This window comes from Mobula birostris, chromosome 25, assembly GCF_030028105.1.
Source record: "Mobula birostris isolate sMobBir1 chromosome 25, sMobBir1.hap1, whole genome shotgun sequence".
Classification (NCBI taxonomy): domain Eukaryota; kingdom Metazoa; phylum Chordata; class Chondrichthyes; order Myliobatiformes; family Myliobatidae; genus Mobula; species Mobula birostris.
Genome location: NC_092394.1, coordinates 48558357 through 48702535, shown reverse-complemented (window position 1 = coordinate 48702535; position 144179 = coordinate 48558357). Strand labels below are relative to the sequence as shown.

Sequence of the window (144179 nt, the reverse complement as noted above, 5' to 3'; positions counted from 1 at the left end):
TTTCTGCTATTCCCCTGGAAACAGGAATAATATTGGTACGTTGGTACATTGTGCTCACTTCCAATTGGCTGACTGTTGCTGTGAGTGAAATGTGACTTGCATTCCTGATGAGAATAAAAAGAGAAAGACAGAGACTCAAACGGGTCCATTTTCCTCGGCTCGCAACGCTCTACAGCCCATAAACAAACCAATTTACATTTATTTGCGTGAAATAAACTTGAATAATGTGCTGCCTTTGTTTTATTCTAGAAATGGCTGTGCCTTATTTATGATGTACATGGCTGGATGGTGTTGCTTGAGGATGCAGTTTAGGCACATTTAAAGCACCTATCACAAATTTAGCGGTGCCCTGAAAAGGTTTGATGTGTGAGGCTTTCAGAGACTCTAATTCAGGACAAAGTTTGAACATTCTTTAGTTTAGTATCCACCAAATTAAAATAACAGACCTCTTGTAAGTTAACAAAAGCAGCGGGATGTTACAAAAAGAAACAACTAACTTGCATTTCTTAAACATAAGAAAACCTGCAGATGTAAGAAGTCCAAAGCGACACACACAAAATGATGAAGGGCTGAAGGAACTCAGCAGGCCAGGCAGCATCTATAGGAAAGTGCAAACAATTGACATTTCAGGCAGAGGCCCGGAACATTGACTGTTTACTCTTTCCATAGATGCTGCCTGGACTGCTGACTCACATTTTTTTACCATCTTTAATGTGGATCCTGCACAACACACTGTTGATTGTCCAGCCTACTGGCACTCACCACACTTGTTGCTCCTGAGGACTTTGCCCAACCTGACCACATTGATCGATCCACTCCGCGTAATCTTTATATTTGACAAGTTAGCATCCTCAGTTTGGTTGATGAGGAGAATTTGATCAATGGGAGTGAGCCAATCAGGAGCAGAGTATTGTAGTGTAAACACGTGACCTGCAGTCACCACAGGGTCCTTGTAGCTAAATAATTATTTTTGGTTGGACCTTTCAAATAGGAAGTCTGTCTCTTTACCTAAGAGGTAGAAAATTCAAGAGATGAGGATGTTGTTGCAAGGAGAGAGGGGAGGCCAGCAAAGGAGCAGGTATTGTATTGTTTTAATAATTATAGTTCACTTTAATTATTAAAGCAGTGATTTCTTTAAAATTAAAATATATTTTGTCACGTGACCAGCAACAATGAATATCTAATTGAGTCAGGTTTTATAAACGAACAAACATTTATTAAACTCTGTACAACAATAGCGAAAAGTATTCAAACGACTAACTTAACCGGAAGTTAGCGGCTATACGGCAAATCTGGAATAGTTCTTTAAGTGGTAAATTCGAACACAGTCTTAAAATGGTAAATTCGAAAGTCCAAGTGACTTACACAGTCAATAAGGAGAGACTTCTCTGGAAACGGATTTCTTCGAAGACGTCACATTTTCTGCTGATTCTGTCGAAAGGATTCATGATGAAGGAAATAAAACAGCTTAAAGGAACTGACCTTTTCAAAGTGAATGAACACTGCAAAAACCTTCCTGATATTACAGGGGTTACCTCAGATGCAGGTCACTATTTCTGAATGAAGATTCAATAAGGTCGATCCTTTATGAAAACGCTGAATGACACCAACTTTACTCAATCCTTCAGGCTCCCGTACTTTAGTAAGATCTTCACTCTCCAATACTAGACTTACAATAGAAAGTAAAACTCCACTTTAAAACTAAACTGCGTCATGAGACGAATATGCAGCAGAACGGACTAACTGACGAATTAAACAACGAACTAAACTGCGTAACAACAGGGGCTTCCAGTTATATACCTGTTGAGAACATGTTATTACCTGACCTCACACTGGCGGGAAAATTACATTACCGCACCATCACAAGACCACTACATCATGCTCATAAGACAGTCACAAGCCACCCACGAGGTATGTAACATTTAATAAACTTAACTCTTAAGTATCTTATATTTGGTATGTCACCAAAGACTCCTGCAAATTTTTACTGAGGTATGATGTGGTTACATCACAGCCTGGCATGGAGGTTCCAATGCATAGGATTGTAAAAGGTTGCAAAGGGTGGTATGGGGTGTCAGGGAGGGGTAGCACCTCTGGTGGGGGAACATGTCGCATCCTTTTCAGGGCGGTTAGTCCACCTTTGGTCCCCACCTGGCACTCAGCTCTCACCTGTGGCTCCTCATAGCTGTTTGCATGCGACAGTCGCCATACCCCGGGCAACGGTTTCGACAAGCCGACTAAACCAGGTGAGAGTAGCCGACAGGTCTCAAACCCTCGGTGAGATAGGGAGTTGTCTATCCCAGCACGTGAAGGCAGACTCTGGCGGACTGAGCAGACAAGATCAATGGAAGGTCCAACGGTCAAGAAGGCAGTCTCTACAAGCGTTGTAGAATGTGTAGAGCACGACAAGACACAGAAGACGTCCTGGTCATCCACTGCACCTAGTCCCATCTCCAGCCGTCTTGACTCTGTCTTGCCACTGGATCCAGATGGGAATTGGGAAGAGAGAGAGAGACTGACACTGCACAACTCTCCCTCACTTAAATCCAAATCATGTGCTACTCTTGACACCATCATCATCATAATGGTGTCGAGGTCTTCATCGACGACGCTGATGGACAAACAACAACAAAGGGTGGTAGGTCCAGCCAACTTCATCACGGGCACAGCCTTCCCAACCTTTGAGACACGCTGCTTCCAGAAGGCAGCATCCATCAGTACGGAGCCTCACCATCTGGGACGTGCCCTCTTCTCGTTACTGCCATCAAGGAGTGGGTGCAGGAATCTGAAGACCCACACTGAAAAATTCAGATCCTACTTTTTTCCACTCTGACATCAGGTTTCGGAATGGTCCATTAACACTACCCCATTACTTTTGCACTATTATCCATTTTGTGATTTATAATAATTTTGTCCTTGTACTGTACTGCTGCTACAAGACAACAAATTTCGCATCATTAGACAGTAAGGTTAAGCCAGATTTATGTTGTGCTCTTCATCTCAATATTTATTGTTTATTTATTATTATTATTATTATTTTATTTTCTCAGCTCAAGCTTGCAAAATCTGAGGTATGGACTTAACCAAGGGCACTCGTTTCTCAATTGCTAGGAACTTCTGGACTATTCTAATGGTGTTTAGTATTGTGGCTTTCTGGAGATTTACATAGATATAACTGTGCAGCCCTATTTGTTTAATATTATTTAGGTAGTGACTTTGGGATGGCATCAGTTGCAGATATTACTATCGGGATAATGCATACCCAGTTTATGATTCTTAGTCTCTCAATCTCCTCTTCTAATTCAGCACATTTCTGGTGTTTTTCACTTATTGAATTCTGTATGTTATGTGTGTTTGGAATAGCTATATCCATTATGTAAGTTGTTTTTGCTTGTTTATTTTGTATTATTATATCCAGACAGTTGTTATGGATTGTCCTATGTGTAATAATAGATCAGTTGTACTATAATTCGTAGGACTTATTTGTTCTCATTTCATTATGCAGTTTTGGATTTCTTTTAATGAGTATCTCTGTTTTGGAGCCATTGCACCATACTGCTGTTAACGCTGCTCAGTATGTTACTTTGTGTAGTTCTTCAAGTGTTGCAACTTTTCATAAATACTGCGATAATATAATATTGTTGAGAGTATTAATGATTTTTTGCAAAATTTGATGTGTTTTGTTTTGGTATGTAGGGTCTTTTTGTTAGGTCAGTGCCCATGTCTTCCGTTTGTATGATGTTAAATGTTAGGAGAATTTTGCCTGTAAGCTCAACTTCGTCAACAGCATTCTGCGGAGGCTCTACATTTATGTTGTTGCTATTACCATCAGATCCTGGAGCATTTTCATCAGTGCTTCGGTGGGTTGCATCTTCATTGTTGTCTTCTATAGCAGGGGTAGGCAACCTACGGCCCACAAGCAAATATTGAGATGCTATGCTTATCCGGCCCGCGAGCGATTTTATCTTATTCTGAGTGTTTCATGCGCACTGATGGACATACATGGTGTCTTGTTACACTGGCTCCAGGTTCGTTTTGTTCCAAACCAAACACTGGTATTAGACTCTAGAACAGGGGTAGGCAACCTATGGCCCACGAGCAAATATTGAGATACTATGCTTATCCGGCCAGAGAGCGACTTTTCCTTATTCTGAGTGTTTCACGCGACCACACTGATGGACATGCATGACGTCTTGTTACACTGCCCCCAGGTTCCGTTTTGTTCCAAACCAAACACTGGTATATACAAATGACGGGAAGGCAGACTACCTTGTTAATATGTATTAGATACTCTCCGTGCACACACAGGTTTTCAGATGGGATCGTTCAAATTTGTGAACAGAAACAGTGTCACTGTGTTTTAACAAGGAATCCACGCTAAATATCCAGATATTTACATGTGCTACGATACTTGTTGAATAACTCATGTTTCGAAATAAAATCAAAGAAAATAATTCCAATGGCAATGAATGCAAAACGCAGGAAGGTAGACGCTGAGTGCCAAAAAAGCAGTGAAAATGAAGGAAATACTCATGCCAGCTACGAAGCCTCAAAACGTACTGCAGAAAAGATGAAGCCTTTTACAAATGGAGAGTTTGTCAAAGACTGTTTACTGGCAGTGGTGGATATTGTTTGTCCTGAAAAGAAATCTTTATTTGCATCTATCAGTCTGTCAGCAAGAATGATCACATGGCAAGTTGAAGAAATGTCAGCTGATGTTAAAAGTTGTTTAAGGGATGCCTGTGAAGAATTGCATTTTTTTTTTCAATTGTGCTTCATGAGAGTACAGACTTGAGAGACACCGCTCAACTTGCAGTGTTTGTGCGAGGAGTGACCTCAACTTCTCAAATTTTTGAAGAGTTTATTCAATTAATTCCTATGAAGGACACGATTACTGGGGCAGACATTTTTGAAGCTTTGCTGAAAATGATGTCAGAAATGAAACTTAATGTGTCGAAGCTAATTGGCATCACAACTGATGGGGCACCAGCAATGGTGGGACAGAAAAACTAAACTGAGTTCTTTGATTACTAATTGGCATCCTTGGTTAAGCACAAATGATTTTCTAGCATGTGTTATTCATTAATTTGAGGCAAAATATAACTAGATGTATTTAAATGGATAATTCCCCTATTTCAAGTTTTTGGCATTATCTGGCCCACCGCCCACACATTAATACGTGATCTAGCCCACAGAGGCAAAAAGGTTGCCAACCCCTGTTCTATAGCGTCGTTGTGGCCTTTAGGTTGGTTTCTTTCTAGTTCCTGTGCAACTTCATGTTTTATTTGGTTTAACATGTCTATAGGGATTAAGTGATTTTATTTTACTATCACTATGTTGATCTGCCATTTGTTGTGCATTTACTTGCATGGAGGGATATTGTGCTATAAATTGTTGATGCATTTCATCCCTGTATGCTGTCTTGTCAGTCTCAAGTTCCGCTACTCTATAATATATACGCATTAAGGATGTGTTTACATCTAATGACCACTTCATTTGTGTCTGTCTTTTCTTAACTGCTTGAGAGGTCCCAGTTGTAAGTGGGCTGCTCCCCTGGGAAACACCTGCAGCGGTTGCAGTCCGTGGTGCTGGTGGGCTACTTTAAAGGCCGGCTCTATATTTCTCTTGTTTTCCCGGCGCCTGCCCCTCCTGTTCAGTTAGTGCGCCGGTAGCAATTCACTTACGTCACGCCCAGCGCTAGCTCCAGGCATACGCTGACGTTCCTCAAGCAGAGGCTATTTTACTCTCTTCCGTAGACATCTCTCTATTTCTAAAGTGAAAGAGTATTGCTTTTCTTACCTACCGCCAGGTTTAGTTTCATCTGCCCCTAACATGGAGAACAGTTGCTGACCAGAGCACCACCCAGTCTGGGACCAACGTGCCTGCATTTGCTTCTGTTTTGGTCCCTGGGTGGTATTTTATTTCCCACCTGCCCTGCATACCTGCAGAACTTTCCCCAATCTGCAACCTGCCGATGGATTATTATTTCGTTTGTTTCTTTCCCCTCAAACTGGTAAAACCCGAGCTACTGGCATAGCCAACTACTCATTTCTCAATTGTTAGGAACTTTCAGACTATTTTAGTGGTGAAAAAGGATCTAATGCTTTCCCTGCAAATATGACGAATAAGCTCTTCTCAGGCATCCAGCCGGGTACAGGTATCCATTATAACCCATGCTTCAGTGACAAACTCTGTCATCTTATCAAACTCATCCCTGATGAAGATGGCAGAGTTTGTCATCGAAACATCAGTTATAATCAACACCTGGAGCCAGCTGGAAGCCCAAGAAGAGTTCATTACTCTAGAGGTGTTTAGTCTTGTGGCTTTCTGAAGATTTATATAAATATTGCTCTGTAGACCTGATTGTTTAACTTTATTGTGTAGCGACTTTGTGATGATACCATTTGTAGGTATTACTATTCCCTGTTCATGTTCCATAGTCTTTAAGTTTCCTCTTTTAATTCAGCATATCCTGTAATATTATATCTGGACAGTTATTATGGATTGGTTGTAATATAACTTGCAGGACACGAAAACTGGATCAGGCTTGTAGTTATAGCAAGGTATGGAATTTTTTATAGAAAATAAAAACAAGAACGTGGAGGTAATACTGAGCCCTGTGGAGGCCTCACTTGGAGTATTATGAGCAGTTTGGGCCCTTTATCTAAAAATGTGCTGACATTGGGGAGGGTTCAAAGGAGGTTCATGAAAATGATTCCAGGAATGAAAGGCTTGTCACATGAGGAGAATTTAATAGCTTTGGGCCTGTACTGGCTAGAATTTAGGAGAATGAGGGCGGATCTCATTGAAACCTATCGGATGTTGAAAGGCCTAGATAGAGTAGGCGTGGAGAGGATGTTTCCTGAGTGGGGGAGTCTAGGACCAGGGGGTGCAACCTCAGGATGGAAGGACATCCATTTAGAATGGAGATGAGGAGGAATTTCTTTCTGCAGAGGGTGGTGAATCTGTGGAATTCATTGCCACAGGTGGCTGTGGAGGCCAGGTCACTGGATGTATTTAAGGCAGAGGATGATAGATTCTTGATAAGTCAGGGCGTGAAAGGTTACGGAGAGAAGGCAGGAGGATGGGGTTGAGAAGGAAATGAATCAGCCATGATCAAATGTTGGAGCAGATATCAGCAGGTCGGGCAGCATCCATGGAAACGATGTCAACGTTTCGGGCCAGAACCCTTCATCAGGACTGTAAGGGGAAGGGGCAGACCTGTAAAGAAGGTGGGGAAGGACCCTCCCCCCACCTTCTTTATAGGGCCTCTGCCCCTTCCCCCGACAGTCCTGACGAAGGGTTCTGGTCCGAAACGTCGAATGATCGTTTCCATGGATGCTGCCCGACCTGCTGAGTTCCTCCAGCGTGTTGCTTTGACCCCAGCATCTGCAGATTATTTTGTTTTTTGGAGCAGATATGATGGGCCAAATGGCCAAATTCTATGTCATATGGTCTCATGATCTTACAAGTTTGTATTTTAAAGCAATAGTTTGATGAATGATGTTTGCCACTTAACTGTGCCTGTGTAAGTAATCAGATTGAGTTCAACTGCTGCAGGGTCCTGTAACGTGTTCAATTGCATCTGGTTTCTCTTGGCATTTTCTGCATTTATCATCTTGAATTTGTTGGTCTTTTATTATATATTTTGATTTATTTTTGTTATTACCACCTGGTCCTATATTGCCAAAAGGAACCCCTCTGCTTCTGGGAAGAGGTCTCCATTTCTGGGTCAGGCATTCAACATTTCCTTGTTGACGTCTTGTCTGCTCCAATTGGGGGGATGTTTTCCATAGAGAATCATGCTCTTCCATTGCTTAACTTTTTCTTCATTTTTCTCAGTTGTGCTTTCACTTAAGTTTAGTGGTGTGTACTTCTTATCAGAATTGCATATGCTCGCATGGAATGCTGGAATCCTGTTTTTGTTACTGAAAGTATATTCTTAGAAGTTTTATCTGACTGCTGTGCAAATATTTTATGTTGGTTGTTCCTCTTCCTCCTTCTGTCCTAGGTAGTGTTAATCTAAGTGTGTGTGAGTGTACATAGTGTTTTCTGAAATTTGTCATTTCAGTTCTTATTTTCCTTTGTAAATTTTCCAGATCAGTTTTGGACCAAGATATCATGCCTAAAGAATATGTAAATATGGGTTTAGCAAAACTGTTGATTACTTTTGTTATATTTTTACCATTGAGCTCTGTTTGACAGTTATTCATAAGGAGTTAGTTCCTCTTCGCACCTTGTGGAGCAGCTGGCAGCCCCTTGTCGTTTCTTTTGCACTTGTCTGTTTTTTTACGAGGCTGAGTTGTTAGCTTGATACTCAGACCTGCACGAATGGAAAACATGCAAGGAGCCGACGGGATTCGAACCCAGGACCACTCGCTAATGCCACTACACCACTGGCTAGCTTAGATTTTTGTAAGCCTTGAAGTAAATTCTGTTGAAATTTTTCCCTTTATCGCACTATAATCTATCTTCATTGCTTGCTGATATCTCAGATACTTGTACAGAAACATAGAAACATAGAAAACCTACAGCACAACATAGGCCCCTCGGCCCACAAAGCTGTGCCGAACATGTCCTTACCTTAGAAATTACCTAGGGTTACCCATAGCCCACTACTTTTCAGAGCTCCATGTACCTGTCCAGGACTCTCTTAAAAGACCCTAACATATCCACCTCCACCACTGTCGCCGGCAGCCCATTCCACACACTCACCACTCTCTGCATAAAAAACTTACCCCTGACATCTCCACTGTACCTATTTCCAAGCACCTTAAAACTATGCCCTCTCATGCTAGCCATTTCAGCCCTTGGAAAAAGCCTCTGACTATACACATGATCAATGCCTCTCATCATTTTATACACCTCTGTCAGGTCAACTCTCATCCTCCATCACTCCAAGGAAAAAAGGCCGAGTTCACTCAACCTATTCTCATAAGGCATGCTCCCCAATCCAGGCAACACCCTTGTAAATCTCCTTTGAACCCTTTCTATAGTGAGGCGACCAGAACTGAGCACAGTACTCCAAGTGAGGTCTGACCAGGGTCCTACATAGCTGCAACATTACCTCTTGGCTCTTAAACTCAATCCCATGACTGATGAAGGCCAATGCACCACATGCTTTCTTAACCACAGAGTCAACCTGCGCGGCAGTTTTGAGTGTCCTATGGACACGGATCCCAAGATCCCTCTGATCCTCCACACTGCCAAGAGTCTTACCATTAATACTACAAAGTATATTCAGCCATCATATTTGAACTGCCAAAATGAACCACCTCACACGTATCTAAGTTAAACTCCATCTGCTACCTCTCAGCCCAGTTTTGCATCCTATCAATGTCCCACTGTAACCTCTGACAGCCCTCCACACTATCCACAACACCTCCAACCTTTGTGTCATCAGAATATTTACTAACCCATCCCTCCACTTCCTCATCAGGTCATTTAACTGTTTCAGATTCATCCATTCTATCTTGCTCTTCTGTTTTATATTCTACTAGCTCCATTGCATCTTTCTTTCTGTTTAATGTTCTGACCTTATCTAGTCCAAAGTATAGGTTTATATCTTTAGAGAAAATAGATCTACTATTTGAATTAATTGCTTTAGATTTACTGATGAAGAAGCGTATAATTTCATATTGTCTATATATAGAAGAGGTGCCAAGGTATAACTCATTTGATTGTCTCTGATTTGATACCCTATTTTCATCCGATTCAGTAAGTTAGAGAGCATATTCAGAGCTAGACAGAACCATGGTATGTTTAGATTTGCCCTGGAAAATGCCTTGGTTTATTTTAATAATGGTGGTTATTCTTTTTTGGTTCTTAATAGATAGGTTGATTATAGTATACATTGAATTGAATTGACATTATTACCTACATCCTTCACACACATGAGTAAAAATCTTTACGTTATGTCTCCGTCTAAGTGTGCAATGCGTAATTTATATTAATTTGTAATAAATAGTATAACATAGAATTAAGTTGCGTCAGCATGAATTAATCAATCTGATGGCCTGGTGAAAGAAGCTGTCCCAGAGCCTGTTGGTCCTGGATTTTATGCTGCGGTACCGTTTCTCAGATGGTAGCAGCTGGAACAGTTTATAGTTGGGGTGACTCAGGTCCCCAGTGATCCTTTTCACACACATCTTTGCAAAAGCTTCATCAGATGATGTAGGATTTCACAAGTATTCAGTGTAGTTTATATATATTAAGATTTACTATGAACCATCAGTTCTTCTTGTTACGTACCCCGTAACTGGGTTGCCAAACCAGCAGAAGTGGATCACTCAGTTGGAGTCTGGATTACTAGAACTAAGAAAGTTTTATTAAAGAAACAAGCAACACAGTACTCTAATCAAAAGGACAATAAATGCAACAGTTCAGCAATGATAAACACACATGTACACAGAATTAAGATTACAGGATCAATCAAGCTCTATCGTTGTCTAGGGGTAAATGACCAATTTCAAAGTGACACAAAGTCCAGTTCAATTTAGTTCAGTTCGCAGTAATCGTTGCCATGGCGTTGGACAACGTAGGGGGAGGGAGAGAGAGAACGAGAACGACTGATCATTCAGAACGGCTTCCACTCACAGACCTGCGATATTGCTCACAAGCAGCTTTCGGGCGAGTCCTTTGTGATGTTACCTGGGGTCACCGACTGTGACCCCTCCTCCAGATGCGGTCGATCCTCTGCAGTGAACCCGGCACCCAAGCAAGGGCGGACACACACCGGGTTCCCGCTGATCGTACCTTTCCACCCTGTGCGTTTAAGGCTGATCCCCCGATCAGCCATCCAAGAGCTTCCCACCGACTCGTGAGAGGCGCACCGCTTCCAGGGTCTCGTTACCTCGGGTGTCGTGTGTGTCCTGCCTTAGCGAACCTGTCCCTTTTTATCCCCCTGCTGGGGTATCGCCTGTCCATCACTTCAAACAGTTCAGGGTTCAAAGGGGGAGCCGATCTTGACAATACCCAGACCGATGGCTCCTTCATTAACATCTCCAAATGCTGCTTCATTGTTCCTTATCTCTCCCTCCCCTGAGGACAGGTGGCAGACCAACTGCTGATGCCACTGGTGCTAGCCCAGGCCAGGCACACATGTCTTTGCAAAAGCTTCATCAGATGATGTAGGATTTCACAAGTATTCAATGTAGTTTATATATATTAAGAATTACTATGAACCATCAGTTCTTCTATACATCCTTTCATACCCTTATGGCAGTGGTCCCCAACCACCGGGCCGCGAATCAGTACTAGGCCGCAAAGCATGTGCTACCAGGCCGCGAGGAAACGAGATGATTTGGCGATATGAAACGATACGAGTCAGCTGCAACTTTCCTCATTCCCTGTCACACACTGCTGAACTTGAACACCTCCACCCCACCCGTCGGCCGGTCCACAAGAATAATGTCAATATTAAACTGGTCCGCAGTGCAAAAAAGGTTGGGGACCCCTGCCTTACGGCATCCTTTCTGCTCTACTGTAAGTACACTGTGGTTATATAAGTGAGTGGTATTAGTTGCAAAAGGCATGGCATTACAATTCTATATATAGTTTGTAAAAAACTAATTGGGTAATATTTTGATGAGACATTTGTGATTTTCCCTTTAGGTAAGAGATATACTTTCTGTCAAAATTCCAGGTACTTTTTCAGAATTTTTAAGAAAATTGTTGATATGTCTTAACAGATGCAGATGACAGCAAGTAAAGTTTTATACCTATAATTATGAGTATTATCACTGCTAGTACTTTTCTAGCTATGAGCATTTTTTATCACTGCATATCTATTGTAACTTTGGGTATATACATGTCTTTAACTGTGTCAATACATTCTCTTTCCTCTCTAACCCAGCTTCCTTCTTAATTGTGCGTTGTTCTGTTTGACCAGATAATAGACCAAAAATTCATAGATGTTCTCTGTATTTGTTAGTAATTCTTTGTTATGGTCAGTGACATTTTGGAGCATCAAATTTAATTTCAATGTCCTGTATAACCCTTTTTCATTGCTCCTAAACTGATAATTTTGTTTTCTTCATCTTGCACATTTCATGTATCTATTTAGTCTGGCTTTGTGTGCACCAAACTTTTGTTTTAGTGTATCTATAATGCTTTTGTTAGGTTGTTGTATCATGTGGGGGCCTTATATTTCATTACTATATCCTTAGCTTTTCTCTTAACTTTCTTGCTTGAGTTATCCATTTTATACTCCATTCAGTGGGCTATTTCTGCTCATAAGATTTCTGTTTTGTTTCTTAATCTTTTCTGCCTCTTTGATGTTCTTATTTCATTACTCAGTTTTGGGTTTCTATTAATAAGTATCTCTACTTTGGAACCGTTGCAATGCACTGCACGCTGCACAGTACGTTATTGTGTGTAGTTCTTCAAGTGCTTCAAGTTTTCCTAAATATTGTGGTAATATAATATTGCTGAGAGTATTAACAATTTGTGAAAAAAATTGATGTATTTTGCTTTGGTATATGGGATGTTTTTGTTGGGTAAGTGCCCATATATTCTGTTAGCGTGGTGTTAAATGTTAGGATAATTTTGTCTGTAAACTCAGCTTCATCGCAGCTTTCTATGGATGTTCTACATCTGTGTTGTTGCTGTTACTGTCAGGTTGTGGAGCAATTGTTGAAGTAATTCAGCCCTTTAGGGGTGGCATCTTCATTATTTTCTTGTATAGCATTATTGTGATTTTAGGTTAGATTATTATTATTATTTCTTATTTTTTCTTTTTTGTATTTGCACAGTTCGTTGTCCTTTGCACATTGGTTGTTTGTCTAACCTGTTGTGAGTGTCTTTCATTGACTCCATTGTGTTTCTTGTATTAAGTGTGAATGCCCATGAGAAAATACATCTCAGAGTTGTATATGTGAATATGTATGCATGTTGATAATAAATTTACTTTGAACTTTGAATGTGAATTATAATGGAAATAAAATGATACCTAAGAATCTTTTCCTCGGGACTGATTGGTTTTCTACCCACAATTTTAAAGAAGTACCTGTGATAAAGAAATGGTTTGGGAACATTGGTTCAAAGTTTACATACTGTTAAAAAAAGGGTGGGGCTAGGGGGAAATGATAGGAGTTATAGCCATCCTGTTGAATGCCAGTGAAGACAATTAGAAACAACAAGCCTCCTCTTATTCCTATTCTCTAGTCATGCTGAACCTGGAGCATAATGTTCTGTATTTTGCTGTCTTGTAGTCAACTGCAGATTTCAGGGTCTGGACTATTTTTTGCGTGGTCATATTTTATTGATTCTTATGGGGGCTTGCTGTCTTGTATGTGCTATATGTGCTTTGTGCTGTGTGTGACGGTTGGTTCTGTGTTTTGTACCTTGACCCCGAAGTAATGCTGTCAAGGCTGATTGAATGACAATTAAACTTGAATTGAATTGAAATTCTGATCATTGAGAAATCATTAAGAACTATGCAAGGAAGTTAAGTAACAGAGACAATGGCATCCATGATTGATTTAAAATGTGTCTTTAATGGATAATGTAATAAACACAAGGAGGGGGAGCCATTAACTATGATATAGAAAACTGTTAATATAAAATTTTCATTAAAGGCTAAGAATCTCTACATAAGGAAGTTTAGCTCAAGGGAAGTGCATTTTGACTAAATACCTAGAACTGTTTATGTGATTAGAATGACAACGGATTCAGAAATCGACAAATAATAAGCCCTGTACCTGTGCCCATGATGAAGGCAGGCAAAATGCAGTATGTTGGACCTCAGATAGTCTGAAGAATGGAAGTGGAAAATGAAAGCCACGTGTTGTGTCTGATTGAGCAGATTATTACTATCAAGCATCACATCAGTGAATTTGCTCCCATGTAATCCCCCAAGAGTCTCTTTAATTTGGGTAAACTATCAGAGGAGGAAGGAGGGTAAATGCTGAAGATGGACTGTTGGAAGGCAATTCTTTTGGACAAGATTTTAAACCAAGATTCTGTTTGCCTTCCCTGTGACAGAAGTTCAGTGATAGCCCAAGTGCAGTGGGAGAGAAGAGACACAGACAGGAAATGAACAATTTACTGAGTTTTAATGAGAACTGTACAGAACAAAGGAAAATAATAAATGTTAGGCCACCAGAGCCGCTAATTAAAAACTCTGAAATTAGCCAAAAAATTAACACTGTTATCGCAGCTTGAAAGCAGTAATGATGAACTCAATGAATACTGCTTCTGTAATGGCTTGTATCAAAATCACTAATGCTCCTTCCCACAACGTGGACTAAGGCATGCAGGGAGCATTACCATCATTATGCATCAATCTCAACTTGATGAGACGGAAACCAAAGGAAGAGAGTTAAATACAATTACAAAGAAACCCTAATTTGCTGGAATGTGTGCATTATCACGTGTGCGATTGCCATCTTCTTTCAGATGCCCATCTGTGAGAGCACGCAGACTCCATGGCACTATCTGTTGTTGTGACAGGGCCCCCTTCGCTAGGTGCATCTCTTGAGGTGCCAGAGGCCTGTGCCTTCCAGAAAGATCAAAGTTCAAAGTGAATTTATTATCAAAATACATATATGTCACCATATACAGCCCTAAGATTCATTTTCTTGTAGGCAATCAAAGTAAGTACAAGAAGCACAGTAGAATTATTGAAAGACCACATCCAATGTGACGGACAACAACCAGTGTGCAACAAATGATCAAAGAAATTTGCAAAAACAAAAAGAAAGAGAAAAAAATATATAATAGTAATATTAATAATAACTGAAGGACAGGCATTCATAACTATTGGTATAAAAAAATTACTTGCCTTCATCTGTACCCATTACTGTAATGCATATCAATAATTTTCTTAAAAATTCTGAAAAAGTGCCTGAGTTTTTGACACAAGGTGAAACACATCTCTTACCTAAAGGGGAAATCACAAAAGATCTATCAAAATATTGTGTTATTACTTGTTTACAAACTATATACAAAATTGTAACATCATGTATCTCACACCCAATCACTGCTCACTTAGATAACCACATTCTAAGTCTCAGCCTGGAAAGGGTGCCGACTATGTGGAAAACATCATTTGAGGTCCCAGTATCCAAGGAGGGCCAACTGGAAATCTGGAATGACTACCATCCTCACACATCATGAAGAGCCTACGGAGGCTGGTCCTGGCTCACCTCCAACCCCTGGTCAGATTAGCCCTCGACCCCCTGCAGTTTGCCTATCGAGAGTCGACAAAGCTGCCATCTACCTTCTGAAACAGAGCCTACTCCCATTTGGATAAGCAGGGCAGCACTGTGACGATCATGTTTATGGATTTCTCAAGTGCCTTTAGTAGCATACAGCTCTCATTGTTGGGGAAAAAGCTCCACTCAATGCAAGTTGGTATTTCCATTGTATCCTGGATAATGGACTACCTGACTGGCAGACCACAGTTTGTGTGGCTTCAGAGCTGTGTGTCAGACATGGCTATAAGCAGCACTCTGGCCCCAGAAGGGACTGACTGTATTAGCTCCCTTCCTGTTTACCCTGTATATCTCAGACTTTAGATACAACACTGAGTCATGTCATCTGCAGAAATTCTCTGATGATTCAGCAATAGTTGGGTGTATAAAGTGAGATCAGGAGGATGAAAACAGGGCCCTCATGGAGGACTTTGCAAGCTGGTGCAAGCTGAATCATCTGCAGCTCAATATCAGTAAGACAAAGGAGATGGTGATAGACTTTAGGAAGACTAAGCCTACAATGCTCCCTGTTACTATTGATGCTGAGGATGTGGATGTGGTGAGTACCTATAACTACCTGGGGGTGCACCTGGATGACAGACTTGAGTAGAGAACCAGCATAGAAACTGTATACAAGAAGGGCCAGAGTCACCTCTACTCCCTGAGGAGACTGAGGTCCTTTGGAGTATCCAGGCCTCTCCTTCACATGTTCTACCAGTCTGTTGTCACCAGTACAATCTTCTACGTGGTGGTGTGCTGGGGTAATGGCATCAACATGGGCGATATCAACAGGCTCAATAATCTGATTAGAAAGACTGGCTCTGTTATAGGAGTCAAACGGGACACACTGGAGGTTGTAGTAGAACAAAGGACACTTCAGAAAATCCTGGCAATTCTAGTCAATGTTTCACACCCTCTGCATGCCACTTTGGCTGAGCGGAGGAGCACTTTTAGTAACAGACTAAGTCAACTGCACTGCTCCAAAGAGCGCTATGTGAGGTCATTCTTACCCTCGGCCATTGGGCTTTATAATGAGTCAGCCTATAGCCAAGAAAGTGATGACCCCTTCTGTTACACTGTTTGAGGTAACCAATGTTTTATTTTTCTTACTTCTCTTCTGATATATGTGTATTTGTATATCTGTGCACTTGTAATGCAAATTTGGCACTCTAAATTCCTTTGGGATCAATAAATTACCTATCTATATATTTAAAGAGCAGAAAGAATGCTGCAAGGGCATGAAAGGATGCAAAAAACTACTGAAAATAGATTCTGTAATTCTAAATCAAATCCAGTAGAAAAGTAGAAATCTTGCATGTTGCTACATTGTCTACCAAAAAGCATTTGACTCTGTCCCACCCTCATGGTTAATAGAAATTCTTAATATTTATAAACTACACTATATACTTGCGAAATTCCTTCAACATCTGATGAAGCATTAGCGTACTATAATCACCCTATCTATCAACTATCAAAAAAGAACAACTACCATCATCAAAATAAACTGAGGCGTTTTCCAAGGCCACTATGGTTCTTTCCAGCTTTAAAACTGACTCTTTAATTTATTGAATAGGATGAAAGTTGGGTATCAAATCAGAAAGAACAAACTGAATTATACTTTGACACACCTTCTATACATGGATGATTCGATATTATACGCTCCTTCATCGTAAAGCTAAAGCAATTAATTTAAATAATAGAACTATTTTCTAAAGATATAAACCTGAACTGAATAAATGCAGAACAATAAACATAAAGAAAGGTGCAATCGAGCTAATAGAATACAAAACAGAGCAGCAGGGTACAATATAAATGATGAATGAATATGAAATGTAAGTATCTGGGAAATCAACAAGCAAAGAAAATAGATCAGTGTGAAAACTTTCAACAGAATTTACTTCAAGGCTTAAGAAAATCTGTCAAACACAACTCAACAGTAAAAATGTAACAAAGGCAATATACAGTACACTAATGCTATACTTATATTTAGGTATTCTTTTGGCATAATATCTCGGTCTGAAACTGATCTGGAAAATTTACAAAGAAAAATAAGAACTGAAATGATGAATTTTAGAAAACACTATGTACACTCAAATGGACTTAGATGAACACTACCTAGGACAGAAGGGGGAAGAGGAATAACAGACATTAAAGATCTATACAACAGTCAGGTAAAGCTTCTAAGGATATATTTTTATCAACAAAAACAGGATTCGTCACTCCACATGAGCGTATGCAATTCTGATAAATACATGCCACTAAACGTCAATGAGAGCACAACCCAGAAAAATGAAGAAATTATCACTATTGAAGAAAAGTTAACCAGTGGAAGAGCATGACCCTCCATGGAAGACATCCCTGTGATCGGAGCAGACTAGATGTTGACAAGGAAGCGTTGAATGCCTGGCTCGGAGTTGGGGACCTCTTCCCTGGAACAGAAAGGTTCTTTGTGGCAATGCAGGACCAGGTGGTTAACGCAAAAAATGATCAAAAATACATAATAAAACAAATTCAAGATGATAAATGTAGAAAATGCTAAGAGAATCTAGAAACAATCCAACACATTAGATTATGAGAACATGCAGTCCTTGTTTATTGTCATTTAGTAATGCATGCATTAAGAAATGATACAATGTTCCTCCGGTATGATATCACAGAAACACAAGACAGACCAAGAGTAAAAATACTGACAAAAACCACATACTTATAATATATAGTTACAACAGTGCAAAGCAATACCATAATTTGATAAAGAACAGACCATGGGCACGGTAAAAAAAAGTCTCAATGTCTCAAAAGTCCCATCATCTCACGCAGACGGTAGAAGGAAGAAAACTCTCCCTGCCATGAACCTCCAGCACTGCAAACTTGCCGATGCAGCACCCTGGAAGCACCCGACCACAGCCGACTCCTGAATCTGTCCAAAAACTTCGAGCCTCCGACCAACCCTCCGACACCGAGCACCGAGCACCGAGCACCATCTCTGCCAAATGCTCTGACCCTGGCCCTGGCCACCAAGAAGCAGGCAAAGCCGAGGATTCGGGGCCTTCCTCTCTGGGGATTCTTGATCACGCAGTAGCAGCGGCAGCGAAGCGGGCATTTCAGCAGTTTCTCCACATTACAGGATCTTGCAGCAGTTTAACTCTGTCTGATCATGGGCACAATCAACTGGCAAACATCATTCACCAATATCTTGCTTTAAAATACAAACTCATAAAAGAAACCATACCTTACTATAAATACAAGCCTGATCCAGTTTTAGAGTCAGAATCCCACAAATTATATTACAGTCGATCTGTTATTACAGATAGGACAATCTATAATAACAGTTTGGATATAATAATACAGTATAAACAAGCAAGAGCAACTTACTTAATAGATATATGTGCACTTGTAATTAATAAAATAAATGATAATTATAATAAATAAATAAATAAATAAATACATAATAAATATCAAGAACATGAGATGAAGAATCATTAAAAGAGAATCAAGTGATTGTGGGAACAGTGATGAGGTGAGTGAAGTTTTCCCTCTGGTTCAAGAGCCTGATGGTTGAGGGGTAATAAATATTCCAGAAGCTGGTGTTGTGTTCTGAGGCTCCTGTACCTTCTTCCTGATGGCAGCAGCAAGAAGAGAGCATGGCCTTGATGGTGGGGATCCTTGATGATGGACACTGCTTTCCTGTGGCAAAGCTCTGCGTAAATGTGCTCAATGATGGGGAGGGCTTTTCCCACTCATATCCATTAATTTTTGTAGGCTTTTCCATTCAAGGGCACTGGTGTTTCCATACCAGTCTGTGATGTAGCCAGTCAATGTACTCTCCATCACACGTCTATAGAAGTTTATCAAAGTCTTAGATGGCATGCCAAACCTTTGCAAACTTCTACAGAAGTAGAGACACTGCCATGCTTTCTTTGTAATAGAAGTTACATGCTGGACTCGGGACAGATCCTCTAAAAGAATAACATCTTGGAATAGAAAGTTGCTGACCCTTTCCACCCCTCATCCCCAGATGAGGACTGGCTGGTGAACTTCTGGTTTCTTCCTCCTGAAGACATTAATCAGCTCCTTGGTTTTGCTGATATTGAGTAAGAGGCTGTTGTTGTGGCACAACTCAGCCAGATTTTCAGTCTTCCCCCTATATATGCTGATTTGTCACCACCTTCGATTCGGCCAACAACAGTGGTGTCGTCAGCAAACTTAAATATGGCTTTGGAGATGTGCTGAGCCTCACAGTCTTAAGTATAGAACCAATAGAGCAGGGGGTTAAACACACAGCCTTGTGGTGCATCTGTGCTGGAGATTGAGGAGGACTAGCTGTTGCCAATCCGAACCAGCTAGGGTCTGCAAGTGAGGAAATCGAGGAACCAGTTACACAAGGAGGCATTGAGGCCTAGGAGTTGAAGCTTATTAACTAGTTTTGAGGGGATGATAATATTGAATGTTGAGCTGTAGACAATGCAGATCATTCTGATGTATGCATTTTCACTGTCCAGATGTTCCAGAGCTGAGTGAAGAGCCAATGAAACAGCAGTATGACTAGATGATAGAAATTGAGGCAAGTTACCGTTTCCTTAGGCACCAGTATAATTGAAGCCTCCTTAAAGCAGGGAGTACCTTAGACTGCCAAAGTACGAGGTTAATGATATTGATAAGCACTCCAGCTGGTTGATCAGCACAGGAGTTTAGTTCTCACCAGGTAACCTCTCTGGGCTGGATATCATCTGTGGGTTCACCCTCCTGAAGGATGCTAAGGATGCTTTCATATCGGCCTCAGAGACTGAAATCACAGGGTCATCAGGGGCTTTGGAAATTTGTGAAGGTGCCTCCATGTTTTGAAGGTCAAAGCTAGCATAGAAGGCATTGAGCTCATCCAGGTGCGAAGCCTTATTGTCCCCTATGTCCCACAGCCTCGTCTACTGTAAAGATGAAGCCACACTCAGGTTCCATTCTGACATGTCTATCCACGGCCTCCTCTACTGTAAAGATGAAGACACACTTAGGTTGGAGGAACAACACCTTATATTCCATCTGGGTAGCCTCCAACCTGATGGCATGAACATCGACTTCTCTAACTTCCGCTAATGCCCCACCTCCCCCTCGTACCCCATCTGTTACTTATTTTTATACACACATTCTTTCTCTCGCTCTCCTTTTTCTCCCTCTGTCCCTCTGAATATACCCCTTGCCCATCCTCTGGGTCCCCCCCCCTTGTCTTTCTTCCCGGACCTCCTGTCCCATGATCCTCTCGTATCCCTTTTGCCAATCACCTGTCCAGCTCTTGGCTCCATCCCTCCCCCTCCTGTCTTCTCCTATCATTTTGGATCTCCCCCTCCCCCTCCCCCTCCAACTTTCAAATCCCTTACTCACTCTTCCTTCAGTTAGTCCTGACGAAGGGTCTCGGCCTGAAACGTCGACTGCACCTCTTCCTAGAGATGCTGCCTGGCCTGCTGCGTCCACCAGCAACTTTTGTGTGTGTTGCTTGAATTTCCAGCATCTGCAGAATTCCTGTTGTTTGTCCCCTATGTTGCTTAGTTTCACTTTGTAGGAATCAATGGCATTCAAGTTCCATGACAGTTGAGAATCCTTCAGTGATTCAAATTTAGGCCAGAATTGCCACTTCGCACTTGAGATGGCTTTTCAGAGATCACACCTGGACTCCTTGTATCTTACTTGGTCACTGGACCAGAATACCACTGATCTGGCCCTCAACAGTTTGCAGATCTCATGGTTCATCCACAGCTTTTGGTTGGGGAAGACTCAGAATGATTTTATGGGAACAGAATCATTTATGATTATTTTCATACAGTCCATGATAACTGTGGTATATTCATTCAGATGCTTTAATGAATCCTTGAGCAGGGCCCAGTCTACCAACTGGAGGCAATCCCATAGCTGTTCCTCAGCCTTCTGCGACCACTTGTTTGTTTTCCTTATCTCTGGAGTTTTGCTCTTTAGCCTCCACCTGTATGCAGGTAGGAGGAGAACTAAGGGATCAGATTTCCCAAAATTCAGTCTCGGCCTGGAACGTTAGGCATTCCTAATTGTAGTGTAACAGTGGTCCAGTGTGTTGGGACTCCTGCTGATGTAGGTGATACATTGATGATAATTGGGCAGATTTCTTCAAACAAGTTTGATTGAAGTTCTTGACTATGATTTGATCAGAGTAGGCTGATTCTTGTTTGCTAATTTTGGCATTCAATACTTCAAGTGCTTGTTTAATATCTGCTTTTGGCAGTATATCAACTACAGTCAGGATCATAGGGAAGGTCTCTCTTGGTAAGTAGAACGGTTGGCAGATGTACCAGCTCAGGGGAGCAAGAGTAGAACAAGGCCACTGCATCTGAGCACCACAAAGAATTTATAATGAAACACAAACCTCCTCCTGTTGCCTTCTCCGAATCAACAGTCCGGTCCATCCAGAGGTCCTTGTGCCTTACCAATGTATATAGCACATCCAGAGTGAGCCATGTCTCTGTAAAACACAAAACACAGTAATTCCTCATTTCCTACTGATAGAGCAATCTTGCACTCAGGTCCTCAATCTTGTTCTCCAGCTAACAAGATGATGGGTGGAGGAAGTCCCATTCCTGGTGTTTCAATCTAGTTTCAATCTCCTCCCTCTCTTCCAGCCGTGGCAATGTACCTTCATCCACCTAAAGGTGCTGTATCTGCATAAGTCTGCCGAGTCCTTCAGAAGATTGTGAAATTGCTAGTTTGTTAAGATGGTTTAAAAGTACATTGCTCAAAGGGAAATTACAGACAGCATACAGCTGCGGGAGTAATTTAGAAGAAGTATATTTGGATGTTTTGTAAACAGTCTGCAGCACATGATCATGGTTCACCAGTACTATCTTGGGAAAACCTGAATGAGAGATTTGTCCAGGATGTGTTGAGCTAGAACCCAAGAATGTTCCAGGTGCTGGACACCACCCCTCACCCAGCGAGATGCCAGGATGCACAGAACAGAATAGACCAGGGAGCTATCCACAATGCAGCGAGGAGGAAGGGGTGGTGACTGGAGCGAGGGGGGAAAGGAAGACACCAGTGTGAGCTGGGAAACTTAGCACACTCGGTGAATCTTCACGGATGATAGTATGCACACACTATAGGAGGCTCTGTTGATATCCTTCTCCACTACTAATGGTCTCACATAGTGTGGGGCCAACTTGAGGCTCTCTACTCTCAATGGAAGATCTATGGGCTCCAGCCAGACATTTTTCCCTGGTTTGAGAGGCCTTAGAAGTCAGCAGAGCTGATTAGACTGCTTGCCAGTCTCTATGTGCGTTTGTAGCATTGAACCAACTGTTCAGCAGCAGCACTATTCAACTGCTTGACGCATATCAACCTCTTGGTCAAGAAAGAGTGGTGGCTGGATTTCCTTTTGGGATTCAAAGGGGGACATTCCAGTGGAGGACAACTGAAAGCTATTGTGGGCAATCTCTGCCCAAACCAGCTGGGAGCTTTAGATTATGGGGCTGCTAGAGCCAAGGCAATGCAGGGTTGTCTCCAGCTCCTGATCCACTCTCCATCTGGCTGTTAGATTGGGGGTGGAAACCTGATGAGAGGCTGGCAACAGAGAACAGAAAGAAAACTGTGGTCCTCGACCAGACACCTGAGGGAAGGCTAAACACCTGCTGAGATATGAGGGTGGCAGTCTCACGAGCTGCCAGGAGCTTAGGGAGAGCAATGAAGTGGGCCACTTTAGAGAACCAGTCCACAACTACCAGAATGATAGTGTTCCCAACTGATGGAGGCAGACCTGTGATGAAATCCACCGAGAAGTGGGAACAGGGGCAGTGAGGAACAGACAGCAGGTGGAGCAGATCAGCAGGGTGCTGATGTGATATCTTGCTCTGGGCACAAGTGGGACAGGCAGAGACAAAGTCATGGACTTCCAGGGACATAGACAGCTACCAAAATCGTCTCTTTATAAAGTGCAGGGTCCACGTTGGAGTGGGGAAAACATCCGGATGGGAGGTTCCCAGCTGGGTCTGAATCTGTCTGTTGGACAGCATCACCTGTTTCAATTCCCCAAGACACAGGAGGAGCCATGTGTGTACGGGGAGGGATGGGCTCTGAAGTGGCGTTGTCCTCAGAGATGTCAGACTGGCAGGAGAGGGCATCAGCCTTGGTATTCTTTGCAGCCAGGATGGTAGGTGAGTGTGAAATTAAACCAAGTGAAGAAGAGAGCCCAACAGGCTTGATAGCAGTTGAGTCTCTTGGGGTCAAGAACATAGGAGAGGTTCTTGTGCTCTGTCTATACCAGAAAGGGGTGCTCTGCTCCCTTCAACCACTGTCGCCATGCCTCCAGGGTCTCCTTGACATCCAGAAGTTCTTGTTTCTGAATATCATAGTTACACTCTGCAGGAGTCAAGTGACAAGAAAAGCACAGATGTGCAGCCAACTATCTACAGAAGAACGCTGGGAAAGTACAACTCCAAAGCTGACATGTGATGCATCAACCTCGACGATGAATGGACACTAGATGTTGCAGCACTAGGGCAATGGTGTAGCATCACTTTAGCTCTGAGAATGCTTGGTGAGCTTCACTTGTCTATTGGAACCCTGCAGAGGTCCGCTTGGTGAGTGCATTTATGGGAGGCAGGATGGAATTGAAGTTTCTGATGAAACAATGACAAAAGTTTGCAAACCCCATGAAGCTTGTCACTTGTTTAACCAGAGATGGGTTGGGCCATTCTGTGACTGTCTAAATTTTACGTGGGTCCATTTGAACGCTGGAAGAGGTGAGGACATAGCATATGAACGACATCTGCTGTTTGTGGAACTCACACTTCTCTGGCTTGGCATTAGGGTTGTCTTGAGGAGCTGTCTGAGAACCTTACGGACAACTGGATGAATTCCTGGCAAGAGCAGGAATCGATAAGAATGTCATCCGAATACACAAAAATAAACTGATTCAACATGTCCCAGAGCACATCAATGACCAGGGCCTGAAAAATGCAGGGGCAATTGCCAGACCAGATTTCATTACAAGGTACTCATAGTGGCCAGTGGAGTTGTTGAATGCTGTCTTCCACTCGTCCCCTTTTTGGATGCGAACCAGGTTGTAAGCATTGTGCAGACTTATCTTAGAGAATATGGTTGCCCCCTGGAGATGTTCAAATGCAGAGGCATGTAAGGGAAGAGGGTAGCAGTTCTTCACCATGATGTTATTGAGGGGCCAATGCAGGGACAGAGCTTGGTATCCTTCTTGTTCACAAAAAGACTGCTCGCTTAGGATAAATCCTAAATTCAATGCCTCCATTCTTTCATGGCTACTGTTCCAGGATGAGAGAAGGAAAGGAACCAGCCCTGAGGAGGCAGAGAGGTGGCCTTCTTTTTACTGAAGACCTCAAGAAGTTCAGCATATTCAGTTGGAATAACATGTATGTCCACACGTCCACACTAGCAATTGGCTCAGGGGGTGATACGTTGACTGGGGCTTGAAAATAGGGGGCACCTCAGGGAGAGAGAGAACCTGTGGATTGCCAAATGCCAGATGAATTGTGATAGTTTTTGGGGTAACTGCAAGGTCTATGTCTTTGCTATCACTTAACTCACCCTTGTGTTTGGTAGCTGGTGTGCTTTTAGTTTTGCCGGTTGGGGGGGGAAGGGGGATTGTTGCTCGCCGCCACTTATGCGCGGGAGGGGGGAACTAGGGGGAGATCTTTGGGGTTCGACATTTAACTATCGTTCATTCTTTGGGGCACTTCTCTGTTTTCGTGGATGTTTTGCGAAGAAAAAGCATTTCAGGATATATATTGTATACATTTCTCTGACATTGAACCTTTGAACTGGATCCAGACAGGTAGACAGGCATGGTGGTCCCCACTCTTAAAGCGCTTTATGGGGCCATGGGTTGTGTCGGAAGAGCCAGGGAGGGCCAATCACCAGCAGCAGTTCAGATGAATTGAAGATAGAAAGAGAGCTGTCCCCTATGATTGCCTTTTAGCACACATTGAGGGGTACTGTGGGAGAGGTGGATCTTACCAGTACCCAGAGGTCAACCATCCAGTGCCTTGATATCAATATTTTTTCTCAATTGTTGAGTAGGAATTCCCCATCTTTGAGCCAAAGAGATATCCCTGGGGTTCTGGACTGCCATGGAGTCAATAAACACCAGAAGCTCATGGGTCTGAGAACCCCACGACAAGGAAGCAGTGAGCATTACTTGATTAAGGGAAGATGCTTACAAGGAGAATTGACCTGTCAGAATTCCACTTCTCACTGACAGGTCTCCTCTTTTGCTGTGCACTTGGAAGATGATGCTTTGAAGTATCCTGGATAGCCACAGAAGAGGCAACAATCTGTTCTTTGGCACCAATCTCATTCCTCCTGGGAGAGGTGTAGGCACCCAACTGCATGGGCTCCTCCGCCATGGACTGTGCACTAGGTGATGAGAGAGAGGGGTGAAGACGGGCGATGTTCTAATGAGTAGAAGGCTGAGGGGATTCTTCCTCTATGCCACTCAGCTGCCCAGTTGTCTATTTCAATGGCCAAATTTATCATATCATCCAAGCTGTCCTGTTCATCACACACTGTGATCTCATGTTGGACCTCTGTGTTCAGCCCATGTTGGAAAGCAGCTATGGAAGATGTTTTGTTCCACCCAGTCTCAACCACAAGAATACAGAACTTTAATGCATGGTCTGTCACTGACCCTCTCCTTTGGGACAAGTCCAGGAGTTGCTGGGCAGCCTCCACTGACTTGAACTTCACCTCTACCTGACCAACAAAATTCAGCTTGTACTGGGCTTGCCATTCTAAGAATAATAGTCACATTGCGAAAGCCATTTCTGTCATCCCAGCCTCCACTGACTTTAACTTCTCATCTACCTGACCAATGAAATTCAGGGCCACTTTCAGCTGTTCCCTCTCTCTCTCTCTCTCTCTCTCTCTCTCTCTCTCTCTCTCTCTGAGTCCATTCTGATGGTCAAGTCTTACTGATAGAAGTTCAGTGATGGCCCATGTGCAGAGAAAAAGACACAGACCAGAATGAACAATTCACTGCTTTAATAAGAACTGTACAGAACAGAGGGAAATAATATATGCTAGCCCAAAAGGACCGCTAACTAAAAACTCTAAGACTAACTAAAATTTAATGCCATCATTGCAGCTGGAAAGCAGTACACTGGAACTAAGTTAATACCATTTCTTTAATAGCATATAAATAAATCACTAGTCTTCTTTCCCAGAAAGTGAACTCAGGTACGCAGAGAACATTGTTATTGCTGTGCTTTAATCAAGACTTGACAAGACTGAAACTAAAGGAAGAGAGTTAAATAAAAATACAGAGAAACCCTAATTAGCAGAATCTGTGCATTCTCGTGTTCTTGATAGCCTCCTTCTTTCAGCTGGGGTGAGAGTCCAAACTTGTGGCACTCTGATTAATTGTTTCCATGGATCCACTTTGAATTAAGTAAGGGAAGTTCTTCCCAGTGAAATAACTAATAGCAGCTACATTGTTGAAACAAATAATTTGATACATTACATCACTGATCTTGGTATCTTGCTGTGTACGAGTTGACTGTTACAATATTGAGAATGACTGCAAGTATAAATAAATTCAGTGACTATAAAGTGTTTTAAAAGCAATATTGAAATAAAACAAATAATCTTCGTAAATAGACCTGGAGGATATAAAAAATTGAACTACAATGGATTAACAGACGTAAGGATAATAAAAATCAGATATATTATGAAATTCTTCATGGAGGGAATTACTGACACCTGAATTAAATTATGAAATAATGCGATGGAACCAGCAAATCTGGAATCATTTAAATTCAAAGCACTAGGGGTAATGTGGGGATTTTCTGGATGCATACACACAAAATGCAAATTTGACAATATTTTCTGTTAAATCTGCCCTTCAGTTTACAAAGGCTTGAATATTATGTCTAACTGAACCCCTTTCCAACAGCCACAAACGTAAATCCCCAGGAGTGACGGACAAACAGAGAAAAGTATTCAGGGCCAACGATGGAAAAATGATCAAGTAAAAGCTCCTGAAGCCCTTTCATTTGAGTGAAATTAGCTCAGGAGACTAGATGGAGTTAGTGTTGAATGTGATGGTTTGCTAAGTCATCATCTGCATTATTATCTAATGGTACTAAACTTTGCTGGAGGATGAAACTCAGACAAAAATAGGCCAAAATACAGAAAATGAAAAGAACAATTGCAACTGGGTCAAGTCAAGTTATTTTATTTTTTAATCTGAATTCATAAAAGTTATCGGGAGTGTGCCACCCTTCTACTAAAGTTGTGGTGTGACAACTTTGACATCACACCACTTCCAAAGAACTTTGACTGCAACCTCTAATTATCTTTAGTTAACATTCAACCTTCTGAACCAACCTAATGCCTTTTCCTTGCTCATAATGCCAAGTATGTTGGCCTGACTGCTTGTGTATTAAAACATTCCTACATATGAGTAAAGAACTATTTGAAGCAACTGCTAAATATTGTAGGATAATGAATGTCAGACTTGCTGACGTATTTCACAGGTGTTAGGAGTTATTACAGTTGTTGCATGTGAATCATAGGCCAAGAAATTCAGAGTGCATCCTTATATTGCCTTCAAGACCATCTTGGGGTCGAAGTCTTGGAGGGAATATATAATTCTGCAGCCAAAACATGTATCTTAGGTAATTAATGGTTAGGGCAAGGAGAATGTAGAATGGACTCTACTGAAGTCCTCAGGGGAAGAGCTAGAATAGAGTAGTAGTAATTGGTGGCTAGAGATGGAGTTAATGGCTGATGGCCATGTTGGGGAGGAAGACAACTGTGACTTCTGTCAAGAAATAGTGTGGAAGGATGTGTGTGATAAATGTCAAGAGTGTGGGGAGGTCATTGTTGGACCAGAGAATGAATATAAAAGTTAATGGAGGTGACTGATGTTTATGTTCAGTGACTGGGATGGGAGGTGTGACCAGTGGTAGTTAGCCTTTATGTGTGATTTGTGGCCTGGGGAAAGTGGATCAGTGGCAAGGGGTGATGTCGATTAGTGGCAAGGGGTATAGTTAGTGAGATTTTCTATCTGGGTAGGCAGGGAGGGGAAATTTGGTGGGGGTGTCAATGGCTAGTGGTATATGGCATGTGATTGGTAGCTGGAGTGCCAGTAGTGGAGGAAGATGATGGTGGTTGGAGATGTGATTGGTACCAAGAGGATTGAGAGATTGGTGGACTGGTGACCAGAGGACTGAGAGATTGGTGGACTGGTGACCAGAGGAGTATGGGATTGGGGGATTGGTAACCAGAGGAGTGACAGATCAGAATCAAAATCAGAATCAGGTTTATTATCACCAGCATGTGACGTGAAATTTGTTAACTTAGCAGCAGCAGTTCAATGCAATACATAATCTAGCAGAGAGAGAGAAAAATAATAATAATAAATAAAATAAAACATAATAATAAATAAACAAGTAGATCAATTACATATATTGAATAGATTTTTTAAAATGTGCAAAAACAGAAATACTGTATATTAAAAAAGTGAGGTAGTGTCCAAAGCTTCAATGTCCATTTAGGAATCAGATGGCAGAGGGGAAGAAGCTGTTCCTGATTGGGGATTATTGAACGGAGGAGTGAGAGATTGGGGAATTGGTGACTAGAGGAGTGAGAGACTGGGGAATTAGTGACTAGAGGAGTGAGAGATTGGTGGACTGGTGACCAGAGAAGTATGGGATTGGTGGATTGGTGACCGGAGGAGTGAGAGACTGGGGAATTGGTGACGAGAGGAGTGAGAGATTGGTGGACTGGTGACCAGAGGGGTATGGGATTGGTGGATTGGTGACCGGAGGATTGAGAGATTGGGGGATTGGTGACTAAAGGAGTGAGAGATTGGGGAATTGGTAACTAGAGGAGTGAGAGATTGGTGGATTGGTGACTGGAGGAATGAGAGATTGGTAGATTGGTGACTAGAGGAGTAAGAGATTGTGGAATTGCTGACCAGACAAGTGTGGAATTCCTGTTTTGGTGACTAGCAGAGTGTGAGATTGGGGGATTGGTGACTGGAGAAGTGTGAGATTGGGGGATTGTTAACCAGAGAAGTGTGAGATTGGGGGATTGTTAACCAGAGAAGTGTGAGATTGGGGGTTCGGTAAACAGACAAGTGTGGAATTGCTGTTTTGGTGACTAGCAGAGTGTGATATTGGGGTATTGGTGACTGGAGGAGTGTGGAATTGCTGATTTGGTGACTAGCAGAGTGTGAGATTGGGGAATTGGTGACTGGAGGAGTGTGAGATTGGGGGATTGTTAACCAGAGAAGTGTGAGATTGGGGGATTGGTAACCAGAGAAGTGTAGAATTGCTGTTTTGGTGACTAGCGGAGTGTGTGATTGGGGGATTGGTGTCCGGAAGAGTGTGGGATTGCTGGTTTGGTGACCGGAGTAGTGAGAGATTGGGGGATTGATGACCAGAGGAGTGGGAGATTGGTGGATTAGCAGCTAGGGAAAGGTGAGATTAGTTGATTGATGATCTTTGCTGTTGTCATTTAATGGCAGCAGTCAGTAAGGAAGAGACAATTGCCCAAGATTCTACCACCAGTTTGCCACACACAAAATAGTGGTAGTATATTTCATTCTCAAAAGTCATTTTCCTAGAAATCCTCATGATACTCACATGAGTTATTGGATCAATTTTTTTTCATTGATAAGATGCACAACTAATAGGAAAATAATCACTGTTTTAATTTAATTAATGTGTCGGGTTGCAAATGGTGAATTAATACTGCTTGCAGCAGCTTTGGTCAAGGGAAGTGAATCAGACTCTAGCCTTCACCCTGACCACTACTTAGCATATGTGGACATTGTACAACTATAATATTTTGGTAGCGATGATGATGTGCTCTTCCTGACCACAAGTAATAATCTCTTTCCACTTGATTGAGGTTTTCTGACCAGGCAGCACCTGCAGAAAGACGGGATTAATTCTCTTTCCCTAGCGTCTCACTGCTTGTTGCCCAAATCATATTCCAAACAAACCCGCTAAATCCTCTTCTCAGTCCTACTTCCACTCTGACCTTCGCTCGAGGTATGTTGTAGCCTTCCAAACTTAATATCAAATTCAGCTATTTCAGGTAACCCAGTTTCTCTGTATCAGAATGAACCAGCCCTGCTGTAGATTATCCATTGCCTGAGAGCTCAGTTTTCTCTCTACAGTTACCTTGCCTCATTTACTGTGCTCTTGTTAAACCCCTGACCTGCATTTCACCGTTCTCATATGTTCCTTTGCTTTTTCCTTCTATTTTTCAAATGCTTTACTTAACCTATCAGCTCAGTGGCTTCATCTGCAGCTTTTTACTCACAGCAACCTTGACATCGCCCGACAAGAGATATTCCCTGTCCTCCTCCACCCAAAAACCAACTTGTTTTCCCACTTTCTCATTTCTGGCAAAGGTTATCGAAGCTGAAATGTTAGTGATTTCTCGTTCCACAGACGCTGCCTTACCTGCTGAATGCTTTCTGCATGTTTTATTTTTATTTCAGGTTTCCAACATCTTTTTGAATCTCAGCCCAACTTGTTCGGCTGGGCGGACATTCCTTTATCTTCTCTATTGAACAGGCAGGAAATGGAAGGCCAAGGACGCAGAGAAGATGGCTGAGTCACGTCTGGTAGTGACAATGGCATCTGGTCAGACGGGGCTGGGCAGATTCCTTTCAGCCTGCTTTGACAGGGTCCAGGGCAAGGACAGATGTTCCAGCACATCCTTAGGTGTATCTCAGCATTAGAACCAAAACTAGTGAATCAGTTGCAATGCCATCTCTTCCTACTCTTGACATTGTTACAAATAAAATCTCCTGAGAACGTATCCTTGTTCCCTATCTATTATTTTCCATTAACATGCTCTCCTCTGATTGTAAATTTCAGCATTCAGTCAACTTTTTGGAATTTTTTTTTCTGCATCTTCCAAACCACTTGGGGTGCCATAGTAGTGTAGCAGTCTGTATGACACTATTACAGCTCGGAGTGTCAAAGTTCGGGGTTCAATTCTGACATCCTCTCTAAGAAGTTTGTACGTCCTTCCCTTGAGCATGTAGGTTTCCTCCGAGCGCTCCAGTTTCTTTCCACAGTCCAAAGGCGTACCAGTTAGTAGGTTAATTAGTCATTGTAAATTGTCCTGTGATTAGGCCAGGGCAGATGGGTCTCGTCAGCCATGGTTGGCATCTGATCTAGGAAAAGATCTCAAACCTCTGCTGCCTTGCTGCTATACCCACCTATGGGGAAGGCTTCAGGAATAAACCCTGAGGGAAAAATCCAGAGCTGGAGTCCCCAAGGCAGTCCTACGGTGAGTTCAACACTGACTGGAAACTTCTGCGATGCTGCTGGTGCCAAACTGTATCGGTCTCTGCTGTTCCGTTGGGTTCATCAGATGCGTGGAGAGGGGGAGATTGCTACATAGGCAACAGCTTGCTGTCCATAACGTACCACTCTGGCTTGTTTATCTAGACAGCTAGGACACAACATCCATGGTTAAGCCTGGCCGATGGAGACCTCATTCAGCTGAACTCAGGTTAAATAGGTGGGTTGCTGGGTGGTGTGGCTCGTTGGGCCAGAGCAACCTATTCCGCACTGTATCTGTAAATATATGTTTGCAGATTTTGATTCTAAAACTCCTAACTTTATTGATCTTGCATTTCTTCTTCATTGCCTATTGTCCAGTGCCCATCACTGTCCATTGGATAGGGCTATGGATACAAGGTGAGGATATGGAGTTAGGTCACAGATTAGCCACAATTTTATTTAATGGTGAAATGACCTCAAGGCTACTCTTTTCTCTTTGTATTTAGGTTCTTAATTCCCTTGTTCCTAATTCTAGTTTTACAGCACTTATATCTGTTCCACTCTCAGGACACAAGAAATAAAAGCTGAATTAGAGAGTCTGAGCTCTTGTGTCTGTTCCACAATTCAATGATCATAGCTGAACTTTTATGTGGGCACTATTTTCCAGCACTAACTCAATTTCCATTTGTCTACATTATAATCCATTGATCACTATTTTGTGCATTTCACTTTTATTTGTTGAGAAGAAAGCAGGAGTGGAAGTAGCAAAACTTCATAAGTGTAAATACATTGTTGTTTCCATTCAATCTTCACTGAGATAACCAATAGATCCTAGAACACTATCTTTTTTGCACAGTAAAGTATGCAGAAATAGGACATTTGCCCCCATCTTCATGAGCTATCTGTGAATATTATTCATCAGCTGCACTCCTGTTCACAAGATTTAGGGCCTAACCTGTTCTGAGTTGACTGCTCATTGGATCATTGTTGCCAATGGCAATCTCCTTGGTAACAGTAAGTGATACAACCACCATGGTGACAATGCAGCTGCTGAGATGGGTGATTTGAATTGAGGAAGGGTCAGCATTTCTACCTTCTAAAGGCAGACGTAAAGGCAGGGTTGTTTCCTGAGCTGCAGACTACAAATTCATTGTAGTACTGAATAACTACAGTATATTGGATACAGTGGCAAACTGGGATTAGAAACAGCCATTAAAATGAGATATGAATCATTTTTATATATTTACTTGTATAAAATGCTTAGGCTGTCCTTGAATTTTGCAATCTGTGTGGTAAAAGAATTCCAATAGTATCGTTAGGTAGATTAGGACATTGGAGAAGAGAAGAAAAGTAATGCATTTCTAAGTTAAGATGACGTATGACTTGGAGGGGTGTTTACCTGTTAGCTAAGCCTCTCTAGGTGAGGACATTAGGATAATAACTAAACTCACATGCCAAGAGCACATTTCACAATTTACACTCAGTGGAACACTGTCTGAATTCTAATCACTATTGTAAAGTAGGATTTGCAATGACCAATTTGCATCCTGTAAGCTCACAAAAACAGCATTGTGATATGAACAAATGGTCTGTTTCTGTGATGACATTGAGGGAAAATAATAGCCAGCACTCTAGGCATAACCCTCCTTCCTTTCTTTAAAATAGTTCCATTGTATGTCTTAAGTCCGTCAGAGAAATAAGACAGGGCCTCAATTTAACTTCATCTGAAAGACAACACTTCCAACATGGTAGCACTTTCTTAATACAGCAATGAGGTCTAAGTTTGTTCTTGAACACAAACCTCTGTCAGTGGTATCAGCTGAACATCAACTGACATTTCATTCAATATGTTCGGATTAAAAAATTTAACTTGTTTCATCCATTACTCGTGAAATACATTCTCTTCTGAACAACCGCCTCCCTACTACACCAAGTTCAATTTAAAGTTTATTGTCATCTGACTGTACATATATACAAGGAAATGAAACAACATTCTTCCTGACCACAGTGCACCCCCACAATATATATTTCACACAGGCACATAAACCAAAATTTTATACTATAAATTTATAAAATATAATTCAAAATGCATGTAGCAAAGTGCAGCACAGACAAATAGTAAATGGTACTTAACAATAAGTATTCCTGCTTGAGTACTGTTGGGGGCGGGACGGCCTACCAGGGGGAAGCAACAGTGGCCGTGCCTCTGGAGCAGAGTCTGGCCCTGTGGCTCAGAAGGGTAGGGAAAGGAAGAGGATGGCAGCAGTGATAGGGACTCTATAGATAGGGGGTCAGATAGGCAATTCTGTGGACGCAGGAAAGAAACGCGAATGGTAGTTTGCCTCCCAGGTGTCAGGGTCCGTGATGTTTCTGATCACGTCCATGATATCTTGAAGTGGGAAGGGAAACAGCCAGAGGTTGTGGTACATATTGGTACCAACGACATAGGCAGGAAAAGGGAGGAGTTCCTGAAAACAGACTACAGGGAGTTAGGAAAGAAGTTGAGAAACAGGACCTCAAAGTTAGTAATCTCGGGATTACTGCCTGTGCCACATGATGGTGAGTATAGGAATAGAATGAGGTGGAGGATAAATGCGTGGCTGAGGGATTGGTGCAGGGAACAGGGATTCAGATTTCTGGATTATTGGGACCTCTTCTGGGGCAGGTGTAACCTGTACAAAAAGGACGGGTTGCACTTAAATCCGAGGGGGCCCAATATTCTGGCGGGAAGGTTTGCTAGGGCTATTGGAAAGAGTTTAAACTAGAATTGCTGGGGGGTGGGAACCGAAATAAAGTGACGGAGGAAAGGAAGGTTTGCTCACAAATAGAGAAAGCTTGAAGACGGTGCGAAAGGGAGGATAGGCAGGTGATAGAGAAGGGACGCACTCAGACCAATGGTTTGAGATGTGTCTATTTTAATGCGAGGCGTATGTTGAATAAAGCGGATGAGCTTAGAGCATGGATTAGTACTTAGAGCTATGATGTGGTGGCCATTACAGAGACTTGGATGGTGCAGGGGCAGGAATGGTTACTTCAAGTGTCAGGCTTTAGATGTTTCAGAAAGGACAGGGAGGGAGGCAGAAGAGATGGGAGCCTGTCTTCTCCTATCATTTTGGATCTCCCCTCCCCCTCCAACTTTCAAATCTCTTACTCACTCTTCCTTCAGTTAGTCCTGACGAATGGTCTCGGCCTGAAACGTCGACTGTACCTCTTCCTAGAGATGCTGCCTGGCCTGCTGCATTCACCAGCAACTTTGATGTGTATTGTTTGAATTTCCAGCATCTGCAGAATTCCTGTCGTTTGCGTTTTTAAATTCACTACTGAGAAGCCTCTTCCGGTGCTGCCTACACCGAAGAAGTTTAGATCCTCTCTTCGACGGGAGTTCTGTGAAACCATCTCTCACTGCTCCCCATCTGTAATTTCTTCGGCTCTTCAACTTTTCGAACACATTTTGCCAGCTCTTGGCTCCATCCCTCCCACTCCTGTCTTCTCCTATCATTTTGGATCTCCCCCTCCCCCTCCAACTTTCAAATCTCTTACTCACTCTTCCTTCAGTTAGTCCTGACGAAGGGTCTCGGCCTGAAACATCGACTGCACCTCTTCCTAGAGATGCTGCCTGGCCTGCTGCATTCACCAGCAACTTTGATGTGTGTTGCTTGAATTTCCAGCATCTGCAGAATTCCTGTTGTTTGCGTGGCACTGCTGATCAGAGATAGTGACATGTCTGTAGAAAAGGAGGAAGTCATAGAGGGGTTGTCTACGGAGTCTCTGTGGGTAGAAGTTAGGAATAGGAGGGGTCAATAACTCTACTGAGTGTTTTTTATAGACCATCCAATAGTAACAGGGACATCGAGGAGCAGATAGGGAGACAGATTCTGGAGAGGAGTAATAATAACAGGGTTGTTGTGGTGGGAGATTTTAATTTCCCAAATATTGATCGACATCTCCCTAGAGTGAGGGGTTTAGATGGGGTGTAGTTTGTTAGGTGTGTTCAGGAAGGTTTCTTGACACAATATGTAGATAAGCCTACAAGAGGAGCAGCTGTACTTGATCTAGTATTGGGAAATGAACCTGGTCAGGTATCAGGTCTCTCAGTGGGAGAGCATTTTGGAGATAGTGATCACAATTCTATCTCCTTTACCATAGCATTGGAGAGGGATCGGAACAGACAAGTTAGGGAAACGTTTAATTGGAGTAAGGGGAAATATGAGGCTGTCAGGCAGGAACTTGGAAGCATAAATTGGAAACAGATGTTCTCAGGGAAACATACGGAAGAAATGTGGCAAATGTTCAGGGAATATTTGCGTGGGGTTTTGAGTTGGTACGTTCCAATAAGACATGAAAAGGATGGTAGGGTACAAGATCCATGGTGCACAAAGGCTGTTGTAAATCTAGTCAAGAAGAAAAGAAGAACTCACGAGAGGTTCAAAAAGCTAGGTAATGATAGGAATCTAGAAGATTATAAGGCTAACAGGAAGGAGCTTAAGAATGAAATTCAGAGTGACAGAAGGGGCCATGAGAAGGCCTTGGTGGACAGAACTAAGGAAAACCCCAAGGTATTCTACAGGTATGTGAACAGCAAGAGGATGAGATGTGAGAGAATAGGACCAATCAAGTCTGACAGTGGAAAAGTGTGTATGGAACCAGAGGAAATAGCGGAGGTGCTTAATGAATACTTTGCTTCAGTATTCACTATGGAAAAGGATCCTGGTGATTGTAGGGCTGACTTGCAGTGGACTGAAAAGCTTGAGCATGTAGATATTAAGGAAGAGGATGTGCTGAAGCTTTTGGAAAGTATCAAGTTGGATAAATCACCGGGGACTGGAGGGATATACCCCAGGCTAATGTGGGAAGCGAGGGAGGAGATTGCTGAGCCTCTGGCAATGATCTTTACATCACCAGTGAGGACAGGAGAGGTTCTGGAGGATTGGAGGGTTGCAGATATTGTTCCCTTATTCAAGAAATGGAATAGGAATAGCCCAGGAAATTATAGCGCAGTGAGTCTTACTTCAGTGGTAGGTAAGCTGATGGAGAAGATCCTGAGAGGCAGGATTTATGAACATTTGGAGAGGCATAATATGATTAGGAATAGTCAGCATGGCTTTGTCAAAGGCAGGTCATGACGTACGAGTCTGATTGAATTTTTTGAGGATGTGACTAAACACATTGATGAAGGTAGAGCGGCAGATGGATTTCAGCAAGACATTTGATAAGGTACCCCATGCAAGGCTTATTGAGAAAGTAAAGAGACATGGGATCCAAGGGGACCTTGCTTTGTGGATCCAGAACTGGCTTGCTCACAGAAAGCAAAGAGTGGTTGTAGACGGGTCATATTCTGTATGGAGGTCGGTGACCAGTGATGTGCCTCAGGGATCTGTTCTGGGACCCCTACTTTTTGTGATTTTTATAAATGACCTGGATGAGGAAGTGGAGGGAAGGGTTAGTAAATTTGCTGATGACACAAAGGTTAGGGGTGTTGTGGATAGTGTGGAGGGCTGTCAAAGGTTACAGTGGGACATTGATAGGATGCAAAACTGGGCTGAGAAGTGGCAGATGGAGTTCAACCCAGATAAGAGTGAGGTGGTTCATTTTGGTAGGTCAAATATGATGGCAGAATATAGCATTAATGATAAGACTCTTGGCAGTGTGGAGGATCAGAGGGATCTTGGGGTCCGAGTCCATAGGACACTCAAAGCTGCTATGCAGGTCGACACTGTGGTTAAGAAGGCATACGGTGCATTGGCCTTAATCAATCATGGGGTTGAGGTTAAGAGCTGAGAGGTAATGTTGTAGCTATATAGGACCCTAGTCAGACCCCACTTGGAGTACTGTGCTCAGTTCTGGTCACCTCACTACAGGAAGGATATGGAAACCATAGAAAGGGTGCAGAGGAGATTTACAAGGATGTTGCCTGGATCGGGGAGCATGCCTTATGAGAATAGGTTGAGTGAGCTTGTCCTTTTCTCCTTGGAGCGACGGAGGATGAGAGGTGACCTGATAGAGGTGTACAAAATAATGAGAGGCATAGATCATGTGGATAGTCAGAGGCTTTTCCTCAGAGCTGAAATGGCTGCACAACAGGGCATAGTTTTTAAGGTGCTTAGAAGTAGGTACAGAGGAGATGTCCGGGGTAAGTTTTTTACGCAGAGGGTGGTGAGGACATGGAATGGGCTGCCGGCGACGGTGGTGGAAGTGGAAACGTTAGGGTCTTTTAAGAGACTCCTGGATAGGTACATGGAGCTTCAAATAATAGAGGGCTATGGGTAAAGCCTAAGGAGTTCTAAGGTAGGGAAATTTTAGGGACAACTTTGTGGGCCAAAGGACCTGTATTGTGCTGTAGGTTTTCTATGTTTCTATGTTTCTGTGGTAAATAGTAAACAGCTCACTGTCCTAGTGACAAGTCCTTGGTGAGGGCAGAAATTTCATTCGTCTTACAGCCTGAGGGAAGAAGCCGTTACCCGGTCTGGCCGTCCTAGTCCTGATGCTCCTGCACCTCTTTCCTGGTGGTAGTGGGTTTGCCAGATTGTGGGACGAATGGTAGGGATCCCCAGCAATGCTTTGTGCCCCTCGTCTGCAATGCTCCCAGTAAGTTTCACAAATAGTGGGGAGGGAGACCGCAGTGATTCTGTTGGCAGTTCTTACTGTCCTGTTGAGGATCGTGAGAAAAGATGCCTTGCAGCTTCCATGTCGAATACTGATACAACCAGACAAAGCCCTCACAATGGTGCTCCTGCAGAAAGTTGTTAGAATGACAGTGGGGAGCTTTGCACACCTCAGTCTCCTCGGAAAGTGTAGATGCTGTTGTGCCTTCTTGACTAGTGAGCAGGTGTTGTGGGTCCAGAGTAGATCGTCCAATAAGTTTACACCAAGGAACTTTGTGCTCTTCACTCTCTCCAGGGCAGAGTCACTGATGTGCAATGCAAAGTGGTCAACCTGTGACTTCCTGAAGTCCACAATCATCTATTTTGTCTTGTCCATGTTGAGACTCAATTTGTTGTTCTTGTTTTGATTGACAAGTCTCCATACCTCCTCTCTGTATGCCAACTCGTCTTTGTTACTGATGAGGCCAGCCACTGTAAGCGAACTGGATGATGCGGTGTGAGCTGAATCCGGCAGTGCAGTTGTTCACCCAACTGGACAATGAATGTTGAATCTGTTCAGTTGCATGCTGTTATGCTCTTCAACAAAACAAATATCGTAGACAAAGGAAGTCTAAATCTCTCCTAATATTGACACTTCCCATTTATCAGCAGGGGCCCTCATTGAATTGCAAAAAAAAGACATTAGCTTGCCGGTGATGTAATGGCATCTGCACCAGACTTTGGGGTGAGTGGTCCTGGGTTTGAATCCGGCCGGCTCCTTGCATGCGTTCTATCCATACTGGGTTGAGCCTTGAGCTAGCAACTCGGCCTCAAGAAAGAATGGGCAAAATGGTAAAGGAAAGGCAGGTTTGCTGCCCAAGGCACAGAAAGGAACAACAACAATTCTGGCTGATTAACCAGCACCTTTCATTGCACCACAATATCTCAAAGCATTTTCAATACTGTTGAATTGTACTCGCATGTCTAATGTAGAAAGCATGGCATAACATCACTCAAATGAACAGTAGAATTCAACCAGTAGGGTAACAAACTGCTTGTGGGACGCAGCAGGTCAGGCAGCATCTGTGGAGGGAAATGACGTTTCAGGTTGAGTACCTTCATCTAGACTCAGTTCCTTTCCCATTCCGCTTCCCCCTCCCCTCCCAAGCTCCTCCAACAACTCACCTTTTGCTCCAGTTTCCAGATACTGGAAGAACTGGTAGACATAAGGGATCTGCAGTCTCTTGTGTTTCTTCCAGACCCTTGGTCAACATTCATTTCTCTCACAACACCACAAATAGATTATTCAGTTATTTAATACATTGCTCTTTGTGGGATCATGGAGTCACTAAACTGATGCTTGTGTTTCTTACATTACACAGGTACTACTGTTCTAAAAAAATTCTCTTTAGCTGTCTGAAATTGCTTTGGAACATCCTGAGATGACAAAAGAAAACACTGAATGAATATGTCTTTGCTTATTGCGCATATGTAACTATTCTGGCTTGTATGCTGTGTCTGTTTTACTTTGCTCCTGAGTCTCTGATCCCCATTGTGGGGCCACACATTATTTCAGTGTCTGAATGAGACTACTGAGGAGGCTGTCATCATCACCGTTCAAAACTGAAATTGATTATTGTTAGGCCAGGGTTATGAAACCAATGTGGATAATTACAGATCAGTCACAACTTAATTGAATGGCTACACTTGTTCCTCTGAGTTGAACTTCATTGTGGAAGATTACTTGGGTTTGAGAGTGGGTGGGAACTTAAAATCAGAGAAAATTAGGAAGCCAAAAGCAGCTTGAATATTTCTGCATTTAACTGCTGCATCTGAGCCTGTATGGCTACAGCATCTCAGGAGGGGTGGGATGCCAGTTTCAAAGAGTTAACAAAAGTTCAAAGTTCGAAGTACATTTATTATTTAAGCGTGTATACATTATACAACCTTGAGGTTCATCTCCTAATCAGCAGCTACGAAACAAAGAAACCTAAAGGAACCCATATGAAAAGTACTGTCAAGCACCCAAAGTGCAGTAAGAAAAAAACATATCACGCAAACAATAAACACAAGCAAATAGTATTCTGAACTGAAGTCCACAGAGAGTCCTCCCCAGACTCTTAGTTCAATGGAAAGCCAAGCAGCGAACAGAATCCGTACCACATCTCGGGCGCCAACCACCTGACCTTTTTAATCTGGCCTGGCACCTAAATCATCGTCCAAACATCGGGTACAGTTGCTTCAGTACATCCTGGCTTTGGCGGCCTGAATTCCGCTGCTTTGATTTGGCCTCTACCCGACCTTTCTTAAATCACCATCCAAGCATCGGTTTCAGTTGCTTCAGTATGCTCTGGGGCCTGGACCCGCTCCCTCGATTTGGCCAGTACCCAACCTTTCCAACTCGACCTGGCGCCTAAATTGATTGAACCTCAGACCTTCCTCACTCTCGGTAATGGGCCGCTGCCTCATCTCGCCTCCGTTCTGCCATATTGAATTGCAAGGGGGGCATTAACATGTTATTGTTTGCAATGATCATTTCCCAGGAAAAGAGTGATTAACAAAGTATTTAGTTGTCTTCCTTGTTTCATCAGCCCACCAGCCAGAAGTCACTGAGATTCACCAGCATCATCTTAAACCGGAAGCCCATCTTAAACCAGTTTATTATAGTGATGCTAAACTGGGTTTGAGCTTTAATTTTGGATCCAACGATTTTCTAGTGTTTCTGAAATGTTGGTGCTTCCAATTAGATTGAGTACCTAATGAACCACTCCAGTCAATAACTTTGCCTAACAATACCTTATTAATCTCAATTAGTAAAAATAAATCAAAGGTTCATTATATAATTCCAAACAGAATGTTATTTCTGTTTACACAACTCTTACATAGTTTTAAACCAAATTCATGATTTCAGTTATACAGCTATTATAGTTTTACACAAAACTCATGAAATTTTAATTATACAACTATTATATTGTTTTGTCTAAAAAGCATTAACTCTTTAGCTACATGATTCTTTTTGTAACACAATTCGTCACATCTTTCAAAACTCACAATTTATATTCAGATATTATGTGCTGTCGGTATGCCTAGCTGGGGTCAAATTTTGATGAATTCTTTGTCAAGTAACTGACTCAGGATCTCCCTCTGTGATTTTTATTCCCTGAATTCGTTGCTCCTGAACATTCTGTGTGGCGCCTTCTTTATATACCTCCTAGACATTGTTTTGATTTTATAACCAATTGAATGGCTATAAGTTCATTACCTTCCTTATAAGTACTTGTTTCTTTAATTTATTCAAATTCCTCCTGGCTTTCATAACCCAGTCTTGTATTATCAGGATGTCTGTCTACAGTTCTGCATATGATGCCTGTTCCCAGACATCCTTATCTGTTAGCTTTGTTCTCAGAGATAGGAGGATAGTTCACAAGGCTTCTTGTTAAACTGTCAGTAGCTACATTCTCCCACTGAGACTAGCCAGGTCTTCAGATGTCAACCTGAGAGCTAACTCAGGTCCCAGCAGCTATGTCTGCACATTTAAACTGACCAGAGTTTCTAACCACCAGTGTGACCCCTTCAGTTTCCCACTTCATCTTTCATTGTTCTCTCCCTCTCACTCCCACATGCACACACTTCCCTCACCACATTGGAATTCAAAATAAGAACAGAGGGAAAAAAAACAAAAACAGGGACGTCTAAAGCAGTGATGATGAAAATAGTTAACAAAACGAAGCACTCGGATTCATTGAGGAACATGGTTTATTTATTTTCATGTCTGTTTATGCAAATAGTTTTTTCTCAGCACTTCTGATGAGAGATTGCACTGCTTGGTGGTGTGAATGGCACCTTGGGCGTTCAATGGTCTACCATGGATTTCTGATTAATCATATCAGCAGAGCTGAAAATTACACTGTCCCACTCTGTGCCTTGGATGAGGATCAAAATAATCACAGCAGACACTGGAGTTGCAGCATGAGCATTAACCGCAGGACCCGCACCTACTGTATAACACTCTGGGGCTCAGAAGCGATCAGATCTGGAGTCACACATGGACACCATGCATCAGGAAGACAAATTTCCATCCCTGAGCAATGTCTGTAAATGGTGGGCCTTTACAACAAACTGCGAGCTTAACGATTGCTGTTCCTGATTACTAATCAGTTGTGTTAATTATTGATCTAGCTCATGGTAATCCAATAATTTAACTATAATGCTGCTATGCCAACCAAAAAGAGGATCAGTAGTGCAGAACAGCTCGTAAGACACCTTGGAGACACCAGAGGCTGCAGGTGCAGGAATCTGGAGCAACAGGTAATCAGTGGGTCAAGCAGGATCAGTGGGAGGAAAGGAATTGTCAACTTTTTAGGTTAGTCCTGATGCGGGGTTTCGACTTGAAACATTGACAATTTCATTCCTCCCACAGGTGCTGCACAACTTGTTGTGTTCCTCCAGCAGTCTTGTGTATTGCTCACAAGAGGATATGCCAGTGTTGGGCAGAAAGAACTACAGATAACAAATCAGTGAATTCGAATGTATCAAGGACAGTGGAAGCAGACATTCTTAGTCATAGCCATACTTTATTGATCCCGGGGGAAATTGGTTTTCGTTACAGTTGCACCATAAATAATAAATAGTAATAGAACCATAAATAGTTAAATAGTAATATGTAAATTACGCCAGTAAATTATGAAATAAGTCCAGCACCAGCCTATTGGCTCAGGGTGTCTGACCCTCCAAGGGAGGAGTTGTATAGTTTGATGGCCACAGGCAGGAATGACTTTCTATGACGCTCTGTGCTGCATCTCGGTGGAATGAGTCTCTGGCTGAATGTACTCCTGTGCCCAGCCAGTCCATTATGTAGTGGATGGGAGATATTGTCCAAGATGGCATGCAACTTAGCATCCTCTTTTCAGACACCACCATGAGAGAGTCCAGTTCCATCCCCACAACATCACTGGCCTTCCGAATGAGTTTGTTGATTCTGTTGGTGTCTGCCACCCTCAACCTGCTGCCCCAGCACACAACAGCAAACATGATAGCACTGACCACCACAGACTCGTAGAACATCCTCAGCATCGTCCGGCAGATGTTAAAGGACCTCAGTCTCCTCAGGAAATAGAGACGGCTCTGGCCCTTCTTGTGGACAGCCTCAGTGTTCTTTGACCAGTCCAGTTTATTGTCAAGTCGTATCCCCAGGTATTTGTAATCCTCCACCATGTTCACACTGACCCCCTGGATGGAAACAGGGGTCACCGGTACCTTAGCTCTCCTCAGGTCTACCACCAGCTCCTTAGTCTTTTTCACATTAAGCTGCAGATAATTCTGCTCACACCATGTGACAAAGTTTCTTACCATAGCCCTGTACTCAGCCTCATCTCCCTTGCTGATGCATCCAACTATGGCAGAGTCATCTTGCCAGCTTACATCTCTCGCCATGAAGTCGAAGGAATAGAGGCTGCCATTTTGTGATGCTGCTCAGCAACCTCCATTTTGTGAACAGGAGTTGCTTGGCTAGATAAATGCTTTAAAGTAGACACAATATGCCCCAGATAATCTGATGAATGAGAGATCATTTCCAAATAAGAAGTTATTTGTGAGGTGTTCTTTGGTTAAATATAACATGCAGGTTTGTGAATGGTGAGGTCTGTGTCTGCCTTGCGTGATTTGAGCTGGTTACTGGTTTGGTAACTGGTTTAGAAAAATGAGCCATAAAATTACCAGTTGTCACTTGTGGAAGAAGGGCAACAAATGGATGCTGGCCTGAATCAGAGTCAATAAGGAGGTGTTACAGGTCAGTCTGATGACCCGTAGCTAATGACACCGAAATGCCACACTTGAACAGATCAGGAATGAATATAAATGCAGAGGCTTTCGAAGGCACCGGCGATGGCGGTTGTGCTGGCTCCGGCCTGATTTCAGGTGCCAGCACGTTAGGCGTCGGTAATCCCTCGTGCGTGTGCGTCGCGCCCGGTATGGGAGTGTCGTGTGGTGTCTGTATAGGGTTTGGGGTGCACGGTGTCTCGTAGGTACATACATTGGTGGGTACGGGGTCAATAGTCACCACGGAGTGTTCAGGGTAGGGGCCCAGAGCTCCTGCGGGCGCCAGGTCGCGGATGGAGACCGTGTCCTCCCACCCATCAGGTAAAACCACGTAGGCATACTGGGGGTTCGCATGAAGTAAGTGAACCCTCTCGACTATCGTGGAGTATTTATTGCTCCTCATGTTTCCGGAGCAGCACTGGCCCCGGGGACGTCAGCCAAGATGGTAGGGTGGTCCCAGTGGTCGACTTTCTGGGAAAAGAAAAGAGCCGCTCATGAGGGGTGGCATTGGTGACCGTGCATAACAGGGAGCGGATGGAGTGGAGTGCCTCGGGAAGGACCTCCTGCCAGCGGGAGACCGGCGGTCCCTTTGACCTGAGGACTAAGAGTGTGGCTTTCCACACTGTGCCATTCTCCTTCTCTACCTGTCCATTCCCCCGGGGATTATAGCTCGTGGTCCTACTGGTTGCAATTCCCCTAGCCAGTAGATATTGGCGCAGCTCGTCACTCATAAACGAGAACCCTCTGTCACTGTGGATATAGCATGCGTATCCGAACAGAGTGAAGAGCTTGCGCAGGGCTTTTATAACGGACGTGGTAGTGGTGTCGGGGCAGGGGATGGCGAAGGGGAACCGCGAGTACTCGTCAATTACATTAAGAAAGTACACATTGTGGTTGATGGAGGGAAGGGGGCCCTTAAAGTCAACACTCAGTCGCTCAAAGGGGCGGGTGGCCTTGATGAGTGGTGCCTTTTCGGGTCGGTAGAAGTGCGGTTTGCACTCTGCGCAGACTTGGCAGTCCCTGGTCATCATCCTGATCTCCTCAAGGGAGTAAGGCAGGTTCCGGGCTTTCGCGAAGTGGAAAAGCCGGGTGACTCCCGGGTGGCAAAGGTCTACATGTAGGGCGTATAGCCGGTCGACCTGCGCGCTGGCGCATGTTCCCCGGGATAGGGCATCGGAGGGCTCGTTGAGTTTCCCAGGCCTGTACATGATGTCATAGTTGTAGGTGGAGAGTTCGATTCTCCACCTCAGAATTTTATCATTTTTGATTTTTATTAAACATGAATGCGACTGAGCGCTGGTCAGTTAGCAGGGTGAACCTTTTGCCGGCAAGATAGTGCCTCCGTGCCTTATAGCTTCCACTATGGCCTGGGCCTCTTTCTCTACCGCAGAGTGCCAAATTTCAGGGCCTTGAAGGGTACGGGAGAAGAACGCCACTGGTCTTCCTGCCTGGTTGAGGGTAGCAGCCAGCGCAAAGTCGGAGGCGTCACTCTCTACTTGGAAGGGAATGGCCTCATCCACCGCCTGCATTGCTGCTTTGGCAATGTCCCCTTTTATGCGGTTGAAGGCCGTGTGGGCCTTGGCAGAGAGGGGGAATGTGGTGGACTTGACCAGGGGGCGGGCCTTGTCTGCATAGTTAGAGACCAATTGGGCGTAATATGAAAAGAAGCCCAGGCACCTTTTGAGGGCTCTGAGGGTATTGGAAAGAGGGAGTTCCAACAAGGGGCGCATACGGTTGGGGTCAGGGCCAATGACTCCATTCTCCATGACACACCCAAGGATAGCAGGTCGGGTGGTCCCAAATACACACTCGTCCTTGTTATAGGTGAGGTTGAAAGATTTGGCCGCTTGGAGAAATTTTCGAAGGTTGTTGTCGTGATCCTGCCAGTCGTGACCATAGATGGTGATGTTATCCAGATATGGGAACGTGGCCTTCAGTTGACACTGGTCCACCATCCGGTCCATTGCCCTCTGGAAGACAGATACACCATTCGTGACACCAAAGAGGATGCGCAGGGATTGATAAAGCCTGCCGTCCGCCTCAAAGGCAGTGTAAGGGCGGTCCTCCCGGCGGATGGGGAGCTGATGGTAAGCGGATTTTAGGTTTAGTACATCTATGGTTGAGTACACCTTGTACTGTGCTATCTGATTGACCATATCCGCAATGCGGGGTAGAGGGTACGCGTCGAGCTGCGTGAACCTATTGATGGTCTGGCTATAGTCCACGACCATCCTATTCTTCTCCCCGTTCCAAACACCACCACCTGCGCCCTCCAAGGACTTGTGCTTGCCTCAATGACCCCCTCCCTGAGCAGCCGCTGCACCTCCGACTTAATGAAAGCTCTGTCCCCCGCGCTGTACCTCCTGCTTTTAGTTGCCACAGGTTTACAGTCGGGGGTCAGGTTGGCAAACAGCGGTGGGGGAGGGATCCTGAGGGTGGAAAGGCCGCAAGTGGTGTCGGTAGTGTGGCAGTTGGCATGATGTTGGGTGGGATGCGCGGGTCGGTGTGTGTGTGTGGTCAGTAGCGGGGTACGTGACATATCTCTACAAAACAGGGGATTTATGACAGTAATTGGTGGGAGGGGCCCATCATACTTCATTGTCACACTTTTCAGGTGGCTCTGGAAGTCCAACCCCAATAGCACAGGGGCACACAGTTGAGGCAAGACCAGTAACGTAAAGTCCCGATATTCTGTGCCCTGCACCACTAGTGTCGCTACACAACCCCACCGGATGTCTGTTGTATGCGACCTGGAGGCCATGGTGACCCTCTGACTTACCGGCCGTATCATGAGCCCACAATGCTGCACCGTGGCCGGGTGGATAAAACTCTCCGTGCTGCCTGTGTCAAACAGGCAGCTTGTCCTGTGCCCCTCCACCAGGATGTCCATCATTGACCTTGCGAGCTGGTGGGGAGCGCTTTGGTCAAGGGTCACGGAAGCCAGGGTGGGGTCGCTGTCTTGGTCCGGCGTGGTGGGGTGCCCCGTGAGTACCCGTTGGTCGTAGGCGGTGGGAGGTGGCGCCGACCAAGATGGCCGCCCCCATGTCTCGCACGTGGTGGTGGCGTGCAGGGAAGATGGCGGCAGGCAAGATGGCGACCCCCACGTCTCGCACGCAGCACTGCTCGATCCCGCTCGCGGTTTTGACTTACAGACCTTGGCGAAGTGGCCCTTCTTTCCGCAGCTGGAGCAGGTAGCTTGTCGGGCCACGCAGCGTTTCCGGGGGTGCTTCTCCAGTCTGCAGAAGTAGTACTTCGCGGACTCACAACTGGCGGCAGCCGAGGTCGATTCGCCGGCAGGTTGCGGGGTCTGCGGCACCCACGAGGCCATCGGGGGATCGCGTGCCTGGAGAGCCTCGGAGTTATGCAGAGCGGCCTCCAACGTATCAGCCAGCTCCATCGCCGAACTTAGGGTAAGATCGGCTTTTTCCAGCAGCCGCTGGTGCACGTACACTGACCTGGTCCCCGTGACGAAGGCGTCTCTCACTAGGAGCTCTGCATGCTGCGCCGCCGTCAGCTCCTGGCAATTGCAGACCCGCACGAGTGTCTGTAGGGCCTGGACAAACTCAGCACTCGATTCCCCGGACCGTTGTTGCCGTGTCGCTAAACGGTGCTGAGCATAGACGCTGTTTATCGGCCGCAGGTATTGTCTTTTGAGTGCGTTCATTGCGCCGTCGTAGCTCGGCTGGTCTCTGATCAGCGAATAAACCCGTGGACTGACCCTGGAGAGTAGAACTCTGCACTTCGCTACGGGGTCGGTCGCTTTAATCTCCTCTAGATACGCTTCGAAGCAGGCCAGCCAGAGTTCGAAAGCGTTTCCAGCATCAGGTGTTTGCGGGTTGAGGTCTAATTTTTCTGGTCTCAGGGACTGTTCCATGTTTTAAAACGTACAGCGAATAAAATTGAAGCACCTTCAATTACTCCAAAAGACTGAGGTTTGGTAAAATACTGAAAGGCTTTTATTCGCTGTACAATACGACCTCCACAGTGAGTGTCTGCCCCCGGACTGAGGGGGAGGGGCATGGCGAACACCTTTATACAGGACTCTGTGGGAGGAGCCACAGGGGCAGTCAGCAGAGGGGTGTGTCCAGACAGGTAACCGAGTTACAACATATATACATGGTTTACCACAGATAGTGACAGCTCCGGAGAATAACCATCGCAGATACAAGTGTGAGCGCTCCTACGTGGGACACGTGGAGAACGGATCGGGACTATGAGGAATGACTGGCCAATGTAGATTCCTTTATCTTTTCTATTCTTCGACTATTAAGGAGAGCCAGGGAAATCTAGTACATCTGCATACAGGTACTTAGTGTATGTTAGTTTAGACAATAAAGACACGTCGGTAATCACAGATTCTCTCTGTGCCTCTCTGATCATTAGTACTAATGGGTGATTCTTGTAGCACCAGATTTTGGGGTCCAAAAGCAAAAGTAAGCTTCTTTGACACAAGAGATTCTGCAGATGCTGGAAATCTTGAACAACACGCACAAAATGCTGGAGGAACTCAACGGGTCAGGCAGCATCAATGGAGGGAAATAAATAAACAGTTGATGTTTCAGGCCAAGGCTTTTCATCAGGAATGTCTCTTTGATGCATCAGAGCACCAGTATCTCAGGAGAATCAGGGCATCTCACTGTGACCAACATTTCCATCCTTCTGACACAAGACCTACTGAACCTAATGACAGAGCATTATAAATCATTCAGGATTCAGAAAAGTTTAATGTCATATCCGGTGCACAGTGTAAAGGAGAACAAAGTAATGACTACTCCGGATACTATGCAGTACAAAAAAAACACAATGAGATAAAGCACACAATAATAAAAAAAATAAATGAAAATATGTAAGATAGTTTAATATACATCGATTGGTTGTATGTTCATAAAGAGATGCTAGGCACAGGAGTGTGTGTGCGTAAGGCAATTGTGAGAGGAAATGATAAAGTAGAGGTAAGAGTCGTGGTTAGGTGGATTAGTGGGTGGAGGTGTTGATCAGACTTACTGCTTTAGAAAAGTAAATGGATTTCAAAGGACATAAGTTCAGACATTTTCCCATTGTGTTCTAGCAGAGCTCCCTCAGAGACGTAAGCTGGATCTCGCGGTCAGCTGTGCACATGAGAAATGGGTTTTCTCTCCCTTCACAAGCAGCTGACAACAGTCACTGTTGGCTGCAAACTCCAATCGGCACTCATGTGGCTTCGGCGAGGGGTTCTTATGCAAGGCTGTGGTGAAGATGGGACAACGTTTGCCTGGAAGAGAGCACTCCTGCAATTTTCCCCACAAATACAGAGAATGCCCTGGAGGTTCTGCTCAACTGCCAGACATGTGCCTTGAAAGTTATGAATGCTTTCAAAATTGTTCAGTCGAGAACTCAGTATTTCAGTTAGGAACTACTCTGGAATGTGACCCCCCCCCCCCCATACAGCCAAGGCTCCAGAAATAATGCAATGTCTTCCCCAGATATTTTGATGCAAATAGTGTAGCTTTTCTTTGCAAGTTCACATTATGTTAAGCACAGTGGTGTGGGCAGGCCCATTCATCAAAAATTACCATAGAAATTCTGTATGGCTCAGTTAGGGTCAGAGGTTTCATCGTGTTGAATAGTGGGACTCTGGCGATGTTTCATTAGTTCACCTTTGACCTTCAGAGATCATTCTGTGCCCAGTCAATATATTTGTTCTGAACTAATACTGGCCATTGCTTTGAGACAACCAATCAATTCACTTTGGTCAATAGGAAAAATAAAGAGTTGGTCTGAAGATTCAAAGCATTCTATTTATCTTCTAATCATGTGCCGTAGTGCAAAAGCAATTAAATCATTGCTGACTTGCAGCTTTGAGAGCCGACAATTAACAAAAGGGAAGTTATTTGTCCTGTGACATTTGGAAGATATCAGCCCTTCTCAAAAGCATCCTGACATCGATGATTTAATCTGATGACAAATTAACTTTCCCTGCCCGTGGATTTGTGTCAGCCTAAGCATGTGGGTAAATGGTGATGATGGGTACAATCTGTCAAATGTCTCAAGTGAACTGGCTGGAATTTTCTGGAATGTAAAAAGAACCTCTGGACCCAAATGTGTGGGATGGGTCAGACTTCCATGTTGAATCTATTGAATTTTCCAGAGCTAGCTTAATTACATTGATGATGCCGAGCTTCAGTATTCCTACCACCATCTGGGGGGTTGCCATGACAACATATGCAGCAAAATTTAAACTCACAGCAGCTTACAAGTTGAGGAGTAGGATTACTAAACACTTGTTGTTCCTGTCACAGAAATTTCATTTTCTCTTTTCCCTTGTTCTCCCAGTTGTATTCAGAATATTAACCTTTCTTTTTCGAGACAATTGAGAATCCTAGAGGGTTGACCATGCCAGGTAACGTGTTAGATTTAATTTCAAGCATTCGAACATCATCAGAAAGGCCAACATTTGTTACCCATCACTAATTTCTCATGGGAGGATGATGAGTTGTCTTCTTGAGCTGCTTCTGCTCTTACAGTAAAGAAATCCCAACAATGATATTAAGGAAGTAACTCCAGGACTTGAGTCAGTGACAATGAAGGAATGGTGATATTGGACAGCGCTGCCAGAAATAGTGGTTTAGCAGATACATTAGCAGCACTTAAGAGGTAAGTACATTGATAAGAGAGGTTTATAGGACTATGGGCCAAACATGGGCAAATGAGACTATCTCGCTGGGCAACACCTTCAGCATGGACTGATTGGACCTGTTTCTATGCTGTATGACTCTATGACTCTCCAAATCAGGTTTGTACGTGACTGACAAACACCAGAGAATCTAGACACTCGAAAATGGAGCAACAAATAATCTGCTGGAGGAATTCAGCAGGTCAGGCAGCATCTGTGAAAGGAAAGGAACTGTTGACAGCTTAGGCTGTGATGCAGGGTTTCAACCTGAAATGCTGGCATTTCCTTTCCTTCCACAGATATTGCTTGACTGTGAGTTCCACCAACGGATTGCCTTTTGCTTGTTATATGATTAAAGTAGCAGGGTCAAGTGATAATTTTCCACTTGAGGGAGAATTAACTGAAGGGATAATTTTCCACTGTCCACATAATTACACCCTGGCCCTCACACCCGAACAAACCCTTGCCTACACATCCCCATGCTTGAGCACTCATATCTTGCAATCCAACATTAAACACACCCAACACCAACCATAAGTAGTAGCCCCACCACCTTAGCATATTCATAACCCTAAACCTTAAAAAAAAAGACCGGCTGGTGGTATAGTGGCATCAGCATCAGACTTTGAGGTGAATAGTCCCAAGTGCAAATCTGGCCGGCTCCTTGCACGCTTTCTATTCATGCTGGGTTGAGCATTGAGCTAGCAACACGGCCTAGTTAAAAAAAAGTCAAATGCTGCAGAAACCGCTAAAATGCTGCCCAATTTGCTAGAAGGCACAAAAAGGAACAACAACAATCCTTAAAATGGATGTAACAAGGAGGAAGTTCCTATTAAAGGCAAGTGTTGGAGCAGGTTAATAAAGGTGTGGCCAGGTCAAAGTGGCAGATGCTTACTGCCCTGACCTCCATGGTGTAGAGATGATGCATTTAGGATGTGCTGTCAAGTAACCTCATGAAGTAAATGCAGCAGATGGACATTCCATAAAGCAGGGATTCCAGTGATTGAAGAAATGAATGCTCAGGGCAATGATTGGGGTACCGGTCAAGAACGTTGCTTTATCTTGGATACTGCTGCAATTCTTGAGTGTTGCAAATCTCAGCCAGGAAAATGGAGAATATTTTATAATACTCCTTCTTTTTGCCTTATAAAGTCTTTGGTGTGTCAGAAGAGGAGTAGCTCCCTACAGAATGCCTAGCCTCGGACTTGGACTCTTAGTTATGGTATTTAAGTGTCCTGTCATTTGAGCTGTCAGTGGTGACTGTAAGACATTGGTCGTGGGACACTTGGCAATCACTAATGTCATTGAACATCAAAGTCGGGGGTGGGGGGCATTACACGCTCCCTTAATTGAGAACAGCATAGATTGACACTGTGATTCGAACATTTTATGCCCCATATCAATCTAAATGTAGCAGGCATTGACGGCTTAACTGGCTGAGAAGCTGTGAATGGAACTGATTACTGTCCAATTCTGACCTATGATAGAAAAGAATTTGTTGCTGAAGCAATGAAATATCAGCTATGAGGAACACCAGCAGTTATGTACTAACACTTCAAATACAGTTTTATTGGCTGGATACTTGAGGCCATTATCAGCTCATGAAAGGATCAATATCAATTCAAATTATTTCCTTGATATTTACTGTCTAGTCTCAGTAGAATAAAATTCTAGATCAAGGTGACACTCTGAATACCCTTGGGAGTCAAAGCTACTATTGTTAGCATGAGGCTCATTTCACCACCAGGATCAATACAGAGAACCTGAAAGCAAATTTATTTTCTAAGAGATGCTTTGCAATGTAACCTGGCCAGATTCTAACAAAATAGTGATGTGTCATTTCTAATTCTGTCAACATACTGACCTCTACACAACATCATGAGTAAAAAATAAATCGTTAACCACATCGGTTAGGCAAAGGAAGAAAAGGCAGACAGCCTAATGCAACTGTGCACTCCTCCATTCTCATACAGTGCTGAAGCATTCAAATAGCTTGCTCTAAGATATTATCAGATGCAGCATCACTCCTGTTACTGTCCATTCCCAATACTGCTCGTTGGAGCCTTCCTCATCCACCATGCAGGTTGTCCAACATTACTGAGATGATACTCTTAGTAACCAAGACACTGCCATCCTATTTAAACAACCTATCCTTATTTGGTTGGATAAATAGAAACATCACTTCAAAGTGAATGTTAAAATGGGCAGGATTGTTGGAATGTTTTTGCTTGTAGGGTTGGCATGGCAGTGCGGCGGTTCGTGTTGCTGTTGCTGCTCAGTGAATCCAGGTTCACTCCTGACCTTGGTTGCTGTCTGTGTGGAACTTGTTTCTTCTCCCTGTGACTGTGTTGGTTTGCTCTGGATGCTACAAAGACCCTAGAAAAGTACAGCACAGTACAGGCCCTTTGGCCCATGATGTTGTGCAAACCTTAAGCTTACTCCAAGATCAATCTAACTCTTCCCTACTACTTAGCCCTACATTTTTCTTTCTTTAATTAAGAGTCCCTTAAATGTCCCTGCCTCTACTAACACACCTGGCAGTGTGTTTCATGTATTTAGAAACATAGAAACATAGAAAATAGGTGCAGGAGTAGGCCATTCGGCCCTTCGAGCCTGCACCGCCATTCAGTATGATCATGGCTGATCATCCAACTCAGAACCCTGTACCAGCCTTCTCTCTGTACCCCCTGATCCCTTTAGCCACAAGGGCCATATCTAACTCCCTCTTAAATATAGCCAATGAACTGGCCTCAACTGTTTCCTGTGGCAGAGAATTCCACAGATTCACCACTCTCTGTGTGAAGAAGTTTTTCCTAATCTCGGTCCTAAAAGGCTTCCCCTTTATCCTCAAACTGTGACCCCTCATTCTGGACTTCCCCAACATCGGGAACAATCTTCCTGCATCTAGCCTGTCCAATCCCTTTAGGATTTTATACATTTCAATAAGATCCCTCCTCAATCTTCTAAATTCCAACGAGTATAAGCCTAGTCGATCCAGTCTTTCATCATATGAAAGTCCTGCCATCCCAGGAATCAATCTGGTGAACCTTCTTTGTACTCCCTCTATGGCAAGAATGTCTTTCCTCAGATTAAGGGACCAAAACTGCACACAGTACTCCAGGTGTGGTCTCACCAAGGCCTTGTACAACTGCAGTAGTACCTCCCTGCTACTGTACTCGAATCCTCTTGCTATGAATGCGAGCATACCATTCGCCTTTTTCACCGTCTGCTGTATCTGCATGTCCACTTTCAATGACTGGTGTATAATGACACCCAGATCTCGTTGCACCTCCCCTTTTCCTAATCGGCCACTATTCAAATAATCATCTGTTTTCCTGTTTTTGCCACCAAAGTGGATAACCTCACATTTATCCATATTAAATTGCATCTGCCATGAATTTGCCCACTCACCTAACCTATCCAAGTCACCCTGCATCCTCTTAGCAACCTCCTCACAGCTAAAACTGCCGCCGAGCTTCGTGTCATCTGCAAACTTGGAGATGCTGCATTTAATTCCCTCGTCTAAGTCATTAATATATATTGTAAACAACTGGGGTCCCAGCACTGAGCCTTGCGGTACCCCACTAGTCACTGCCTGCCATTCTGAAATGGTCCCATTTATTCCCACTCTTTGCTTCCTGTCTGCCAACCAATTCTCTATCCACATCAATACCTTACCCCCAATACCGTGTGCTTTAAGTTTGCACACTAATCTCCTGTGTGGGACCTTGTCAAAAGCCTTTTGAAAATCCAAATATACCACATCCACTGGTTCTCCCCTATCCACTCTACTAGCTACGTCCTCAAAAAATTCTATGAGATTTGTCAGACATGATTTTCCTTTCACAAATCAGGGGGAGGAGCAGTTTTCCCTCTCTCACTTATATTCTTGCCTGCCCATCACCTCCCTCTAATGCACTTCCCCTTTTCTTTCTTCTATGGCCTTCTGTTCCCTCCTATCAGACTCCCCCTTCTCCAGCTCTGTATCTCTTTCACCAATCAACTTCCCAACTCTTCACCTCATCCCTCCCGCTCCCGGTTTCACCCATCACCTTGTGTTTCTCTCTCCACCCCCCCCATCACCTTTTAAATCTACTCCTCATCGTTTTTTTTTTCCAGTCATGCTGGAGGGTCTCGGCCTGAAACATCAACTGTACTTTTTTCCATAAATGCTGCCTGGCCTGCTGAGGTCCTTCAGCATTTTGTGTGTGGTGCTTGGATTTCCAGCATCCGCAGATTTTCTCTTGTTTGGGGTAAGTAGTTGGAATTATTTTTCCAGAGGAAATGTTGATGGTGGATGCTTTTACAATATTTAAAATGTATTTTGTTATGTACTTGGATAGGAAAGAAACGGAGAGATACACTTTTAATGCAAGAAAATAAGAATAGCACAGATGGGCATCACTGCCAAGGAGGGCTATAGGGTCCCATTTTTGTGATGATTCAATGAATCTATGAGAACTAGTTCTCTCAAGTTTTCTTGAAAGATTTATTTTTGAGTCCCAAGGTAAACCACACCCAGTACTCAGCTTTGAACATTGAGAGGATGGTATTTCCTTATAAGGAAAAAAAAATCCAAAGATGACTTCCTGCCTTTTCATTCAGTTAAAATCATGAGACTCGAATTTCCTGCTGCTCAAAAGCTTATGGGTAAAAACTTGATTGTGATCAATTGCGCCAAATGCTTGGAAAAATAACTTCCACCAGTTGTATTTCCTGCCCATTCTTTAGTTTCAATTTAAAGAACTGTATTAATTTTATTGAAACAGAGAGGTCTGCCATAGCTTTAACAATATTCCAGTTCTGTGTCAGGAGACTGATGGTTATGGATTCTCTCAATGATAGGTTAATTTTAACCTTACCTACCAGGAAACCCACACTTTGCCAGCAGTGTCCTTTAGTTATATATTATGTTGAATTCCAGTGACAGATGTGACACTATACTGAGATTTTAATATGTTAGATTCTTACTCTAGATTTATTGCATTTTCCATAAATTCTTCAAAATTTTTTATGGGCATCAGGTATGATTTTTTAAAACAATAGTAAAAGGCACACCAACGAAGGAGTAAGGTAAAAGGTATCAGGTGAGATGAAGGGTATTGACCTGAAGCTGGCTTCCCATTTCCCTCCATAGATGCTACATGATGTGCTGAGTTCCTCCATTTGTGTGTGTATGTGTGTTGCTCTAGATTCCAGCATCTGTACTGCCCTTAGGTGTTTTTTTTCTGTTTTGATGGTTCTTAATCAAGCCTCACAATTCCAAAATCCAAATACAAACGTAGTTTTGTGTCAATTTATGGGTGATGCAACATGATACATGAATTTATTGATGGTTCCTCCTACAACCTGGGGTGAGATTATCACATGGATGTTTAATGAGTTATCCTTGAATCTTCTAGCACAAGTTACATATCTATGAAGGTTTAAGAAATATTGGCCATGGCTACTCTTTTGTTCCTTGAGAAGCCTAGAATAACTGGCCTTTGCTGGTGCTCAGCCAAATGGTTGCCTAATCTACATTTGGTCTTGCCGATGGAGCACTAACATCCACCATCACCATGTCCTCTGGAAAATCATTCCAAATAATAACCACAAACAAGAGAAAATCTGCAACACACACAAAGTGCTGGAGGAGCTCAGCAGGCCAGGCAGCATCTACGGGAAAAGGTACGGTCAATGTTTTGGGCTGAAACCCCTTGGAAGGACTAAATGCAGCAGGCGAGATTGGAGAACGTGCATGCAAACTGTTGTCCCCAGTTTGAGCCAATCTGAGCTCTCAGATGTATGTCATTCCAATTACTCCTCCCAATCTCGCACTGGTCTGTCTGCACTCTACCCTTTCCACTGCTAGAGTGAGGCCAAACACAAGCAGAAAAACTACATTTCATGTTCCATGTGGGTACTCTGCAATCCTATAAGGTGAACAGTGAATTTACCAATTTCAGACAGTCCCTGTGAATGGTGTTCCTTTTTCTTTCCTTCTGATCCACCCAGGTGTTTCACGTGCTTTTTCCAACTCCTAGCCTCCCATCACCCAGTTTTGTTCCTACTCCCCCTCCTCCCCCCCCCCACTTTGCTGCTTCTGCCCATCACTCTCATCCTCACCTCATTGCCTGCCAGCCGCAACCTCACTATCGCTCTCACCTCCTTTTGCTGGCCATCTCACCTCTGTACCCTCAACCTTGACCCAAAATATCGACTATCCCTCTATGGCCTGAAGTGTTAAGCAGTTTGTTTTTTTTAAAACAGTCACTTTTTTATGTGCCCATGACACAACTTTGAAGAAGCAACACGCAGAAATGCTGGAGGAACTCAGCAGGTCAGTCAGAGTCTAGGGAAAAGAGGTGTGTGTCGCTTTGGATTTCCAGTATCTGCAGATTTTCTTGCGTCTATCTTTAAAGAAGCTGGCCATTTGAAAGCACTTTCTTCACGTTCCCACACATCTTACGTTTTGAAGCATATATCAAATTAATTTCATATAGTTAGTACTTAATTTATTGCCCCTTCAGGCATTGCAATCGGATTAAAACAGTGATGCATATTATTTCCCCATTATTACTTTTGCCAAGTCTTAATGATCTGTTTCTGGTTTATGGCACATCTGCTTGTGGGAACAGTTTCCTGTCACTAACTCCATGAAACAATCTCACAATTTGTCCCTTAGAACAATCTTGTTCTAAGAAAAGTTACAACTTCTTTAGCTTTTCCATCTTACTGCAGTCCACTGCTGCGGTAACAGTCTAACACAATGTCATTCTCATTTCTGCCATTAGGTTTAATATAAAGCAATTAAACACAGCACTGCTCATTTGGATGACTATGGTGCTTGAGTGCATTGACTTTAGTGATTCAGTATATGAAAAGTGACTCACAATTATGTAACTTGCGCCACTGACATGGGTTTGGACTATGTGCAGAACAGGAAGGTAAAGAGAAACTGTAGACACACAGTAGCTCAGACGACATGTGGAAGGAAAAGCTGGGTTAGTGAAATAAACCTGCTTCAGTTCTGCTCAGCAAAGCCTGGCAAATGAGGAAGGCTGCTGTCGTCATCTAGTTCTGTAAACATTGCCTTACTAACCAGGAATCCATTCGGGACCACAACAGCAATTGTAACCACTGGACCATCAGTGATCGCAGCCCCACCAGAAACTCAAAGCTTTTTTTAATGCCATTTGTCTTGTGCTTTTTCAAGCTTCTGATCTACTGAAACAAAAATGAATTATTAAATAACTTACTTTTATTCAAGTGATTTGAAAATGGGAGAATGTCTAGATGAAGGCTTTTTGTAGTATAGTATTATTTTTGTCTCTTTGTTAATTTATGTTTTTGTTTGAACTATAATCCATTAAAATATATAGGATTGTAGTACATTTATGGATAACATGTAAATCATGAGTATATAAGTAATAGACATGTTGTAATATATTACAAGCACCGCAGTTTCATTCCTTATAGATAATTGTCTCTTATTTCCCGTGTTTAGCCAAGCCTGCCTGAGTGATGGAAAACATATCAAGAATCTCAGATTACTGTGCCCTCCCCCACCCCAGAATTCCCCATGAAAGTTTACTAAGGTTAAGTAAACATTACAACCGATATAAAATAAAGCAGGGCAGATAACCTATCATTAAACCGAAACTACAAAAGAATTACAAGATATAAAATACTACAGCAAACTACCATAGGCTTATATGGCTTTTGTACTCTAATGAATTTACAAATCTTTAACTTTTTATCTGTCAGTGTAATTTCACCTCACCTAGATCTCCAACTCTGACTCTGAATTAACAATCATCCTTTTATGCAGATGTGATCATCACTATTGGCAGTAACTTACGAATTGTTAAAAGTTTGCTCCAAACGCTCATATAACAAAATTAATTACACCCATAATACCTGATTGTATCTTGTTCGTCCATCTATTCCTCATGTGTCTATGCATTTTTCAACTGATGACAAGAACTAACTATGCATATTTTCAAAGAAAAGTTGTTTTGATGAAAAACAAATCTAAAGTTATCAAAACCTTGTAAAGTTTCTACAATAATGAACTCTTATTTGTAGGCACGAAAATTCCGTGAACAGTTTTGGGCCCCTTATCTCAGAAGAGATGTGCTGGCATCAGAGAGGGTCCAGGCGAAGTTCTTGAGAATGATCCCAGGAATGAAAAGGTTAATGTATGAGGAGCCTTTGATTGCTCTGGGCTTGTACTCTCTGGAGTTTAGAATCATGACGGGGAAATCTCAGAGAAACCTATCAAATTATGAAGGGCCTAGACAGAGCAGATGTGGTGAGGAGGTTTCCTATAGTGGAGGAGTCTAAGACCAGAGGGCACAGATTCACAACAGAGGGACATCCATTTAGAACAGAGATGAGGAGGAATTTCTTTAGCCAGAAGGTGATGAATCAGAGGAATTTCATTGTCATTGACAGCTGTGGAGGCCAAGTCATTGGGCATATTTAAAGCAGAAATTGATAGGTTATTGACTAGTAAGGGGCATCAAAGGTTACGGCGAGAAGGCAGGAGAATGGGGTTGAAGGGGAAAACATAATGGAATGGTGGGGTAGACTCGATGGGGTGAATGGCCTAATTCTGCTACTAGGTCTTATGAGGCTCTGGAAATTTTTTTTTATATAGTCTCGTGAGACCACGGATTTGCACCTTGGAAGGTTTCCAGGGCGCAGGCCTGGGCAGGGTTGTATGGAAGACCAGCAGTTGCCCATGCTACAAGTCTCCCCTCCCCACGCCACCGATGTTATCCAAGGGAACGGCATTAGGACCCATACAGCTTGGCGCCCGTGTCGTCACAGAGCAATATGTGGTGAAGTGCCTTGCTCAAGGACACAACACGCTGCCTCAGCCAAGGCTCGAACTGGCGACCTTCAGATCACTAGATGAACGTCTAAACCATTTGGCCACGCGCCAACACTCTGGAAAATATAGGTTAGTAATTTAGTTGTCATCAGCTTTCATAGACAATTTGTTTAAAATTGCCCCCATTACAAACCCTACCACTTGCATTCTGTTTTTAAAATGTTCTTAAAAATATTCAATTTAAGCTACTGAAGCCCCCTCCAAAGCAACTGGACTGCCAGAAACTACAGTGAACAGACTTCAGTGCACTTAACAGCAGAAATATTAATGCATTGGAGTCCTTCGTAGTCATAGCAATTGCTGGGTCCTCATGGTGTGGTTAGAGAGAATTATTGGTCATTTCTGAGTAGTGTGTGTTTCATGAGTTCTTGATATAGATCTAGTAGAACTGTTGCTACTGCTTGTCCAGATTAGAGTGCACAGCTATGATTCTGGACCCATTAGCATCCAATTGTCACATGCAAATAGTGCATAAAATACCTTCAAAGCACAATTTCAAGAGTTGGTGCCAAAAATTGATACAATAAGCACTTATCATGAAATTGACCAAGTGATTTCATGTGCAATTCACCCTTGCACCGAAAACAATTTCTGGTTGTCATTTGTGTGAGTAATGATAACATCACATCAACTGATCTTCTTTTCAGAGTTTAACATCAAAAATCACACTCAGAGTTACAAGAGATTCTGCAGATGCTGGAAATTTTGTATAGCACACACACACACACATGCACACACACACAAAATGCTGGAGGAACTCAGCACGTCAGGCAGCACCTATGGGGAGGGAAAACAGTTGATATTTCAGTCCAAGATATTTAGAAGCAATAAAAATGTGGTTTCTTAGGAGAATGCTGAAAATATCATATAGAGATAGGGTAAATAACGAGACAGTACTCCAATGTGCCCATACAAAAAGATCTTTAATGAGAACATTAAATGAGAGGAAACTTAAATTCCTGGGCCATGTCATCAGAAAGGGAGAAATAGAATGCTTTACATTACAAGGCTGTACGCGGTAGAGGAAGGCAAAGAAGAAAATATATGGACACTGCGAAAGAACTGACAGTGTGCGAGATATCATTGATACTGCGAAGGATCGTTCGATGTGGAGAGCCGTGATCGCTCAAGCGTGTAACGCGCAAGGCACATGAAGTAGTAAGTATTTCAAGCCAAATCCCTTTGTCAGAATTAAAAAGCAAGGGGAGGCAGCCAGAATAAGTTGGTGGGAGAAGGAAAGGAGTACAAGCTGACAAATGATAGATGAGATCAGGTTAGGGAGAAGGTGAGTATGTGGGGGAGGGGTGTGAGAAGCTGGAAAGTGATAGGTGGAAGAAATAAAGGGTTGAAGCATCAGGCCTGCACATGCTGGCTTTTCTCAGTCTCCACCCTGCTGCCACTTGTTCCCAACTCATCACCTGTTTAAACCCAGCTCTCATCCATTAATCTTTGCTTTGCTGAACATCTACGCTCTGTCCGCCAGAGAAAGCAGGATCTCCCAGTGGCCACACATTTTAATTCCAGGTCCCATTCCCATTCTGACATGTCTATCCACGGCCTCCTCTACTGTAAAGATGAAGCCACACTCAGGTTGGAGGAACAACACCTTATATTCCGTCTGGGTAGCCACCAACCTGATGGCATGAACATCGACTTCTCTAACTTCCGCTAATGCCCCACCTCCCCCTCGTACCCCATCTGTTACTATTTTTATGCACACATTCTTTCTCTCACTCTCCTTTTTCTCCCTCTGTCCCTCTGACTATACCCCTTGCCCATCCTCTGGGTTCCCCCCCCCGCTTTTCTTTCTCCCTGGACCTCCTGTCCCATGATCCTCTCATATCCCCTTTGCCAATCACCTGTCCAGCTCTTGGCTCCATCCCTCCCCCTCCTGTCTTCTCCTATCATTTTGGATCTCCCCCTCCCCCTCTCACTTTCAAATCTCTTACTAGCTTTTCTTTCAGTTAGTCCTGACGAAGGATCTCGGCCCAAAACGTCGACTGTACCTCTTCCTAGAGATGCTGCCTGGCCTGCTGCGTCCACCAGCAGCTTTGAAGTGTGTTGCTTGAACTTCCAGCACCTGCAGAATTCCTGTTGTCTCATCCATTATCCATGTACACTCTTACAAACCAACCAGACTCAATCATTTCAAAGTTCAAAGTACGTGTATTAACAAAGTATGTATAAATTATATAACCTTGAGATTTGTGGCTGCCTGTAAGGAGACAAAACAAGAAACCCAAAAGAACCCACTAAAATAAACCAATAGACACCCAATGAGCAGAGAGAGAAAAAACACAAACCATGCAAACAATAAAAGCAAGCAACAACATTCCGAACGGAGGGAAGTGCATAGGCCCAAAGCCCAGAGCAGCCGGAGTAGGCCCACAACCTACAGTAGAGCAAAATGTCACAGAGCTCACAGACACAAAGCCCAGTGCAGCCAAAGCAGGGCCACAGCTCCGGCCTTGGTGCAGCAAAGAATGGAGCAAACATCCAGGAGTAGCAAGCAGAATCAGCCCAGCCCTCGCCTCCGGTTCCAACACCCTGCCTTTTCAATCCAGCCACCCCGGTGTTTAAATCGCCCAAGGTGGACGGGCAATGAAGTACCCTGACTCCGTCTCAACCATTTCTTGACATCGCTCCAACCACTCCTCCTCGAACATGCCTCGACCTTGCTCTAACTTTGCATTGCACCAGCATGCCTCAACCCACAAGTTAGCCTCGCCTTCACTTGCCTCTTCATTATTTGCGGTGATCATTTTCCATTTTTACAGAAAAAGTGTTATTAATAAAGTATTTAGTTGTATTTCTTGCTTTGGGAACATTTGCTTCTAGCCTTCAGTTACCATGTTACCTTATCATGTTAAGTATCTGATCTCTTTTGTTTTAAAGCCCCTTGTGGCTTGTTATTTTGCAGTTTATTATTAAAGTAATCACTGCCCTGCATTTGGATCAATCCTCCCGTATGCTTTCTGACAGGATGAGTGAACCAGCAATTGATCCAGAAGAGTCCTCTTGCCTAAAGTAAGCAGGCCATCACCATGAGCACACAATCCAGAAACAGCAGGAAGCCATTCACCATTTGCGTGCCAGTCTTAACCAACTCTCTGTCCTGATAAAGCAACCTTGTGCTAGTCAACCTCCTCCTACAGAGCCCTGGATACCTTTGCCCAAACGCTTCGATGAACCCCCAACCAGATGCTGCAGCTTCCCATCCCCGTGCATCTTATATTTTGAGCTCCAGCCATCTTTCTCTTCATCATCATCATTGTCTTCATCATCTCTCTCTTGACCAGGCAAGCTCTGATCTGGGCCACCGCTAGCTGGGACAATAAAACCCCCATTTGCAACCAATATGAAGATCTTACTGCTGAGACGTATTGGGTTTTGACCATTGGGAAGTGGAAGGGGAGGGGCAGTGGATCAGATACTTCACCTGTGTCAAAGCTCATGCTCAAACTGGATTACATCACAGGCCATCTGTTCTCCATCTCCCCTCCTGAGGCCCAAGCCATGAATAACTACATTGCCAAAGCGCTACAGCATGGCTTCATCTGACCATCCCAGTACCCAGACAGTACAGGATTCATCTTTGTCAAGAAGAAAGTTGGGAGTCTTCGATCCTGCATTGACTACTAGGAACTCAACAAAATCACCTGTAGGAACTGCTACCCACTCCCCTTGATGGATAGGACATTCTAAACAGTCCATAGAGCCCAGATCTTCAACAAACTGGATCTACGGAATGTGTACAACCTGATCCATATCTGCCAGCCGGATGAATGGAAGATGGCATTCATAACACCCACTCATTCATAACACTACGATTGCTTGGTGATGCCTTTCAGACTTTCCAACAGTCTAGCAGTTTTCCAAGCCTTCATCAATGAGATCCTCCAAGACATGCTACAAAGGTATTTGTTCGTCCATCACGAAGACATTCTCATCTTCATTCACAATACTGTGTCTGTCATGTCCAATCAGTCCTTCAGCATCTCCTCAAAAACCAATTGTACTGCAAGATTAGAAAAATTCCAGGTCCATACCCAGTCATTTTCTTCCTGGGTTTCATCCTTTCACTCCAAGGCATAACCATGATCCCAGAGAAAGTGCACACTCTCGTTGAATGACTCTGAGTGCACTCCCTTAAACAGTTACAGCGCTTCTTCAACTTCTTCTCTTATTACCACCGTTTCATCAAAAATGACAGCCACATCACTGCTCCTCTCACCTCTCTCACTAAGTCACCTAGTTCAGGGATAACCTGATCTGCTGTTGCAGACCACGCTTCTGAGGAGCTCAAGAGACACACCTCTGCTCCTGTTCTCCATCATTGGAACTCATCTGGACCTTTTGTGGTAGAGGAGGACAATCTGAAATGGGCACTAGGGCTCTCTTCTCCCAGTGACGACCAGATGGGAAGACACACCCTTGTGCCTTCTTCTCACTCATGATCAACTCTACACAGCACTGTTTTGGAATAGGAGATGAGGACTACTTGCTATCAACTGGGCTTTGGAGGAAGGAGACATTGGCTGATGGGAAACTTCAACCGCTTTCTTCTCTGAACTGACTACTAGAACCTCATATCCATTCAACAGACCCCATCAACTCAACCCACATCAGCCTCACTGGGTTCTCTCTTTGATAGTTTAACTTCACCATCTCTTACTGACCCAGCTCCGAGAACACCAAGGCATTTGCCCTGTCACGACAGTTTGACCCAACTGAAATGGATATCAAACCTCAGCCTATCATTTCATCCTCCCCGATCTAGCCCCGATCATCTGGCACCTTGAGAATCAGATCCACTGGGTCCTACAGTACGAGGCTGCTCCAACCAAGACACCTGACAAACACTTGTATGTCCTTTCTGAGGCACTGCAGTGGGCACACTCTTCACTCCTCTCCGGCCATCCACGTGCACAGCAGACTCCGGATTTTCTGTGATGCCGGTCCTGGTGGCCCATCATGATCATAGATCTATGTCAGTTTGTCACTGCCTGCCTTCAATATGCCTAGTCTAATTCCTCCAACCAGTGGCTCTGGGCTCCTGCAGTCCCCTGATGCCCATGGTCCCACATGGATATCACCAGACGTTTGCTACCTTCTGATGGGACCACTGTGAACATGATAATGGAGGACCACTTCTTCGAGGCGGCCCACTTCAATGCTCTCTGCAAATTTCCATCGGCCGCTGGACGGAGGACCTTTCTCTCCAACATGTAGTTCATCTCCATGGCTTCCTCCAGGACATCGTGTTGAACCAGAGCCCACAATTTATCTCCTGTTTCTGGCAAGCCTCCGCACCTCAGTGGGCTTGTCCTCTGGCTATCATCTGCTGACCAATGGACAGTCGGAAAGAGCCATCAGCAAGCGGAGAGGTTTCTGCGATATTTTGCTGCCTCTGGATTGAGCTGTCCCACAATCCACACCCCTCCTCTGCCACGGGCATTTCACCCTTTGAAGTGCTTCAAGGCTACCAACCCTCACTGTTTCCCATGAAAGAGACAACTACCAGCAGCGCCCAACCAGACTACTCTGGCCCAGACCGTGTCTGACTGTCCACACATGATCTACCTGTGCTCACTGACTCCTTCATGTTCTTGCCCTGTCATTGATCCCTTCAACATTACCCAATACATCAATCCAGTCACTTACCATCCCCAGCTGCTACTGTCCCTAGGATCACACCTACCATGGTGGCGTAGTGGTTAGCACAACGCTTTACAATGCAGGTGACCCAGGTTCAATTCCCACTGCTGCCTGTAAGGAGTTTGTACATTCTCCCTGTGACCGTGTGGGTTTCCTCTGGGTGCTCTGGTTTCCTCCCACATCCCAAAAACGTATTGGTTGATAGGTTAATTGATCATTGTAAATTGTCGTTGTAAATCCACAGGATTAAATCGGGGAACTGAAGGGTGGTATGATGCATAGGACAAGAATGGCCTGCTCCACGTTATATCTCAATAAATAAACAAACACCTTCCACATGTCCTGCCTCAAACCTGTTGACCAAGGACCACTCAACCCACTTGAGCCTGCATTTCTGGAACCAAAGATGGTGGAAGGCGTTCCAGTTAATGGATTCATGTTGTCATGGATGGGGTGTGCAGTACCTAGTGAATGGCTTGGAGGAGAGATCTTGGGTGCTGTCCAGTTGTTTCTTGGATCCATCACTCATCAGGATCATTGTGGGCCATCAGGAGCTTGCCTTGGTTGGGTGGGGGGGTGGAGGTGGTGGGTCCTGTCTGGACTTTACTTGCAGGCTTCTCCCAGTCTCCACCCAGCTATATGGAGTCAGTTGCCACTTGATTCCAACTCATTATCTGCACCATATTTAAATGTAACCTGTTGCACCAGAGGTCCCAACACTATTACACTATGATAAGAAATGCCTTATCGTTCCTTCCTGAGACCGCATTTTGGGAAGTCGGATCATTTGGCTGTACTCCTACTGCCTGCATACAGACAGAGCCCAAAGAGCAAGCCTCGAGAGATCAGGACAATCAAAAGGGTGGCGCAGGCCGCTGAGGAACACTTACAGGATTGCCTTGAGTCAGTGGATTGGGCTGTGTTCGAGAACTCGTCTGAGGACCTGAATGATTACGCCAGGGTCATTACAGACTTTATTAAAACAGGAGTGTGTCCGCACAAAATCATTCAGGGTTTTCCCCAATGAGAAGCTCCAGATGAACAATGAAATCCAGAACCTGCTGAGAGCCAGATCAGAGGCATTCAAGTCTGGAGATCAAGAGGTGCAGACATGATATTCAGAAAACCATCTCTCGGGTGAAGTGGAGATCATGGACTAGACTGGAATCATCGAGGCATGCTCAACATCTGTGGCAGGGTTTGAATGCCATAACCTCCTACAAAGCTAAATAGGGGACAGCAGAGTTTTGCTTCCAGATGAGCTCAATGCCTTTTGTGCACCCCGTGTCTCCCGATGATCCTTTGGTCTCAGTGTCTGAAGATGACGTGTGGGTTGCCTTCTGGAGAATGAATCCAAGGAAAGCATCCGGATCAGACGGAGTAACCTGGCCGAGTACTGAAGACCTGTGCTGACCAACTGGCTGGAGCATTCACAGATATCTTCAGTCTCTCGCTCGGGCAGTGTGTGGTACTCACCTGCTTCAAACAGGCTTCAATCGTATCAGTGCCCAAGATGATCGTGGTAACCTGTCTAAATGACTATCGCCCAGGGTCACTTACATCCACAGTGATGAAGTGTATTGAGAGGCTGGTGTTGAAGCACATCAGCTCCTGACTGAATGGCAGCTTGGATCCACTCCAATTCGCCGACCAAAACAACAGGTTTGCAGCAGATGCTATCGCTTTGGCTCTTCACACAACCCTGGAATATCTGGATAGCAAAGATGCATGCATCAGGATGCTTTTTATTGATTACAACAATTTAATACCATCATCCCCTCAAAACTAATCAGTAAGCTCCAAGACCTGGGCCTCAATACCCCCTTGTGAAATTGGATCCTGGATTTCCTCACTTGTAGACCCCGTCAGTTCCGATTGGCAAAAACATCTCCTCCACAATCTCTATCAGCACAGGAGCACAGCAGGGATGTGTGCTTAGCCCCCTGCTCTACTCGCTTTACACCTATACTGTGTGGCTAAATACAGCTTCAACACCATATACAAGTTTGCTGATGAAACCACTCTTGTAGGCTGTATCAAAGGGGGTGATAAAACAGCATAGAGGAGGGAGATTGAAAACTTGGCTGCACGGTGTAATAGCAACAACCTCTCATTCAATGTCAATAAGACCAAGGAACTGATTGTAGACTTCAGGAGAGGGAAGCTGAAGGTACATGAGCCAGTGATCATCAGAGTATCAGAAGTGGAGAGGGTCATTAATTTTAAATTCCTGGACGTCACTATCCCAGAGGCCTGTCCTGGACCCATCATATAAATATTATTGCAAAGAAATCACAACAGCACCTCTACTTCCTCAGGAGTCTGCGAAGGTTCGACATATCATCAAAAACCTTGGCAAACTTCAATAAATGTGTGGTGGAAAGTGTGCTAACTGGCTGCTTCACTGCCTGGTATGAGAACCCCAATGCCTTTGAGCAGAAAATCCTACAAAAGATGGTGGATTTAGCCCAGTACATCACAGGTAAAGCCCTCCCAACTACTGAGGACATCTACTTGAAACATTGCTGTAGAAAAGCAGCATTCATCATCAAAGATCCTCACTACCCAGGCCATGCTCTTTTCTCACTGCTGCCATCAGGTAGAAGGTACAGGTGTCTCAGGACTCACACCACCAGGTTCAAGAACAGTTACTACCCTCAACCATCAGGCTCTTGAACAAAAGTGGATAGCTACATTCATTTAAGGATTCTTTTATCTTGTTGTTTCATGCTCGTTATTTATTGCCATTTATTTATATTTGCATTTGCACTGTTTGTTTATAGTTAACAGTTCCTGATGTTTATAGTTACTGTTCTGTAGATTTGCCAAGTATGCCTGCAGAAAAAGAATCTCAGGGTTGTACGTGGTGACATGTATATACTCTAATAATAAATTTTACTTTGAACTTTGAACCCAGCTATTATCCACAATCCTTGTTCACTCATACAAACCAGCCAGCCTCAGCTAGTTTCTTCTAGCCTTTAATTACCTTGTTCCCTTGTCACGTTATCTATCTGTTCTCTGGTTTTGCGGCCTCTCGTGGTTTGTTCCTTTGCAGTTTATTATTAAAGTGATCACTCTCTGCTAAATCATCTCTGCTGTTCTGTGTTTGGGTCGAGCCTCCTCTACATTTCCTGACATGAAGAGGAGAGCGGGCCATGGAACAAAGTGAAGGAGGTAGAGACTAGAGGGGGGTGATGGGCAGGTCATGAGGGTGGGGAGGAGAAGAGATGGGGTGAGAGGGGTGGGAGGTGAGAATGGGGAAAAACAAAAAGGAGGAGACAGAAGCGAGCAGTGACTGGAAATTATATTAGATTGGATAATTTGGGCTTCACTTACCACTTTTGAGATTCATTCCCTAAGATAAATTGCTCTATTCTGCAGTTTTGTTTCTGATTTAAAGGAGAACAGCTGCCAACATCTGAACTTTTAACTGGACATGCTTGGAGTGAAGAGGTGAGGACATGCTGAGGAAGAAAAATTCTGACATTAAAATCTGTAACATCTTCCAGCGGTGGAAAAGAGTGTTGGCACCACTGTGAGGGTGAAAAGGGCACGAGGGAGAGAGAGAGAGAGAGAGAGAGAGACACGCACTGATAATTCTCATTTCACTTGTGTTGACAGAGTTCCAGAGCAGGTGACCCACCACACAAAACGTTGTACTTCAACATCAAGCCAACAAATAAGATAATGCGAATGATCACTTCCTACAGTGTCTCCACAGGTACACATGCGGGAGAATGAGCTGAATGTTTTCCCAACAGTGGAGCCTCTCACGCAGCTGAGCAAGGTGAATGCAGACCAAAATGCTCCAACAGCTGAAGGTCATGTGCAGATCAACAGTGTACAAGTAATCTGACTGGTGTTCAAAGGTGCTAAGGTTTAATATTTCCAGCCTCTTGGGTTGTATCTTAAATCAGTGAGGATGACCTCACAAGATTTCCTGGGAGGTCCACCTAAATCCAATGCACAATTGATTCATACCACAGGGATAGAAGTGTCTGCAGCTGAATGTAATGGTTAGAAGTGCTTTGCTTCCCCAAGTTCACCATACTGCATCTCTTACCTGAACAAATGATCAATACTGTAGCTCTCACATAAAGATCATTTAATTCATTGCAGAGCCCACAGCAGAAAGGGCTTATTGGAGAGGAGCTGACATCTCTGCCTATTTTATTACCCTTGTGAAAAATCTCTCCATTGGAAGTGTAAGACATCAGGAGGGAAACATCTTGGCACAGGGGGTTCAGATGTAAGCACTGGAAGACCAGCATGCGACCGGTGAGAAAAGTATACAATCACTGTAAAAGGAGCAGCTGCCAGTCAGCCATTCCCAGCCGGTGGGAAGGCATCATTTCGATTGAATGAGGAATACCCTGGAGCCCCTGCCCATGGCACGTGTTCATTTAACAAACTGCCTGGATGAGGCACTGTATTCTGTGCAGATGCGCCAGCAGATGCCGCAAAATAAAACTAAAGCCAATTTTCATATGTGATTATTTAAATAGAAATTTATAACAAAACCCCATGAATTTAAACAAGCAAATTGTAGAAACCATGCATCTGTTCTTGATCTGCACTGTATTCCCTATTGCACATTTATTATGGTAAATAGTCATATGAGTGGGGTCGTGATAAAATTGAAGGGTTTAGTTGCATATTTGTGCTTTGCTCTGGGCATTTTTACAGCTGGGGACCGCCGAATGTCATATCTCTTGCTGACCTCTTAATTACACTTGAAATTATTTAACTCTACTTAACTTTGCAAAGAACATTTAATATCGCCAGCTTTAGTTTCATATGTTTCATTCATTCAAGACTGTATGTTTTGCTAGTTGCTAGTAAAGGATTGAATACATTTCTTTGACTTTTTGAACATTATGATTGGATTGATCAGAGGGCACGTCGTACAGAATAACCCCCCGTATTTGGTCTCGAGCAAAAGCATTGGGTTGTTCAAGTAGTCACCACACAAATTCACAATCTGTCTTTATAAACATCCTCATGGCCATTACATTTTACAACCTTTACCTGGGTTGACATTCTCTAGCTTTGCGTTGTGTTGACCCCTGTGTGACTTCAGTCTACCTACTGGAAGGATGGTCCCCATTTGTTGGAGTTTGATGGATTTGAAGACTAACGTAAAGTTCTAGCCCTTGAGGGGCTGGTTTCAAAGTGCAGCTCGCAGCCAATCAAACGAATGGTCTGGGGTGGCTGGCAGTCTGGGTGAATGTTTCCTACTGGAGGGGCAGCATGGCTGTGCTGAAACTGGACACCAGGCCATGTACCAGGGGCTTGGCCAGGCAGTGTTGCATTGACCAAATGGTAACTGTACAATGCCAGTATGGTGCCAACCTCCAGGGTCCTGGCTGAGCTATAGTCCAGACCCATAGGTCTCTGATCCCTGCTGCCTTTATCCTTCTTCTTGGAGACAGTTCTCTGAACAGTGAGAGCAAGGACACTGCTCCTGTGAAAGAGTGTGCATGGAGGGTGGGTGTTTCAGTTGTTCATCAGGGAAGATCTCATTGCAGACCATCTCTGTCTTCCTGGGGGAGAGCAGCCTTGGTTTGCCCATAAGCTGCTTCTGTCTGCCCAGTGACTTTTTCAGGACAAGCACCTCAGTGAGCTATGAGGATAGTGCAGTCTATTGATAGGAACTCTCTGCAGCACAACGATGTCGAGCTGATGGCAAGTTGCTGTTCTGTCAGAGCCGCAGGCTGCACCCAGGTGGCAGGGATCAGGGTCCCAGCTGGATCAGGGCAGGACCATCTGGGTGCTTTCAGAGTCCCTGCAGTTTCCACCTGGGCCTCTGCTGCAGTTGTTGCTCGCTCCGTTAGGTGCTGTGCGAGGGTGTCATTGTGGGCTTCTTGCACAGAGGTGTTCACGGCCTCTCCAGAGTCTCCACAACAGCTTTGGCGAGAATGAGGAGACAATTGCTCCATGCTCCTTGGCATCTACGTTTGGTTCAGCAGTGCTGACAATACAATTCAACACCTCCACACACATCAGCCTTGGAAAGGAGGCATCTCATCCTGGATACCTGATCAGTCCAGGCAGTAAGAGATGCACAAACTCCTTTGGAGCAGCTCTGTATCGGACTCCCCTGCCTCCTGTTAGCATACAGTCCCAATGGTATCTTTGAAACATGCCTCTACACCAACAGCGTGACCCCTCATGGTGCTGAGCTTTGAGCTGGTGTCTGGTATCAGGCCAAGTTTCATTATCTTCCTCTACTTCCACTCCAATTGCTCCTTTTCCATTCATTCTTCCTCTACCGAGGAGGGGGCACCTCAGATCTCTGCCTAAGTTCTGAAAAGATAGAACTGTAAACGATAGAACTGTTATGATCCAGCATTCAGTGCTTCATGTTGTTGGAGCACCAATGATCTCTGTGAAGTTGTATAGGGCTGAGGAACTCAGTAGGAATTTTGTCATCAGCATAATGCCTGCTTGCTCTCCCAGTTCTCTGCAGCTCTGTAGTTTCCATGCCAATCAGTCCTAATGAAATATTGACCAGTGTGTGCGTGATTGATAAAGGGAAAGATAAACTGTCAATATGATGACCTCAAAAAGTTCAAAGTAAATTTATCAAAGTACATACACGTCATCAAATACAACCCTGAGATTCATTTTCTTGCAGGCATGCTCAATAAATCCAATAACCACAATAGAGTCATTGAAAGACTGCACCCAACAGGCAGAGAACCAATGTGCAAAAGGCAAAAACCTGCAAGTACCAATAATAAAAAATAAATAAGCAATAGATATTGAGAACATAAGATGAAGAGTCCATGGGTTATGGGGACAGTTCAGTGATGGTGTGAGTGAAGTTGGGTGAAGTTTCACCCTCTGGTTCAAGAGCCTGATGGTTGAGAGGTTGTACCTGTTCCTGAACCTGGTGCTGTGAGTCCTGAGGCTCTTGTGTTTCTTCCTGAAGGCAGCAGTGAGAAGAGAGCATATCCTGGGTGGTGGGGTCCCTGATGATGGTAGCTGCTTTCCTGTGACAATGCTTCACATAGATGTGCTCAGTGGCGCGGAGGGCTTTACCTGTGACAGACTGGACCATATCCGCGACTCTTTGTAGAATTTTTTGTCCAACGGCATTGATGTTTCCATACCAGGCTGTGAGGCAGCCAGTCAATACACTCTCCACTAAACATCTATAGAGGTTTGTCAAAGTTTTAGATGTCACGTTGAATCTTTGCCACCTCCTAAGGAAGTAGAGGCAGTGCTGTGCTTTCCTCATAAATTATGTGCTGGGTGCGTATTCAGAAATAATAACACTTAGTAATTTGAAATTGCTAACCCTCTCAAACTCTTATCCTCCAATGAGAACTGGCTCTTGGACCTCTGGTTTCCTTCTCCTGAAGTCTATAATCAGCTCCTTGGTTTTGCTGCATTGAGTAAGAGGCGGTTGTTGTGGCACCAACCAGCAAGGTTTTTAATCTCCCTCCTATATGCTGATTCGTCACCACCTTTGATTAGTCTCTGACAGTGTTGTTATCAGAAGCACCGCCATAGTGTAAAGCGAGTAGAGCAAAGGGCTAAGCACAGAGCCTTGTGGTGCACCCGTGCTGAAGGAGATTGTAGAGATGTTGCTAATCTGAACAGACTGGAACCTACAAGTGAGGAAATAGAGGGTCTAATTGCACAAGGAAGCATTGAGGCCAAGGTCTTGAAGCTTATTGGCTAGTTTTGAAGGGGTGATGGTATTGAATGCTGTGTTGTATCAATAAAGAGCAGCCTGATGTATACATCTTTGCTGTCCAGATGTTCCAGGATTGAGTGAAGGGCTAATGAGACGGCATCTGCTACGGACCTGTTGTGCTGGTAGGCAAATTGGAGCAGATCCAAGTTGCTTCCTGGGCAGGAGTTGATATGTTTTATCACCAACCTCTCAAAATACTTCATCACTGTAGCTGGCTGTGCTACTGGATGATAGTGGACTCCCTTATATGGCTTTATCTCACATCATCTGTTCAAATCATGACAATGGCGCCATTACTGGACCACTGTTACACATGATGTCACTGACTGCCTCCTGCATCTCCTAATCATGACCATGCAGCCTCTCCTGGCCCTCTGTAGCGTAGGAATCCCCTTCTCAGAGACTGAATTAATGACCACTTGCAAGTCAAGCAGGGTTTATTGAGAGGCTCTCCCTCTCCCTTTCCACCACTGCATGTGCAGCTGCTATCTGTGCATGTGGGGAAAGAATGATTGTGTGATTGATCTATAATAAAGAGTGTGTCATTATGATTTTTTTGAAAAACACAGTGGTAGGTGGCTGGAACTTGCTCCAGTGCTAACAGATAAGACAGCAACAATCAAGTTCAAAACATTATCGAAGTATGTATAGATTATACAACCTTGAGATTAGTCTCCTAACAGGCAGACACAAAACAAAGAAACCCAAAAGAACCCATTAAAAAAAAGACCATCAAACACCAAATGTGCAAAGGAAAAAAAGGAATCATGCAATCAATAAATGCAAACAAATAGTGTGCTGAACTGAAGCCCACAAAGAGAGACCTTAATTCAGCGCAGAGCATAGCAGCAAGCTGAACCACCCTGACCCTTTCCATCTGGAGAACGGAGTCTAAATTACTGTCCACACATTAGGCTCAGTTGCTTTGATACACTCTGGGACACGGAATGGACGGATACAAACCATGGGATTAGTTTTGATGGACATTAGGATCGGTGCAGACATGGCAGGTTGAAGGGACTGTACTCTACTGCTCTGTACAATTCTGGGCTAAAAAGAAGCACTCGTTTTCTCAACCGCTTTTCAGAAAGTTCTGTCACCTTTACAAGAGAAAAACATACGGGCACTTCTACTGTAGAGCAACCGCATTTAGCTCACCAAAAGTGGAAAAAGCCCAATTTTTAGGCACCAGTGCTTGTCAGTTACTTTAAAACTCACTAACACTCCCAGACCTGATCACACCAACCTCAAATAGCTAATAAACATCACTTAGCCAGAAATAAAATTTGCAAAGTAATACAAATAGTTGCCAACGAATGTTGCATTATATTTGAATAATTTAGTTTTGTTGGTGGGAAACGAAGAGTTTCAGTTCCTTCTATTAGTGATGGAATTGACGCAATCAGTAGTATAATTTATTCAGAATCAGTTACATGCGGTGGGAAAGTTTGTCTCATAGGGGGCACCTGGTGAATCTTGAGCCAGTTGGTTATATTGTCAACAACAGAAACTCAACATTCTTTTAAGATTGCTGCCACTGAAACTGAACTACAGCTAATCTTATTAATTTCTAGAAGTTTGCTTACAAACACCATCCTTTAATCAATAGAATTTCACTCTTTAGGGATGGGCAATAATGTTGCTAATCCAAGTGTTACCCCAATCCTGAAAGAATATAGTCTCAATCAATTGGCTGTCCTTGCTGATTAGTGACCCATTGATGCAGTCAGAGATAAAAATAGAAAGATTTCATGACATATGCCGGTGATATTAAACCGGATTCTGATTATGAAGCAAAAACAACATGGTAGAAACACTCAATAGATCAGGTTGTATCTGTGGAGAGAGAAATGTTTCAGGTCGAGATCTGGTTCTGATAACGGTCCACCACTTGAAACCTTAACCCTGTTTCTCTGATCTGCTGAGTGTTTCCAGTATTTTCTGTTTGTTTCACCTTTCCAGCATCTGCAGTTTAATGACAATCAGTTGCTTTTTTAAAAAAAAACAGGCTTTTCAAAATGTTGGTTTCTTCATGGTGATTGGAGTGAACTTTACTTTCTAAAAAGGGAAAATATGGTCAGTGATCATCTATAGAATTGAAAACATTGTCGTTACCTTGATTAGATTAACATTGTGGTGAACTAAACAACGGAATGACACCCATGCAAACAATAAAAGAGATTAGAACATAGAAGTGAAATAAAATGATTAACTCAATGAAAGACCCAACAACAAAGAGGGGTTTGCATTTATAAACTGAATGATGTAGGAAAATTCTCAAAGGTACTCTCCAGAGTGCAAAGAAAATAATGAGTATCAAAGCCAAAAGGTCAAAAACAAAAGATAATAGAAAATTTGGCCATCACATTGGGCAAATAGATGAGTTTTAAGGAAGGCCTTAAGAGAGAGACAGATGGAAGGATTTAAAGAGGAGTTATAGAACATGGAGATGGTGGGTAAAGACATAGATATCATGGTCAGTATTGTGAAGAATGGCCCCTCAGAAAGACAGCCATGTCAAAGTGGTAAGGCGAGCAGGGAATTCCTGCACTTGGCTCCCACTGCTTTGATCCATTAGGGATCCATTGGTTCAGAGGGAGTGATTTCAGAGATCTCTGTAGGGCACCTATCAGACCAAACACAACAGAAATGGAGGAAATAGGCGAATGGAAGGGAGTCCTTTCATGGCACAGTAGAGGAGCAAGGAAAGTCAAGAGAGTTGCGGCAGTCTGTTGGTTTATAATGGATTTTGTGGTTAGTCTATCCCCTGAAACGAGTTCCGGAGAAGGAAGGGAAGGTACTGGACCATGGGAGAGCTCATGAAGTTGGGTCATTACAAGGTTGGGAGTTGTGGAAGGAAAACACGTGAGGAAATGAGGTCTGTGACTTTGTGGGACGCTACTGTCTAGTGTTCAATGGTGAGGTCATAGTCCAACAGGAGGAAGTGCCTGAAAATTGACATTTGCCTTTGCAACACACAGCTCAGTTCTCTGGAGCATGACAGCACCATCCTTTTCACTTGATAGAATGATGATATTAGGATTGGCTCTGATATGATGATATTAGGATTGGCTCTGAGCAACAAGTTCAGAACGAGGTAGATCAGTGAAAGTGAGGAAAACCAAAGCAGTCAATGTCCCATTGGCAGTTAGCAATGAGTTAATCTAGAAAAGCTAAGAGCTAGGATTTCAGATGAATTGTGGATTCTGGAGACCAGCATTCAGAGATGAAGACTGCTGGCCAAGAAATAGTAATGAAGGATGGAGGCGGCAGAATACTTCATCTTCATCTTGGGCTGGGGGGGGGGGGGGTCAAAGGTTCAAGATCAAAGTTCAAAGTATACGTACACTATGTCACCATATACAAACCTGAGATTAGTTTTCTTGTGGGCATCCTCAGAAAATCCAAGATATGGAATCAATGAAATACTGCACCCAACAGGACAGACAAACAACCAATGTGAAAAAGATGACAAACTGTGCACATAATAAAAAATATTAATAATAAATAAGTAAGCAATAAATATCTAGAACATGAGATGAAGAGTCCTTGAAAGTGTGTCCACAATTTGCAGGAATAGTTCAGTGATGGAACAACTTAAGTTATTACAACTGGTTCAAGAGCCTGATGGTTGAGGGGTAATGACTGTTCCTAAACTTGGTGGTGTGGCTCCTATTGCTTCCTCCTGATGTCAACAGTGAGAAGAGACCATGGCTAGGGTGGTGGGGGAACTTAATGATGGATGCTGCTTTCCTGCAACAGCACTTTGAGTAGATGTGGCACTGGTGGGGAGGAATTTATAAACTGAGATCTGCTTTCCTCCTGAAGTCAATAATCAGTTCTTGATCTTGCTGATATTGAGAGGTTGTTGTTGTGGCACCATTCACCCAGATTTTCAATCTCCCTCCTATATGCTGAATTGTCACCACCTTTGATTTGGCCAATGTCAGTTGTGTCATCAATCAATTTAGATATGGCATTGGAGCTGAGCTTAGCTGCACAGTCATAGGTACGAAGTGAGCAGAGCAGGAGGCCAAGTGCACAGCCTTGTGGTCCACCCGTGCTGGTGGAGATTGTGGAGATACTGTTGCCGATATGAATTGACTGGGGTCTGCAAGCCAGGAAATCAAGGATCCAATTGCAGAGGGAGGTATTGAAGCCAAGATCTTGAGACTTTTTGATTAGTTTTGAGGGGATGATAGTATTGAATGTCAAGCTGTAGTCAAAGAACATCCTGACATAAGCATCTTTGCTGTCCAGGTGTTCCAGGCTTGAGTGAAGAGCCAATGAAATGTCATCTGCTGTTGATCTGTTGCTGCAGTAGGCAAATTGGAGAAGATCCAAATCGCTTCTCAGGCAGGAGTTGATATGTTTCATCACCAACCACTCAAAACACTTCATCACTGTGGATGTAAAACAGACGTTCCTAAGTGGGATCCATGAACCTCTTGCTTAATGGTCCATGCCAAAAAAAAAGGTTGGGGACCCCTGGTCTAAGTGCTACTAGATGATAAACTATTGAGGTCATAAGAACATAAGAAATAAGAGCAGGAGTAGGCCGTGCAGCCCATCAAACCTGCCCCACCATTCAGTAAGATCATGGCTTATCTGTCTGTAAACTTGGCTCCATCTATCTGTCTTTTCCCCATAACCCTTAATTCCCTTACTATGTAAAAACCTATCTAACTGTTTCTTAAACATATTTAGTGAGGAAGCCTCAACCGCTTCCCTGGCCAGAGAATTCCACAGATTCACCACGCTCTGGGAAAAACAGTTTCTCCTCATCTCCATTCCAAATCTTCTCCCCTGAATCTTGAGGCAATGTCCCCTAGTTCTAGTCTCACCTACCAATGGAAACAACTTTCCTATTTCTATCTTATCTATCCCTTTCAAAATCTTGTATGTTTCTATAAGATCCTCTCTCATTCTTCTGAACTCCAGACAGTATAGTCCCAGGTGACCCAATCTCTCCTCATAGGTTAACCCCTTCATCCCTGGAATCAATCTGGTGAACCTCCTCTGCACTGCCTCTAAAGCCAGTATATCCGTCCTCAAGTATGGAGACCAGAACTGCACAGTACTCCAGGTCAGGATAGGTGGTTGAGGCTTTTGCGGTGTAATGTTCATTGGGGATCGGGGGGAACAGATTTTAAAGGATGGCGAAAATGCAGGAGATGTGAACTGTTTGGGGGAGGTGGGGACATTGGGCATTGGTTGAGCAGCCTGCAGTCAGTTTTCAGGCTGCTCTGATTTCTCTTTAAATCCCTAAACCAAGAGAGTAAGCATGCTGCACTCCTAATTCACCAGAGACTTTTGCATTGTAATTCTTGGCTGGAGCTGTGAGCTCCAGTTTATAGCAGCCGGGGCCAAACTGTTCACTGCATGATGATTGACATCTTCAGGTGCCGAGACAACATCAGGCACCCTAATGTGAAGTTTGGCCGAAAGTGCCTGGTCCAATTTCGCTACTGGCTTAATTCCACCTGGAAATGATCATCAATGTAATTTACTCTGGGTGAAATCAATTTAGGAACATAAAGCACAAAAATAAAGTGTTATAACAGTATCCAATTACTGTACCTAACACTGGAGCTCCAGTTTGTTCTGATTCAGGAGTGTAATGAAATAATTCTGTATTATTTAAAAACAAAACATGATATTCTACTTATTTCATTTTGTTGTTCTCTTTCTTATACAAAATATAACCCACCCAGTGTGAATATTCTCATACTACAGGCCACATACTGCAGAGGGAAACTGTTTTCTGCTGGTCAGTGATGCAGTACAGTAATCTCATTAAAGACCTGTTGTCGAACATATGTCTGACGTTGTCCAAACACCTGTGTGGTGCTGTAATGTTCTATGTTCTTTCTCAGTGCAGTGTGCCACCTCACTTCCAACAGTTTCCTAGTAATCCTGAACTCGTCTTCAAAACGGATGGGAATCTACCCTCCACAACCAACATTACCCAAACCTCAGGAGCTGAGCTGCTGTTTACAGATGCCATTTGTGTTTGCATGGGCTCAGAAGTCAAGCTCCTAAACATTGAAGTACATGAGAAGTTAGCTTTACTTCCAGCACCCAGATCTGCTGCATTACACTGAATTGTGGCATTGAAGGTTCATGATTAGATCCGGGTAAATATGAATCACTTCCTGTGTCTCAAGAGCCAACTCTGGATGATAAAATTCACCATTGCCTTCTAAGAGCCACCACAGACTTTCGGTCAATTGGGTAAAGGTTATTTGAAAATCAAGACGAAAAACTCATGGAAGGTAGTGATTCCTGCCTTCATCTAAGCTTCTGGAAACTGACTACCATCATTTCTAAATTCACAGGGAAGGATAATTGAGAACTTCTACATTCTCTCCCACGTCAACAAAGCAATTATGCCCTAGTTATTGTTAGCTACATTATTCACGTACCCAATACCAGACTGCTGAAACAGTCTATGTCACCGGGGGCCCGGGGGGGGGGGCGGGAGGGAGATGGATTACTAGGTTGATAGAGAATAAGACTGAAGGATGTCCTCAAAGCTTCCTTGAAAAATGTAACATTCTCACTGACTCTTGGGAACTGCTGGCTCACACCTACTCAAAGTGGAGAAACACTCAGAATGGTACTAGCAACCTCGAATCTATGCATTGGGAGTACACTGTGTAAAGAGTAGAACTGATTGCCTCCTCCATTGGTCAGTCAGGATCGACCATGGATGTGGCATCCTATCTGTCTAGATATGTGAGCCAGGGCAGTACGATATGGAGAGCAAGCTGTTGCCCATGACAACAAGCTCCCCTTCTCCACACATCTGATGAACCCATAAGAATGGCAGAGGCCGATACAGTTTAGCACCAGCTGCCTATCAACATTGAACTCAAAGTAGGACTGCCTTAGGGACACCAACTCCCCTTGGGGGAGTACTCCAGAAGCCTTACTCATGAGTAGGTACAGCCACAAGGCAGTGGAGGTTAGACATCAGTCTTCTTCCCCTAAATGAGCTGCCAATCATGACTGATGAGCCCCACCTGCTCAGAGCAACTGGTTTTAAGGCTGTCAGTAACCCACCTTTGCCCCTTCTCCTGTCAACAGAAACTGTTCCACTAAGCTACATTTTAAGGACAGAAGCTATTTGAGGTGCATGTCACTGGGAGCATTTACTAGATAGTGGGAGCTTGTCCCCATTACCACCCCTGGCTGTAGGAAATAGGTGCACCACCTCAGAACCTATCCACCTCCTGTCACAAGTGTGGAAGAGCCCGCAGGTCCAGTATTAGCCTCTTCAGCCACCACAGAACTCACAAAACCCTGAGCGGAAGCAAGTTAACCTTGATCGTAAAGGTTTATCCAAGACAGCAATCATTATAGACGAACTTGCAGCTAAAGTATAGATCACTGGTCATTCTTGCATTAATCTAACATCGCTGTTTCCTTAAAAAGAATTTTCTTAAAATAACTTTTAAAATTTAATTTTAACTCTATTACATGTTATTCATCTTAAGGTGTCACTCACTATGTTACTTGCCTGTGACGAGTCCTTTCCGTGGTAAGTTGCTTTGTTGTAGAAAATTATACCTTATGTTGCTGGTACTTGCTGTTGGTACTTCTGGTGTTACCAGCTCCAGTGTAGGCTGGAGGTAGATTCTGTTTTGCCTCAGCTGATGCCCTATCCAGTTTTTTAATACTGTCTGTATCTGATGATAGTGTTTCTACAATAATGTCTTGTTTTGCAGTCTGAGCCTTTGCTGTCCTGTTGAACTTTGATAACTTATTTAGCAACAGTGCTGAATAGGCCTTTCAAGCCAACCTAATTAGCCTAATTAATCCTAACCCAACTATGGGACAATTTACAATGAGTAATTAACCTCCTGGTACATCTTTGCACATATTATGTAAAATTTACATTCTGTGCATTGAGTCTATGCTGCTGCAAGTTTATTTTTATTGGACCTGTACTTCAATGCACTTGAGCATTTAAGAATAAACTTGACAAGTAGACAATACTATGCAACTTGGTGTCAATTTTATTGTTAAAATTTGCTGAACCCTGCATTAGCACTGTTTGTTCTCAGCAACTCAGGAAATGATTTAACATGGCTGCTGTGATGACTTCCAGTTACATGAGCATTACTCAATCTTCCTTCTCCTTGGTGTTATGGAGATTACATTTTGCTTGGCAAAATTATACTTTCTCCCATTCAGACACAAGAGGCACTGTATATGCTGGAAATCTAGAGCAATACGCACGTCATGTGCGGATGGAGTTCAGCGAGTCAGGCAGCATCTATGGATGTGTGGTAAACCATATATATGTTGTAACTGGGTTAACTGTCTGGACACGCCCCTCTGCTGACTGCCCCTGTGGCTCCTCCCACAGATCCCTGAATAAAGGCGATTTCATCCTGCTCCTCCCCCTCAGACCAGGGGCAGACACACAGCATGCTGGAAGTCATATTTTACTGCGAATGAAAGCCTTTCAGCATTTACCCTACTTCAATCTTTTGGAATAATTGGAGGTGCACCAGGATGGGAACAAACAGTTGATGTTTCGGGCCAAGATTCTTTTTCAGGACCTGAAATGTCTCAGTTGAAACATTGACTGTTAACTCCCATCCACAAATGACCTGCTGAGCTCCTCCAGCACATTGTGTGCAGTACTTTCACCCATTCTGTAGCCCAGATGGCAATTTCACATCACAGGTATATCCCAGTGTAACATGAAGGTAGACTGAGGTCTTTCTTTGTAGTTGAAGGTTCTCTTCAAGGTAGGCCTCTTATTTCCTGCCCTTTCTGTGATATGTGGTGGTCACAATGTTATTCTGGTATCACTTTGCATATTGTGCAAATTCTCCAGCGATAAATCACGCACATTCTCAGGCATGCCTTGTTCTGGAAAAAAGGATTTGAACTGCTGTGGTAATAGTTACATCTCAAGTCTTTCATTTCATGGGTGAATGTGGATGAGCTGTCTTCACTTGTGAAATGCCTTTCTTGATCAGTTCCCCTCATACACCCGGGGTAATGACAGTATTTTCTTTATTGATCTTTAAGGACATGGGATTGCTGTCAAATTGTGTTCAAGTGGTGAACACTGGGGTCCTGCTGGTGAAAGTACTTCCACAATGCTGTTGGGGAGGGATTTTCCACAGCCTGGATTCTGATTCTCCAGATCATAAGCCCTGTGTGTCGTACACAGAAAACAAATTTCCCGAGCCGAAAAGCACAAGAACAGATCAGCTGAGTATGGGATCCATGTACGGAGTGATGGCAGCCGCCTGGCCCTGAAGAATGAATACACCACCCTTGGTCAGAAACTTGCACAAGAGTCAACCAACTCACTTGCAAAGCAGCAGGAAATGGCAAGCTGCCGACCTCAGCCGGCACCAGGTAGGCAGCTGGTCCAGGGGTTCTGGACTAGGCCGCAGGCTGCTTGGGACATTCAGATGGGGGGCAGAGAACAGCTCTGAAGATGGTGATCTGGCCTCACTGAGAGATTGAGCAGCAAGAGACCAGGGTGAAAGGTAAGAGAGGGAAGGAAAGAGGAAAAGAGCTAAGAAGGAATTTAATGAAGGGGAAGACAACTGAGATAGAGGACTGAGGATTTGGGATATGGAGGCAGGAAAGTTGATGGATTGAGGGAGAGGGGAATCTGAAGGTAAAGGTATCTGTTCCCATTGTGTGCAGCACAGCTTGACTTCTTCAAAAATAAATCTAAAATAAAAAGTAATTGCTTCTCCGCAAGTGCCAACTTTCCAGCACTTCGTTTTTATCCCTACTCTCCAACCTTCCTGAACATCCTTGCCATTGAACCAAGACTCCATTCTATACAATAACCAGTCACCAACACCCAGCATTTCTCCAGGCTCAAAGCATTGATCACCAAGTGAAACAAGTCAACCTTCTGACGCTCTCCTCCCAGTTCACAACTGTCGATCAGCCCCGGTTCCAGACACCCTGAGGGGCTGTGATGACCCCATCATGACCTGATTCCGCAAGCCTCCAACTACCAGACCCACAGAAAGGACATTAGCTATCCTATTGTGGCCACAGAGTACACAATGATACCTTGAGTACTACTGATGTTTGCAAGTCACCTGTCAGTGGGGTTACTATCGGTATGGATCAGGGGTCAATCTGGAGAAAATCCATTGCTAAGCTACACTTGCTTAGTTACTGTGGTGATAAATTATCAAATTTTTGCTTGTGGATGGAAACCATTTAACTTATTTTGCTTACCATGAATCACAGAACCTTAGAAAAGCACAAGGGTCTCAGCCCAAAAAGTCACCGGCTTTATCCGTTTCCGTAGATGTTGCCAAACCTGCTGAAGCTCTACATTGCACTTTGTGCGTGTTGCTCTGGATTTCCAGCATTTGCAGAATCTTTAAGCATGGGGAAGGATGGGGAAGGATGGGAAAGAGCACTTTTAATGTTCTTCAGGGAAAGAAATGTAACTCTTACTAGGTCTGGCTGATAAACGACTCCAAAGGCACAGCATAACTCAACCCTCAACAGCCTTTTGAAAGGGTTCACTGACCCTCTCAATCCAACAAAAATTGCTAATCTGAACACAGACCTTAGGGTGATCCATCCTGTCCTGTTCTAAATTGCACGGTCCAACCCACAGATTAATTAAGTATCAACCCAAGTCATTCTCATAACCACTTCAGACCTGTCTATCTGCCTTCTGAACTGTACATTGACAGTTCATTTGAGGGTATGTTTTAGTTTGAAAGCAGAGTTCTGCCTTTTGTAGGTACAGATGTGAAAAGGCATTCCATAAAATCCACTCAACATCAAAGAGATTTATTACATTACTTTGACTCTGCTGGAGAAACTTAACATATTAAAAATTGCAGGGTTCTCTTTGGAAACGCTAAGTTTTTGCCATGTTCCTTACGAAGTGGCCCCATCAAGAGATTATGGCTGGAGCACAGAAAGCCTCCTGATCACTTCCAAAATGCTATCTACCCAAATTGTTGATCATTTCTCTCTATGGATACTGCTTTCCTTATTCCAGCATCTTTTTTCTGCCCACAATACAGCTGAGATTTCCAACACATTTTTCTTCAGTGCCTCCAGATTTTCTCCAAACTGTCTGCAAATGAAGGTAATGCACAATTTCAGGGTTAGAAAAAAGTCAGTCAGAGAAAGCCTTGCTTTTGGGACAAAGCGGCATCTCAGCTGTTCAATTACTAACAGATCAGTCACCATTAAGAATCCACAATGACGTCATGTCTTGTGTTACTCCAAGACTGAAATGCCTTTCCATATAAGTATTCTGAAACAATGCCCTGGTGTACTCCGTATCAGTACATGGCTGTGCTACAAAGCTGTGGGATGGAGAAAACTTGCTAATTTTGAGTTTCTGCCATTGTACAAAAGTGAAAGCATACAACACAAACACACAAAATTTGGAGTCCCCCTGGCTGAATACAGTACCATCTCCACAGCTAGAGGTCAGAAGCTGACTGCTGAACTGCACCATAGTTGAAAGCCACACATGAACTTGCCATTATTAGTTTGTCTCTGCCATTCTGCAGAATGGGGATCACTGGAACAATCTCAAGAAATTGGGGGCAGATATTTTAAAAAAAACCTGCAGTCACATACCAGGCAGGAAGTTGCTTTGCTCAAATGTCAGCTAAAGTTGGACTGTGACTGAATGACCCAGAAGGAGTCTTCCTGTTATGGTCAGAGTGCCTCAGCAGCTGCAAGCAGGCTCTCTGGATTATGGAAGGATGAGCCCTCAGTCACAGGGAGCTATAATTGTCACTGCTGCTGTGGGAAATGAGGAATATTGGATTGAGTGTTCAAACCCCAGTTTATGGTGCAGCTAAACAGAACAAATGCAAAGCTAAAATTAAAAAAAAACACTAATCATCCTGGGGATGTCGAGGAAGCAGAAGAAACTTTCAGGCTATAGCCCATTCTAGTTTGCTCAGAAAACTCCTTCTGTTGAAACTGTTAATCATCAGCGTGATAACTTCTCCCAAGCACTTCACAGGACTGCAATATTAGTGGAAAGTCACTAGTGTTAACACTGCAGTAAGCACCAATTGCTTTGTGTGTTCCACATTACTGAAGTCAGGATGTGAAATTAGACAAATAACATAAACAAGCAATTTCCCTTTAGGAAGGTTATGCAGTCAAATCTATACCAATGCAATACAGAAAAAAATTGAGACAGGAATTTATGGACTTCTGCAGTTCCTTCAAAGTGGTTCAAAACTTACTGTTGTGGAGATTCTGGTACTCAAAGCCATTCTAAAGGGAAGATCCTAGTTCAATGGCAAGGCACAAAGCACCCATATTGTCAGGTGGAGAAAGATTTGCTCTCAGGAAATGTGGCAGTCAATTTGCACACCAAAACATCCATAAAGTATCCACAATGAAGTGGCTCTGTTGGCATTGGCTGAGAGATGAACATTGGTGTCATCAGAATTCTGACATTTTTGGAAGAATTATTAATCAATTCTACTTTGCTTGGTAGACATTTTTACTTTGCAGCCAGTGCACATCAATTCCTATGACCAAGTCCTGATGCAGGTTCAAGCCACAAACCTGAGATAGAATTTCCAGCAAACACTTATCCCAATATCATCTTTTAGGCAGCGTAAAGAGGGACCTTAGACACCTGCAAGACTCATGCTCTAGGGATCTTCATGCTTATGAGTGCTGTGCAGCCCTTACAAGGTTTGTAATGTACGTTCATAGTTATCCATCTCAGTGAAAAATGAGGACACATTAAGTGGCTCCAATCATTGACTAGGAATTCAGTTTTCCTGATATCATCCATCACTGGAGCTGGTCCTCACATGCCTTAATAAACAAAGAACCTTTTAAATTTGATGGATATTTGGTGATTCTGCCCCTTACTTCTTTCCCCTTACTGGTTTTTCACCTGGAACCTACCAGCCTTCTCCTTCCCATCCTCCCCCCACCTTCTTTATAGGGCCTCTGCCACTTCCCTCTTCAGTCCTGACGAAGGGTCTCGACCCAAAACGTTGATTGATCATTTCCACAGATGCTGCCCGACCTGCTGAGTTCCTCCAGCGTGTTGTGGTGTTTCTGCCCATCTTTGACCAGAAGTGAAAGCATGAGGAAAAATTCCCCCAAACAGTTCCATACCTTTTCATATCAAAATTAGTTCCCCGTTCTGTGTGTTATTTGCATGCTAGACAACAGCCTCCCCTCCTTCTCCAGCATCACTCCCTAGACCACGGATAACCAACCTGGAGAGCAGACACCTTGCTTAATGGCATTGGTCCATGGCATAAGGAAAGGTTGGGACCCTCTGCCCTAGACTCAGTTCCTTCTGAACACTTCAGGACAAAATGAAGTAGACAGAACTCTACATAAGCAGAAGAACTGATTTGCGATTTTATTAGCCTGTGTGCGACTGCTACATAATGACTCACATTCAAGATATTCCATCACCGATAAAATTGCCAAGGAATGGTCCATGTGTGGAAGGGTTTCCCCACAGATACACTGGGTTGGAGATAAAATAATCAAGTCACTTGCTCAAACTGTAAGAGTTCACTGCATAACATGACAAAAGCACAAACAGAAGCCTCATACTAACAAGTTCTGGTAAAAGCTCCTACACTGTAATAATTTCACTATAACAAAACACCAGACATCAAGATTAAGCTAGAACACTGGTGCTTTCAACAAGTCAATTACATAATTGCATGTCACTATAGTAACGTCCATAACAGACCAATCAACTGTTACGATCATTTGGGTAGAGCGTACTCCAGCAAATCAGTTACATATGAAGACTAGTATTTTTGCCATTAGAATACATCACATCTATAAGTTAATAAATCTGAGCTACTGTTTAAATACATCACCAGCATGCACAATATTGAAGCATAATAATCATATTACACTTGATAAGACAGCATAATAGGCAAGTGCATCTCTTTTAAAAAAAACAAATAAGCTGCTTGAAGATCAATTCCCATTATTTTTCTTTTTATGAAATCTGCCCTCGATTCGGCCTGACCCAAAAAAATGATCCTGTGTTTCCAGTAACATGCAGAGGGGTCCAAGTAGCAAGAAGACTTATCTCTGGTCTCAAATGCCACCAGTTAAACAATGGTGGGATCATAACAGCCAATTGGCCAACATGGGTTTCCTATAATCATAAAAGGCACAAGTCCTTCCAAAAAAAGTGATGTATCTACCAGTGGTTTTAAACTAGGCCGTGATGCTGGTAGATCAGTTTTGTTTTAGATCCAGTTACTTTTTATATCTCAAAGTTTTGTGTTTGCAGGTCACCATTTCAGAACTTGAGCCATAATCAATTTCTAATTTAGGGAAGGGTAAGCCCAGGAATTCATCTATGGCTTTATAAATTAGATGTTTTTTTTTTAAATAGGTAAACTGAAATAAATTATTTTATACTGTATTGTTAATACTTGATTTTTTTCCCCCCCAAAAGAATGGAGGTTACTGAAACCACAAGAGTATTTTTTTGTGCAGACCTCATCATTCAAGTTTTACGTCTGCCTAGCTTTACGTTAAATGAAACAACTCCACTTATTTAACTACAGAACAGTCCAAATGCCAGTGTGTGGCTCCCACTCCGAACCAGCACGGCCAAGTCTGACTTTCCGCTAGTGGTGTTTTGGCAAATGTCGAAGAGGCGTCAACAGGGCGGAGAGTGAGGGGAGGGGGTAACCAGAAGCTCTCCCTCCCCCACCCCAAGTGGAAAAAAAAAGACTGCGGTCGCAGCTGCAGCAGCCAGTTTCCCCCTCCCCCCAGGGCTTAATTGTTCCCTTCCCCTCCTTCGTCGTCCTGCTGGTCGCTTGTCCAGAGTGTCAGATTGTCGCGGAGAAGCTGCATGATGAGAGTCGAGTCCTTGTAGGAGTCCTCGTTGAGGGTGTCGAGCTCAGCGATGGCATCATCGAAGGCGGTCTTGGCCAAATGGCAGGCCTGCTCAGGAGCATTCTGGATCTCGTAGTAGAAGACAGAGTAGTTGAGGGCCAGGCCCAGTCGGATGGGGTGTGTAGGCTGCATGTGCTCCTTGCTGATCTCGTGAGCCTCGCCGTATGCCTTCTCTGAGGACTCCACCACTGTGGCACGCTTCTCACCAGACGCCACCTCGGCAAGGTAGCGGTAATAGTCTCCCTTCATCTTTAGGTAGAAGACCTTGCTCTCATACTGTGTGTCGCTGCAGTTTTTGATCAGGTAATTGTCTAAGAGGTTGAGCACATCTTGGCACACAGATTCCAGCTCCTTTTCTATCTTCTCCCTGTAGGCCCGCACCATCTCAATTTTCTTCTCGTTACCGTCTGCAGAGGTCTTTTGCTCGATGCTGCTAATCACCCTCCAGGATGAACGCCTTGCCCCTACCACATTTTTGTAAGCAACAGACAGGAGATTCCTTTCTTCATTGGAAAGGGCTTCGTTCAGTTCTGTTACCTGTTGTGAAGAAACAAATGATCCAACATTAGACAGGAGCAAATAAGGAAAATCCACATCACCTTTGAAACAATTGTAAGCTGAGGATATGGATCTAAGTAAAATACCAAAAAACTGCAGATACTGGAAATCTGAAACAAAATGTTGGCAAGACCAAGCAGGCTGGGAAGCATCTGTGAAGAGGGGGATCAGAATTAATGTTTCTGGTCAAGGATGAGAGAGAGAGAGAGAATGAGAGCGAGAGAGAGAATGAGAGAGAGAGAGAGAGAATGAGAGAGAGAGAGAGAGAATGAGAGAGAGAGAGAGAATGAGAGAGAGAGAGAGAATGAGAGAGAGAGAATGAGAGAGAGAGAATAAGAGAGACAGACAGACACACACACACAAACTAATGTAATATTATAATATTAACTCAATCCACCTAACTTTGGTCTGACCTGTTAGGCATTTTCAACAGCTGTACATTTCAGAACTTTTGCATTATTTTACTTTTCTCTTTTGCTTCCACAGCAAGGCGACTTTGAGCTTTATCCTACCGGGTGGTATTTGCTTTGTTCCCTTTTCCTCTTTGCAACGTGAAACTAATTGGTTTTACTTCCCCCGATCTGAGAGTGTCTTGAATCTGAAGCGTTAATTTCATTTCTCGATCCATATGCTACTTGACCAGCTGTGTGCATTCAACCTTTACATTCCTGACGGATTTAAGACAAAGCAAAATCCATAGGGTGACAGAGACAATATTTTAAAGCCACAACTCGATATGGATCTGGCATTCATGGCCCTGACTGGATAGATATGGATAAAGTCTTGAAAGCATGGTTAAGCAGAAAAACAATGATACTGAGATTAATGGAATAGCTTTGTCTGAGAGCTGCCCCAGGGACAATAAGATAAACGACTCCTTTGGTTGTGGCTCACTTAATTGAGCAACTCCAATCCACCGGGCAAGTTGGGCATAACGTCGTAATTTCTACCAGCTGAGGTTGGAGAGAAAATGCAGCTGAAGCACAGCCAATTTTAACTAGATTCGAGTTCCTATATGACAGCATTGCTGCGTCTGGCTACAAAGAAATATCTTTCCACAGAAATGAGTAAAAATTCATTGTGATAAAAACATCGATTATTCTTTTTCATGTTTATTATGATGCAGCGCATATAGAAGATAAACAACGCTAATTTTCATTTCACTCTGACACTAATTTGAAATGTCAGTGCTATTGCTGAGAATTCTGTGGTCAGGCACACCTGTGTCATCTCTTATCTTAAACCTTACAACTTTGTTTTCTTTAATTACCAGATCCTGGCCAAGTTTTACCCACGCCAATAAAGTCAATCTTTGGAGGACGTGTGACTTGTGGGATACATCCATAGTGAAAGCATTAAATTTCTTACTGTTAAAGAGTCCTATTGAAAATATAGCACAAGGCAACCCAGCTTACTTTCACCTCTGGATGCATCTCCTAACGTGCCCACCTTCAATGGAAATAAGATTCTGGCAGAAGGCACGATGTTACTTTTAGCTTTTCCCAATGTTATGAAAAGGCGTCCGAATCTTTGTGTATACATTTAAATCCTGCACAATCCATGGCTAGAACGTCACCGCAGCCATTAACTGCAAAGCTACTGAAGTTTCAAACGCTGTGTTCAATGGGCTACAGTTCTCTTCTAACTTGAAACTAACACGAGATGGACATTTTATATAAAATGTAGATAGAGTCTCTCAAGCTTGTTTTTGCCATTTATTAAGGTCATAGTTGATCTGATATTGGTTCTGTTAGTTTCCTAAGCAATCCCCAAAACCCTTGATTCCAACTAATCTCCAATGTACTGCATGTCTCAGCATCAATAGCTCTCTAGGTTAGAGATTTTCACAGTTTAAATGATATTCTTCCTTATCTTGCTTAAGTGGTAAATCCTCTTTCACCATGTCACCTGACTGATTCTGAAACAAATATATAAATACAGGGATTTTTGTTGTAGGTTTATTAAAGTCTTGAAATACAATTTTTCCTTGGCAATTGCCAATATTGATTAACAGCTCATATGAAAGTGCTAGAGAAGCTTTAATTGACGTAAGCCTCCCTAACCAATTGCTGCATGTATATTTTAAAGCAATGCAGCAGATATGACCACAGGGCCCAGACCCCACATCTAGAGAAGAGGAAGCATTATGATTTCAGTTATAGGTCTAATTAGTTATCTTTATCAGTCCTACTACCCAGGACATTAAATATACTAATCACAAAACTGGAAGCCAAGTTAATCCAGTTGTGTGGCTGGCTATTAATTCAAATGCTAATCCAGATCCCAATTGTTTTTTTTTAAAAATGAAAAATAAGTAACTTGTTTTCTCAACACTCACAGGACACGTGCAACATTTAAAAAAATCTGTCAGGAATAAGAAAGATAGTTTGCATGTCAACTTATTAAATAAATCTTCCCTTGTTCTACCTCCCACCCGCCCCGAGCTTCCCCAAATAGTGGCAGTTATTTGACCTGAAATGTGAAAACATAAAAATACATTTATCTGTACTGTGTATTAAGTGTTTTCTGTTGAAGAAGGTGGAATCAGGTAGAGAAAATGGTAAGTCAGAAGATCAAGATCATATTTGATTGTTTTAATACGTGTTGCTAGATTAGTGATTCTTCTATTCAAAGAGTTCATTATTTCCCTCTCTGGAAGATGCTGCGTACAGGACTTGGGAATGAATAACTCATCAAGATGTACAATCTCAGTGTTTGTTGAATAATTACAAGAAAAATAATGAGTACTGCAGTACGAGGGGTGATTGATAAGTTCGTGGCCTACGGTAGAAGTCAATTTTAGAACACCTAGCACATTTATTTTTTGCTACATTTACACACTCAGTCCAGCGGTCGTGGAGCATATGGATCCGTTCCTTGTAAAGGTCGGCATCTTGGACCTCTAGAAAGTGGTCCACAGCAGCGGTGATTGATAAGTTCACGACCTAAAGTAGAAGGAGATGAGGAGAAACTTCAAACTTTCTGCATTTTCACTGGAACTGCACGTGCATGTAACGAGAGCTGTATAACTCTTCTCCTTCTACCTCAGGCCACGAACTTATCGATCACCCTGCTGTGGACCATTTCTACAAAAAAGGGACTCATATGCTCCACGACCATTGGACTAAGTGTGTACATGTAGGAGGGGACTATGTTGAAAAATAAATGTGCTAGGTTTCCTACAATTGACTCCTTCTACCTTAGGCCATGAACTTATCAATCACCTCTTGTATTGGTTCATTAACTTCGAATTACAGAACTTATTTTGCAATGTTGGCTGCAATGCATCTTGACAAAATCATTCCTGAAAAGTATCAGGGAGTTCATTCAGATGGGCACACTCTCTTATGACTTGGCATAGCCAGTAGCTTTATGGTGAGGCAATTACATTTGAAGAGTTAATATTCAACTCATGTACAACTATTAATTTTGTCTTTCTATTTCTCATTTCAACAAATGGCAACCAACCAGCTGTGGAATAGGTTGTAATGTGGACAGTTGGCTGTGGATAACCACACAGTAATGTGATCAGAACCAACATCGGAATGTGATGGCTACTGGTTGCACTGACATCGCATTGGAGATGAACAGAACCAGAATACACATATGTGACTACAAGGAGCTGATCAATATTAAGTGATAGCAACCAAAGGCAAATTTCCAAATCTTTCTCCTATCCCACCATACAATCTTACAAGAAATGTGACCACCTGGTCAATGTGGTCCGTGACAGTCCTAAGATGAGTTTACCCTTTGACTGATCGTCCCAACAGCCTGCCTTTCTTTGTTCTCCAAGTTTATTATCCAATTTCCATTTCTCACATTGCTGTTGGATCTACTTCCTTTGACCTTTCAAGCAAAGGCATTCCAGATCACAGAATTGGAGCACCTGGAAATCGGACTAAAAAAACTTGGCATGAATTAAGACTTGGATAGTAGACGGCATACAGTCTGCTCTGCCATTCCATCATGGCTGAGTTATTACCCTTCTCAGCTCCATTCTCCTCATTCTCCTACCTTCTCCACAGCCTTCGACACCCTGACTCATCAAAAATCAATCAACCTCTGCCTGCGGCAATGAATGCCACAGATTCATTATTCTCTGGTTAAAGAAATTCCTCATCTCTGTTCCAAATGGACGTCTCTGTATTCTGAGGCTGTGCCCTCTGGCCCTAGCTTCCCCTGTTGTTTTGTAACTTCAAAACAAAAACTAATTGAAAGGAAAACACGGAGAGTCCATAACAAATGTCTAACCTCGTTTCTACTTTTTTTTTGGGAGAGGGGTGCACACATCATGTGGTGGCATCATGCCATGTGTAATTTGCATATTTTTATATATATAACAACGAATTAAACAAATAATGTTTTAATATTTACATTATGCAATTATCACTGAAATATTAAATACACATTCACCACTATAGGAAACATCTTCTCCACATCCACTATTCTACGCCTTTCACTATTTGATAAATTTCAGTGCGATCCATCCATTCCGCACCCCCCGCAACTCCAGCAAGTATAGGTCCAGAGGCATGAAATGCTTCTCACATGTTAACCCTTTCATTCCTGAAATCATTCTTGGGAACCACCTCTCGACCTTCTCAAATGCCAGAACATCTTTTCACAGAAAAGGAGCCCAAATCTGCTCACGATACTTAAAAAAGCTGTCTGACTAATGTCTTATAAAGCTTCAGCACTACATTCTTAAATTTATATTCCATTCCTCTCGAAATGAATGCTAACATTGCATTTGGCTTCCTTACCTACTTAACCTACAAGTTAACCTTTACCCTGCACAAGTCCCTTTGTATCTCTGACTTTAGAACTATTTAGAAAATGGTCTATGCCTTTATTCCTACCAAATTGCATGACCATACACTTTCCGTACACTGTACTCCATTTGATACTTCTTTGCCCATTCTCCCAAAATTCTTCTGCAGAGTCCCCGTTTCTCAACACCACCTATCTTCATATCGTCTGCAAACTTCTCCACAAAGCCATTAATTCAGTCATCCAAATCAGTGACATGCAAGCACCTTGTGTCAAAGGCCTTTTGAAAATCCAAGTAAACAAGATCCACTGACCGACTTTGTCTATCCCGCTTGTTATTTCCTCAAACAATTCCAACAGATTTGTCAGGGAAGTTTTCCCCTTATAAAGATCACATCGAGTCTCCTTTAAATAAAGCAACTTCTTAGAAATGAAATAGCGTCATTGTACTCTGTTTATCAAACTGTCAGCTAGTAGAAGCAATTCTTTCCTTTCTATTCTACCAATAAAATTGTTTTATTTGTAAACAGTATTAAGTCTCCCATTAGTATCTGCTGCTCTATGGAGAGCAATCTCAGCCCCTCTACATCACTGAAGTCCATAATTTTCATTGTATTAACTCCCTTCTGCATCGTAACCACACACATCCTACATGACGTGGAACCTGAATGGAAGTAGGCACATTAGAGGACAAGGCACAGATGCCAGTAAGAATCTTTGACTCACAAATGACAAGGGACAATATATTCAAACAACAGGAATTCTGCAGATGCTGGAAATTCAAGCAACACACATCAAAGCTGCTGGTGAACGCAGCAGGCCAGGCAGCATCTCTAGGAAGAGGTGCAGTCGACGTTTCAGGCCGAGTCCTGACGAAGGGTCTCGGCCTGAAACGTCGACTGCACCTCTTCCTAGAGATGCTGCCTGGCCTGCTGCGTTCACCAGCAACTTTGATGTGTGTTGCAGGGACAATATATTGTTCCTGTTGCCGCTGTATATTCCTAATGGCCTCCTACGCATCCCTGAATTAACAAGCCTAAAATATATGTATCTGCAGAGGCGACATGAGTCCTGCTCTCAGCAAACACATCGGGATGCATGATGGAGTAATGTTGGTCTGTCAATAAAGGGTTCAATAGATTTAGTGAAAAGAAAAATCAAAACTTATAAGCAGTGGATCTATGAGTCAAAAGGCATTGAACTGTTTTGACCAAGGTATGAGTGTAATCAATTTGAACCTATGGTGTAAAACAAAAGGTCTCTCCCATTAACCAAAAAAATTATTTATTGAGATACAGTGTGGAATAGGCCCCTCCAGCCCTTTGAATCACGCCGCCCAGCGATTCCCCGATTTAAACCTAACCCAATTACAGAACAATTTACAATGACCAACTGGTACATCTTTGGACTGTGGGAGGAAACTGAAGAACCCAGAGGAAGCCTACGTGCTTATAGGGAGAACGTACATACTCCTTAAAGGCAGTGGAAATGAGCCTGGGCTGCTGGTTTGTACACCACTGTAAACCACCACGCTACTGGCTCCTAACAAACCCTAGAGCTACAGTAAATTTTAACTATTGCATATTGTACAGAAGTCAATCGCTTCCCAGTAAAGACACAGTAAATCAAAGCCAAACTACACTGCAACTTATTTATCCAGTGACCACTGCTGGCAGATGGAATAACACTCGTTTCCTCCCAGCCCCACCTCTTCCCAGTCTCTTCAGTGAATAATTTATTTCTGGGGGAGGAAAAAAAAAATGGCAAAATTCTTTGCAGCAATATTCACGGAGAAAGACGTGGACGATGAGGAGATTTGGCAGAGGTGTATTGATTTTACAGGCTATTTCAGTACCAATGAAGACCTATGGGTTTTGAGAAGCACCAAGTTGGAGATGTCCCCAAGGGCTTAATATGCCTTACTGAGGGAGTTAGAGGAGATCACAGAGGCCTTGACAGAAATGCTAAAATCCTCTAGCTACAGACAATGTCCCAGGAAACTAGATATTGGCCAATGTTGTTGTTGCTTTAAGAGTAACAGAGATAAACCAGAAAATGATAGACCAGTGAGCCTTATAATAGGGTAGTTAAATTACTGAAGTTTTACTTTTACTTGCATTTGTAAAAACATGGACATTAAGTCAACACAGCTTTGTGCAGGGTGGTCCTATCTTAGAGATTAATATTTTTTCATGAAGTGAAGACGATTGATGAGAATATGGTATTGAATGTTGTTTACCAAGTCCCTCATGGCAGGCTGGTCTGAAGATAAGAATCACATGGTACCCACAGCAAGTTGAATACAAAATAAGCTGGATATAAAAGACAAAGGAGACTGGTGCGGTGCTCCTCTGACTGGAAGTCTTGTGGTGTTCCACAAGAAACAGTGCTGGTCCTGGAGAAGAATGCAGGTGATCCAAATGTACATCTGCATTCAACACAAAAATCAGAATTCTGGACAGAGAGGAAGTTCCCAAATGATTCAGAAGCATACAGATCTGTTGGAAACTTGGGTGGGGGAAATGATCGGTGGAGTTTAATGGAAGCAAGTATAAGGAGCTTCACTGAGGTCAAGTGCAAGGCGAGAATATACAGTAAATGGCAGGACCCTCAGGCCCAACGGCACTGCAGTGGTTTGCGTGACACCATTACAGCTCGGGTTGTTCTGGAGCTCAGAGTTCAATTCCAGCACAGTCTGTACGTCGTTTCCGTGGAAAGTGTTTTCTCTCTGGATTTCTCCCATTGTCCAAAGATGTACCAGGTGGATTACAATCACGAAACCTGCTGATGCAGGAAATCCAAAGCAATACATACAAAATGGTGGGAAACTCAGGTCAGGCAGCATCCATGGAAATGAATAAACAGTCGATGTTTCAGGCCGGGACCCTTCATCAGTTGGGTTAAACAGTTATTGTAAATCGTCCTGTGATTAGGTTAGGGTTAATCGGGTTTGTCGGGCGTTGCGTGGCTCAAAGGGCCAGAGGGGCCAACTCTGCACTGTATCACTAAATAAATCAATCAGCACAATAATGGATAATGGTGGACTTGATTGCTTGTTCCTCCAAAGTACTGTTCTATGTTCAAATAAAACTTGTTAAAGCAAAGATGTGTTAAGCCCCTTTGCACAATATATGCAATTGACACAAAATATTCCACTTTCTCATTTCACTGACAATACCACACAAAACCACATTGTGTTCCAAGGACTTCCTCAACGATCCAGTTAGTAACTTCATTGCTCAGTGTGCATTGCAAACACACACCTGAAGCTGCCCAGTTCAATTGCCCAAGCCCAGAATTTGGTGGTCTTGTCCATTAATATCCTAAAGCAAACATTAGAAATCAGAAAGAAATGTCTTTAAACTTATACACTTTATTACCTTCTTTGAAAGTAAATAAGGCATAGAGAGGATTAGGTTTGGCAGCAGGATTCTGTCATGAAAAGCAAGAGTCGTCAAAGATGAATTATACCAGACTGTGCTATTCACGAGTGTTCAATAGCAGAGTCATTATCAGTTCATCACCTATTATTGCTCTCCAAAGTTATAAGGAATTAATGACATTGGTTTCTTGAGCATTTATTCCAGATATACAACAGCTGCTAAGTACCAAATTGTCAACATGATTTTTTTTTTGTTATTGCTGGAACTGGAAATACCCAAGTTAGTTGTCACACATCGCACATTTCCAACTTCAGTAACTTCTATGCCCTTTAAACTTTGGATGTATTTGATCTGTAAAGTTCACATTCCTTGTTAAGAAAATATTAAATCTTTAGGGATAAGATTTCACCACTTTAACTATGCCTTGATCTTCTTTATATTTGTCCCCAACTACCCCAAATTTATCATTTACACCAGACTGTCTTGCCTATTATTTCCTTTTTGAGAATTCAACAACTCATCCTCAAAGTCAAAGTACATACCTTTTTACCTTTTCATTTGAAAAATGAATTAATACATACATAAGCCATGGCCAGGAAGCAAAGGACTGTAATAACTCTTAACTTGCAGATTTAATATTGCAAGGGAAATATCTTGAGGCAACAAATCTGATCCCATGCCGGCAACACACACAAAATGCAGCAGGAACTCAGCAGGCCAGGCAGCATCTATGGAACGGAGTAAAGTCCACGTTTCAGGCCGAGACCCTTTCCTGATTCCATGCTGGTCTATTTGCACTTTCAAAAACTCCATGCAGAATAGAAGAAACATAAATAAAACTTATGGTGTACAGCAGCAAAAACAAATGCAGATCAACTGACTGCTTTGCAGAACTCTGTCCACAGGAGCATCTTCTAACTTTCCGTTGTTTGCCAATTCTCCATCCCACCCTGATCCGTTGGTCTTCAGCCTCCTGCACTGTTATAATGAGATCCAGTGCAAGCTTGAGGATCAGTTTCTCATCTTCACTTTGGGAAGATCACAGCCGTTTAGTCTCAGTACAATTTTAAATAACCTAATTTCTGTCTCAGTTATTCTTCTGTGACATTGGCCCTAATTATTTCACTCCCTTTTATTCCCCTTCTAACAGGCATAGAACATACAGCACAGGAACAGATCCTTCAGCCAATCATGTCTATGCTGGTCAAAATGCCAATCCAAACTAATGTTCCTGGTCAAAATAGTCCTTATCTGTTCATGTGGCTATCCAAATGTCTTTTAAACATTACTGTCGTAATTGCTTCCATCACCTCTTTAGGCAGCGTATTACAAGTGCACACCATAGTGGAAAGAAAATTGTCTTCCTGCTCTGCATTTCACATGGCCATTACTTTGTGTATATAGAACATAGAATAATACAGCACAGTACAGGCCCTTCAGCCCACAATGTTGTGCCGACCCTTAAACCCTACCTCCCATATAACCCCCCCACCTTAAATTCCTCCATATATCTGTCTAGCAGTCTCTTAAATTTCACTAGTGTATCTGCCTCCACCATTGACTCAGGCAGTGCATTCCACGCACCAACCACTGAGTAAAAAAAAACCTTCCTCTAATATCCCCCATGAACTTCCCACCCCTTACCTTAAAGCCATGTCCTCTTGTACTGAGCAGTGCTGCCCTGGGAAAGAGGTGTGCTGGCTGTCCACTCTACCTATTCCTCTTAAAATCAGAATCAGATTTAATATCACCAGCATATGTCGTAAAAGTTGTCGTCTTTGCAGCAGCGGTACAATGCAATACATGTATACTTATAAATAAGTAGTGCAAAAATAAAAATCTGAAGTAGCATTGAGGTGATGTTTGTGGGTTCAAGGCCCATTCAGAAATCGGGTGACAGAGGGGAAGAAGCGGTCGCTGAATTGCTGTGCGCGCTTCAGGCTTCTGTACCTCCTTCCTGATGGCAGCAATGAGAAGAGGGCACATCCTGGGTGACGGGGAGCCCACTGGTCCGATTGAATCATTGGCCAGATAACCTTGTTTCCAGCTCACTCTGACTCTGCCTCACAAAAGAAACCTCACCCCCCCCCCACTCTCCCTGCAGCTTAATGCACATCTTGTGGCAATTGCCCAGTTCTGAAGTGTCATCAACCTAAAACCTTAACTGATTCTTTTCCACACATGGCCTGATTACTACCAGCATTTTATTTTGTACCAATAAGTTCATCATCTACTTTATTAATGCATCATCAGATAGATTACACGTTGGTGGCACAGTAGTACTGCTTTGAGTGCGATGCCATCACAGCACCAGCTGCCAAAGGATTTTGGCCCAAAACATCAACTGTACCTTTTCCCCGCCCCCCGGCCATAGATGCTGCCTGGCCTGCTGAGTTCCTCCAGCATTGTGTGTTGCTTCCACTCTGCCACTATGTTCTCCTGGGAGAGCTTGTTTCATCCGAGTGCTCCAGTTTCCTCCCACACTCCAAAGATGTATGGGTTAGTAATTAATTGGGTCACGAGTGTATTTGGGCTGACAAAGCTCACTGGGTCAGAAGGGCCTTTTACTGTGCTGCATCTCCAAAACGAAAACTTCAGATCAGCAGCTATTTGAGCATATGCTCCAGCTGACATTCTGCAACAATGCCCATGAGTCAAGCAGTCTTTGCAATCCCTCAGTCATAGAGTACAGTACCAAGCCATTCAGCCCACCAGACCTGTAACCTATCAAGGGCTTGCTTACACTAATCCCATTATATTCTGTCCAAATTCCAATCAATTCCTCCCAGATCCTTCTAAATATTAGGGACACTTTACTGTGGCCAATTAACACATCAACCTGCACATCATTAGGGTTTGCAAGGAAGCCAGAGCCCCCATAAAACCCCACGTAGTCACAGGGAGAATATGCCCAACCCAGTTTGCTGGGGCTGAGGCTGTAGAGGATGGTTACAACACATGGCTCTGGATAAACTCATTGTTCTCTGCGTTACAATAGCAATCACTTTTAGAGTGCTAACTCAAAGTCTGACCGACACCAAGTTGTAAAACAAGGAGCTGTCTTTTAATCTGGTGAAGGAGCACGTACGTACCTTGTAGTAAACCAATGCAGTTTGAGCTCCTGTTAATGGGAGAATTAAAGTTGCAAATATATGGCAACTGCAATACAGAAAATCATTTCTTACAAACAAATCAATGTAGATTTTTTTTTGAAAATTGTTAAATATTATCTGGAATGAATTGGCCAAATGGGGTTTGCAGAAGAAACTGAAACACCTTCACACCTGCACTGCCCTTCAATAAAATCATGGCTGATCTTAATCTCGAGTGCCATTACTATACAAATCTCAATTATTGTTTACCTTAATAACTGCAAACCTCCATGGTATATTTATAGACATTTGACTGCCTCATGTTCGATACACTTAGCAACTGTCTTGGTCAGAAATTGCAAAGATCACCACCTTCTTGATGAGAAAATTCCTTTTCATCGAACTAAATAGTTCAGCCTTTATTCTATGTTCCCTAGACACATGAGCCAGGCATGAGTCAGTTCACTCTCTACCCTGCCAAGTCTCATGAGTTTTACATGAGATTTCTCATTCTTCTGAACTCCAGTAGAGAACCTGTCTGCTTAACCACCTCTCATTGGATCACAGCCCCCTCCCACCCCAAAACCAATCCGGTAAATATTAGTGACTGCCCTACAATAAGTAGTAAATCCTTCTTTCGGTAGAGATTTTCAAAACCCATAATATTGCAGTATCTTTACCGCAAGTAGAATGGATACAGAAGCCCAGCATGTAGTTGACCAAATTGCTCAAGGCATTTGCATGTTAACCTTCAGTGACTCACCTACATACCCCTGAGCAAAAACATCTTTCAATTTCTTACTACCATAGTTGTACTTTCCCATGTCCTCACCATCACTCAGCTCTCAGCAGCAAGCCTAGATACATTACACTTGGTCACAACGGTCATAAAGCACTGCAGCACATGCCAAATTTGATCTCTTGTCCAAATCCCTGATTGTCGATTGTCAACAGCTTTGGTCCCAGTAGCACTTCCTTCGGCACCCAGTAGTCACAAATCATCCAGACCAAAATGATTCACTTATTCCTACTGTCTTGCATCAGTCACAGAATATTCAATCTATGCTACTACAATATACCCCTCTTCCAAATAATCATGCTGACTTAATCTTTTATATGGCATCTTGTCAAAGGTCTTCTGCAAGTCAAAATGCATCAATCATTCCCTCCCCCCCCCCCCTTTACCAGTTACAACCTCAATCGGAACCCCATTTACCCCGTTACTGAGAACAGACCAACAGTTCTTATAAATGCCTGGTTTCTGTTGCTCTTGTTGTCTTCAGATCTGTGGGAACCAAAGAGATTTTGGCAGTGGATGCACTGGTCATTTTCACTTTCAAAACCTTGCAAGGCCCTGACTAAATAGTTAACTCAACTCTCCAAACTGTCAATGGCTAAGGTAAAATGGGCAGCAGGGAATGGTGGGACAAGTTACTGGTTGGACTGGTAACCCAGAGCCATGGACTAACCATCAAGAGTTCAAATTCCATGTTGGAATGTGGAAGTTTTTTCTTTTTAAAAAAAAAGCTCCTTTTTATAATGATAACCAAAAGAATACTGGATTGTCCTTAAAAACTAATCTGATTCACTAATGACCTTTGAGAGGAGGGAAATTGCAATGCCTGTGTATTGAAGACCATAGGAATGTAGTTGCCTCTTAGTTGTGTTCTAAAATGGATTAGGGGAAAACAGTAGTTGTATTCTTTACCCCCCCCCCCCCCCCGCCTACTTGTGTAGTCATCACAATACTGCAGCTTCTGAAGACCATTGTTTCCCCCAGTTTACCATCCAGGTATAGACCGTGGAATGGTTATGTGGTAAAGAACCAATATGCCATGTGGGGGAAGGAAGAAATTTAGTCTTGTGCATACAATTCAGAAACATTTGAGAGAAACTTTCAGTTTTAAAGAATAGTTTTATCCACACCACATTTCTTATCCTGCCCCACCCCACCAAGCCTCTGCAAAAAATTTGTAAAATGACTCCAAGGACTCATGTTTGTGATGCCTCTTGAAAAAAAGTGAACACACATTTAATCTTTTCTCTATGAGTTGGGTAAGTGTGTAGAAGAGCTTTTGGGAGCAGTGCATTGTATCCGATAGGAAACTGCCTTTTATCCCCCCAAACATAATGATCAATAACCAGGAAAGAAGAAAATATATTTAGATAATTTATATAGTACTTGCTTTGATCTGCAGTCTTTAAAGCCAATGATTTTCTTTTGAAGTACAGTCATCCCTGCAGTGTGGGTAAACATTGCAGTTACTTAGTGGGACTGAGCTGCCAGGCTTTTGTCGCAGTGCTGTGGTGGGGAGACACAGGCTAGTTCTCCACATCTGACCTTGACATTCATTCTGTAGCAAACTACTATATTAATAATAATTAACTATGTAAGCAAATGAACTACCTTTTCAGGAGACAAAGATCTTTTCCTGGCTTAAAGCTTCAACAGACTCCATGTTAGTGGGCATTTTTCATATTATCTAATATTACAACCTCAGACATATCCATAATCATCGGATGACATTAGTAATATGGAATTGAACATTCAATCTGCTTTAATGTGGATCAAGGGATAAACATTGGCTGAGAAACAGAACTCTGCTCTTTGAAGCAGAACCAAGTGATACCTCAAACCCAAAGAGAGCACCACAGTGGCCATTTTAAAGTCTCCTTTGAAGAAAGGTCTAGACTTGAGACCCATCCTTGGCTATTAATGGTTAAATTCCTGGAAGCAAAGTTAATCTCAAAACCTCTCACTAAGTGACAAGAGCAATAATGATCCATCCCTTAAAATGCATTTTGATTCCACAAAGAAAAAAACAATGCCCTTTTATAGCAACACATACATACACACAAATACTGAACAAACTCAGCAGGCCAGTCAGCATCTATGGAAAATAGCATTGTCAACGTTTTGGGCCAAGATCCTTGGGCAGGATTTGTTTGTGATTGAACGCTCCCTTATAATTGGAAACCTCTACTGTTGCAGAGCAGAAGCCACCAATTCTCACATAATTTGTATATGCACGATATACACTGCTGACATCAGGACACCTGATAACCTTGCTTCTTCCTGGCATCTACCATGGAATCAAATTTTCCCTCCTTGGCTTTTTAAGCCAATTTTTGGAGGGGGATTGATGTCCTTCCTTACAGAGGATGGACATTTGCTCCCCATCCATTAGCATTCTCCCAAATCTTTATCTAAATATTCATTGAAAATTTATTCAAGGTAAAACTAATTGATTTCTTATTGCTTGCCTGATTTTGTCTCGTGCTGGCAACCAACACACAAGTCACAAGTTACCCATCATCCCAATAAAGTTTTTAAGCTGCCTACTTATTGATGTCTGGCAATACAACCTTCTGTATCTTTCTCACCAAGGAGTCTGCATTTAACTACATTGTTAACCGGACCAATCTGGAGTTTCCTCTTGAAGTTCTGTTTCATTCGTTTTGTATGTGGGTCATTGGTCTTATTTCTAATCATGTTTTAGTGATCTTATAAATAATTAATTGCAAAAACTATTGGGGATCACTGAGCACAAGACAAAATGGTGTGAAGTACTTGGTAAGATACAACCTCCCAGAACCAGCAGTCAAATGCCAAGAGGACACTGCAAACACCTCTGCCAAAGCTCACTCACTGCAAGCCGGGTAGAAGACACATGAGAGGCTTGTGAATGCGTTTCAACATTTTAGCTGAATTTTGCAACTTCAGAGCATTCTCAGTTTTATTTCAGTAGTCAGTCTGAAATTATCTGGCCAATTTTTAATGCAGTCCTGGAAATTTCACCTGGGAATATTCAAACTGCTCTAAAGGTGAAATTAAGACAGTGGAGCCCAGTTAGAAATAGTCAAGTTGAACATTTACCTTGTCCTTCTCCACACCCGTCACCTTTCTATACATCCATGGCACTAAACAGTTGCTATCACCTTACACAGAACCAATAAAATCAAAATATTTCAAAGGACAACAAACACCCATAGTACTTTGATCCACGATGAACAATAGTCAAAGGCACATTTATAGAACTCCAGTACAAATATCACTTAGTAATTGTTTGAAGGTTGAGTGATTGTTTTATTATTTACTGGATGAAGTCATCTCTGATAAGACAGCATTTACTAATTTATCCTTCTCTGCCAACAAGGTGGATGGCAGCAAATTGCAGCCTTGAATTGTTAAACAAGAGATTGTGCACCTGCCAGATTCCCTTCCTCCAACTTCTTATTCTAACTTTTGCCCCATTCCCTTCCAGTCTCGTTGACTGTTTGTTCCCCTCCATAGATGCTGTCTGGCTTGCTGAGTTCATCCAGCATTTTGTGTATGATTTTGCTGAGTTGCTGCAGTCTCTCTGAAGGTGCTTGTATAACACTGTCAGATGGGGAGCCCCAAGATTTATAGCCAACACTGAAGGAAACTCCATTTCCATGTCACGAGGGTGAGCTGGGATGGGGGTGGCTACAAGATAACATTACCAAGTACTCTGCTACCTTAAAGGGAGAGGTCATACGTTTGGTTCTGGTTGAGTGGAGTTTCTTTTAATGGTCACCCCCCCCCCCCAATGATTAGAAAGGAATGACATTCATGAAGGAACTGCAGATAGTTGGGGTAAGAGTTACTGAATGTCAATCTCAGCCCAAAGCAGGACTTTCTCACGGCTTTGTGACTGAGACGATTGACATGCAGCAATTAGAATCATCTTCCATTCATGTCAAGAACCTCAGCTCATGTAGAATTTTACTCTCAAATCCCATGGACTTCTGTTTCACAGGGCTACATGGAGTAATGCTTCCTTGACACGTCTCACACCCCTCTGGAATTTGGATCCTGCCTACCTTCCAACGAATGCTTTCTGGAACGTTGTGGAACCTCACGGGCCAACAGCAAGTGATTTAACATCTATTATTTTCTGATGTATTCTGGTGGGATTTCAATTATCTGCCCTGCTTTTTGTGTGGACAAGTTATAGCTGTCCACTTGTCCACATTACCAGGGAAATGCCAGTGTTGGAAGAGCTCGTAGGGAGGTGTGGAATACAAATCACTGGCACTGCAGCCAGGTTGTTGCCCGGTCCAATGGATTTTGTGTATCCATTGCCCTTGGTTGGTTATCACAGACTGAAGACTAGTTTTCATTTTGCTGGGGAGACAGAAGGCAAAACCAAAAAGGACCATTACCGTGTGTTGGCTAAAGGTGCTTTGGCACCCATCTACTAGGTTTATTCTCGGATCTACTTTCTCAACTATCTATTTAAAATCCTTGCCATCACTGATTCCTCAGAGTTCTTTATCCATTTACTGGGGGGGGAATTACTCTGCTGCAGAGCTCAGAGCTATAAACCTGAACAGTTTGGTGTTCAGCCACTTATGTCAGGTTAGCAGCTTATTTCTAAATACAGATACTTCTCATTATGTGGCCCACTAAACTCCTTATGAAGAGTTGGACTCCAGCTTGATATTAATGGCATCATTAAATGAGGGATATGCAGGATTACAGGGCATGTAGATTGTGGTGGAATGATACATTCAACTGACAACCTCAATCAACACCAAGGCGGTTTACAAGAAGGGGATGAGCAGACTATTTACTAAGGAAGCTCAGATACTTCAATGTGTACAGCAGGACGCTGGAGATCTTTTACTAGTCTGTTGCAGCAATTGCAGTATTCTTTGTGGCTCCATGTTGGGGGAGCAGCATTGGTGCTGATGATGTAAAAAGATTAACTCATCAAAGAAAAACACAAAAAGCTGAATCCGTCCTTGCTACAACCCAGACACTTTTGAGTTAGCGGTGGAGAGGAGGTCACTAAACAAGCTGTTATCCATTATAAGACAATCTGGCACATCCTCTCCATGACCTACTGAATAAGTAGTGGAGCACCCTTCCGAACAGACTCATTCAGCTTCGTTGTCACAAAGATCATTACAGAAAATCTTTCCTACCAAATGCAATAAGCACATATAACCGTTCATCTCTGTGCGACAGAAGAACTCATCATAGTACAATAGTCTTATTTCATGCGTTATTGCATATTGGTAATCTGTATATTATTATTCTATACTTCATTATTAGTTGTTAAGTATGCACACTGCTAGGAGTGTTTTTAAATGTTCCCACTTGGGAATTTATTATTATTAACCCAGCAATGCCCAAATGAGCTTCCAGATCTGCTCCTAAACCATCCCATCAAGATAACTGTCACACTTTTTGAATTATTAAGATGTTGCAACCTGCTTAGAATAGTGGGGTTCTTTTTTTTATATAAAAATTTCTAATAGTCCTTCCTTTCTTCATAAATTGATAAGAGGAGAATGAATTACATTCTTTTTTCCTGTATTATACATCCTATCAAATTTATACTTTGTAGATCAACACTGAGATTCTGATAGTTTATTTTAACTTCTGTATGTACTGTTATTGACATATATACCAGAGATATTCTCCTGTTTGTATACACTTTTCTTTATTTCATAGAATTGGAAAAAGAAAAAATGTTGCAACCTTAAATGTATATCCAACTCAATATGAATTACAAAATATAATTAACACAATACTATGAATATAAAAAAGTTTGCAGAAAATTGGAACCTTAAAACAGAGAGGGAGGTGGTGGAAGAAGGTAGGAATGGACTTGAAGTGGTAGGGGCAGAAAAGATGGAGAAGTAGGGTCATGTGAAGGAATCCAAAGGGAAGGAGACACAACAACGACACCAAGCTTAACCCAGGCATCCCACCTCTCCCAGAAGTTCCGGTAGTCTCCCGCATATTGATAGCGGCTCCCTGACGTCCGGAAATTATATACAACATCCCGGAAATCAATTTTTTTTTGATAGGCTGAGCGACAGCGAGCATCCTGATAGGTCTAATTAGCACGAAGAGAGACCAGTTTTCTCTGTGGGCAGGCTTTACAGTTGACCTCAAATTAGATTAGATTCAACTTCGTCATTGTGCCGAGTACAGATACAAAGCCAATGAAATGCAGTTAGCATCTGACCAGAAATGCAAAGAATAGCGTTATTTACAAAATAACTACAAATAAAAAGTGCTACAGCACACAAATATAAAAATACTGAGACAGTACAATACGCATGCAATATACTGCTTAGCGCTGTGATGAGAGGTTCAGCGTATCACAGCCTCAGGGAACAAGCTCTTCCTGTGCCTGCTGGTGCGGGAGCAGAGGCTCCTGTAGCACCCAGCGGATGGGAGGAGAGTAAAAAGTCCATGGTTAGGGTGAGATGCATCCCTGATATTGCTTTTTGCCCTGCCCAGGCAGCGTTTATGATAGGTGTTATCAGTGGTGGGCAATTGGGTGCTGATAATCCGCTGGGCAGTTTTCACCACACGCTGCAGTGCTTTGCAGTCCGATACAGGACAAATGCCATACCACACTGAGATGCAGTTGGTGAGTATGCTCTCAATGGTAATGGTAAATAATGAGTGTTGCTCGCTGCACTGTTTGCAACAGTGATTTTTCTATTGCCCATGGTGGGTTAAAATGTAAAAGACATGTTGAGGTGAGTTTAACAGGTGTCATTCGTTCATTAGCATAGCTAACATTATTTAAACTAGCTGGCTAGCTGCTAAGGAGCTACTCTATTGATGTCCTACGTGATGAGACCAAACTCCCTGTAGACTTGCTTAAAGTTGTAATAGAATAAAAAAAACAACTCCATGATAATAAGTACATATTTTAATGTCACATTTTCTGCATATACCCAACTTGGTTTACAGATTAGACAAAATTACTAAAAGTATTACATACACCACTGGAAGTCGATGTGGGGGGGGGGGGGGGGAAGAGAGAAAAGAGAGATATGGGGTTGCAGGGGGCAGGGATGCTACCTCCCTGAAATAACTTTTTGCAGGGTGGGATGTCTGGCTTAACCCATAAATTAATGTGCTGGAAAGTGACGCTAATTGCCCCTGGCTTTCAGAGAAATTAAGTCTGGACTCTGTCACTAAGGACAGGTCTCTCTGCATTCCCTTAACATTCACTCACTCCACAATCACGATTGCCTACCAAAGCCAAATTGAACAGATGCACCAACAAGTAAATTGCTTATCCTTTGTGTTGGCTTACTTGTCATCTGCCATATACCCATCATCTTTCATGCCTTAGCCAGCTCAGTCATGGCACAACTGGTGATGTACAGTCCCCTGTCGGAACAGTCCATGACAAAAAAAAAATGGGAGTCTTTTTGTACATAGCTGGCAACAGAGTGGAATCTAATGATTACCAGTGATTAGATGTTGAATAATTATTGACACAACTAGCTTGAGCAGTTACCCTTATTTAAATCACAACTACGAGATCACTGTATCCAGAGTTAATTGTTACTGCATGGCAGCACATCCAGTTACGTAATGCTCTCAGTATTAAAGGGCTTTCCTTGTCCCTGGAAGGAGGCTTGATCACCTAATTCAGTGGCAAAGCACCAGCACTGAACTACACTATTTCTAAGCTTTGGAGCACTGGAACAGGATATGGAAATATTACACAAGATAACCTAACATAACACCACTATTTCATAGCCTACTTCCAATAAGTTCAATTACATTCTTTGGTCCTTTGTTCTTTGTCTATTATTGAAACTACATTACTGAACAAAGTCATCCGAGACCCATTGCTATTTCTACTTTTTACTTGGTCTCTCTTCTTTACCATTAGCATCAAGTGGCATTTAAGGGCAATCACAGGCACCCTCACAGTACAGTGGTTAGCGCAACACTATTCAGGAGTTTGGAATTCAATCCTAGCATCGCTCTGTACTATCGCACACCTGTGGAATGTGGGTTTTCCCCCCGGATGCTCCGATTTCCTCCCACAGCTCAAAGACGTAACCAGGTAGGTTAATTGGACACTGAATTATCCCGTGGGGGTTAATCCGATTTGGTAGGGGTTGCTGAGGTGACATGGCTCAAAGGCTACTCTGCACTATACTGCTAAATGAAATGATACAAAATAATTCTTATTTTATAGCACCAATAAAATCCATCCCTTCTGTTAATTTGCTAGCCAGTAAAAGTTGCGTGTTTAAAATGTTCTTGATTCTCAAATCCCATGAGTCCTTTTATTCAAACACACATAAGAATACCCTAATTAAGGCTCTTCCCCCCCTCTATTCCCAATGCTTCCTTCAACAGACATACCTCCTACAATTAAGAATCCTCATCTGGAGCCAATATTCCAACTGAGGCCTTGCAAATTCAGGCACAATGAGCAAGAAGTGATGTGGTATGCTGTATCTATCAAGTGTAACGCCACTTCCTCACTCTTTTATTCAGTGCTTGAAGTTTACAAGCATCTCCTGCCAATTTACGGTTATTTGAACTCCCATCTACACTGATCTACATTGAAGAAATGTATGCACCACAGAGACATGCATGCTGAATGTTATAGTTTGACCAGCTTTAGCATGAGACGATTAAATGAGGAGCATAAAATTGGCTTCAAGCCCTTGCATTTTATATTAAACAAAGATTCTGGAACAGAAGACAATCTGTTTAAAGTTAAACAAAAGGTATGATTACATGGGTTTTGAATCTTATATCACCTGCCAAATGATGGGAAGATCATCAAGGAGCAAATCTGTAGGAACATTAAAACAAATTGTAAAATCCAGTGTCCTCTACCCAAATGTGGACTGAGAAAGCAATGATGCCACAGAGGAGTTCCTTAGGTCTCTTCAGTGAAGCTTTCTGACCCAGTAAAGAAGGTAGTATTGCTGGACAGTTCCTGGAAGTTAGTCAAGTTAAAGCAGAAATAAACATTGGAGCAAACAAATGAATGAACGGTTCTCAGGCTTCCAGATGGGTACAGGCATTGATGACAAATTCTGCATTTCATCAGGGATGATCCCTAGGCACGTCTAGTCCAGTGAAACATATACCTTCATCATCTATCCCTCCTGATTGGTTAGCCCTCATCCAATCTGCTTTCCGCTGTCACACCTTGCTTACAATGAAGTCCAGTTTTTACTTAAAGCGAGACCTTTGTCTTTGTTAAAATTATTTTTCTCCAATTTCAACGGCTTCCTTCAGCAGGTGGTCCCCAAATGCCACTGGCATAAGGAAGCTCAAATCACAGCTTATGTGAGCCACGGATGACCTGGGACTCAGGACATTCCCTGTGAACGCAAAACAGCATATAATCGGCATGGCCGAAACCCTCATCAAGGAGCACAGGTATATTCGTTTGTATTACCTGGCAAAATTCGCAGTAACAGAACTCTGCATTCGTAATAGCCACAGGATTGACTTCGATAGCACAAAACTGTGCTGTGCCATTGGCTTTTGGGGCCGGCTGGTGAAGGAAGTCACTGAGAAAAAGTCAAAAAGTCTCGGTCTAAGAAATGGAATTCGAATGTAGACAAGGTGGGACAGCGGAAAACTGGATGAGGACTAAACAACCAGGAGGGACAGATGACAGGAGTATATATACACTGCCAGACTAGACTTCATCCCTGAAGATGGCAGTTTGCCATCGAAACGTCAGTTAAAACTGCTGATGAAGATGGCAGGGTTTGTCACTGAAACATTGGTTAAAATCGATATATATACCCGGCTGGAAGCCCAAGAAGAGTTTATTTGTCATATATGCCAGGGAAACACTAGATCCATTGGAGGAAATATCTCAGCAGCTCAGAATATTAAATATTCAAAATAGCTACGGAAAGGGACATGGATTATTTCAAGGTAAAAATAGCCATTTGGAGAAGGGCCAGGTTTACTGGGTTAAGAATAGATCTGGCACAGGTAAACTGGAATTGATGTCCACTTCTTGTCTTGTCTGGTAAACAATGGAAAACTTAAAGATAGAAATGTTTCATCTATGATCCCACTTGGGAGAAGTGTAGATCTGTACCCCACTGTTTACTCAAAGATAACAAAATAGAGCAGAAAAAAGTCATTAAAAAAGTTCTACCACGTGCAAGCACTAACTACAGGAAGTTCAGAAAGAAAGGAAAGCATGCAAATAGACCGGCAGCAAGAGGGGAATTCAAAAATATTCTACAGGCCTGTGAACAGGAAATTACTTGTAAATGAGAGATGGCGCTGATCAGGCAACAGAAAGGAAATGAGCTCATGGAGGCGCTGGGCATGGCTGCGGGACCAAATGAACTCTGTGGTAAGTGATCCCAGCAGGGTCCGGGGTGGGGAGGGAAGCAAAACTCTCAAAGGCAGAGCTCCAATTCTGGGTTGACAAAAAATTGATCAAGGGTTTTATTAATGACATATGTTCTTTAATAATAAATTTACTTTGAATATATCACTTAACTCAGATTTGATGCATCCTAGGTCTCTGTGGAAAATGAGAGACCTGGCTCTCTTCCAAATATGGTGCATCGATTAATGGCTGGGAAGTCTCTCAACCAGATAAAAAGGGGCATCATCTCAGCATGCCACATCAAGAACTTTGTTTTATTCCCTCTTTCTCTTTAAAGTTTACACAATGTACTGTTTCTTTGTTTTGTATGTAATTTCAAAAGAACATGAATAAAGTTTATTTTAGAAATAAAAATAGCAATAACCACTACAAAAGCTGTGGAGAAGGGGCACAGTCTAGGCTCACACTACCAGAGATGGAGGGGTTGAGTCAGATGGGGAAGCCCTTCAAACACTGAAATGGTGCATCACCCCAGGGTCCTCCCTAGATGCTGCCATACTCGCTGTGTATTAAGTAGCAGTGGTGCTAAGCATTTAAAAAAAAAGTTGCACTACTGTATACTTATACAGGGTTTCACACTGTTTTATGTTTTGTATATTTTTATTATGAACAGTGCTTATTTTTTAAATTAAAACCTACAGATTGAGGGAATAACAGACAAAGATTTTCATGTGTATAAACATTATGAATAAAGTACTTGTAAATTAAAAATACATTCAGGGATGACTGGAAAAATAGCGCCTTGTTTTGAAAAAAGGGAGTGGTGATAGAATGAGATATTAGAGACCAATGACTTGGGTGACAACAGGGCTTTGCTTCCAGATGAGCTCAAAGCCGTCTATGCTCGCTTTGACGGTCAAAACATGGAGAACTATCACGGATGACCCTGAGCTGACATGACAGCAGCTTTCAGCAGGGTGAACCCACGGAAAGCATCTGGCCCAGACTGGGTACCTGGCAGAGTACTAAACACCTGTGCTGATCAACTGCCTGGAGTGTTCACCAACAGCTAACCTCTTGCTTCAGCAGTTTGAGGTCACCACCTGCTTCACTTACACCAATGCCCAAAAACATAGTAACCTCAATGACTATTATCCAATTGCACCTACATCCACAGTGATGAAGCATTTGGAGAGGTTGATATTGAAACATATCAACTCCTGGCTGACAGGCGACTTGGATTCTCACCAATTTGCCCATCAGCACAACAGGTCCAGAGCAGATTGGCTCTTCCCTTGACCCTGGAGCATCTGGACAGCAAAGATGCATACATCAGGATGCCCTTTATTAACTACAGCTCACCATTCAATATAATCTCCTCAAAACAAATAAATAAGCTTCAACACATTGGCCTCAATACTTTGTTGTGGAATTGGATCCTGGATTTCCTCACTTGCATATCCCAGTTAGTTTGGATTGACAACAACATCTCCTCCACAATCTCCATCAGCACAGGTGCACCACAACGCTGTGTGCTTAGCCTTTGCTCTACTTGCTTTATATTTATGACTGAGAGGCTAAGCATAGCTCCAATGCCATATTTATGTTTGCTTATGACACTCCTGTTGTAGGTCAAATCAAAGGTGGTGACAAATCAGGATATAGGAGGGAGATTGAAAATCTGGCTAAGCGCTATCACAATAACCCCAGTCAACGTCAGCAAGACCAAGGAGCCTATTATTTACTTCAGGAGGAGGAAGCCAGAGGTCTGTGAGCCACTCCTCAGAGGATCAGAGATAGAGAGGGTCAGCAGCTTTAAATTCCTATCATGTCAGAGGACATGTTCTGGGCCCAGCACCCAAGGGCATTAAGAAAGAAAGCACAGCAGCTCTACTTCAAGAGTTTGTGAAGATTCGGCATGTCATCTAAAACTCTGACAAACTTTTATATATTTTGTACATTGACTGGCGGCCTGTTGAGGGGACACCAATGTCCTTGCGTGGAAAATCGTACAAAAAGTAGTTGATACGGTCCACTCCGTCACAGGTAAAGCCCTTCCCATCACTGAGCACGTCAACACAGAGCGTTGTCACAGGAAAGCAGCATTAAGGACCCCCCCTCCCCCCCAGTACTGATGACATGCCCACTTCTCCCTACTGCCATCAGGAAGGTGATAGAGGAGTGTCAGGGTGCACACCACCAGGTTCAGGAACAGTCAGTACCCCTCAACTATCAGGCTCTTGAACCAGAGGGGATAACTTTACTTGAAATGTTCCCACAAGCAATGGACTCACTTTCATATCATTTTCTTAATATGTACTGCTCATGTATTATTTCTTTCATTTTGTATTTGCACAGTTTTTCTGCACAATGGTTGAATGCCCAACATTGGTCTTTGTTTCTGTTATGGTTATTGTTCTATTGTGGAATTATTGAGTATGCCAGCAAGAGAATGAATCTGAAGGTTATAGTAGATGTGGAGAGAGAAACAGCTACTACTTCACTCTTCTGATAACTAATACAACACAATGTACATAATAACTGGGAGTGACAAAGAAATCTTCCCCACCCACACATGAGACAGCCAAGGGTGGCAATTCCAGAGAAACATTGTGTTGAAAAGGGAACAGGATACACATTCAAAATAATTTACAGGGCTATGAGGAGAGAGTAGCCGGATTGCTCATGCATACAGCTTGCTCAAACTCCAAAGCCTAAATGGTTTCTTTTCATCTGCGACTATTCAGTAATTCCTCAAAAACCTTGCAGTCCTGAATGGATAACGATGGTTTTCCGAGCTTAAACAAGTGCGATAATCAAAATATCAGTTTGGGCTCATTGGTCGCACTCTTGCTTTCATGTCAGATTTATAGATTCAATTTCCACTTTAGACATGAACCTAAAACTAGGCTGACAAAAGTGCAGCACCCAGAGCTAGAATCCCCCGCTCCACACCCCCTCCACCACCACCACATTGCTTCAGTGAACTCATGGCTCAAGTTTCCATTTAAAATTATCTGCACAATTACAAACTAACATTTGAAGAAAGAATACACACAGTGCAACGTCGAGAAAATGAGTATTTATTGTTCCCTCACATTACACAAAGCAGCATCTTAAGGGGAATACTTGCAAGTTTGGCAACTTGCTGCAGTTCTAAAATCAGTTGAAAATCACTGAACAATAAGCATCTGGCTTGCTCACAGGTAATCCTGTTTTAATTAAGATGCACAGTATCATTTTATTAATTTCATTGGTGTAGAATTAGCTTCCTAACAAGTTAAATACACTTGTGTCTTAGGTGCCTACCAGAGGCCTTGGATCCAACAAATACTTAAAGATCCAAAAAAAGGGGGCACATTTCATGTAAGTGCCTTTTATGAATATTGGAAAATGATAGTTCTACACAGAACCAGTGCTGCTTCTTTAAGTACGAAAAGACTTCAGGAACTTAATGTGCATTGAAACACATCTCATTTGGAATTTCATAATCTGTGCTGTGTTTTGACTGATTCTGTACAAATTAATCTGAAACTTAACGGATGTACAATTCCTGTTTTTGCCCTGTCCACATTATTCAATGTGATAGACAAGCTGAAGTCTACCCTCCCCCCATCTAACCGCCCCAACAAGTACAGAGATCTCATTGCTTACCTGAACCCTTGTTCTCTTCTCAAAAGTACCTCCATCACTGACAAGCAACTGGATCTGAACAGTAAAACAGGTCTGGCTCGGAGCACCGTTACCGTTACCCATACGATAGCATTTTAATGAGCTCACTGCAATATGGAGACAGGTTCTTGGACAGCACACACTGGTTGGAATTGTGGATCATCTGAAACTTTAATATTCCCCCCCCCCCACCCCCACGGATGCTGCCCATCTTGCTGAGTATCCCCAACATATCTTTATATTTGCCTCTGTTCATATCAACCATTCAATTCTAGTCTGTCCATAGTTACGAGAGTGTATAACTGACTGCTGGACAATGGTTTCTTCTAGCCAGTGCTTAATTTTGCCAGGTAGCTCAGGCTGTTCAATTTATTTCACATTGAGTAGTGCAATTTATTGTTGTAAACATCAGCTGCCCTCAGTTACTTTGACCACAAACCCAGATGGGCAACTGCATCATAGTTAGAGACACCATCTTGCTTAACCAACACACTTCCCAGCTGATGGCACTGACCATGAGCGCAAAATGGGTAACTAATGAACGAAAAATTAAAGGGACATGCAACAAGGATATTACTCTCAATTAATCTACTTTAAAAATTCTGAGATTTATGGATTGGACTGTAGCTCATATTGGCTTCCTTCAGTTCTATGTTTTTCTCATGTTCTCACCCATTCTTCCTTGCTGCTAATTGGCAGGCTGGGGGCTTTGCACATTTTTCTTTTCATGTGGGGGTGGGGGTTGGAATTGATGTCTTTCATTAACCACTATGGTTTTCTGTATTCTATGCCTATATGGAAACAAATATCAGTTGTATTCTGCATACATACTTTGATAATAAAATGAACTGGATGTACTAAATTAGCATCAGTAATGTAAAGGACAAATTTGGTGTACATGAGATAGCTTAAGATCAGAAAGTAGAAAAGCCAATTAGGAATGAACCAGTTTAGATCTGGTACCAATTTAAAATAAATCAATAATTAAGGTCTTAAAATTAAACAAAGCAAATGGTGAAGGCACAAGACCCAAGTTGGCTATTAACATTTACAAATATGTATCCCCTTAAGGCCACAAAGTGGTCTGACAGGGGCAAAGTGGTCAAACAGCACATTAAACCAAATGTTGCTGAGAAGCCCGAAGATGTGGTCAAGTTTGGTGTCAGCCAAGGAGGACCACGACATTGACAAGGGAAAGTAGGGCAATGAGTATAATATTGCATGAAACAGACTCAATTAAAACCAGAGAGATGAGAGATTAGGAAATAAAATGGCAGATAAATTAAATGTTGTGCTTAATCTCAGATGAGAAAAGCTTGCTGGAATACTGGAGAACAACAGATTAAAGGTTAAAAGTAAAATTTTAAAGTTTTGGAGAAATTTGTGGTTTTGAACGGATAAATCCCCAAAATGTCTTGACCTGTACCCAAGGTTTCAAAAGAGACAGTAGTGAAGATATTGTCCACACTAGTTGTCAAATTGCAAAATTTCATGGACTCCAGGACTGTTGGCATAGCTTGAGATTTGGCAAATGTAACTAGGAAAGGCAGAACAAACTACAAACAGTAATAAGTGCTCGAACTTAAGTGGTGAAGGGAACATGGAAAATAATCCTACAAATAGACAGTCACCATAGCTGTAAGGTAAATCATATCTGGAAAATATGTTAAGAGAACGTAACAGTTCAGGTGTCACAGTAGTGCAGAACCTTGGGGCGTTCCAGCGTTCAATTCTGGTGCCGTTCTGTTTAGAGCCTCAGTACGTATCAGAGGACCTGTCCTGGAAACAGCATACAAGTATGACAAAGGAAGCAAAATGGTGCCTCCGCTTTCTTAGAAGATTGCATTCATTCAAGCCAGAGGACAGTCCCGGAGTCCTGGGTCTTGGGCAAGGTTTAATCCACGTAGTTTGTGGATTGTTCACGTTGTGTGTTTTTGGCCACTCCTTCTTTGTTGCTATTTTGTGCGATTTTTGATCGGGACAGACTAATGATATATTCTGGATTGAATTTGGAGTTTGGTGTTTTATATTCCCTGTTTTTTTTTTCCAGGGTTTTTTTTTGCCATTTGTGCAAGTGTTTCACTTTGCACGTTGGGGATTAGATGTTTTTCTTTGAATAGGTTCCATGGTTTTCTTTGCTTCGTGGCATCTGTGGGAAGGGTTGTATACTGAATACACTTTGATAATAAATGTACTTTGAATATCAAAAACTTTGACAAACTTCAAGAGATGCATGGTGGAGAGTATTCTAACTGGTTGCATCACGGCCTGATTTGAAAACATCAATACCTGGGAATAGGAATGTCAACAGAAAGTAGTGGATACAACACCCCCCCCCCCCCACACACACCCTCCATACTGAATTCATTTACATGAAATTAAGGCCATACCCAAAGGCTCCCACCATCCAGGCCATGCTCTCTTCTCACTCGTACCATCAGGCAGGAGGTACAGAAAACTTGGGTCCTGCACTTCAGGTGCAGGGACAGTTATTGGCCTACAACCATCAGGCTCCTGAAACTGTACGGCTAACTTCATTCACCACTTCTCAAAACGGATTCTTTATAACTAATGCTCTCAGTGTTATTTCTATTTGCAGTTTTTCTTCTTTTGCACATTGGTTGTTTCTCAAATCTGTCTGTTTGAATGTAGATTATTGCAAAATTCTGTTGTACCTTTCCCGTAAAAGGCTGCAAGAAAAGCCACCTCAAGGTAGCATTATGGTAATACGCATGTACTGTGATAATACATTTACTCTGAACTTTATTAGGTAAAATGGTCAGCTCTGTGAGTTAGGAAGAAAGAGCACCTTGAAAGTTGATAATTTAAATCTGCAGCCTTTGACTCAAAAACATCCCATTTAAAAGTATGTTACTAAAGCAAGGAAGCATAATGTTTGTAAGTGCCGCCTTGTCATTTGGTCTCCCCCTAGCAAAGATATTCTCCTAGTTCCACCCATCACCCATTTTCACTGCTGCTGAGAACAATTTACCCCTTTCCTACTTTTTTAACAAGACATAGTGGGGAACAGGCCCTTCCAGTAGCATCACCCAGGAACCCACCAATTTAACACGCCTAATCGTGGACCAGTTAACCTACCAACCAGCAAGTCTGTGGACTGCAGGAGGAAATCAATGCGGCCACAGGGAGAACGTAAAACTGCATACATGCAGCAAAGTACAGGGAGGAGGTCAGACACCTAGAGAGCTGGTGCAGTGATAACAACTTGATGCTTAATGTCACCAAAACCAAGATGATCGTCGATTTCAGACCGTCTCAGCCTGAGCACACACCCCTCAGCGTCAGCGGCTCCACAGTGAAGAGAGTGGAAAACATCAAGTTCCTTGGGATGCAGATCTCGGACAATCTCACCTGGTCGAGGAACACCACTGGGATAGTGAAACGGGCCCAGCAGAGATTGTACTTTCTGAGGAAGCTTAAACAAGCATCACTCCCCACTAACATCTTAACTACATTCTACAGAGGCGTGGTTGAAAGTGTGCTGACCTTTTGCATCACAACCTGGTACTCCAGCTACAGTGCTGTCGACAAAAAAAAAAAAGCCTTGCAGAGGGTGGTTAGGGGAGCAGAGAAGGTTATTGGGGTCTCCCTACCTTCTGTCCAAGACCTCTTTCAGAGTCGATGCCTCCAGAGGACACGGTACATCATTAAAGACCCCTCACACCCTCTCCATGAACTGTTTGTTGTTCTGCCATCAGGCAAACGTTACAGGAGCATCAAAACTAAAACCACAAGGCTACTAAACAGCTTCCTCCCACAGGCAGTCAGACTGCTAAATAGCTGCTCCACCTGACTCTGCTTTGGACACTTTTAACTTGCACTGGACACTTATAACTTGATTTTAAATTTACATGTGGCTGTTGTGTTTTACTATTTATTGTTATGTTTATTATTTAGTGTTGCATTTGTTATGTTATGATTGCACTGCTCCTGGGAAACGCAGTCTTATTCTGCTCTGCAGAGCTGATGTACGGTTAGAATGACAATAAAGTTTTTCGAATCTTTGAACCTTGAAAAGGGAATTGAACCCGGGTCGCTAGTACTGTAAAGCGTTGTGCTAACCACTACGATACCGTGGCACCCTGACAAAGATTCCCAGTAAAGGATCATTAATTATTCCCCCCTCCCGCATAAATGCTGCCTGACCTTACTGATGGAGCGGACAGAAAGGGATAGTTGGCCTGCTCCTGTTTCTACACAAATTCTGCTCAACCCTCTGTCCAGGATACAGTCCAGGTACGGCATTTTCCCCTTCCCTCACCAATCATCATCTGCAATATGTTGGACTATGTTTACAGTTTATACCAGCTGCAATGTTTTGCTGTAATGCTGCCAGAGTGAAAAGCAATTATATTTGAGCTTAGGAGACTGTACTGAGGAAAATCCATGGAGAGAGCCTGGTTAGGGAGTGAGTTGGAGACAAAAGAGACGACCTTTGACAGATGTTTGCACTTCAACTAGTATTCAGCTTCAAGTAGTGGGAGAAGAGGATTCTCCTGGGAAAGAGACACCATGGGTGACTCAGCCCTGAAGCGAGGCGAACATTCGAAAGTATCAGTTACATGGGTTCTATTATTAGGCCAGCAGGCAGCTGCTTCTGCAGTCATACATGATCCCAGGACGGTGTGCTACCTCCTTGGTGCCAGGGTCAAGGATATCACTAAGCTGAAACAAGTAACATTCTGGAAGCGAAGGAGGTCTTGGTCTACATTCCAGCAGCAGTGTCTGTGGGTAAAGGAGTGAGGTCCTGCAGGCAGATGAGTTAGGAAACACGACTTCAATGACTTGCATTCTCAAGTGGCAGAACACACAGGCCACAGAACAACTGCTCTGGGTCACTGAGGAACTAAAGTGAAGTTGTGGCACGGGAGGGATTTAACCACTTGGGACACTGGGACCAGTTCCGGGGAAGCACAGACAGGCTGAACCTTTAGAGAAAACTGCCTGTAAGAATATTGCTGCTGGGTTAATTGCGTTGTTGAAGGGCATTTAGCAACTCCAAAGGGGATGGGAAGACAAGCAAAGATTCATATTGGAGTGAGGCAGAACTAGATTTAAAAGGTAGCAAATTCATGAAACTTTGGAAGGCAGATCAAACAAGTTTACGAAAAAGGTCTGGGCAAGATTAATGGCAAACACCCAAATACAATAAGCTTAAAGAACCAGGCAGATGAGCTAACAGCACTGAAAGACTGATTTTAATCACCAAAACACTCTTTAAAGGAGGTCAGAAATCTGGCTGTATAGTTTTCAGGCAAGATAGAGTGCAGGGTGGCTTTGGACAGTAATCAATGGCATGGTTTCAGATAAAGATAACAATGGAAGTGAAGATTCTAAAATAGGGTAAAGACCAAGGAGTGGTTAAGCCCAATATGGAATGGAAGAACCTACTTGAAGGTAAGTGTCTCTCAGAACAGTGGGAAATACTTAAGTTAAAGACAGCAGAATCTATACTGTATGATAACGAAAAAACTCAAAGAAACCAAGAGCTTAGCATAGCAAAAAGCATACACCAATATAGAAATTACAAGAGTGAGTTAAAAAAAAAAAGCAAGTATAATAGGGAAAAAAAACAAGTGATTAGTGAAAACAAAATGATCAGGAAGGATAACGAAAAAAGACAAGGAGCCATTAACAAACAAGTGTGTATGAACAGTGTGGGAAAGTTCATAATGAATATTTTGCAGGCATCATTCAGAAGGGGGGGAAGCTGTTCATTCTGCAGAGGCCAAGAGCAAAACGTTGAAAGAGTTTCACATTGTAACAGGAAGTATGAAGGAGCTCATGCTGCTGAAAGCATAAATCATGAACCTCAAGATCTATCACAGGCGAGGAGCGGAAATAACAGAAGCTGACCACAACTTCCAATCCTTCCTGGCTATGGGATGTTACCAGAGAATTGGACGACTGATAATATTACATCACTGCTTTAAAAAGTATAAACTTTGTAGCTATTTGCCACTTAACTTTGAATGTGGGCAAATTAGAGAAATTAATAAGGGACAGTGAAGACTTAAGTTTTAGGAAGGCATGGATTAGAAAGTCTTTGCATGCAGTTTTTAATTGCACATTTTTGCCAAAGTAACACAAGGGTCAGTAAAGGAAATACAGTCTACATGGATTTTTGAAGGCCTTTAGTGAGGATCTGACACATAGCAGGCTGGTAAAACACTAACAATCCATGGGATCCAACGGAGTGGCAAGTTGGATCCAAAATTGGCTCAAAAACAACAAAGCAAAAGATATTGGCCAATGCCTGGTTTTATTACTGGAAGGCAGTTCTCAACAGGGTACCATGGGATACTGTGAACAGTCTCTCACTTTTCATGATACAAATTAATCTGGACCTCAGCGCACAGGATTAGGCTCTGCGATTTGTGCTGATTATTTGATCCCGTCGGCCTGCACATGATCCATATCTCTATATTACCCATCTGATCACATCTGCCTAAATGCCTCATCTTACATTAACTTATTTCTTTATTCTTGATGTGCCCATCAGCCTACATGGGGGGGGGGGGGGGTAAACAGGGTGTCACAGGGAGAAGGTGCAAACTCCAGACACCAGAGGTCAGGGCTGAACCTAGGTCCCTGACACTGAAGCACCTGTTGAACTAGCTGTGGCACTAACGCTGTCCTAATTTTGTACTTGACAGTGAGAAGGGCATGGAAGTGTCAAGTACAAAATGCACAAAATACTGAACCATATAAAGACTTGCATAAATTAGCACCTCAACCTTGGGATGACACGAGGAACTTTACAGCCAATGGAGCACATTATCGTTGAACCTAATTTGTGTAGAAAAAGCAGCCAAAGATGATATTGGAATGGATGAACAATCTGTTTAGTGATGCTGGATATAGGATAATCATATTCCCCCAAGACATCCAGGATACCTTCTGCTTCTCTTACAAACACAGCTTATGGGACCTGATGTTAAACACTGGGGCCCTGTCTGCTTTCAACTGAAAGCTCTTTAAGCATGCAGCACTCTCATATTACACAAGTGCCAGTCTGAAATATCTGCAGTCTCACAAATGCAGTCTTCAGGTTCATAGGTCAAAATGTTTTAAAATCTCCCATCCCCCCAGCCAGAACAAAGAACAAGCACTGGCTGCAAGTATTTAGTACTTAAATGGTATCTTTATAACAACTGAGAGCACCAGGCAGATGAAATCAAATCAGGACAAGAGCTTCTGCAGTGCAATGAACAAATTGAACTCATTATTTGATTATTTCTTTTCAAAACATTCATTCTGTAATGGCAAGATAGCTGAAGAAAGATTCAAATCAACATTTGCCATAAAGCAACAAATCTGTAGCCATGGATATCTTGTGTAATATTATAATTGTATGTGATGCAGGTTTGCATATAATATAGAAGTTTATTTGTATAGCATTTTCAAACACCAGGAAGTTCAGAGTGCTTTACATAAAAGATTTTAAAAAATCAAACATCAAATTTTAGACAATATGCAAGAGAATAAAATCACAAAAATAAGCATAATAGAGGTTACAGTGCATGAGATTCTAATTAAAAGCTACAGCGAAAATAAAAGTTTTAAGCCTCGATTTAAAAGAGCTTAAAGTTCGGGCAGACTTCAGATCCTCTGAAAGGTTATTCCAGATATGTGGAGCATAGTAACTAAAAGCTGCTTCACCATGTTTAGTTTTGACCCTGGAGACAGTAAGCAGACCCACCCCAGATGACCTGAGAGCTCGGGAAGGTTCCTAGCCCTGGACCATTCAGTGCTTTATAAACCAGTAGTAATAGTCTAAGGTCAATCCTCTGACGGACAGGAAGCCAGTGTAGTGATCTGAGAACTGGAGTGATATGTTCTACTTTCTTGGTCTTCTGAATGAACTGCAGCTCTGAGTGATTTTTTTAATAAAAAAAACACATGTGAATACACATTAATGGTCACGCCTACTAAAAATAAATGAATGGATGAGTTTTTCTAAATCTTGCTGAGACATTAGTAACAATTGTCCGACTAAACGTGGAACGAGAACTCCAGAGAGCCCATGCAATGAATGGCGCCTAATCCCCAACATCCATTAAAAATACCGCAGAAAGTGAAATAGAAACCATGCATTGTATGCAAGAACAAAGACTTGTGAAAGATTGTATCGTTTCACTCCTGAAAGCTACTCTCCTGTTCAGAAAGATCTACCCCAGGGCAAGGGGTTCCTGCACTACCCCAATATCCCTATCTATTGATCCATTCTGACTGACCTCCACAGCAGAGATTTAAAATTCCAAAGATTCACAACATAGAGCAAAGGATTTGTTCTCACCCCAGTCCTAACTGACCTACCAATACTGTGTGAACTGTGGTTTTGGACAACAGTAAGGGAGACAATGTAAATTTCAATATCATTGTGGCACGCTGAATGGTAAGCATACTATTTTTTATTGGTAAGGAGGCCAAAACTGTAAACCACATACCAGGATCCCTTATAGTTGCAGTCGTATTATATACACATGTATTTACATACAGTTGTAAGTTTATGAACCCTTTCCAATTACCTAGCTTTCTGCATTAATTACTAAGATGTGGTCCAATCTTCATCCGAGTCACATTAATAAACAAACACAATCTGCCTAAACTAATAACACAAACAATTGTACTTTTCATGTCTTTATTGTACACATTGTTTAACTATTCATAGTCCAAGCTGGAAAAAGTATGTGAACCCTTGTATTTAATAACAGGGTGAACCCTCTTTAGCAGTAATAACCTCCACCAAACATTTCCCGTAGCTGCTGATCAGACCTGCACAATGGCGAGGAATTTTAGACTATTCCTTCACTCAATACGGTTTCAGTTCATCAATATTTCTGGGATACCCCTCATCAGGTCACACCACAGCTTCTCAATTGGGTTAAGGTCTGGATTTGGATTTGGCCATTCCAAAGCATGAATTTTATTCTTTAAACCATTCTACGTTTGAGTTACTCGTGTTTCGAATCATTGTCATGTTGCATCATCCAACTTCTATCAAGTTTCAGGTGACAGACCACTATCCTGACATTCTCCTGTAAGATGGTGTGTAGTGCCCTTCATCTTTCAACAGCTGTGTGTGTTTCTGTCAAAAAGTTCAACTTCTGTCTCATCTTTGTCCACAGAACATTGTTCCAGAAGTGTTGTGGAACATCCAGGTGGTCTTTTGCAAACTTGGGATGTGAGCCATTTTTTTTTTGCTGAGCAGTGGTTACCTCTGTGATGTCCTTCTATGAACACCATTCTTGTTCAATGTTTTTCTTATAGTGGACACATGAACAGAGACTTTAGTAAGTTCTAGAGATATCTGTAGGTCTTTTGGTGATACCCTTGGGTTCTTCTTCACGTCCTTCAGCACTGCAAGCTGTGACTCTTGCTGTGATCTTTGCAGGATGTCCACTCCAATGGAGTGTAGCAACAAAACTGAGTTTCCTCCATTTGTAGACAATTTCTGTTACTGTGGACTGATGAACACTCAGGTCTTTAGAAATGCTTTTGTAGCCATTTCCAGCTTCATGCATCTCTACAATTCTTCTTCTAAAGGTCCTCTGAAAGTTGTTTTGATCGAGGCATTTTGCACTTAAACAGATCTTTGATAACAGCAGGCTCTGTCAGTAACCTGACTGTCTTTTTTATAGGGCAGGGTACCTCTACAACCCACACCTCAAATTTCATCTCATTGATTGAGATTTGGAGTAGAAGGCATTACCCCAGAGATCCACATACTTTTGAGCCTAGACAGTGATTGTTTACATAGGGTACTCTGTTTTGATGGCTTGCTCCCAAGTTAGTAAAAGGCAATATACAAGGACATAGGTCCCTTTTAACTTTTCACAATATCACTATTTAAAATACTGCACTGTATTGTCCTCAGTTGATATTTGTCTATATTACATCTGCCATATTCCTGTCTACTCAGCAGTCTGCATCTTGAACCCACTTTACACAATTGCAGTTTCGTAGCAGACTTGGAAAGGTGTTTACTGACATTTTTAATCTCTCCTTCTCTCAGTGTAGAGTGCTCTCCTGCCTCAAATTACCCACCATTGTCCCTGTGCCAAAAAAGACCAGGGTAACAGGCCTGAATGCCTGGCGTCCTGCCGCACTCACCTCAATACTAAGTAAATGCTTTGAGAGCCTGGTCAAGGATTACATCGGCAGCTAGCTACCACCCAAACTGGACCTCCCCACAATTTGCCTACCGACAGGTGACGCAATAGACACTGCTCTACAAACCGTCCTTACATACCTGGAGAAGAATGCTCATGTGAGAACGCTGTTCATGGATTACAGTTCAGCATTCAACACCATAGTTCCATCCAGGCTCAACAAAAAGCTCAGAGACCTCAGCCTTGACCCTGCCTTGAGCAGCTGGATCCTGGACTTCCTGTCAGATCACCAGCAGGTTGTGAGAGTGGGCTCACTCACCTCCAACCCTCTGACTCTCAACACAGGAGCCCCTCAGGGCTGTGTACTGAGTCCCCTCCTTTACTCCCTGTATACCCATGACTGTATCACCACTCTCAGCTCCAATCTGCTAATTAAATTTGCCAACACTACATTAATTGGTCTTATCTCCAACAATAACAAGGTGGCCGACAGGGAAGAAGTTATCTCTCTGACACAGTGGTGTCAAGAAAACCTCTCCCTCAATGTCGCAAAAACAAAGGAGCTGGTTGTGGACTACAGGAGGAATGGAGACGGGCTAACCCTTATTGACATCAATGGATCTGGGGTTGAGAGGATAAACAGTTTCAAGTTCCTCGGCATCCACATCACCGAGGACCTCACGTGGTCATTACACATCAGCTGTGTGGTGAAAAAGACACAACAGCGCTCTTTCACCCGAGACGGTTGAGGGAGTTTAGTATGTGCCCCCAAATCCTAAGAAATTACTTTTGGGAGACAATTGAGAGCATCTTGACTGGCTGCACCACTGCCTGGTATGGGAACTGTACTTCCCCTAAACGCAGGATTCTGCAGAGAGTGATGCGGACAGCCCAGCGCATCTGTAGTTGTGAACTTCCCATGATTCAGGACATTTACAAGGACAGGTGTGTAAAAAGGGCCCATAGGATCATTGGGGACCCAAGCCATCCCAATCACAATCTATTCCAGCTGCTACCACCCGGGAAGTGGTACTGCAGCATAAAAGCCAGGACCAACAGGCTCCAGAACAGCTTCTTCCACCAGGACATCAGACTGATTAACTCACACAGATTTGAGTGTACTCTATATTACATTGACTGTTCTATTTATAAATTATTACAGATCACTATGATTGCACATTGCACATTTAGATGGAGACGTAATGTAAAGATATTTACTCCTCATGTGAAGGATGAAAGAAATAAAGTCAATTCAATTAGGGGTAGCTGATCTCAGCCAAACTGTCCTCAACATAAACACTGCAGATTTCTCACTTTCATCTGAAAGGCAGCCATTTGGTCTATGAAGCCCATTCTAGTTCAAGGGCACTTATCAACCCCATTCCTCAGTTAATTTCCCTGTAAATTGCTTTCATTCCCATCAACTTTCTGATTCTCCTTGCACCCACCCAGACTTGGGATAATTTACACAGGCTGATTAATCTACCAACCTGCACACAAGGAAACTGAGCACCTGAGGGAAATCTACATGGTCACATGCACACAGACACAGAGGTCAGGATCAAAGCGAGATCATGGGAGCCAGTGATTTCCCTCCCTTTGCTACTGATAGATAAATAAGCATTGCTCGATTGTCAGTATAGTTAACTCTATATATATTTGAACCAAACTTGGTTTAAACTCCAATGGATTGCTCAAATATAGAAGCTACATTATCTAAATTTTCAGTAAGGCATCTTTTCTGTGACTAGCTTGACTTTAAGTTGCTTTCAAGCATGAAAAATTACCTTGAAATGTTTATATGTAATTCAGGACACTCAGGAGATATTTGCAAAGAACCAAAAGAATGCAAGCAGAAAAGCATTAGATATTTAACCCTACTCACTGACAGGGATGAAAGGCATCCCTCCATGACTATGCTGTACTTCAAATTTATCTACACTAGAAAATGCTTCATTTCATCCACATATGCTATCAATGCCAGCTGGGACAGGAGGGAAGACTAAACTTGTGAGCCGCAAAGCTCATCTGGTGATCCAGTTAATATATTTCATCTCTATATGGCTCACTGGTTCTTCATTAAGTTGTTGAAGAGGACAACATGTTAGGGGACATCAAACTAATTGTGACCATCTTCAAGATGGAACAAATTTGATTATGGAACTAAAGGGTCTCCCTCTCAACTATCACCAGTTAAAGGTATTGCCAGGATCCTCACGTGAGGAAGATACACTACTAGAATTCTGTCCATCTACAGGAAATTATCTTAACCACCATGTCAGCCCACAATGCAGGGAGCAACATTAGCACCACTTGACTACATTTGACCTCAAATGTTTCAACCACATTAGTCAAGGAGGAATGTGGAGCATTCGTCTTAAACTTTGATGCCCATTGAAACTCTCCTCACCACATGCATAATGACAGCACAAGAGATCCAAATGTATTGTGGACAGGTGTCAAATCTAAGTTATCACCTCAACACATCTGAATCTTTCTTGCTGCAAATCTATACCTCACCAATCAGCTGGTGAAGCAAAACAATTGAGTTACTCAAGCTGTCATCTCTGATACAAAAAGAAATTCAACCCAGCTTCTGTCACTGAGCTGCAGTGTTGAGATGACTATTAAATATGGACCTATTCAGAGAGAGAGCTCCAAAACATTGCAAATGTGAGTGATTCTTACAACTAAAAACATCATGAATCAGTGTTCTCTGTCGACCTACCCCAGCTATGCAATGCCACCTACCACCATAAAAGTTCCAGACAAGAGCCTTGAATACATGCACCACTTCCAATCTCTTGGAAGCCATCATTCAAAGAGAGACAGATGAAAATCAGCACTCTCATTGTACCAGCTCCATCTTCAATTTGGAGCCACAGTGAAGATCAAGGCCTTAAACCAGACAGCAGCACTGTCTTCAGTTCATGGACTATCTGCAGCAAGAGATATACCAGCCAAGAAAGAGTCCCTCACTCACAACACGAATTGGTAAGCAGCACCAAGGGAATTGAATACATCGAAATGGCAGGAGTCCACCACCACCCAAGCTAGCCCCCAGTGCCCCATCAAGGACATCATGCCCACCCAGAGTAGAGTCTGCAGTCCTACATTGGCCTTGAGTACCACAGAACCTAGAGGTAGAATGAAGTAGTCATTCTCGATCCCAAAGGGCAAGCCAATTGCTGTCACCATGTTACCTAGTAAACTAAAATCTGCATCGCCAAATCATTCCAAATACCAGATTTACAAAGCTTGGCCCTCTTTTACAACAGGAAGTGGCACCAATGTCTAGACTGCAATGCAAGGATATATATACCCAGTTAGTTTTCTCACAGCACAGGTGAAAGCCTCACGCTTGCCATGCAGAGAGAAGCTGGAAGAACTGGGTATCAGTCTGGATTACGAACAATGCGCAATACTTCACTGCCTGTATTATTTTGGTTCTTTGCAATTTTGCTTTTTAAGAAAAATTCTTCTTCCATATTATGTATTTCACTGAATTGCTTGGCTGGCTAGTGGCGCAGTGGCATCAGTGCCGGACTTCGGAGCAAAGGCTCCCGAGTTAGAATCCAAGTCGGGCCACCCCCCGAGCATGCTTCCATCCGTGCCGGGTTGAGCGTCGAGCTAGCCACTCGGCCTCGTAAAAATCAAGGGTCGAGTCAGGGACGTTCATATAGTGACCCGGTTAACCTGAAAGGAGACCAATCCTGACACTACGCACCAGACAAAAATGGCCGACTGTCCAGTGTGACACGCTAGGAAGGATTGAATTGCTGCTGCTGCCAAGTTAACAATTTCATGACACTTGCTGGTGATAATAAACCTGATTCTGATTCAAAACTTTGCGCTCACCTGTTTAAAGGTAGCGCACTTTTTATGCAGACATAACTGACTGCTAGATTGTTGAACAGACCATTAGTCTTTCTCTACCTCACTGTTCTCCAATGGGAATGAGACAACACAAAGACGCAAGTGGAGACTAGTTTTTTTAAAAAAAAAATCAATGGATGAAATCAGCTGGCTGTTCTCAGCCTCAAGGATTATAGAGGAAGTTTCTCCTCCCTTCCATTGAGGCATTTAGTATCCTACATCCATGCAACTTTGGAATAGACATACTGGCTGATGTGTGCTGAAGCAATACCTGGCACGTGTTTTTGGGACGCATAAATCAATGGCACTTTTCAACAAACAAAAGCCTGCAGTACGACTGTCTTGGAGAAAGGACAGAGGAAGAATTGAAGACAATGCTTCCCTTTAGAGAAAAAGCTAGAAGGTAATTATTAAAATACAGATTCAATCTTGCCCTGAAAAATGGATTAGAACGTCTGCAGCTTCCCATGGGAAGTAATCCATATTCCACATTAAATGAAATAACCTACTTTATATAATTATATATCTTGATTTATAGTTGCATGAATTTATTACTGTGACCATGCACATTTGGAGCCAACGACTTCCCACTTATTAAATATCTCAAACGTAAAAACAACCCAGTTATGATTCCTTACCTCCAACTTCACAACTCATTGGAAATTAGTAAGCACAGAGAGAAAAGGTGTCATCAACATGTAAATGCTTGCTGCATCGTGAAAAAACACTGTCATTTCCCACCTTAAACCAGATATAAAACGAAAGTGAGCTCTGTACAGCTGGAACGATCACACTGGTGACGAATTATAGACAAAGGACAATACCGGTACTGAAGAAACCATTGCTTCAGATAACTTACTGAAAAAGTAATGCCCTTTTCCAGCCTAAAGCCATGCTTCTCCAACTCTCCATACCCTGCTCTCCCCAACCTGAAATCCCCCACAAACGTCAGGCCTTTATCCAATTTCATTTTGTCATTAATGAATTGGAACTTGCACATCTACCTTAAAAGAACCTTCTCTTCCCAACTGTCTTTTAACACATTCTGAATCTTCCTATTCTGGTTACCAATTCGCAAGCCAGTGCGTCACAGAGCAATGCAACGCGGATACAGGCTCTGTAGCCCAACACAGCCATAGTGACCAGTTTCCACCCAGTTAGTCCCAATTTCCTCCCTTTGGCTCACAGCACTTCAAGCCCCACAAATTTGCATATTCATATGAAAAAAATTACAGATTCTGTTCTGGCAGAGGAGATGGCTAAAATTTTTGGAGGAGTCTGATCAACCACATTTTTTAAATTAACAATTTACGTTCAGTTTTTCCTCATAGGAACAGACAGATGGCTAGACAGATTAGTTTGTTAAATGAGAAGCTATGGTAAAATATCTGGTGTTTCAGAACCCAACTCAAACCTGCAAGTATCCAAAAATCAGTAAATTTAGCATTGAATGAACCAAACCTATTTCCCACACTAAGAGAAGGCCACTCAGACCCTCATGACTGCTCTACACTTTAATTAGATCATGCCCACCATCCTGTATTAAAACCATCTCTCCTTGACATCCAAAAAATGCCTTGGTCCTGAGGAAACTTGCTGATTGAAATGCCAGAGCTCTCAAGCAGAGAACTATAAAGATTCACTGTAAATATGGAGAAATAACTATAAATATGGAGAAATTCCTAATGAATCACAGACTCTAGTCGTGTCAAGGAAATTCTCCTACTTAGTGCCAACCTCATACGTTAAAACAGTCATCCTAGTAATCAATCTGCCAAGTCTTCACTACAACTCCTTGGTCTCAAGTACAGATTGTACACCAGACTGGTTCTCGGTGTTTAGGTGGTGGGTTCAATATCAGTGAATACTGGACTTGTACAAGACCTCCCTTGTACTCAATTCATCCTGCAATAAGAGCCAACATACCTGTTCCTTCAAATTTCTTGCTGTATCTGCAGGTTAACTTTCAATGATTTGTTCAAAATGACACTGAGGTTCTCTCCCAAACATCAATACTTTTCAATCTAACCACTTCAAAATAAAAATCAGAATGTCTTTTCTCATACCAAATCAGATGTTCTCATATCCTCCGCCACATTCTACCTGCCATGACCTCTCACCCAATACATTAGCCTGTGTCTATTATCACCACCATCCCTTCCTTGTTATTTTACTACATCCAGCACAATCCACCCTGGCACCCAATCTTGTGCCATGACCAATTATGGACAGAATTTGATCACCTCATCCAAATCACTGATGTAGATTGTAAATAATGCCAAGCTCCTGCATTATACCTTAAAGTCTCCCAAGGTAATAACCTCCATAATAAAAACAACCTGTTTATTCCCATTGTTTTCTGTCCTCCAACCACTCCTCAATCTGCACTAGTCTACTACTCCAATGTGCAGCAATTTTAATAGTCCCCCCCCTTTTCCTGTTCTGCCTGCTATAACCTCAAAACTATCATTGATCAAAAATGATTCCTCTCAAAGTCGAACAATTCTGTCCCATCGCTTTTCCTACAAGGTATCACACTACTGCTTCCTTATTAATAGATCCTGGCACTGTCCTTACAACTGGCATTAAGAGAACTGGTCCCAACTTCAGAATTCTCTCATGTCTTTCTTGAATAGTGGAGTTACATTTGCCAAATATTCAATGTTCTACGATCAGTTGGACAACTCAGAATTTTGGAAGATGACAACCATGTCTCTTTCTGAATCATATGTATATCATCAGATCCTGGGCATTTAATAGCATTTTAATTTGTTAATATATTTTGCTACTAATGCATACTTTATTCTGCTCCTCATGCACTCTGGATTTGTCATCTCCCCCTACTTTCAGACCTTCTGAGGTGAAACCTAATTGTTAACTTATCTCCCCACCTCCCTCCTGCCTCATTCCCCAAGGGATCTACAGTAATGCTTGCTAATCTTTTCCATTTTTACACATCTATAGAAGCATTTATAGTCCACTTGATTCTTGCTAGATTATAGTTGTATTCTATTTTTGTTTTCTTTCATTTTCAATGGCTTGGTCTTTATTTGCTGGTTTTTAAAATTTAAAATCCTCCGGCCTACCTCACTTCTTAGCTATGATACAAGCCTTTTCTTTTGATCCATGTTAGTCACCTGTTGGTTTTCGGTAGCCTAAAACAGATTATGCACTTGCTGCAATATGTATTGTTTAACTTTAGCTTCTCGGTTTCTTCATTCCACACAAAGAGATAATCTGAAGCAAATACAAACACCCGAGGGCAGATCTGAATGCAGTTCAACCTGCAAGTTATGCTTAACTGGATTTCAAAAACGTTTCTGTAGGGAGTTAGCAAATGAAGTTCAGGCCATGATCAGGTCAGAGTTATGAACCTTTAAGCTCCCCTCAGGACATATGGATACACTTTTCAGTCACTGCAATGACAGCACTGTCAGAGTCACAACTGACACCATAACCAGACCAACTTCAGCACAATTTGCTGAAATGCTAAGTTGGTTTAATTCATTCAGTTTGCCCTTTACAAGGATTCATGATTGAACAACACCTTCTATTTAGTTCATGACTATGCTGTAGGACTGAAAAAAAATTAGAAAGCAAAATCGAGACCGATTTTGACTCATCTAAATGTCAAATACTTCAACCTGAGCAGAGCATATGTTGAATATTTAATGTCTAGAACAGTTTATTTGGAACTAGATTAAAAGGCACTGATTACAGGCTCTAATTCTTATAGTCATGAATGCTGGTATTTGAACTCTTTAATCTAAGACCAGCTACATTACTCAGTTTGGGTGTTACCTCAAGTGAAATACTCATGAAACCTGTGATGTGCCCAACTAGCACCTCAAACTCCTTTATCCCAGACCAACCTAACCAACTGATGGTTTATGTAAAATCTATCATGTTTATCAGAATAACTAAGTTCCATTGACAGTGCACCTGGATTAGACAGGAGTAACTAGCTAAATGAAGTGATGATTTGGATTATAAAAGTAAACCCAAACAGTAGTTATAGACATAAGAGATTCTGCAGATGTTGGAAATCTTGAGGAACACACACACACACACACAAATGCTGGAGGAACTCAGCAAGCCGGGCAGCATCTTTCAGGAAGGAATAAACATTCAATGTTTTGGGCCAAGACCCTCATCAGGTCTGGAAGGGAAGGAGAAAGACAGAATAAGGTAGGAAGAAGGAAAGGTGAGGAGCAAGGTGAGTTAACTACAACTACAGCGTCAACTGAGTGTTGAAGCACCTCGATCAAATCACAGAACTGGTAAAAAGAATGTAAACGAAAACACAAGGAACACGAGTGCCCAACGCGGGTCCACAGCTTCGGGGCCTGTTCAGTGAAGCCTGTCCTGGAGCCCGATGGCTGCAGGGCAACAGCTGACCCCGAACCCAACTCTCCACTACCTTCCACCCATCGGCAGCAGCGAGGAGAGACCAGTCAAACGCAGGCAGACAGCGCCGAACCTGTTTATTTACCACTCTTGCCCTCGACAATTTTAATCTTGCTTGCCGCTTTGATCGGTGCAGAGTAGTAGAGATGAACACAGATTAGTGTTCTGCCATTAGAAATTGATGCAGCAAACGCCCCCAGCTTGTTTTAATTTTAGTTCCTAACACAAGGATGAAACGGGAACTTTATATCGCACCTCAAAATATCTGACATAATCAACAATCCATATCCAAGGTATTACATGCTGTATTTTCTCACAAAATGATACTTGCTAGAACAAAACTGTCCTTCACCTACAGGGCCTTCTGTCTAAAATATTCAGCATCCACGGCTACAGCTCTCTGATCCACCACACCTTGGTACTCGAAACCAAAATGTCAATGTAGCTTTCAAAAATCACTGCCACAACTTCCTGTGACATTTAAGTCACTAGGCTCCTTTTAAAGTTTGCACTAGGCCTTTGCTACAGTACTGGACAAGGCAAACTTAGAAGCAAAAGACCTTGAGAAAGTAAATGTCGCAGAGTACAACGCAAGCCCTGGCAGCAGTATCCTGATGCAACAAATATTATTCCACATTCCCACAATTATTAAATCCTGGAAGCATTTCCAAACATCTGATTAGGATCAGTGATTACTCGTACTCACAAACCACCATTCACCATACCAATTAAAACTAAAACCAAGAGGATGTTTGAAAGAAATATCTCCTTCAGGACGGGCATTTGTAGAGTCAAAATCATGTTCAATGACGACGAGTCATTTACAAAGGAGAGGACAGTGGATGATTCAATTTGAAGTTGAAACAACTAACTTGTGTTAAAATGCCCAAACACATGAATCTATTTATTTTATAGACTGGCTGACTTACCCTGCATTTCCAGAAATGAATTATATGTTAATTGACAATAAGCTTTCATGCTACTTGTAATCAAAGTGAAATGACACTGCCGAGGTTAAATTTGGAACTCAAACCCTCACATTTGGGGAGCTGTAGGGTCAGGCATTAGTCAGCATTCACAATACTCAAATACCTTTCACCATCTCATTAGTCCAGCCACACCCAGTTCCCAACAGAGCAGCAACCATTCTGTGGGAAATTGGCTGGATCAATTGCAAGTTAACAAATTTTATGTCAGATGCCAGTGATAATAAACCTGATTCTGAATAGCCTCCTGCTCCCAATCTCCTCAGAGAAAATCTAAACAGCACCTTAAGTATTTAAATACATACAAGTTCCCTGCCTTTAGCTTTACCCATGACCAGGGTTTAGTTGGCTTATGTAAAAGTTAATCAGAAACCCACTGGAGCAGAATTAGGCCATTCGGTCCATCAAATCTGTACCGCTATTCAACCATAGCTTTATTTTCCTATTCTCCTTGCCTTTCCCTGTAACATTTGATGGTGTTAGTAATCAAGATCCAATCAACCTCTGCTTTAAATATACCCAATAACTTGGCCTTAATTGCTGCCTGTAGCAATGAATTCCAGACTCACCACCCTCGGAATTTCTTACCCTGTTCTAAAGGGACGGCCCCTGTATTCTGAGTCTATACTCTCTGGTCGCAGACACTCCACTATTGGAAACAGCCTCCCCCACATCCACTGTCTACGCCTTTCAATAGCTGCAGGCATCAATGACCTCCCCTTATTCTTCTAAATTCTAGCAAGTACAGGCCCAGAACCATCAAACTCTCCTCATAAATCAATATTTTTATTCCCAGGATCATTCTCATGAACCTCCTCTGGACCCTCTCCTATGCCAGAACATCCTTTTCTAGATATGGGCCCCAAACGTGCATCATGCTGCCTACGTTACCTCTGCTGAGACATTACAGCTCAAATAGAGGTTAAATAGATCTGCTGCCAAGAAACAACTTGGGAAAATTCCCAGACACTATCGTGAGAAGGAAGTCATTAGAAAACCTGTCAAAAGGATCCACTGCTCTCTATAATCAGATTACCCACAATCGCAAAGGACAAAGAAGCTAGTTGCAGTTTGTTCCTTTTAAAAGAACAATCTGACCACAATTATTTCCTTTACACTTTCCTCTTCCTTATTCTCACCAGAATACATAGCATTGATAGTGCACCTTTTCATAACTCTCAAACCTCCGCCAGCTTAACATGAGTGAGGTGGAACTCACCAGGCTGAGAGTACAGTTGCAATGCCGTGGGAAGCAAAATCCCATAATAGTTAGATGGGTTAACCAATCTTTGTTGACTTAAACTGATAAGGTAATTAAGAACATCAGGTGACGAGCACCTCAATATTCCACACTGGCATCGGCTCCCTAAAACATCAGGATTATTAGGAATGACAGAAAGAACTGAAATTCATTCTTCAGCATTTGGATTCTGACACGGACGACTCATTCGTCTGCAAATCATTAAAATATCGTTCTAGATTGTACTTGTGTTTGGAAATCTTTTGTACTTTAGAAATACAGTGGATTCCAGTTAATTGGGCCATCTGTTTATTTGGGACAATGCTTAAAGAACAAATATTAATTGAGAAAATAGCCAAGATTCGCTGTTTAGTTGGGACACTATGTCTCTTAATTGGAACAGAAGAATGATGTGGAACTGTTTCTAACTAGCAGACACGTGCGTTTGTGTGGCCACTACACCGTGCTTAGAGCCAACTGCCTTTAAATGATGTCAGTTGATGTGTCTGTGCTCAAAAAGCAGTGATTTTGTTTCTCACTGATAGTTGGCAAGAAAATAAAACAAACGGTTTAGAGCTGTTTTGCTCATAGAGGTTTGAAGCTTGGAGATGCCAGAAATGGCCAAGAGTGAAAGTGAAATGACTTCGCTACTTCAAGTTAGGAACTATGAAGAACTTAAAGGTGTCAACAACCATCTTGAATTTTACAATGAAAATTTAGAAGGGTCAAAAGAACTGTATGAAGGCAGTCCATTTTCTGTGTTAGGTGTCTGCATTGATTTTGTCATTTACAGTCAAAAAAGAACACGGCATGCAATGGATGAATTCCTCTATTGATAACCATTAGGAAGAAATACACAGTTCTGTAGTAACGTTACTGCTCCAATTTGTTCTGTATTTCATTTAAATACATAATTTTTCAGTCAAATGCTAGTCTTTTTTCATATACTTAACTATTTTCATGAAACTTCAAGTAAATGGGGCAGCTGTTTAACTGGGCTAAAATATATTGGCCCTGACATGTGCCAATGCACCAAAATCCACCGTATTCCCCAATCATGGTAACTTCAGTTTTTTGCTCTGAAACAAGTAGTCAGGAATAATTCTGATTCTAAACAAGCAGGAAGTAGAATTGTACTCTGAAAGCCAGTTGAAGCAATGGAAATCTTCAGTAAAGGGCCACTGAGTGAACTGTGCTGGAGTGTCAGTGTAATTATGTTCTTAAGCAGGGTTTAATCACAGCAGCTCAAAAGCAAGCAGGAGTTTGGCTTAAAAGTTGTAGTTATTACCCTATTATACCATTGAATAAATACTTAGGACCCAACCTGGGGTTCATGGACCACTTGCTTAATGGTATTGGTCCATGGCATAAAAAAAGGGTTGGAAGCCCTTACCCAGGTATAACTCTTGGCAACCACAATCCCATAGATCATTTCTTGTCCAAATACAGTCCTTTCCAAGTTAGATATGTAACAAACCATTTGTCAGCTGCTATTCACACCTTACTTTATTTACAATAAAAGGCATTCATAGGGAAGTATATCAACACTGTGGTTCAAACAGCTTGGACCATTATGAGAAATATTCAAACCACTGTGTTTAGCTGGAGGCACCTACCATTGTCATGACTGAAGAGATCCCTGCAAACTAACCATCTGTCACTACAATTAACATGGAGACACAATCATTCATATCTATTCATTGAAAGGGACAAATTATGCAAATTAGCATGGCAGCAACTTCATTTTATTATTATGCACGTGGAAAACACTAGCCGAGCACCAGAAAACAGTGAGACAAGAGCAGGTTACCCATTGGCCATATTGGAAACAGACAAATTCTACTTCCCAAAATCTAAGGTTATAGGGATTGGACAAAAATTTGGAGTTGGGGCCAAGGTCAGTCCTGAATTGTGGAGCAGACTGCAGGATTTGGTGTTCTCTTGCTATTTCCGATGTACCCATTAAGCAATCAATTCCAAAAACAGAATCATATTCACTGTTCCACCCTCTCTTCCATCTTTTTTCTTGGGTTTGTTCCCTGTCAGGTTGTACGTCTCAGCTTCTGCCCTCATTCAGATGATCTGGACCTAACCAAATGCCACCTTGAACACATGAGCAGCTAAGGAGCAATCTTTCACCCATCAGCAGGCTGAGAGAAAAACATGGTTTCCTTCATTCCTGGACCAAAAAGAACTGGTTGGCCAATCAGCTGTCACTTAATCCCATCTATTACAGTTTGCATTTGCATTTAGGAATGACATTATGCTTTCAGCACCTGCTTCCCACTAGGGAGAATGATCTGTTTACATTTATGGTATTCCATGTCAGTTACCTCCATTATATGCCTGGTAACAGTTGCAGAAGCATCTTAAATAGGATGGAGATCAGACAGGTTTTGCACTCCCAGACCTTTACCTTCTTCCAAATATTCCTTACTTCCTTCTCCATAGTTTGTTGTATCATTTACACTCATGTTCATCTGTGTCATTCCTTCAAGAGGGCCACAACCTTCTCACAGTTTGGAGGCTTGCATGCCTCAATGACCCAGATAGCTACGCTGGCTGGAGTCAGCACTTTATGATTTGACTCTTGGTAAGATCACCTTTACCAGACAGGTCAAAGGGTAGAAGCCAGACTAAGACCGGTCCACCAGTCCTCAAAGTTTGGGCGTCAGCTCAGGGCTAACAACCATGACTGGTTAAAAAGAAACTTATGGAAACAGCTATGAAGAATCCTTCTACATCTGAGTGGGCAAGGGCAGACAAAAATAGAGGATCTTCATTGCTGCCCTAAAGGGCAGCGGCATAACGGGCAGCAAGTCACTTGCATCTTTGCTTACTCATTTCTACCTCTCATGCTCCTTTTTTACCACGATCTCCTTCCATCTTCCCCTAGAAGTCACTTCCGGTTCCCCTTTCCCTGGTCCCAGTTACTCTGAATCGCTTTTCCTGACTCTATACCTACAAATAGACTACTCCTCTCAAACATGACAGCCCATTGGTCTGAAATATGTTCTTTCCCCCTAAAGTTTGGACCCACCTATCACGTCCTTCCAGTATTGAGACTACTGGCAACACATTTACAGATTTCTCCCCCATATTTGTCTGTCAAGATCTTTCAAACTTTACGATAAGAGTGGCTAAATAGCTGCAATCCCAGATGGGCAGGCATCATCATTTCGGACTATTCACATTGCTCCCACTTCCAACGTGATTCATAGCAGGGCGCGCGAACAGTGATTCACCCAAATGTTAGTGGGCTTGTCTGCACTTTGCCTTTGAACTATCACTCAACTAATCAAAAGCCAACATTAGTGTTGACAAAGATACTGTGACCCAGACATGCTTCTATCAAGTGTGAAACCCAAAGATAACACATCAACAGGTCAGCATAACACCATATCAATAGCTCAGCATAAAATGAAGTATTTGTAACTGATTTTAATTGTACCTTCGCCAAGCAATGCATCTTTAAGGAGCAATGCCTCAAAAAGGGAGCATCACCATTAAGGACCCCCACCACCCTGTTTTCATTGCTACCATTAGGAAGTACAGGAGCCTAAAGGCACACAACTCAACGATTCAGGAATAGCTTCTTCCCCTCTGCCTCTGATTTCTGAATGGACATTGAACCCATGAACACATCACTACATTTGAAACATATTTCTGCACTACTTAAATTATTTAATACTTGCTGTAATTGTTTTTTCCTCTATTATCTACTGCATTGTTCTGCTGCTGCTTAGACAAATTTCACGTCATATGTTAGTGATATTAAACCCGATTCTGATATGCTAACCAAAAGAGAAAATGCAACTGTACTAGACAGAATAGCTATTCCAGTGTCCAATGTAACATTTACACTGCCTGGCTGAATGTGTACACTGCATCTACGCAGTCTTCAACATGCGATAAGTACAACTAATAGCAAAATCATCACCCAGTATAAACTCGCGAATCATCGTTGTCTGGTGTCAGCCACATCAAGCAAATTATTCCTTGGTAACCACTGACTTTCCAATTGGACAGCAAGAGCGAGTCCCTATCATTCACCAGGTGATCTCATTGCACATCTGCAGTGTGCACGTATACTTTAAACTTTGCTCTTTAGCTTATCGTTTTGCAAAGTGTGCGCCTGTTTTATTTCACTGGATAATGAATGTTATCATGTATGCTCTATGTAACTTGTTTTTAGTCACCGTGTCATCACAGCCACACCCATAACCAGCCAGCGATAGCCAAACAATCCACTCCCTAAATGTTTAGCTCATTTATAGATGGTCATTTTAGGAGTTCTGATAACAAATCTACTTCAGTTAATTCCTATGGACCATAAGATATAGGAGCAGAATTAGGCCATTCGGTATAGTTGAAATAGAATAACGCAAGATATATTTTGAAATACGATTCTAATTTCCTCAGACTGACAATTTCTGACCAAGACACATCACCTAGTGATGGGAGATGCTATGAGAAATCCCAGGTTTTTAAAAATGTTTTTTTTTTGAAGTTGTGGCGATATAGCAAATTCCCTTATACAAAGCCTTTGGTGTTTTATTAAACCATTGTAATTTATCATAATTATAACATAAAACGGGTACTTTTGTTAAAACAGATTAAAAGGTTAGCATTAAATGCAAAAATCTGCCCCCCCCCCTCACCCCGGGATGTCTGTAAAGCGTTCCCTCCACCTTCTATGACTGAAACGGCAGACACACTTGTTAAATAGTGTCAATCGACCACGCGGTGTCTGGTACTGATAAAGTTAAAACCTGGGCGGGGTCCCAGAAATCTTCCCTGGGATGCACCACACAGGAGAAAAAGAACCAGTGCTCCCTAAATTCGACTGTAACCCCGCCAATACCGCAGAAAAAGGGCGTGGGTAATCAATGGATGCTAAAGAGGAGGGGTGCAAGTTAAATTGATCACGCTACGATTCAAATCGATTTACAGGATGCTCTTTCCGAATAAATTCAGCATGGCACTATAAAACCACATTTTACAAAAAAATTAGAAATTGGGTAATATTCGGGCGTTTGCCGTTTCTAAATTGGCAGTATGAAACGTGACTCTTGCCTAAAAAATTGCAGAGACAATGCGGCTGAGAGGTTTCAATGGGCGTACCTAGCACAGCCAAGAAACAAATGGTGCAATAAAGACACGGGCATGCGGACCGAAGACTGCGCCACTCCCAGAGCCAAAAAAAAACGACACGCGTCTCCTCCTTTCATTTGCAGCAACCGGCCCAGCACGATCCACCGGGCGCTGAAACGAAAGAGAAAACCTCGAGGGAGGGGACTATCACTCGTAGTAGATTTGACCGGGAAAGTCGGATACCTGCAGTGTCACACCGGCAGAATATTCCAGAATTGTTCCCTCCCTCCCCAGTTATTTGCTTTGTTCGCTGTCAGAAGAAGCGGAGAGCCTCCCGCAGATTGACAGCGATGCATTCCAGAGGGCAGGGGGAGGGGGTGGGAACAATACCCTCGGACACCCCCCCCCCCCACACACACACACTCAGCCGCCCCTTCTGGGGGTGGGACAGGGAGCCTGTTGATCGCGGGAGCGGAGGGTTGCAGACACGGGCGACCTCCAGTCACTCGGAAAGAACGTGCCTTTTAAAGCTGCAGTTAGCGCCTCTATTTCGATCGCCACCACCCCCACCCACCCCTCCTCACCGGATGCACGCGGGGCAGGGGAAGGCTCTGCAGATACTACTAAAAAGGGGGCAGCTTAAAGGCTTTATTTTAAAACCAGTCAGCAAAAGCACGCCATTCACTTTTAAATATCCATTTCAGCTGACGCCGCGGGTAGGAAACCCGATCAATGATGCTCAATCGAAGAAAGCAGCTTGGGCGAGAAATTTCTCGTAAAGGCACCGCCCAGTCGGCATTATCCGCATTCTGTTGTTTTTTTCCCCCCTTGCCCAAAGATTTCATCGCTTTACTCTCAGGCACAGTATGTCTCGTGTAAAGACAATTCACTTCATGTTACCAGCCCAAATGGCAAATTTACTAGGTTAAGAATTCAGACGCAAATCTTAATATTCCGGAATTAAGTGATTTGCTGGCCCTGCCCCACCAACAAAAAATATCTGGGTTAAGACACCTCCCACCCTGGGCCCAAAAACTGTGTGTCAAACACCGTGCTGGCTTCATTCATTGCAAACGGGTTATCCGTTTTGCGGCATCGCCTAGTTCTGTACTGATAAAAGAAGGCTGGGAAAGGAGAGGAATGGGGTGGGGGCGGGGGGAGATGAGAAAAATTGGGAGGTGGCGAAAAGACAAAATAGGTAAACGGGAAGAAATAACTCACAAAGACATACCGATTTCATCGCGGCTGCCATATCGTCGTACCGTTCGGCTTGTTCAGCCAGCCTGGCTTTCTGCACTAGCTGCTCGCGGTCTACCATTTTTCTACCGGATGTGTTTGTACAAACAGGTATAAACTAAAACGTTTATCTAGAAAGCAAAAGGAACCGGCGTTGCTTTATTCCTGCAGCAGGCTGCCCCTCGCTCACACCGCTGCCGCAGCCGGTGCCTCCCAGTCTCGCGCCGACAGAACACCCCCAGCATTCCGCCTTGACGTCACTGCCCATATATAGGCACCACCCGCGCCGCCGGCGACGTCACTGCCCATATTCCGACCGCCCCGGATTTCCTCATTTGGAAACAAAGTAGCAAATGAGCGTGGCCGTGTTGAGCGCCCGCCCCGCTCCTCTGCAGTGACTCGCTTCCGAACTACATTTCCCAACCACGCCTGGCCGAGATTTTGTGCCGTGGCTGACGGGCTCGGGCGACTTCAGCCAAGTGCTGGGCAACCCAGCTAAAAAACGTGGGTTTCGGACACTTATTAGCAGAGAGACAGGTCTGGAACAGAGGGGAATGCACTGTTACTGGGGGAGTTGTGAACGGAGAAGGGTAGGGAGAAAGAAGAGCGGGACGGGGGTTTTGGGTGGGGTATTATTTGGAAAGAAGATGGGAAGCGAGAGCTAGGAGATTGGAAGCGTTTGGGAGAGGGGAAGTAGGTGGATACCAAGTGGAAGGTGTGGGATTGGGAAGAGGCTGGAGAGAATAGGAAGGTGGGTGGCGGCAGTGAGTGTGAGGCTGTGAGGACATAGGGAAGAACTCGATAGTGGATGTGAACAAGGAGGAAGGAGAGAGAAGGAATGAAGGGAAATAGAGGAGGAAGAGGCCCAAATGGGCTTGTTTACATGCTGTATAATTCTAGGTGGGAAAGGAGAAAGAGAGAGTGAAGGAAGATGTGGGAGTTAGAAGGTGAGGTGAAGAAGAAATATCAGAAACTCTAAGCAGTTTCAGCAGCATCTGTGGAAAGAAAATTAGCGTATGGGTCATTCATTTCCTTGTGACAAGGGAGGCCATTTTACCTACTAAGTCTATGCTAGCTCATGATGCGTTCCCACTAAAAACAACATCTCCTTGGAGTCATGAATGACCAGCTCTATGATTCACCCCGTTGCATCTCGATTAATTTACAGTGGGTCAGTTAACAGGATCATGCTGGTAAACCCACACCATAATGATAAGAACCTGCAAACTCCCTGCAGGCAGGACTGGAGTTCAGGATTGAACCTGGATTATTCTACAAGCTGTGTCATTTTGTTGTCATTATGTGTTTTTTAAACGGGGATTTATTTACTCTGGACACTGACTGTTTTTAATTCAGACTTAATTTTGTTATTTGTCATCTTAATATTGTTGAGTCATACAATACGACTCACGTCGTCTGCAGTCACTGCCAGTTTGGGTCAATTCAGCTGGTTTGGAGAGGTGAAACCAACTTAAATTTTCATAGTGGTAGAATCCGAACATTAGTGCTGCTGACTTAAGCTATTTGTACTGATAGGATTGGTCAGTTGCCTATTGAAGAGCTGGCATAACTAACCTTCACTTCGGCTAGCCGAAAGTTAAATAATATCAGAGATTTAATAGAAAGCTCCTAAATCAAGGGGAATTTTGCTAGCAAAGATACAAAGAAGAGTCGTGGTCTTGACTAGGACAGATTAAAGATGATTTGAAAACCTACAGGGAGGAAAGATATTCTGTAGTCTTGCATACAGTGCCTGAAAAGATAGAAACAATTTCATTAGCAAATTGCAAAGGTAATTTGTTATATATTTCAGAAAATAAATGACATTATGCTGTGAGGAAAGAGCAGAATACAGTGATGTGGTTAATTGGATGGCTCATGCAAAAAGGTGAATCCGGTATGTTGACCCGTGTGATGCTTAATAACTCATTTGAATGCAGCTGAATCTTGCTTTAAACCTTTCAGTTTATGATCAACATGTTAAAAGGCAAATCAATCAGGAGTGAAATACATAAAGTAAGAGAGGGTGACATTCCAAACAGCTAATTTCACAAGTAAATCTCTTCAGCTCATCAGCAGAAGTTCGAGAAATTATAGCAGACAGAAGACCTGGTTAATTGGCACTATAGCGATGACTTTTGCCATTTTCTTCTGGGGCAGTGATTGTCTGCATTGCATTCAAAGAGCATGAAAATAGTCCAAATTCTTTGCTTTAAAGCAGAGTGTGGTTATAACTGTATGTAACTTTGGGAATGGCAAATTGCCTGTTTAACCTCTCACCAAAGCAAGATGTGGTTCTCAACAAGAATTGTTGCTTTTCTTCACTTCTATGGGGGATGCTGTCACTGAGAGCATTCTTAAGAAGAAAGGGGTTCACTTCTTCATGCAGCTCACTTTAGGCCTTCCGGGGTTCATAGATCCATCGATTAGGGAGATGAGAAATTTCTATGTGAGCTGGCTGTAAAACATGTGATAGATATTGTGTTTGGTGATGAACTCTTCTGGTGATCTGCTCCTATGATCTGCTCTTCCAGAGTGTCTGTGCTAGCTCTATGTCATCAGCCAAGTGAAGCAGAAGAGGTGGACAAATCCCCTTATTTAATCAGCTTAGCTTTAAGAGGAATGGGTAAAATGCAAAGAAAGCTCAGGCTTCGCACGGCAGGGCTGTGAATGTATATACACTAGTATGCAGAAGACTAACGTTCAATTTGTTGCATTACTGATAATAAATTAAACTGAAATAACTGGGCCCAGAACACGTGCATTCTTATGAATCCAGAGTAGCTTTTATTTTACTTATACACAAGCAGAACAGCATAGCCCCCTGTCATCCACACCTGTTCTGAAGTCTGAACATAAAATCTGAATATTGACTATCATAAATTGTACGTTTGAATTTCTTACTCATAAGATCAAACACCATTCAAAATA

At 42.8% G+C, this 144179-nt stretch overlaps 1 protein-coding gene across 1 annotated transcript; it reads right to left on the bottom strand.

Moving 5' to 3' along the window:
- Window positions 1–86138: 86138 nt before the first annotated feature.
- On the bottom strand, window positions 86139–141505 carry LOC140187615 (14-3-3 protein gamma-B). The gene is made up of 2 exons (XM_072243123.1): window positions 141244–141505; window positions 86139–88212 (listed from the first exon to the last, which is right to left on the bottom strand). Exons 1-2 carry the CDS (start codon window positions 141328–141330, stop codon window positions 87556–87558), a joined length of 744 nt encoding a protein of 247 aa, XP_072099224.1. The 5' UTR covers window positions 141331–141505; the 3' UTR covers window positions 86139–87555.
- Window positions 141506–144179: the final 2674 nt, after the last annotated feature.

Bases quoted from the DNA above. Each gene is read 5' to 3' on its own strand.
- LOC140187615 (XM_072243123.1), bottom strand. From the start codon at position 141,330: ATGGTAGACCGCGAGCAGCTAGTGCAGAAAGCCAGGCTGGCTGAACAA. The intron at 88,213-141,243 runs GTATGTCTTTGT...TCTTCACAACAG, and splicing joins TGGCAGCCGCGATGAAATCG to GTAACAGAACTGAACGAAGC.